This window comes from Agelaius phoeniceus, chromosome 36 (assembly GCF_051311805.1).
Source record: "Agelaius phoeniceus isolate bAgePho1 chromosome 36, bAgePho1.hap1, whole genome shotgun sequence".
NCBI classification, from domain to species: domain Eukaryota; kingdom Metazoa; phylum Chordata; class Aves; order Passeriformes; family Icteridae; genus Agelaius; species Agelaius phoeniceus.
In genome coordinates this window covers 2,319,027-2,443,825 of record NC_135300.1, presented here as the reverse complement: position 1 = coordinate 2,443,825, position 124,799 = coordinate 2,319,027, and the positions used below count along the sequence as shown (strand labels likewise).

The 124,799-nt window shown below is 48.4% G+C and overlaps 7 protein-coding genes and 2 long non-coding RNA genes across 13 annotated transcripts in view; 7 read left to right on the top strand and 2 right to left on the bottom strand.

Annotated features, from left to right (window-relative positions):
* Positions 1-138, bottom strand: part of LOC143696502 (ephrin type-B receptor 4-like) — an 11,110-nt gene extending 10,972 nt beyond the window's left edge. The window contains 1 exon segment of the mRNA XM_077192904.1: positions 126-138. Within this exon segment, the coding sequence (XP_077049019.1) occupies positions 126-138 (13 nt within the window).
* Positions 139-3,892: 3,754 nt separating this feature from the next.
* Positions 3,893-6,419, top strand: LOC143696546 (uncharacterized). The gene is made up of 2 exons (XR_013185963.1): positions 3,893-4,046; positions 4,921-6,419. It is a non-coding gene; the product is annotated as an uncharacterized LOC143696546 (long non-coding RNA).
* Positions 6,420-10,010: 3,591 nt separating this feature from the next.
* CHRNB1 (cholinergic receptor nicotinic beta 1 subunit) lies at positions 10,011-25,233 on the top strand. Its single transcript, XM_077192930.1, has 9 exons — positions 10,011-10,125; positions 11,415-11,459; positions 12,508-12,617; positions 14,141-14,249; positions 15,327-15,468; positions 17,951-18,136; positions 19,732-19,955; positions 21,828-22,121; positions 23,894-25,233. Exons 2-9 carry the CDS (start codon positions 11,433-11,435, stop codon positions 24,032-24,034), a joined length of 1,233 nt encoding a protein of 410 aa, XP_077049045.1. The 5' UTR covers positions 10,011-10,125; positions 11,415-11,432; the 3' UTR covers positions 24,035-25,233.
* Positions 25,234-27,195: 1,962 nt separating this feature from the next.
* Positions 27,196-39,430, top strand: SENP3 (SUMO specific peptidase 3). 2 transcript variants are annotated; one of them, XM_077192928.1, is made up of 11 exons: positions 27,196-27,344; positions 28,377-28,866; positions 29,442-29,717; positions 30,581-30,692; positions 32,776-32,923; positions 34,029-34,076; positions 34,173-34,250; positions 35,804-35,941; positions 36,537-36,620; positions 37,682-37,732; positions 38,723-39,430. In XM_077192928.1, exons 1-11 carry the CDS (start codon positions 27,300-27,302, stop codon positions 38,831-38,833), a joined length of 1,581 nt encoding a protein of 526 aa, XP_077049043.1. In that variant the 5' UTR covers positions 27,196-27,299; the 3' UTR covers positions 38,834-39,430. The 2 variants fall into 2 exon arrangements, with proteins under 2 accessions (XP_077049043.1, XP_077049044.1); XM_077192929.1 differs by lacking the exon at positions 36,537-36,620.
* An 848-nt stretch (positions 39,431-40,278) lies between these two features.
* EIF4A1 (eukaryotic translation initiation factor 4A1) lies at positions 40,279-61,787 on the top strand. Of its 2 annotated transcripts, XM_077192912.1 has the most exons (11): positions 40,279-40,347; positions 40,921-40,969; positions 41,917-42,049; positions 44,423-44,562; positions 47,666-47,834; positions 50,938-51,047; positions 52,637-52,780; positions 55,979-56,116; positions 57,720-57,809; positions 59,269-59,348; positions 61,275-61,783. In XM_077192912.1, exons 1-11 carry the CDS (start codon positions 40,325-40,327, stop codon positions 61,417-61,419), a joined length of 1,221 nt encoding a protein of 406 aa, XP_077049027.1. In that variant the 5' UTR covers positions 40,279-40,324; the 3' UTR covers positions 61,420-61,783. The 2 variants fall into 2 exon arrangements, with proteins under 2 accessions (XP_077049027.1, XP_077049028.1); XM_077192913.1 differs by lacking the exons at positions 40,279-40,347; positions 40,921-40,969; positions 41,917-42,049 and adding an exon at positions 42,130-42,217 and having other exon boundaries at positions 61,275-61,787.
* A 10,671-nt stretch (positions 61,788-72,458) lies between these two features.
* GAL3ST4 (galactose-3-O-sulfotransferase 4) lies at positions 72,459-79,310 on the bottom strand. Of its 3 annotated transcripts, none has more exons than XM_077193053.1 (4): positions 79,190-79,310; positions 77,910-78,199; positions 75,033-75,282; positions 72,459-73,343 (listed from the first exon to the last, which is right to left on the bottom strand). In XM_077193053.1, the coding sequence occupies exons 2-4, from the start codon at positions 78,017-78,019 to the stop codon at positions 72,555-72,557; spliced, it is 1,149 nt and encodes a 382-aa protein (XP_077049168.1). In that variant the 5' UTR covers positions 78,020-78,199; positions 79,190-79,310; the 3' UTR covers positions 72,459-72,554. The 3 variants fall into 3 exon arrangements, with proteins under 3 accessions (XP_077049168.1, XP_077049167.1, XP_077049169.1); XM_077193052.1 differs by having other exon boundaries at positions 77,910-78,082; positions 79,190-79,291; XM_077193054.1 differs by lacking the exons at positions 75,033-75,282; positions 77,910-78,199; positions 79,190-79,310 and adding an exon at positions 74,218-74,741.
* LOC143696530 (cohesin subunit SA-3-like) lies at positions 72,882-113,582 on the top strand. Its single transcript, XM_077193051.1, has 20 exons — positions 72,882-73,361; positions 81,906-82,019; positions 82,819-82,915; positions 83,051-83,147; positions 84,022-84,118; positions 85,707-85,783; positions 87,903-88,107; positions 89,697-89,848; positions 92,047-92,120; positions 93,816-93,939; positions 98,646-98,744; positions 100,757-100,836; positions 102,066-102,173; positions 104,869-104,944; positions 106,757-106,856; positions 108,857-108,879; positions 109,245-109,325; positions 111,372-111,461; positions 112,663-112,753; positions 113,347-113,582. Exons 6-20 carry the CDS (start codon positions 85,724-85,726, stop codon positions 113,532-113,534), a joined length of 1,551 nt encoding a protein of 516 aa, XP_077049166.1. The 5' UTR covers positions 72,882-73,361; positions 81,906-82,019; positions 82,819-82,915; positions 83,051-83,147; positions 84,022-84,118; positions 85,707-85,723; the 3' UTR covers positions 113,535-113,582.
* A 5,140-nt stretch (positions 113,583-118,722) lies between these two features.
* On the top strand, positions 118,723-120,954 carry LOC143696561 (uncharacterized). The gene is made up of 3 exons (XR_013185971.1): positions 118,723-118,805; positions 119,918-119,998; positions 120,922-120,954. It is a non-coding gene; the product is annotated as an uncharacterized LOC143696561 (long non-coding RNA).
* A 655-nt stretch (positions 120,955-121,609) lies between these two features.
* LOC143696501 (cohesin subunit SA-3-like) overlaps positions 121,610-124,799 on the top strand; it is a 6,060-nt gene continuing 2,870 nt past the window's right edge. The window contains exons 1-3 of the mRNA XM_077192903.1: positions 121,610-121,614; positions 123,256-123,419; positions 124,685-124,799. The exon at positions 124,685-124,799 is cut by the window's right edge and continues 13 nt beyond it. Coding sequence (XP_077049018.1) covers positions 121,610-121,614; positions 123,256-123,419; positions 124,685-124,799 — 284 coding nt within the window. The remainder of the gene's footprint in view (positions 121,615-123,255; positions 123,420-124,684) is intronic.

Below are 124,799 nucleotides of genomic sequence, written 5' to 3'. Positions count from 1 at the left end.
AACCCAAAAAGTTGGATATTTTAAGCCAAAAAATCGGGGTTTGGAGCTGAAAAAATTGAATATTTTAACCCAAAAATTGGGGTTTGGAGCCCATAAATCCCCCTGGTACCTGGGGCTGGACCGGCACGGGCGGCCCATGGCCGGACCCAGGGTCAGGAAGGACAAAGCGGTCCGCGCATTTCCTGCCACAGCTGCTCGAGGGTGAGTGAAAATATCCAAAATTTGGGGTTTATAACCCCAAAATTGGGGTTTCTGACCCAAAAATTGGGATTTGAAATGAAAAAATTGGGTATTTTCACCCAAAAATGCACCTGGGTTGGGCTGGGAGGGACCCCATGGGAAGGACAAAGCTGCTCCTCATTTCCTGCCACAGCTGCTCAAAGGTGAGTGAAAATAGCCAAATTTGGGGGTTTGGAACTGAAAAAATTGGATATTTTAACCTAAAAAAAATTGGATATTTTAACCCAAAAAATTGGGGTTTGGAATTGGAAAAATTGGATATTTTAACCCAAAAAAATTGGATAGTTTAACCCAAAAAATTGGGTATTTTAACCAAAAAATTGGGGTTTGGAGCTGAAAAAATTGGATATTTTAACCCCAAAATTTGGGGTTTGGAACTGGAAAAATTGAGGTTTATAACCGAAAAAACTAGGGTTTGGAACTGAAAAAAATTGGATATTTTAACCCCAAAAAAATTGGATATTTTAACCCAAAAAAATTGGGGTTTGGAACTGAAAAAATTGGGGTTAAGAACTGAAAAAAATTGGATATTTTAACCCAAAAAATTGGATATTTTAACCCAAAAAATTGGATATTTTAACCCAAAAAAATTGGGGTTTGAAACTGAAAAAATTGGATATTTTAACCCAAAAAAATTGGATATTTTAACCCAAAAAATTGGATATTTTAACCCAAAAAAATTGGGGTTGGAACTGAAAAAAATTGGATATTTTAACCCAAAAAAATTGGATATTTTAACCCAAAAAATCAGGGTTTGAATCTGAAAAAAATTGGATATTTTAACCCAAAAAAATTGGATATTTTAACCCAAAAAATTGGGGTTTGGAGCTGAAAAAAAATTGGATATTTTAACCAAAAAAACTGGGGGTTTGGAAGTGAAAAAAATTGGATATTTTAACCCCAAAAAACTGGGGTTTGGAAGTGAAAAAAATTGGATATTTTAACCCAAAAACATTGGATATTTTGACCCAAAAATTGGGGTTTGGAGCCCATAAATCCCCCCTGGTACCTGGGGCTGGACCGGCACGGGCGGCCCATGGCCGGACCCAGGGTCAGGAAGGACAAAGCGGGCCGCGCATTTCCTGCCACAGCTGCTCGAGGGTGAGTGAAATATCCAAATTTGGGGTTTATAACCCCAAAATTGGGGTTTTTGACCCAAAAATTGGGGTTTGAAATGAAAAAATTGGGTATTTTCACCCAAAATGCACCTGGGTTGGGCTGGGAGTGACCCCATGGGAAGGACAAAGCTGCTCCTCATTTCCTGCCACAGCTGCTCAAAGGTGAGTGAAAATAGCCAAATTTGGGGTTTGGAACTGAAAAAATTGGATATTTTAACCTAAAAAAAATTGGATATTTTAACCCAAAAAATTGGGGTTTGGAATTGGAAAAATTGGATATTTTAACCCAAAAAAATTGGGGTTTGGAGCTGAAAAAATTGGGTATTTTAACCCAAAAAATCGGGGTTATGTTAACCCCAAAAAATTGGATATTTTAACCCCAAAAAATTGGATATTTTAACCCAAAAAAATTGGAGTTTGGAACTGAAAAAATTGGATATTTTAACCCCAAAAAAATGGATATTTTAACCCAAAAAATTGGGGTTTGGAACTAAAAAAAATTGGATATTTTAACCCAAAGAATCGGGGTTTGGAGCTGAAAAAAATTGGATATTTTAACCCAAAAAATTGGATATTTTAACCCAAAAAATCGGGGTTTGGAACTGAAAAAAATTGGATATTTTAACCCAAAAAATTGGATATTTTAACCCAAAAAAATCGGGGTTTGAAACTGAAAAATTGGATATATTAACCCCAAAAAATTGGATATTTTAACCCAAAAAAATTGGGGTTTGGAACTGAAAAAAATTGGATATTTTAACCCCAAAAAATTGGATATTTTAACCCAAAAAAATTGGATATTTTAACCCAAAAAAATCGGGGTTATTTTAACCCAAAAAAATTGGATATTTTAACCCAAAAAATCGGGGTTTGGAGCTGAAAAAAATTGGATATTTTAACCCAAAAAAATTGGGGTTTGAACTGAAAAAATTGGATATTTTAACCCCAAAAATTGGGGTTTGGAGCCCATAAATCCCCCCTGGTACCTGGGGCTGGACCGGCACGGGCGGCCCATGGCCGGACCCAGGGTCAGGAAGGACAAAGCGGCCGCGCATTTCCTGCCACAGCTGCTCGAGGGTGAGTGAAAACACCCAAAATTGGGGTTTCTGACCCAAAAAATTTGGATATTTTAACCCAAAAAATTGGGGTTTGGAGCTGAAAAAATTGGATATTTTAACCCCAAAATTTGGGGTTTGGAGCTGAAAAAATGAGGTTTATAACCCCAAAAAATTGGGGTTTGAATTGAAAAAATTGGGTATTTTAACCCCAAAAAATTGGGGTTTGGAGCTGGAAAAAATTGGGGTTTGGAACTGAAAAATTGGATATTTAAGCCAAAAAATTGGGGTTTGGAGCTGAAAAAAGTTGGATATTTTAACCCCAAAAAAATTGGATATTTTAACCCAAAAAAATTGGGGTTTGGAACTGGAAAAAATTGGATATTTTAACCCCAAAAAATTGGGGTTTGGAACTGAAAAAATTGGATATTTTAACCCCAAAAAAATTGGATATTTTAACCCAAAAAAATTGGATATTTTAACCCAAAAAAATTGGGGTTTGGAACTGAAAAAATTGGATATTTTAACCCAAAAAATGGGGTTTGGAACTGAAAAAAATTGGATATTTTAACCCAAAAAATTGGATATTTTAACCCCAAAAAATTGGGGTTTGAAATTGAAAAACTTGGATATTTTAACCCAAAAATCTCCCTGGGTTGGGCTGGGAGTGACCCATGGGAAGGACAAAGCTGCTCCTCATTTCCTGCCACAGCTGCTCAAAGGTGAGTGAAAATAGTCAAATTTGGGGTTTTAGACCCAAAAAATAGGGGTTTGGAACTGAAAAAATTGGATATTTTAACCTAAAAAAAATTGGATATTTTAACCCAAAAAATTGGGTTGGAATTGGAAAAATTGGATATTTTAACCAAAAAAATTGGGGTTTGGAACTGAAAACAATTGGATATTTTAAACCCAAAAAATTGGATATTTTAACCAAAAAAATTGGGGTTTGGAACTGAAAAAATTGGATATTTTAACCCAAAAAATTGGGCTTTGGAGCTGAAAAAAATTGGATATTTTAACCCAAAAAATTGGATATTTTAACCCAAAAAATTGGGGTTTGGAACTGAAAAAAATTGGATATTTTAACCCAAAAAATTGGAAATTTTAACCCAAAAAATTGGGGTTTGGAACTGAAAAAACTGGGATTTGAAATTGAAAAAATTGGATATTTTAACCCAAAAAATTGGGGTTTGGAACTGAAAAAAATTGGATATTTTAACCAAAAAATTGGATATTTTAACCCAAAAAAATTGGATATTTTAACCCAAAAAAATTGGGGTTTGGAACTGAAAAAATTTGGATATTTTAACCCAAAAAAATTGGATATTTTAACCCAAAAATTGGGGTTTGGAGCCCATAAATCCTCCCTGGTACCTGGGGCTGGACCGGCACGGGCGGCCCATGGCCGGACCCCGCGTCAGGAAGGACAAAGCGGCCGCGCATTTCCTGCCACAGCTGCTCGAGGGTGAGTGAAAACAGCCAAATTTGGGGTTTATAACCCAAAAATTGGGGTTTGGAGCCCATAAATCCCCCTGGTACCTGGGGCTGGACCGGCACGGGCGGCCCATGGCCGGGCCAAGGGTCAGGAAGGACAAAGCGGCCGCGCATTTCCTGCCACAGCTGCTCGAGGGTGAGTGAAAAATGCAAAAATCACGGATTTTAACCCAAAAAATTGGGCTTGGAACTGAAAAAATTGGATATTTTAAGCCCAAAAATTTGGGGTTTGGAACTGAAAAAATTGGATATTTTAACCCAAAAAATTGGATATTTTAACCTAAAAAATTGGGGTTTGGAACTGAAAAATTGGATATTTTAACCCAAAAAATTGGGCTTTGGAACTGGAAAAAAATGGATATTTTAACCCAAAAATTGGATATTTTAACCCAAAAAAATTGGGGCTTGGAACTGAAAAAAATTGGATATTTTAACCCCAAAACATTGGATATTTTAACCCAAAAAAATTGGGGTTTGGAACTGAAAAAAAGTGGATATTTTAACCCAAAAAATTGGATATTTTAACCCCAAAAAATCAGGGTTTGAATCTGGAAAAAATTGGATATTTTAACCCCAAAAATTGGATATTTTAACCCCAAAAAACTGGGGTTTGGAACTGAAAAAAAATTGGTGAAATTTGAAGAATTTGTGGGAATTTTGGTGAAATTTGTGGGAATTTTGGTGACATTTGTGTGAATTTTGTGTGAATTTGTGTGAATTTTGGTGAAATTTGTGCGAATTTTGATGAAATTTGTAGTGAATTTTGGTGAAATTTGTGCAGAATTTGTGCAGAATTTTGGTGGAATTTGTGCGAATTTTAGTGGAATTTGTGTGAATTTGTGTGAATTTTGGTGAAATTTGTGCGAATTTTGTGTGAATTTGTGTGAATTTTGGTGAAATTCGTGCAGAATTTCTGGGCCCTGGGGTCCCCCCCCCCGGCTGTGGGAGGGGCCAGGGTGACCCCGCGGTGACCCCGCGGTGACCCCGCGGTGACCCCGCCCCTCCCCCAGTGGCGCTGTACCGGGAGCCGTCGCTGCACGAGGTCGAGGAGCCCCCGGGGACCCCGCCCCCCCCGGAGACCCCGCCCCCTCCGGAGACCCCGCCCCCGCCGCCCGGTGACCTCTGACCTCTGGGAGCCGCCGCCTCTGTGACCTCTGTGACCTCTGTGACCTCTGACCTCGGAGCCTGCACTGAGACCCCCGGGGGACCAAAAACGGCAAAAAAAAAACAACAAAAAAAAATTGGAAAAGACCCAAAAACTTCTCCGGGAAAATTAAAAAAAAATCAGGAAGAAAATCCCAAAAATTCCACGGAAAAGAATGAAAAAATTCATCGGGAAAAAATCCCAAAATCCATGGAAAAGAATTAAAAAATTCCTCTGGAAAAAAACCCCAAAATCCATGGAAAAGAATGAAAAAATTCCTCGGGAAAAAGACCCCAAAAATCTACAGAAAAAAAACCCGGAAAATAACGAAAAAATTCCTCTGGAAAAAACCCCAAAATCCATGGAAAATAATGAAAAAATTCCTCTGGAAAAAACCCCAAAATCCACGGAAAAGAATGAAAAAATTCCTCAGGAAAAAAAACCCAAAATCCATGGAAAAGAATGAAAAAATTCCTTGGGAAAAAAACCCCAAAAATCCACGGAAAAGAACGAAAAAATTCCTCGGGAAAAAAAACCCCAAAATCCATGGAAAAGAATGAAAAAATTCCTCGGGAAAAAAAACCCCAAAATCCATGGAAAAGAACGAAAAAATCCTCGGGAAAAAAACCCCAAAATCCACGGAAAAGAAGAAAAAAATTCCTCGGGAAAAATCACAAAAATTCATTAAGAATACCCAAAAATCTCTGGGAAAAAAAAAGCCAAAAAAATCCCTCCTGAAAAGTCTCAAAAATCGCTGAAGAAAATCCCAAAAATCCACGGAAAAAAAGCCAAAAATCCACGACAAAAATCCGTAAAATCCACGGAAAAAACACAACAAAAATGCACGGAGAAAACCCCAAAAATCCACGAAGAAAACCCAAAAAAATACCCGAAAAAAACCCCAAAAATTCTTCCTGAAAAATCCCAAAAATTCTTCCCCAAAACCCCCAAAAATCCCCCCCAAAAAAACCCCAAAAAATCCCCAAAAATCCCAAAAAATCCCCAAAAATCCCCCCCGAACCCCTGCACTGAGACCCCCCCGGGGGACCCCAAAATCCCCGAAATTTCCCCAAAATCCCCAAAATTTTCCCCAAAATTCCCCCCCCAAACCCCCCCCGGCCACGTGGGGACCCGAGCCCCCCACAAACCACGCCCCCTTTCACTGACCACGCCCCCAAAGCCGCCCCTCAAAGCCACGCCCCTTTTCTACGACCCCACACTGTGCAAGCCCCGCCCCCTCAGAGCAATAAAGCCCCGCCCCCGTCCTCGGCGAGGCCACGCCCCCTTCCTGTGCATGATTGACACCTCCGCGCGCGGCCTGGCCCCGCCCCCTCAATAAAAACCAGTTTGTACCAGTTCGGACCAGTTTGGGGCTGGGGGGGCAAAATTTGGGGAAAATTTGGGGAATTTTGGGGGAAAATTTGGGGATTTTTGGGGGGAAAATTTGGGGATTGTGGGGGGCAAATTTGGGGATTTTTGGGGGGAAAATTTGGAGAAAATTTGGGGATTTTTGGGGGGAAAATTTGGGGAATTTTGGGGGAAAATTTGGGGAAAATTTGGGGATTTTTTGGGGGGAAAATTTGGGGAAAATTTGGGGAATTTTGGGGGAAAATTTGGGGATTTTTGGGGGGAAAATTTGGGAATTTTTGGGGGGGTTTTTTTGAGTTTTTTTCCTGGTTAAATTTTGGGTCAATTTGGGCCAATTTTGGGTCTGTTTGTGTCAATTTTGGGGTGTTTGGGTCAAATTTGGGGGGTCCTGGGTTCAATTTCCAGGCAATTTTGGGCCGATTTGGGTCAAATTTGGGGGTTTTGAGTCAATTCGGGTCAGTTTTGGTCAATTTTGGGTCAGTTTTGGGTCAATTTTGGGCCAGTTTTGGGTCAATTTTGAGTCAATTCGGGTCAGTTTTGGGCCAGTTTTGGGTCAGTTTTGGGCCAGTTTTGGGTCAGTTTTGGGTGAGTTTTGGGTCAGTTTTGGGTCAGTTTTGGGGGTCAATTTTGGGTCAGTTTTGGGTCAATTTCGGGTCAGTTTTGGGTCAATTTTGGGTCAGTTTTGGGTCAATTTTGGGTCACTTTTGGGTCAATTTTGGGTCAGTTTTGGGGTCAATTTTGGGTCAATTTTGGGTCAGTTTTGGGCCAGTTTTGGGTCAGTTTTGGGTCAGTTTTGGGTCAGTTTTGGGTCAGTTTTGGGTCAGTTTTGGGTCAGTTTTGGGCCAGTTTTGGGTCAGTTTTGGGCCAGTTTTGGGTCAGTTTTGGGTCGGTTTTGGGTCAATTTTGGGTCAGTTTTGGGTCAGTTTTGGCTCAGTTTTGGGTCAATTTTGGGTCAGTTTTGGGTCAATTTTGGGTCAGTTTTGGGTAAATTTTGGGGGTTTTGTGTCCATTCGGGGCCGGGGTCGTTCCCGGGTCAGTTCCGGGCTGGGGGAGGGGCAGCTCGGGGGGGGGAGGGGAAATTCCGCCCCTCCCCCACATCCGGAGCAGGTGCGGCCGCCCCTCCCCCCCCCCATCCCCCCCCCCCCCCATCCCGCCCCTCCCCCATCCCGGCCATGGCCGCGCCGCCGCTCGGAGCCTTCAGCGCCCTCAGCGCCCTCCTCATCCTCCTCATCGTCAGCGTCCTGCCGGAGCCCGGTACCCCCGGACTGAGCCCGAAACCCCCGGAACTCACCCCAAAAACCCCGCCCGAAATCCCCCCCAAAAAACCCCAAAATCCCTCCCGAAAAACCCCAAAAATCCCCCAAAAAACCCCAAAATCCCCCCCAAAAAACCCCAAAATCCCCCCCCAAAAAACCCCAAAATCCACCCCCGGACTGAGCCGAAACCCCCGGAACTCACCCCAAAAATCCCGCCCGAAATCCCCCCCAAAAAACCCCAAAAATCCCCCCCAAAAAACCCCCAAAACCCCTCCCGAAATCCCTCCCAAAAAACCCCAAAAATCCCCCCAAAAAACCCCCAAACCCCCCCCCCAATTCACCCCAAAAACCCCAAAATCCCCCCCCCCCAAAAACCCCAAAATCCCCCCCAAAAAACCCCAAAATCCACCCCCGGACTGAGCCCGAAACCCCCCGGAACTCACCCCAAAAACCCCTCCCGAAATCCCCCCCAAAAAACCCCAAAATCCGCCCCAAAAAACCCCAAAAATCCCCCCCAAAAACCCCAAAATCCCCCCCCAAAAACCCCAAAATCCCTCCCGAAATCCCCCCCAAAAAACCCCAAAAATCCCCCCCAAAAAACCCAAAAATCCCTCCAAAATCCCCCCCAAAAACCCCCAAAAACCCCAAAATCCCCCCCAAAAACCCCCAAAAACCCCAAAATCCCCCCCCAAAAGAACCCAAAATCCCCCCCGGACTGAGCCCGAAACCCCCCGAATTCACCCCAAAAACCCCTCCCAAAATCCCCCCCAAAAACCCCAAAATCCCTCCAAAATCCCCCCAAAAAACCCCGGAATTCACCCCAAAAACCCCTCCCAAAATCCCCCCAAAAAAACCCCCCAAAAAAACCCCGAAATCCCCCCCAAAAAACCCCAAATCCTCCCCAAAAAACCCCAAAAATCTCCCCCAAAATCCTCCCAATTCACCCCAAAACTTCCTGTGTATTCATTAATTATTCATTAATGATTAATTAACGATTAATTAATGATTAATTAACGATTTCCAGGCCATGGTTCGCTGTCCCAGACCCTCCTGGGCCGGTACCCGGGCCGGGGTTCGGCCGGGGTGGGGAGGAATTTTCATTTAAATTATTCAATTTATTGTATTTTATTTGATTTTATGGATTCATTAATGATTAATTAATGATTAATAATTAATTTCCAGGCCACGCCTCCCTCTCCCAGACCCTCCTGGGCCGGTACCGGGCCGGGGTTCGGCCGGGGATGGGAGGAATTTTCATTTAAATTGAATGTATTGTATATAATTATTGTTATTAATCATATTTATTGATTCATTAATGATTAATTAATGATTAATAATTAATTTCCAGGCCATGGTTCGCTCTCCCGGACCCTCCTGGGCCGGTACCGGGCCGGGGTTCGGCCGGGGATGGGGAGGAATTTTCATTTAAATTGAATTTATTGTATTTTATCAATGTCATTAATTAATGTTATATATTAATTAATGATTAATTATTAATTAATAATTAATTTCCAGGCCACGCCTCCCTCTCCCGGACCCTCCTGGGCCGGTACCGGGCCGGGGTTCGGCCGGGATGGGGAGGAATTTTCATTTAAATTGAATGTATTGTATTTGATCAATGTTATTAATCATATTTATTGATTCATTAATGATTAATTAATGATTAATAATTAATTTCCAGGCCACGCCTCCCTGTCCCAGACCCTCCTGGGCCGGTACCGGGCCGGGGATGGGGAGGAATTTTCATTTAAATTGAATGTATTGTATATAATTATTGTTATTAATCATATTTATTGATTAATCAATGATTAATTATTAATTAATAATTAATTTCCAGGCCACGCCTCCCTCTCCCAGACCCTCCTGGCCGGTACCGGGCCGGGGTTCGGCCGGGATGGGGAGGAATTTTCATTTAAATTGAATTTATTGTATTTTATCAATGTCATTAATTAATTGTATATATTAATTAACGATTAATTAATGATTAATTAACATTTTCCAGGCCACGCCTCCCTCTCCCGGACCCTCCTGGGCCGGTACCGGGCCGGGGTTCGGCCATGGGGGGGAGGAATTTTCATTTAAATTGAATGTATTGTGTTTTATCAATGTCATTAATTAATGTTATATATTAATTAATGATTAATTAATGATTAATAATTAATTTCCAGGCCATGGTTCGCTCTCCCAGACCCTCCTGGGCCGGTACCGGGCCGGGGTTCGGCCGGGGGTGGGAAGGAATTTTCATTTAAATTATTCAATTTATTGTATTTTATTTGATTTTATGGATTCATTAATGATTAATTAATGATTAATAATTAATTTCCAGGCCACGCCTCCCTGTCCCAGTCCCTCCTGGGCCGGTACCGGGCCGGGGTTCGGCCGGGGGGTCCCGGGGGGGCCCCGTGTTGGTCACGGTGGGGCTGGAGCTGGCCCAGCTCGTGGGGCTGGTACGGGGAAATTGGGGCAAATTCCGGCAATTTCGGGAAATTCGGGATTTTTGGGGATTTTGGGGATTTTGGGGATTTTTGGGGATTTTTTGGGGCATTTTCGGGCCATTTTGGGGGATTTTGGGAGGGTTTTGGGGAGATATAAAGGGATTTTTGGGGGGATTTTGGGGCATTTTAAAGGGGATTTTGGGGGGAGATTTGGGGCATTTTATGGGGATTTTGGGGCATTTTGGGGATTTTGGGGGGAATTTTGGAGATTTAGGGGAGTTTTGGTGATTTTAGGGGAAATTTGGGGGGATTTTGGGGCATTTTAGGGGCGTTTTGGGGAATTTTAGGGGAATTTAAAGGGATTTTAAAGGGATTTTTGGAGGGATTTTGGGAAGTTTTAAAGGGGATTTTGGGGGGCATTTGGGGATTTTGGGGCATTTTGGGGATTTTATGGGGATTTTGGGAGGAATTTGGGGCATTTTGGGAGGGTTTTTGGGGGATTTAAAGGGATTTTAAAGGGATTTTTGGGGGGATTTTTGGGGGGATTTTGGGACGTTTTAAAGGGGATTTGGGGCAATTTTGGGGCGTTTTTGGGGCATTTTAAAGGGATTTTGGGGCATTTTGGGTATTTTATGGGGATTTTGGGGGGATTTGGGGCATTTATGGGGATTTTACGGGGATTTTGGGGGGAATTTTGGAGATTTAGGGGAAATTTGGGAGGATTTTGGGGAGATTTTGGGGCATTTTATGGGGATTTTGGGAGGGATTTTGGGACATTTTAAAGGGGATTTTGGGGGAGATTGGCGGCGATTTTGGGGAGATTTGGGGCATTTTGGGGACTTTTGGGGAAATTGGGGCCATTTTGGGGGGATTTAAAGGGATTTTAAAGGGGATTTGGGGCAATTTTGGGGCGATTTTGGGGGAAATTTTGGTGATTTTAGGGGAAATTTGGGAGGATTTTGGGGAGATTTGGGGCGATTTTGGGGATTTTTGGGAAAATTTGGGCCATTTTGGGGCATTTTTGGGGGCGTTTTGGGAGGGTTTGGGGGGATTTAAAGGGATTTTAAAGGGATTTTCGGGGGGATTTTGGGGGAAATTTCGGGGGTTTGGGGCATTTTTGGGGAAATTGGGAGAAATTTGGGGCTTTAGGGGCAAATTTTGGGGGGTTTTTTGGGGTTTTTTTGGTTTTTTTTGGGGGGGTTCCAGGTGGGGAAGGGTCAGGGGGGCTCCCAAAAACCCCAAAAACCCCAAAAAACCCAAAAAACCCCAAAAAACCCCAAAATTCCCAATTTTTTTCCCAGGATGAGAAGAACGAGGAGATGACGACGAAAGTTTACCTGAACCTGGTGGGAATTGGGGCAAATCCGGGGGAATTTGGGAAAATCGGGGAAATTGGGGGAATTTGGGGGAAATTGGGGGGAAATTGGGGGAATTTGGGGGAAATTGGGGGAAATTGGGGGGAAATTGGGGGAATTTGGGGGAAATTGGGGAAAATTGGGGGAAATTGGGGGAATTTGGGGGAAATTGGGGGAATTTGGGTTTTCTTGGGGTGAATTTCCAGGAATTTGTGAATTTTTTTTGCTATGAATTTTGGGGTTTTTGGCTGTGAATTTCCAAGAATTTGTGAATTTTTTTGCTGTGAATTTTCAGGAATTTGTGAATTTTTATTTTTCTGTGAATTTCCAGGAATTTGTGTAATTTTTTCCTCTGAATTTTCAGGAATTTGTGGATTTTTTGCTGTGAATTTTGGGTTTTTTTGCTGTGAATTTCCAGGAATTTGCGGATTTATTTTTCCTGTGAATTTTGGGGATTTTTGCTTTGAATTTCCATTAATTTTATTTTATATTTTTTCACCATTCCATCATTTTAATGGAATTTTATTCTATATTTTTTCACCATTCCATCATTTTAATTTCATTTATTTTGTGTCATTCAATAACTTTAATGGAATTTTATTCTATATTATTTTCCCCATTCAATAACTTCAATAGAATTTTATTTTACATTATTTTCCTCATTCCATCATTTCAATGGAATTTTATTTTATATTCAATAATTTTAATGGAATTTTATTCTATATTATTTTCCCCATTCAATAACTTCAATAGAATTTTATTTTATATTATTTTCCCCATTCAGTAACTTCAATGGAATTTTATTTTACATTATTTTCCTCATTCGATAACTTTAATAGAATTTTATTTTATATTATTTTCCTCATTCAATAATTTTAATTTCATTTATTTTATATTATTTTCCCCATTCAATAACTTCAATAGAATTTTATTTTATATTATTTTCCTCATTCAATAATTTCAATGGAATTTTATTTTATTATTTTTTTCCTCATTCAATCATTTTAATTTTGGTTTTTTCTGTGTTTTTTCCCCCCAGAGCTGGCGCGACCCCCGGCTCTGCTGGGAGCCCCTGGAGCACGGGGGGGCGGCGGCGCTGAGGCTGCGGGCAGAGCACATCTGGCTGCCAGATGTGGGGCTGGACAATAAGTCAGGGCATTTCCAGGAATTTCGGGGAATTTGGGGATTTTTGGGATTTTTTGGGGATTTTTTGGGGATTTTTTTGGGATTTTTCTGGGATTTTTTTGATTTTTTGGGGATTTTTTGTGATTTTTTTGTGATTTTTTAGTGATTTTTTAGTGATTTTTTGGTGATTTTTGGGTACATCTGGCTGCCAGATGTGGGGCTGGACAACGAGTGAGGGCACTTCGGGGATTTTGGGAATTTTTGGGATTTTTTGGGGAATTTTTGGGGAATTTTTGGGGATTTTTTGGGATTTTTTGGGGATTTTTTGTGATTTTTTTTTTATTTTTTGGGGATTTTTTTGTGATTTTTGGGTACATCTGGCTGCCAGATGTGGGGCTGGACAACAAGTGAGGGCAATTCGGGGATTTTGGGCATTTTCGGGATTTTTTTGGGATTTTTTTGGATTTTTTTGGGGATTTTTTGTGATTTTGGGGGATTTTGGGGCACATCTGGCTGCCAGATGTGGGGCTGGACAACAAGTCAGGGCAATTTGGGGGTTTTGGGAATTTTGGGGATTTTTTGGGATTTTTTGGGGATTTTTGGGGAATTTTTGGGATTTTTTTGGGATTTTTTTGGGATTTTTTAGTGATTTTTTGTGATTTTTTTTGTGATTTTTTTGTGATTTTTGGGGACATCTGGCTGCCAGATGTGGGGCTGGACAACAAGTCAGGGCACTTCGGGGATTTTGGGAATTTTTGGGATTTTTTGGGGATTTTTTGGGGATTTTTCTGGGATTTTTTTCTATTTTTTTGGGGATTTTTTAGTGATTTTTTTGTGATTTTTGGTGATTTTTTTTTGTGATTTTGGGGGATTTAGGGGCACATCTGGCTGCCAGATGTGGGGCTGGACAACAAGTGAGGGCACTTTGGGGATTTGGGGAATTTTTGGGATTTTCAGGGATTTTTTGGGATTTTTTGGGGTTTTTTTTGGGTTATTTTTGGGGTGTTAATTCCGTTTTTCCCCCCCAGCAACGACGGCGAGTTCGGGGTGGGGATTTTTGGTATTTTGGGGTTTTTTGGGTGTTTTTTTGTGTTTTTCTGGGGTGTTTTTTTGGGGATTTTTTGGGGTGATTTTTTGGGGGTTTTTTGGGCTGGTTTTTTTTGGGGATTTTGGGTTTTTTGGGTTATTTCTGGGGTGTTAATTCCGTTTTTTCCCCCCAGCAACGACGGCGAGTTCGGGCTGGGGATTTTTGGTATTTTGGGGTTTTTGGGGTGGTTTTTTTGGGGATTTTTTGGGGGTTTTTTGGGCTGTTTTTTTGGGGTTTTTTTTTGTTTTTTTGGGTTATTTTTGGGGTGTTAATTCCGTTTTTCCCCCCCAGCAACGACAGCGAGTTTGGGGTATTTTGGCTTTTCTGGGGTGTTTTTTTGGGGATTTTTTTGGGGATTTTTTGGGTGTTTTTTTGCGGTTTTTTGGGCTGGTTTTTTTTGGGGATTTTGGGTTATTTTTGGGTTATTTTTGTGGTGTTAATTTTGATATTTTCCCCCCAGCAACGACGGCGAGTTCGGGGTGTCCCTGGGGGTCCCGGCCATTGTCAGCCCCGACGGCGCCGTCACCTGGAGGCCCCCGGCCCTGTTCCGCAGCCGCTGCCCCATCCGGGTCAGGCCCGCCCCGATTTGGGGCAAATTCCGCCACTTTTGGGAAATTTGGGCAATTTGGGGGAATTTCGGGGATTTTGGGGATTTTTGGGGGATTTTTGGGGGGATTTGGGAGGATTTTTGGGGGGATTTTGGGGATTTTTGGGATTTTTGGGGCTCTGTTTTGTGTTGAATTCCGGGGTTTCTGTGCCCGTTTTTGGGTTGAATTCTGGGGTTTTTTGTGGCTGGTTTTTGGTTGAATTCTGGGATTTTTTGGGCTCTGTTTTGTGTTGAATTCTGGGGTTTTCCGTGCCCGGTTTTGTGTTGAATTCTGGGGTTTTCCATGGTTGGTTTTGGGTTGAATTCCGGGGTTTTTTTGGGCTCTGTTTGTGTTGAATTCTGGGTTTTTTCATGGCTGGTTTTGGGCTGAATTCTGGGATTTTCCATGCCTGGTTTTGGGTTGATTTCTGGGATTTTCCGTGCCCGGTTTTGTGTTGAATTCTGGGATTTTCCGTGCCCGTTTTTGGGGTGAATTCCGGGGTTTTCTGTGCCCGTTTTTGGGTTGAATTCTGGATTTTTTTGGCTCAGTTTTGGGGTGAATTCTGGGTTTTTTTGGGGCTCTGTTTTGGGTTAAATTCCGGGGTTTTCCATACCCGGTTTTGGGTTGAATTCCGGGCTTTTCAGCGCCCGTTTTTGGGTTGAATTCCGGGGTTTTCCATGCCCGTTTTTGGGTTGAATTCCGGGGTTTTCTGTGCCCGGTTTTGGGGTGAATTCTGGGATTTTTTTGGGGCTCTGTTTTGTGTTGAATTCCGGGCTTTTCCGTGCCCGGTTTTGGGTGAATTCTGGTATTTTTTTGGGCTCTGTTTGTGTTGAATTCCGGGGTTTCTGTGCCCGGTTTTGGGGTGAATTCTGGGATTTTTCGTGCCTGTTTTTGTGTTGAATTCCGTGCTTTTCCCTGCCCGTTTTGGGCTGAATTCTGGTATATTTTGGGCTCTGTTTTGTGTTGAATTCCAGGGTTTTCCATGGTTGGTTTTGGGGTGAATTCCATGCTTTTCCGTGCCCGTTTTTGGGCTGAATCCCATCGATTTTGGCCCCGCAGGTTTCCCATTTCCCCTTCGATTGGCAGAACTGCTCCCTCAATTTCCGCTCGGGCTCCTACGGCCCCGCGGAGCTGAGGCTGCGGCCGGGGGGCCCGGGGGGGCCCTGGGGGGCGCAGGTGGCGCTGCCCCCCGACTTCCAGGGTGAGCGCTGGGGACAAAGGAGGCGAATTCGGGGCACTTCGGGGATTGGGGGATTTTATTGGGATTTTTTGGGATTTTTTTGGGATTTTTTGGGATTTTTTTGGGGATTTTTTGGGATTTTTTTGGGGATTTTTTGGGGATTTTTTGGGAATTTTTTTGGATTTTTTAAAGGTTTTTTTTTTAGATTTTTTGGGGATTTTTTTGGAGGGGGGTTGAGGATTTTTTAATTATTTTTTGGGATTTTTTGGGATTTTTTTTGGGATTTTTTTGGGATTTTTTGGGAATTTTTTTGGATTTTTTAAAGTTTTTTTTTAGATTTTTTGGGGATTTTTTTGGGGGGGGGGTTGAGGATTTTTTTATTATTTTTTGGGATTTTTCGGGATTTTTTGGGATTTTTTTTGGATTTTTTAAAGTTTTTTTTTAGATTTTTTGGGGATTTTTTTGGGGGGGGGGTTGAGGATTTTTTTATTATTTTTTGGGATTTTTTTTGGGATTTTCTGGGGATTTTTTGGGATTTTTTTTGATTTTTAAAAGTTTTTTTTTAGATTTTTTTTGGGTTTTTTGGGGGGGGGTTTGAGGATTTTTTTTATTATTTTTTGGGATTTTTTGGGATTTTTTTGGGATTTTTTGGGGATTTTTTGGGGATTTTTTTGGATTTTTTAAAGGTTTTTTTTTAGATTTTTTGGGGATTTTTTTTGGGGGGGTTGAGGATTTTTTTATTAATTTTTGGGATTTTTTGGGATTTTTGGGGATTTTTTGGGGATTTTTTGGGAATTTTTTTGGATTTTTTTAAGTTTTTTTTTAGATTTTTTGGGGATTTTTGGGGGGGTTTGGGGATTTTTTTATTTATTATTTTAGGGGATTTTTGGAGGATTTTCTGGGATTTTTTAAATTTTTTGGGGATTTTTTGGGAATTTTTTTGGATTTTTTTAAGATTTTTTTTAGATTTTTTGGGGGTTTTTTTTTGGAGGGGGGTTGGGGATTTTTTTTATTATTTTTAGGGGGTTTTTTGGAGGATTTTCTGGGATTTTTTAAATTTTTTAGGGGTTTTTTTGGGGAATTTTTTGATTGTTAAAGGTTTTTTGGGGGGATTTTTGTGGGTTTTTTTTTGGGGAGGGGTTGGGGATTTTTATTATTATTTTTAGGGGATTTTTGGAGGATTTTCTGGGGTTTTTTAATTTTTTAGGGATTTTTTAGGGATTTTTTTTATTTTTAAAGGGGTTTTTTTATTTTTCTTTTAGATTTTTGTGGTATTTTTTTCGGGATTTTTTTCGGGATTTTTCGGGATTTTTAAAGGATTTTGGGGGAATTTTTTCGGGATTTTTGGGTGGGATTTTTTGGGGATTTTTAGGGGATTTTTTAAAGGGATTTTGGGGGGATTTTTAGGGGATTTTTGGGTGGGATTTTTGGGTGGGATTTTTGGGTGGGATTTTTAGGGGTTTTTTGGGGATTTTTAAAGGATTTTTTTGGGATTTATTTATATTTTTTATATCTTTTTTGTGGGATTTTTTGGGGGGATTTTTTGAGGACATTTTTTTTTATTTTTGGGTGGGATTTTTAAAGTGATTTTTTAGGAATATTTTGGTGGGATATTTTAGAAATTTTTTAGGGATTTTTAAAATTTTTTTTGGTGAGATTTATGCGATTTTCTTTTTATTATTTTTGGGGGATTTTTGGTTTTTTTTTTAGGGATTTTTTGCGGGGTTCTTTTGTTATTTTTGGCATTTCCAGGTGAATTTTTTGGGGTGTCTCACCTGTCCCCCCCCAGAGAACGCCAATGGACCCTGGTTCACACCTGGGGCTCACCTGGGCCTCACCTGGGCCTCACCTGGGCCTCACCTGGTCTATTTTTAGCCGGATTTTTTTGGGTTTTTTTTCATCTTTTTGGGGATTTTTGGGGTTCCCAGGTGTGTCTGGGGTGGATTTTTGGGGTAACTCACCTGTCCCCCCCCCCAGAGAACGGCCAATGGACCCTGGTTCACCTGGGCCTCACCTGGGCCTCACCTGGGCCTCACCTGGTCTATTTTGAGCCGGATTTTTTGGGTTTGTTTTCATCTTTTTGGGGATTTTGGGGTTCCCAGGTGTGTCTGGGATGGATTTTGGGGGTTCCCAGGTAACTCACCTGTGTCCCCCCCCCCCAGAGAACGGCCAATGGACCCTGGTTCACACCTTGGGCCTCACCTGGGGCTCACCTGGTCTATTTTGAGACGGATTTTTTGGGTTTGTTTTCATCTTTTTGGGGATTTTTGGGTTCCCAGGTGAGTCTGGGGTGGATTTTTGGGGTAACTCACCTGTCCCCCCCCCCCAGAGAACGGCCAATGGACCCTGGGGCTCACCTGGGCCTCACCTGGGGCTCACCTGGGCCTCACCTGGTCTATTTTGAGCCGGATTTTTTGGTGTTTTTTTCATCTTTTTGGGGATTTTGGGGGTTCCCAGGTGAGTCTGGGGTGGATTTTTGGGGTAACTCACCTGTCCCCCCCAGAGAACGGCCAATGGACCCTGGTTCACCGCTCGGGGGGCACCTGGGGCCCTCCGGGCTCACCTGTGGGCGTCTCCTTCCACCTGGTGCTGCAGCGGAAGCCGCTCTTCTACCTGGCCACGGTGCTGGTGCCGTGCGTGCTGATCACGCTGCTGGCCGTGGGCGTCTTCCACCTGCCCCCCGACGCAGGTGAGCGCACCTGGCACAGCTGGGATACACCTGGGTATGGCTGGGAAACACCTGGGTACAGCTGGGATACACCTGGGTACGGTTAGATACACCTGGGCACAGCTGGATACACCTGGGCACAGCTGGGACACACCTGGGTACAGCTGGAGAAACCTGGGTACAGCTGGATACACCTGGGTACACCTGGAGTTACCTGGGATACACCTGGGCACAGCTGGGACACACCTGTGCACAGCTGGGACACACCTGGGCACAGCTGGGATACATCTGGGTACGGTTAGATATACCTGGGTATGGTTAGATACACCTGGGACACAGCTGGGCACAGCTGGAGAAACCTGGGTACACCTCGGCACAGCTGGAGAAACCTGGGACACACCTGGAGAAACCTGGGACACACCTGGGTACAGTCAGACATACCTGGAGTTACCTGAGACACACCTGGGCACAGCTGGAGTTACCTGGGTATACCTGGGGAAACCTGAGACACACCTGGGCACAGCTGGAGAAACCTGGGACACACCTGGGCACACCTGTCCCTGTCTCACCTGTGCTGTTACCTGTCCCTTACCTGTCCCTCACCTGTCCAGGTGAGAAGATGTCGCTGTCGCTGTCCCTTACCTGTGCCATTACCTGTCCCTTACCTGTCCCTGTCTCACCTGTCCCTCACCTGTCCCTCACCTGTCCCTTACCTGTCCCTTACCTGCCCAGGTGAGAAGATGTCTCTGTCCCTGTCTCACCTGTGTCATTACCTGTCTGTTACCTGTCCCTGTCCCTGTCTCACCTGTTGCTCACCTGTCCCTTACCTGCCCAGGTGAGAAGATGTCGCTGTCCCTGTGCCTCACCTGTGCCATTACCTGTCTGTTACCTGTCCATTACCTGCCCAGGTGTTCTCACCTGTCCCTCACCTGTCCCTCACCTGCCCAGGTGAGAAGATGTCCCTGTCGCTGTCTCACCTGTGCCATTACCTGTCTGTTACCTGCCCAGGTGAGAAGATGTCGCTGTCCCTGTCCCTTACCTGTCCCTGTCTCACCTGTCCCTCACCTGTCGCTCACCTGCCCAGGTGAGAAGATGTCCCTGTCCCTGTCTCACCTGTGCCATTACCTGTCCCTCACCTGTCCAGGTGTTCTCACCTGTCCCTCACCTGTCCCTGTCCAGGTGTTCTCACCTGTCCCTGTCCCTCACCTGTCCCTTACCTGCCCAGGTGAGAAGATGTCACTGTCGCTGTCTCACCTGTGTCATTACCTGTCCCTTACCTGTCCCTGTCTCACCTGTCCCTCACCTGTCCCTCACCTGCCCAGGTGAGAAGATGTCGCTGTCGCTGTCCCTCACCTGTCCCTTACCTGTCCCTGTCTCACCTGTCCCTCACCTGCCCAGGTGTTCTCACCTGTCCGTTACCTGTCCAGGTGAGAAGATGTCCCTCTCCCTGTCTCACCTGTCCCTCACCTGTCCAGGTGAGAAGATGTCCCTGTCGCTGTTCGCGCTGCTGACGCTCACCTGTGCCATTACCTGTCCCTCACCTGTGCCATTACCTGTCTGTTACCTGTCCCTGTCCCTGTCTCACCTGTGCCGTTACCTGTCCCTCACCTGCCCAGGTGAGAAGATGTCGCTGTCGCTGTTCGCGCTGCTGACGCTCACCGTGTTCCTGCTCCTATTGGCTGACAAGGTCCCGGCCACGTCGCTCCAGGTGCCCCTGATTGGCCGATACCTGACGGGGACCCTGGTGCTGCTCACCTTGGTGGTGGCGCTGAGCGTGGGCGTGCTCAACCTGCACCACCGCTCACCTGGCACGCACGGGATGCCCACCTGGGCACGGCAGGTGAGGGCACACCTGGGACAGGTGAAAATGCAAAAATTCTGGGGGAAAAACTCCAAAAATGGGCAAAAATCCAGCCCAAAATTCACCTGGGCACAGATCAACCTGCACCACCGCTCACCTGGCACGCACAGGATGCCCACCTGGGCTCGGCAGGTGAGGGCACACCTGGGGGAACCCAAAAATGCAAAAATCCGGGAAAAAACTCCAAAAATGGGAAAAATCCAGCCCAAAATTCACCTGGGCCACACCTGGGCAAAGATCAACCTGCACAACCTGGCACGCACGGGATGCCCACCTGGGCTCGGCAGGTGAGGCCACACCTGGGGGAACCCGAAAATGCAAAAATTCTGGGGAAAAAACTCCAAAAAATGGGAAAAATCCAGCCCAAAATTCACCTGGGCACACCTGGGCAAAGATGAACCTGGAACCCATGGGATGCCACCTGGGCTCAGCAGGTGAGGCACACCTGGGGGAACCCAAAAATGCAAAAATTCTGGGGAAAAAACTCCAAAAAATGGGAAAAAATGGGCAAAAATAGCAAAAAAATCCCCAAAAACAGGGGGAAAATCCAGCCCAAAACTGATTTGGCACCCATGGCGTGCCCACCTGGGCACAGCAGGTGAGGGCACACCTGGGGGAACCCGAAAAATGCAAAAATTCTGGGGAAAAACTCAAAAAAATGGGCAAAAATGGCAAAAAAATCCCAAAAAAGGGGGAAATTCAGCCCAAAACTCATTTGGCACCCACGGTGTGGCCAGGTGTGCACGGCAGGTGAGGGCGCACCTGGGACAGGTGAAAATGCAAAAATCCCGGGGGAAAAACTCCAAAAAATGGACAAAAATGGGCAAAAAAATCCCAAAAAAAGAGGGAAAATCCAGCCCAAAATTCACCTGGGCACACCTGGGCACAGATCAACCTGGCACCCATGGGATGCCCACCTGGGCTCGGCAGGTGAGGCACACCTGGACAGGTGAAAATGCAAAAATCCCGGGGGAAAAACTCCAAAAAATGGACAAAAATGGGCAAAAATGGGCAAAAAAATTCCAAAAAAAATGGAAAAATCCAGCCAAAATTCACCTGGGCACACCTGGCACAGATCAACCTGCACACACAACATGCCCACCTGGTGAGGGTGCACCTGGGACAGGTGAAAATGCAAAAATCCCGGGGAAAAAACTCCAAAAAATGGGACAAAATCCAGCCCAAAAGGCACGGCAGGTGAGGGCGCATCTGGGACAGGTGAAAATGCAAAAATTCCGGGAAAAACTCCAAAAAATGGGCAAAAATGGCCAAAAATAGCAAAAAATGAGCCCAAAACTCACCTGGGCGCACCTGGCCCGCCCCCCGATGGGTCCCAGGTGAATTTTGGGGTTTTCAGGTGAATTTTTGGGATTTTCCGATAAATTTTGGGGTTTTTCAGGTGATTTTTGGGGTTTTTCCAGTGAATTTTGGGGTTTTCCGGTGAATTTTGGGTTTTTCAGGTGGATTTTGGGGTTTTCCAGGTGATTTTTGGTTTTCAGGTGAATTTTGGGTTTTTCCGGTGAATTTTGGGGTTTTTCAGGTGAATTTTGGGGTTTTCCGGTGAATTTTGGGTTTTTCAGGTGAATTTTGGGGTTTTCCAGGTGAATTTTGGGGTTTTCCGATGAATTTTGGGGTTTTTCGGGTGGATTTCGGGGTTTTTCGGGTGAATTTCGGGGTTTTCCAGGTGAATTTTGGGGTTTTTCGGGTGAATTTTGGGGTTTTCAGGTGAATTTCGGGGTTTTTCAGGTGAATTTTGGGGTTTTTCAGGTGGATTTTGGGGTTTTCCGATGAATTTTGGGGTTTTTCGGTTGAATTTCGGGGTTTTCTCACCTGTCCCCTCCCCCCCCCCAGGTGTTCCTCCAGCGCCTCCCCCCCCTCCTCGGCCTCCGCCCCTCCCCCCTCCCGTGTCCCGCCCCTTTTAGCCCCGCCCCCGTTTTAGCCCCGCCCCCTCGCGCCTCTGACGCGTATTTCCTGCGCCGCCCCTCCCCCCCCGGCCCCGCCCTCCTCGGGGCGGCCCCAAAAGCGGCGGAATTGGCCCCAAAATCGGCGGAATTGGCCCCGAAATTGGCGCCGGAGCTGCGCGAGGCCGCGGCCGCCGCTGCCGCCATCGCGAGGAGCCTCCGGGAGAGGGAGAGGAGGAGACAGGTGAGGGCACCTGAGTACAGGTGAGGGCACCTGGGGGCAAATGGGGACAGGTGAGGGCACCTGGGGGCAAATGGGGGCACCTGGGCGCACCTGGGGACACCTGGGGACACCTGAGGGCACCTGGGGGCACCCAAAACACACCTGAGGGAGAGGAGGAGACAGGTGAGGGCACCTGGGGACACACCTGGGGACATCTGGGACATCTGGGGCACCCAAAACACACCTGGGCACACCTGGGACACACCTGGGGACACCTGGGCACAGGTGAGGGCACCTGGGGCACACCTGGGGGCACCCAAACCACACCTGGACACATCTGGGTACAGGTGAGGGCACCTGGGGACATCTGGGGGCACCTGGGGGCACCTGAAACACACCTGGGCACACCTGGGCACAGGTGAGGGCACCTGGGATACACCTGGAGTTACCTGGGACACACCTGGGGCACCCAAAACACACCTGGGCACACCTGGGCACACCTGGGGCACACCTGGGCACAGGTGAGGGCACCTGGGGGCACCTGGAGGGGTGGGGATACACCTGGGCACACCTGGATACATTTCCCCCCCCCCCCCATTTTTCGCCTGATTTTCTCCCTTTTTTTGTGTTTTCCCCCATTTTTTCCCACATTTTCCCCCTTTTTCCTGATTTCCCATTTTTCCCCATTATTTCCCCATTTTTCCCAATATTCCCCTTTTTAGTTTGGGGTTTATTTTCCCATTTTCCCCATTCTTTTCCCATTTTGTCCCATTTTTCCCCATTTCCGCCCTATTTTTTGACCAATTTTCCCCTCTTTTTGTTTTTTCCCCTTTCCCCCAATTTTTCCCCATTTTTTCCCCAATTTTTCCCCATTTTTCACACGATTTTCTCCTTTTTTTTTTTTTTTGTTTTTTTTCCCCTTTCCCCCATTTTTTCCCCATTTTTCGCCCGATTTTCTCCTTTTTTTTTTTGTTTTTTCCCGTTTTTTCCCAATTTCTCGTTTTTTCTCCCCATTTCAGGCTCAGGACGAGTGGCGGGCGCTGGCCATGGCCGTGGACAGGCTCTGCCCATTTTCCCCATTTTTCCCCATTTTTTCCCCATTTTTCGCCCGATTTTCTCCGGGTTTTTTTGTTTTTTCCCGTTTTTTCCCAATTTCTGGGTTTTTCTCCCCGTTTCAGGCTCAGGACGAGTGGCGGGCGCTGGCCATGGCTGTGGACAGGCTCTGCCCATTTTTCCCCATTTTTCCCCATTTTTTCCCCATTTTTCGCCCGATTTTCTCCATTTTTTTTTTGTTTTTTCCCGTTTTTTCCCAATTTCTCATTTTTTCTCCCCGTTTCAGGCTCAGGACGAGTGGCGGGCGCTGGCCATGGCCGTGGACAGGCTCTGCCCATTTTTCCCCATTTTTTCCCCATTTTTCGCCCGATTTTCTCCGGGTTTTTTTTGGTTTTTTCCCGTTTTTTCCCAAATTCTCGTTTTTTCTCCCCATTTCAGGCTCAGGACGAGTGGCGGGCGCTGGCCATGGCCGTGGACAGGCTCTGCCCATTTTTCCCCATTTTTTCCCCATTTTTCGCCCGATTTTCTCCGGGTTTTTTTTGGTTTTTTCCCGTTTTTTCCCAAATTCTCGTTTTTTCTCCCCATTTCAGGCTCAGGACGAGTGGCAGGCGCTGGCCATGGCTTTGGACAGGCTCTGCCCATTTTTCCCCATTTTTCCCCATTTTTTGCCCGATTTTCTCCATTTTTTTTTTGTTTTTTCCCGTTTTTTCCCAATTTCTGGGTTTTTCTCCCCATTTCAGGCTCAGGATGAGTGGCGGGCGCTGGCCATGGCCGTGGACAGGCTCTGCCTCTGGGCGCTGCTGGTGCTCACCGGGGGCTGCGCGCTGGGCACCGGCTTGGACGCGGCGCTGCACCGGCCCCCAGACACCCCCTTCCCGTGACCCAAAATCCCCCAAATTCACCCCAAAAATATCCCCAAAATGTCCTGGAAATAGCCACAAAATATCCGGAAAACAGCCCAGAAATAGCCCCCAAAAAACCCCCCAAAAATATCCTGAAAATATCCCCCAAAATATCCCAAAAATGTCCTGGAAATAATCCAGTAATATCCCAAAAATATCCCTAAAATAACCCCCCCAAAAATCCCAAAATTATCCCTAAAAATATCCTGAAAATTATCCCTAAAAATATCCTGAAAATAACCCAGAAATATCCCCAAAAATATCCCTAAAATAACCCCCCCAAAAATCCCAAAATTATCCCCCAAAATATCCTGAAAATAACCCAGAAATATCCCAAAAATATCCTAAAAATAACCCTGAAAATATCCCAGAAATATATCCAAAATTATCCCTAAAATAACCCCCCCAAAAATCCCAAAATTGTCCCCAAAAATATCCTGGAAATAATCCAGTAATATCCCAAAAATATCCCTAAAATAACCCCCCCAAAATCCCAAAATTATCCCTAAAAATATCCTGAAAATAACCCAAAAAGTATCCTGAAAATAACCCAGAAATATCCCCAAAAATATCCCTAAAATAACCCCCAAAAATCCCAAAGTTGTCCCCAAAAATATCCTGAAAATAACTCAGAAATATCCCCCCAAAATATCCCAAAATTAACCCAAATTAATGGCAAAATTAACCCAAAATATCCTAAAAATATTACGAAAACAATTCCAAAAATATCCCCAAAATAGCCCCTAAAAATCCCCCAAAAAATTTAAAAATTACCCCCAAAATTTCCCCAAAATAACCCCAAAAATACCCCCAAAATATCCTAAAAATATCCCAAAAACCACCCCGAATTTGGTGGGTCCTGATCCCCTTTTTACAGAAAATCCCCAAATTTGGGGATCCAGATCCAAATCGCCCCAAATTTCCCCCAAATTCCCACACCAGGACCCCCAAAACCCTCCCAGGACCCCCCCCCCCCAGTTCCTCCCGGGATCCCCCAAAATTCCCCAAAATCTTTGTGGGATCCCCCCAAAAAAATCCCAAATAAATCCTGAACCCCAAAAGAGTCACGTGGTTTATTGGGGGATAAATCCCAGAATCCTTCGCGCGTTTGGGGGGGATAAATCCCAGAATCCTTCGCGAATTTCGGGGGAATAAATCCCAGAATCCTCGGCGTGTTTGGGGGGCATAAATCCCAGAATCCTTCGCGAATTTCGGGGGGATAAATCCCAGAAACCTTCGCGTGTTTTGGGGGGATAAATCCCAGAATCCTCCGCGTTTTTTGGGGGTACAAATCCCAGAATCCTCCGCGTGTTTGGGGGGCATAAATCCCAGAATCCTTCGCGAATTTCGGGGGGATAAATCCCAGAAACCTCCGCGAATTTCGGGGGAATAAATCCCAGAAACCTTCGTGCGTTTGGGGGGGATAAATCCAATGATCCTCCGCGAATTTCGGGGGGATAAATCCCAATAACCTCCGCACGTTTGGGGGGAAGAAATCCCGAGGTCCTTCGCGAATTTCGGGGGGAGAAATCCCAGAAACCTTCGCGCGTTTGGGGGGGGTATAAATCCCATGATCCTCCGCGAATTTTGGGGGGCATAAATCCCAGAATCCTCCGCGTGTTTTGGGGGCGAAAAATCCCAGAATCCTTCGCGCGTTTGGGGGGATAAATCCCGAGGTCCTTCGCGAATTTCGGGGGGATAAATCCCAGAAACCTTCGCGAATTTCGGGGGGATAAATCCCAGAATCCTAAGCGTTTTTAAGGGGGATAAATCCCAGAAACCTTCGCGAATTTTGGGGGGATAAATTCCAGACTCCTTCGCGTGTTTAAGGGCGATAAATCCCAGAAACCTTCGCGAATTTCGGGGGAATAAATCCCAGAATCCTCCGCGTGTATGGGGGGGATAAATCCCAGAATCCTCCGCGTGTTTGGGGGGATAAATCCCAGAATCCTTCGCGAATTTCGGGGGGATAAATCCCAGAATCTTCTGCGCGTTTGGGGGGGATAAATCCCAGAATCCTCCGCGTGTTTGGGGGGGATAAATCCCAGAATCCTTCGCGATTTTCGGGGGGATAAATCCCAGAAACCTTCGCGAATTTCGGGGGGATAAATCCCAGAATCCTCCGCGTGTTTGGGGGGGATAAATCCCAGAATCCTTCGCGATTTTCGGGGGGATAAATCCCAGAAACCTCCGCGCGTTTGGGGGTATAAATCCCATGGTCCTTCGCGAATTTCGGGGGTATAAATCCCATGGTCCTTCGCGAATTTCGGGGGCATAAATCCCAGAATCCTCCGCGTTTTTTGGGGGGGATAAATCCCAGAACCCTTCGCGTGTTTTGGGGGCATAAATCCCAGAATCCTTCGCGAATTTCGGGGGGATAAATCCCAGAATCCTCCGCGTGTTTTGGGGGGCATAAATCCCAGAATCCTTCGCGAATTTCGGGGGGATAAATCCCAGAAACCTTCGCGAATTTCGGGGGAATAAATCCCAGAATCCTCCGCGTGTTTGGGGGGGATAAATCCCAGAATCCTTCGCGAATTTGGGGGCGATAAATCCCAGAATCCTTCGCGAATTTGGGGGCGATAAATCCCAGAATCCTCCGCGTGTTTCGGGGGGATAAATCCCAGAATCCGTCGCGAATTTCGGGGGGATAAATCCCAGAATCCTCCGCGTGTTTCGGGGGGATAAATCCCAGAAACCTCCGCGCGTTTGGGGGGGATAAATCCCATGGTTTTTCGCGAATTTCGGGGGGATAAATCCCAGAATCCTCCGCGTGTTTGGGGGGATAAATCCCAGAAACCTTCGCGAATTTCTGGGGGATATCCCAGAATCCTCCGCGTGTTTTGGGGGGATAAATCCCATCATGCTTTGTGTAAAAAAAAAAAAAAAAGGGGGCTAAATCCCAAAATTTCCCGCGCAATAAAAAGGATTTATTCCTGGATTTCCGGCGCAAATAATTGCGAAAAAGCGAGGGGGAATCGCGGTCAAACCCCAGAGTCTAGGGCGCTTTAATTTGCGATAATTTCAGGCGTTTTCGGGTCTAAATTCGGTAAAAATCCGAAGAGTATCGGCACCAAAATGGCGGCGTTTTCCCATGATGCCCCGCGGCTCCCCCTCTCCATGGCGACGGCGCAGGCGCAAAGCGCAAAACCCAAAAAAGGCGTGGGCGTGGCCTAGGGAGGGGTGTGTCCAAATTGGATGAGGGCGATTGGTCGCAGGAGGCCCCGCCTGTCGGCGCTGCCCGATGACGTCATCGCCCAGCGCCGGCGGGGAGCGAGGCCGGCCCGGGGTGAGCGCGGAGCCCAAAAATCCCAAAAAATCCCCAAAAATCCCCAAATTGACCCAAAATGACCCAAAAATGCCCCAAAGGGGGAGGGGCCTGGGGTGGGCGAGGGGCGTAGGGGAGTGAGGCGGGGAGGGGGGGTGGGGAGAAAGGGGGGGAGGGGGGAAATTGGGGATTTGGGGGAGAATTTGGGGGAAAAATTTGGAAAATTTTAAATTTCAATGGAAATTTGAGGGGATTTTTGGGGATTTGGGGGAGAATTATTGGATTTGTGGGGAGAATTTTGGAAGGTTTTGGGGAATCGTGCGGATATTTTTGGGTTTTATTGGGATTTTGGAGGGGAATTTTGGCAATTGGGGAAATTAGGAGGGATTTTTGGGTTTTATTGAAAAATATTTGGGAATTTGGGGGATATTGGGAATTTTAGTGGATTTTCGAGTTTTATTGAGAATTTTGGGGGAATTTTGGGGAAAATTTGGGGGATTTTTGCTTCCTATTGCAAAATTGATGGTGTTTTTTTTTTGTTTTTGGGGTTTTTTGGGAGTATTGGCGTATTTTTAGACAATTTTTTGTTTTATTCGGAATTTTTGGGGGAATTTCCGGGAATTTGTCATTTATTGAGACTTTTTGGGGGGATGCGGGGGCAATATTGGGGGAATTTTGGGGGATTGTTGAGTTTCCTTGAGAATTTTGGGGGAGTTTTGGGGAAAATTTGGGGGATTTTGGCTTCTTATTGCAAATTTTGGGGGAAGTTTCTGGGATTTGGCCAAATTTGGGGCTTTTTATGGGAAGTTTGGGTGGGGGGTTATTGAGAACATTTTGGAAATTTGGGGGAATTTTGGGGAGAATTTTGGGGAGAATTTTGGATGCACTTTGGGGCAATTTTGGGGGAATTTTCGCCGAATTTTGGGCCCGTTCCGGGTGAATTTCGTGCGTATTTTACTGAACCAATTCCGAATATTTTTTTTTAATTAATTCCATTTTCTCCCTCCCCTCCCCCTCCCTTTGCCCCTCCCCCTGTCTTTGCCCCGCCCCCAGCCCATGAAAGAAGCCCCGCCCCGCCCTCACTCCGCGGGGGGAGGGGCCGCCCCCATTCCCTCCCCTCCCCCTCCTCTGGGCCATTCGCGCTGGGAGGGGGCGGGGCCAGCCCTGGGGGCGGGGCCTCCCGCGGCCCGGCCCCTCCCTCAGGGGCGGTTCTGGCGGCGCAGGGGCGCCCCCCGGCGGCGGCTGCGGGCGCTGCGGCTGCTGCGGCTGCTCCTGGCGCGGGGCGGCCTCTGGGCGGGGCCTAAGCGGGGTGGGCGGGGCGCCAGGAAAGCCCCGCCCCCGCCGCGCGGGAACCGGCCCAGCCCCCACCCCGCCCCTCCCCCGCACGCCGCCCCTCCCCCCATCCCCGATGGGTTCCAGCCCCTCCCCCCACAGCAGGAAATGGGGGAGGGGGCGCTGCCCCTCCCCCCCCCCGCCCAGGCGGTGCTGGCGGTGCCGCCCCTCCCCCACCCCGAGAGCGCGGGGGGAGGGGCCGGGGGTGAAGGTGAGAGGGGGGGAGGGGCGGGAATGGGGAGGGGCTTAAAAGGGGGAGGGGCTTAAAAGGGGGAGGGATTGAGTGAAGGAGGAGCCAAAAAATCTGCCTGGGGGAGGGGCTAAAACTGGGAGGAGCTTAGGGTGGGAGGGGCTTAAGGGGAGGAGCTTAGAGTGGGAGGGGCTTAAAAGGGGGAGTGGCTTGGACAGGGGAGGGGTTTGGAATGGGGGAGGGGTAAAACCTTGGAGGTGGGAGGGGCCTTAAGTGGGGGAGGGGCCTAAGTTGGGGAGGGGCCAAGAGCGAGGGAGGGGAATTTGGGGAGGGGCTTAAAATGGAGGAGGGGCCTAAATTGGGGAAGGGCCTTCAAGTAGGGGAGGGGCTTGAGATCCTTGAGAGTTTCCAAATTTGAATAGAGGAGGGGCCAAGCATTTCTTGGGGGAGGAGCCTAAAGTAGAGGGTGGGGTTTAAAATTGGGGGAGGAGCTCAATTAAAGGGGGGCGTGGCTGCTGTTGGGAGGGGATTTTGGGGTTAAAAATTCCAAATTCGGGTCGGTGACGCCCCTCCCCCACCCCCCCCTTTTGTTCCAGGTCCCCTCCTGAACGGGCTGGGGGGGGGTGGGGGAGGGGCGGGGCCTCTCCCGGGCTGCCCCTCCCCCCCCCGCGCCCCTCCCCCCTCCCAGGGCCCGATCCTGATCAGCAACGTCACCGGAGGGGGCGGGGTCGAGACGGGGCCACGCCCCCTCCTGGCCGGGCAGGGCCACGCCCCTTCTGCCTCTTCCTCGGCCACGCCCCCTCCGGCCCGGGCTCCGCCCCCTTCGCAGCCCAGCCCCCCCCTGCGGGAGGAGCACGTGACCTGCGTGCAGAGTGAGTGACGTCAGCGGTGACGTCATCGTGGGCGGGGCTTGGGGCTGCGGGCGGTGACATCATCGGGGAGACGAAACTGGGGTGATGACGTCATCGGGAATGGGGGTCGTGGTGATGACGTCATCGGGAATGGGGGTCGCAGTGATGACGTCATCGGAAATGGGGGTCGTGGTAATGACGTCATTGGGAATCGGGGTCGCGGTGATGACGTCATCGGGAATGGAGATCATTGTGATGACGTCATCGGGAATGGGGTCGCGGGGATGACGTCATCGGGAATGGGGGTCACGGTGATGACGTCATCGGGAGCTGAAATTTGGGGGAGTTTGGGGGAAATTTTGGGATTTTTTGGGTCAAACTCCTCCGATTTTGGGTAAAATTTGGGGTCAAATTAATCCAAATTTTGGTGGAATATTTGGACTTTGGGTGGAATTTTTCGCTTTTGCCATAAATTTGGTATTTTTGGGTCCAATTCTTCCGATTTTGGGCTGAATTTTGGGATTCGGGGTGGAATTTTGGCTGGAAATTTGCAGATTTCGGGCCAAATTTTCAAGTTTTGGGTAAAAATTAATGGATCTTGGGTCAAATTTTGCAGATTTTGGGTAGAATTTCAAGATGTTTGTGTGAAATTTGTGATTTTTGGGGTAAATTAATGAACCTTGGTTCAAATTAATCCAATTTTGATCAGAATCTTTTTCACTTTCCCCAGTTTTGGGTGGAATTTCGCTGATTTTGGGGCGGAATTTCCCGGGAATTTCGCTGCTTTTATTCAGGATTTTTCTGGTTTTGGTTGAAATTTGTGGATTTGGGGTGGATTTGGGGTGGATTTGGGGTGAATTTGGGGTTTTTTGGCTCCTTCCCAGGCATCCTGGACGAGTTCCTGCAGGCCTACGGGAGCCTCATCCCCGTCAGCGCCGACGAGGTCGTGGAGAAGCTCGAGGACATTTTCCAGCAGGAGTTCAGCACCCCCCAGAGGTCCCGGGAGCCTTTTTGGGGCAATTTTAGGGGTTTTGGGGATTTCGGAATTTTTGGGGATTTTTGGGAATTTTTTGGGATTTTTTTGGGGATTTTTTTAAGGTTTTTTGGGGATTTTTTGGGGATTTTTTTGAAATTTTTATGGATTTTTTTTCTGTTTTTTAAGGGTTTTTGAGGGGACTTTGGGAGATTTTTTGGGGACTTTTAGGGATTTGGGGATTTCTTAAAATTTTTTGGGATTTTTTAAGGTTTTTTTTGGGATTTATTGGGGATTTTTAAAAATTTTTTCGGGATTTTTTTTGGTTTTTTTTGGGATTTTTTGGGGATTTTTTTGAATTTTTTATGGATTTTTTTCTGATTTTTTGGGGTTTTTTGAGGGACTTTGGGAGATTTTTTGGGGCTTTTAGGGATTTGGGGATTTTTTAGAATTTTTGGGGATTTTTTGGAGATTTTTAAAAATTTTTCGGGGATTTTTAAAGTTTTTTTGGGGATTTTTTGGGGATTTTTTTGAATTTTTTATGGATTTTTTTTTCTGATTTTTTGGGGTTTTTGAGGGACTTTGGGAGATTTTTTGGGGCTTTTAGGGATTTGGGGATTTTTAAAAATTTTTTGGGGATTTTTTTTTTGGTTTTTTTGGGGGATTTTTTGGGGATTTTTTTGAATTTTTCATGGATTTTTTTCTGATTTTTAGGCGTTTTTGGGGTGGACTTGGGAAATTATTTGGGATTTTTGGGCAGTTTTAGGCATTTGGGGTTTTTTTTGAATTTTTTACGGATTTTTTTTCTGATTTTTTGGGGTTTTTGAGGGACTTTGGGAGATTTTTTGGGACTTCTGGGGAATTTTAGGGATTTGGGGATTTTTTTGAATTTTTAGGGTATTTTTGCTGGGGTTTTTTGGGCATTTTTGGTGGGGTTTTTTGTGGATTTTTGGGGGATTTTTGAGGGTATTTTTGGTGGGTTTTTTGTGGATTTTTGGCGAATTTTGACGGTATTTTTGTTGGGTTTTTTGTGGATTTTTGGTGGGGTTTTTTGGGAATTTTTGGGGCATTTTTGGTGGCTTTTTTGTGGATTTTTGGGGTATTTTTGAGGGTATTTTTGGGGTGTTTTTGAGGGTATTCTTGGTGAATTTTGAGGGTATTTTCACTGGGTTTTTTGTGGATCTTTGGGCTCTTTTCGCTGGGTTTTTTGTGGTTTTTTGGTGAATTTTGAGGCTATTTTCGCTAGGTTTTTTTGTGGATTATTGGGGTATTTTTGAGGGTATTTTCGCTGGGTTTTTTGGTGGAATTTTGAGGCTATTTTCACTGGGTATTTTTGGTGAATTTTTGGGCTATTTTCACTGGGTTTTTTTGTGGATTTTTGGGCTATTTTTGAGGGGATTCTTGGTGAATTTTGATGGTATTTTCACTGGGTTTTTTGTGGATTTTGGGGCTATTTTCACTGGGTTTTTTGGTGAATTTTTGATGAATTTTGATGGTATTTTCACTGGGTGTTTTTGATGAATTTTGAGGCTATTTTCACTGGGTGTTTTTGATGAATTTTGAGGCTATTTTCACTGGGTGTTTTTGATGAATTTTGAGGCTATTTTCGCTGGGTTTTTTGTGGTTTCTTGGTGAATTTTGAGGCTATTTTCACTTGGTTTTTAGTGGAATTTTGGGCTATTTTCACTGGGTGTTTTGTGGATTTTTGGGCTATTTTTGAGGAGATTCTTGGTGAATTTTGATGGTATTTTCGCTGGGTTTTTTCTGGATTTTTGGGCTATTTTTGAGGGGATTCTTGGTGAATTTTGATGGTATTTTCACTGGGTTTTTTGATGAATTTTGTGGCTATTTTCACTGGGGTTTTTTTGGTGAATTTTGGGGGTATTTTTAGGGTATTTTTGTGGATTTTTGGCTACTTTTGAGGGTATTTTTGTTGAATTTTTGGGCTATTTTCACTGGGTTTTTTGTGGATTTTTGGTCTCTTTTCGCTGGGTTTTTTGTGGTTTTTTGGTGAATTTTGAGCTCTTTTCACTGTTTTTTTTTCTGAATTTTCATCCCATCCTTCCAGCCCCACCTGATGATCCCTCTCTCTGTTTTTCCCCGCAGGAGGGGCTCGGTGCAGCAGCTGCTGCAGTCCTACCAGCGGCTGCCCGGGAACGCGCTGCTCCGCGGCTTCCGCGTCAGCTACAAACGCCACGTGCTCACCATGGACGATCTGCAGACCCTGTACGGCCCCAACTGGCTCAACGACCAGGTCTGGCCACGGCACGGGGGAGCAGGGAATTGGGGATTTTTGGGGATTTTTTGGGGATTTTTGGGGATTTTTTTGAGGATTTTTTTGGGGATTTTTTGGGGATTTTTGGGGTTTTTTGGGGATTTTTTGGGGATTTTTTTTGAGATTTTTTGGAGATTTTTTTTGAGATTTTTTTGGGGATTTTTTGGCAATTTTTCGGCAATTTTTCGGCAATTTTAAAAATTTTTTAAAAAATTTTTTGGGGAATTTTTTGAGAATTTAAAAAAAAAAAATTGGGATTTTTTTGGGAGCTTTAAGTAAATTTTGGGGAAAATTTCTGGGGAGTTTTTGGGGGGTATTTTTGGAATTTTTGGGAATTTTTTAGGACTTTTTAAGAATTTGTTTTCAATTTTTTGGAGGATTTTTGGGGGAATTGTTTGGGTTGTTAAAAAATATTTTTGGGGAATTTTTGGGATGTTTTGGGATTTTTTTGTGATTTTTTCTGTCTTTTTTGGTGATTTTTTGGCAATTTTTGGCAATTTTTTTTTTCATTTTTTGGGAATTTTTAAAAAAATATTTGGGTTTTTTTTAGGATCTTTAAAAAATTTTTGAGGTGTTTTTTTTGGGAGTTTTTGTGGGGGTTTTTTTGGAATTTTTGGGGAATTTTTTAGGACTTTTTAAGAATTTGTTTTCAATTTTTTGGAAGATTTTTGGGGGAATTGTTTGGGTTTTTAACAAATATTTTTGGGGAATTTTTTGGCATTTTCTGGGGAATTTTGGGGGAATTTTTTGAGTATTTTTGGGGGATTTTTAAAATTTTTTTGGGGATTCTGTGGGAAGACTTTGCGGATTTGTTGGGATTTTTTCAGAATTTTTTGGGAGCCTTGGAAATTTATTTTTAATTTTTAAATTTTTTTTTTAATTTTGGGGGGATTTTTTTTTTAATTTTTTTGAGATTTTAGAAGAATTTCTTAGGCATTTTTTGGAATTTTTGAGGGAAACTTTTTTGGCGATTCTTAGGGAAATTTCGGGGAACTTTTGCAGACTTTTTGGGGAAATTTTTGGGGAATTTTTTGGGTGGAATTGTGGCTGTTTTGGAGCCTCCCAATCCCGATTTCCCCCCCAGGTCATGAACATGTACGGGGACCTCGTCATGGACGCCGTGCCCGACAAGGTGAGAGGAGGGCGTGGCCTTGGGTGGGCGTGGCCTCGGCTGGGCGTGTCCCACCGGCAATGGGCGTGTCCCAGCTAAGCCCCGCCCCCTCGCCAGGTGCATTTCTTCAACTCCTTCTTCTACGACAAACTGCGCACGCGCGGCTACGAGGGCGTGCAGCGCTGGACCAAGAACGTGAGGGCGGGGCCTAACCGGGGGGCGTGGCCTGCTATGGGCGGGGCCTAATGGGGTGGGTGTAGCTAGGAAAGGGTGTGGTCTGGTATGGTAATGAATATCTGTGGGTGTGGTTTTAGAGGCAGCGCTGGACCAAGAACGTGAGGGCGGGGCCTAACCGGGGGGGCGTGGTCTGATATGGGCGGGGCCTAACGGGGTGGGTGAGGCTGGGAAAGGGTGTGGTCAGTTATGGTAATGAATATCTGTGGGTGTGGTTTTAGAGGCAGCGCTGGACCAAGAACGTGAGGGCGGGGCCTAACCGGGGGGCGTGGTCTGCTATGGGCAGGGCCTAATGGGGTGGGTGTGGCTGGGAAAGGGTGTGGTCAGGTATGGTAATGAATATCTGTGGGTGTGGTCAGTTGTGGGTGTGGTTTTAGAGGCAGCGCTGGACCAAGAACGTTAGGGCGGGGCCTAACAAGGGGGCGTGGTCTGGCATGGGCGGGGCCTAATGGGGTGGGTGTGGCTGGGAAAGGGTGTGGTCACATATGGGTGTGGTTTTGGAGGCAACACTGGACCAAGAATGTGAAGGGCGGGGCTAAATGGGGTGGGCGGAGCTTGGAGATGTGGGCGTGTCCCGTGTGTGGCCACACCCTCTGGGAAGGTTTAACCACACCCCCATCCCCTCAAACCCCTCCCATTTCCCCCATTTACCCCCTCCCACCACTCAAACCCCACCCATTTTCAATATGATTTTTAGCGAGTGGGCGTGGCTCTGTGTGGGCGTGTCCCAGCTGTATCCCCACCCCCCAACAGCTACAACCACACCCCCATCCCATCCACCCTTTCCCATTTCCCCCATTTAACCCCTCCCACCGCTCAAACCCCACCCATTTCCTTAGAGATTTTTCAGTGAGTGGGCGTGGCTCTGTGTGGGCGTGCCCTATCTGTGACCCCACCCCTAGGCCACTACAACCACACCCATATCCCATAAACCCCTCCCATTTCCCCCATTTCCCCCCTCCCACCGCCCAAACCCCACCCATTTACACCAGGATTTCCCTATGAGTGGGCGTGGCTCTTTGTGGGCGTGTCCCAGGCGTAGCCCCGCCCCCCAACAGCTACAACCACTCCCTCATCCCATCAAACCCCCTCCCATTTCCCCCATTCAACCCCTCCCACCGCTCAAACCCCACCCATTTTCAATATGATTTTTAGCGAGTGGGCGTGGCTCCGCATGGGCGTGTCCCAGCTGTGACCCCACCCCTAGGCCAGTACAACCACACCCATATCCCATAACCCCTCCCATATCCCCCATTTACCCCCTCCCACCGCCCAAACCCCGCCCATTCCCCCTTCCCATTCCCCCTGGGGTGGGCGTGTCGGTGCGTGGGCGTGTCCCAGGCCTGGCCCCGCCCCCCAACAGCTACAACCACACCCATATCCCATAACCCCTCCCATTTCCCCCATTTCCCCCCTCCCACCGCCCAAACCCCGCCCATTCCCCATTCCCATTCCCCCCGGGGTGGGCGTGTCGGTGCGTGGGCGTGTCCCAGCGCGGCCCCGCCCCCCGGCAGGTGGACATTTTCGGCAAGGAGCTGCTGCTGATCCCCATCCACCTGGAGGTGCACTGGTCGCTGGTGGCCGTGGACGTGGCCCGCAGGACCATCACCTACTTCGACTCCCAGCGCACGCTCAACCGGCGCTGCCCCAAGGTGGGCGGGGCGAGAAAAGGGGGCGGGGCTTGCCCCGAGAGAGGGGGGTGTGGTTTGGGATTGGAATTAGGGTGGGCGGGGTTTCGTTTGATCCGTGCCCGTTAGATGGTTTTGGGTAGAATTTGATTATTTTTGGAACTGAAAGGGTTAAATGGGAGGGGTTATGTCACAAAATGTGGGCGTGGTCATCCAAAAAGGGGGCGTGACCTGTGGGTTATCAGTAGAGTGGGAGGGGCTCAATTTTAGCTACGCCCCTTGGATTTTTTGGTAAAAATTTTTTTTTTTTAATTGAAAGGGTTAAATGGGACGGATCGGGTCACGAAATGGGGGCGTGGTCATCAAAAAAGGGGGTGTGACCAGTGAATTATTATAAGTATAGCGGGGGGGTTAATTTTAGCCACGCCCCTTGGATTTTTCACCCATTTTAGTGGGCGTGGCTTCCCATTTTGAGGCCATTTCTTCCCGTTTGGAGGGCGTGGTTTGCGTTTTGTGGGCGGGGCTTGCAGGCAGGTGAGTGGTGGGTGTGGCCAATGTGACCGCGCCCTGTTTGGCCCCTCCCCTCGCTGACCACGCCCCCTTTTGGCCCCGCCCCCAGCACATCTGCCGCTACCTGCAGGCCGAGGCCGACAAGAAGGAGCGGCCGGACTTCAGAGAGGGCTGGAGGGGAGCCTTCAAAATGGTGAGGGGGGAGCCCCAAAATCCCCCAAATTCACCCCAAAAATCTGCCTCAAACTGGCCCAAAATCCCCTCCTGATGTGCCCAAAAATCCCCCCCAAAAAATCCCAAAATTTCCTAAAATTATCCCAAAAATTCACAGAAATATCCCCCAAAATCTGCTCGGAGATTGACCAAAATTTCGTTTTGTGATGCCTAAAAATTTTTTTTAAAAATGCCCAAAATATTCTCAAAAAGCCCTAAAAAAATCCTCCATACCCCCTCAAAAAATGTCCAGAAAAATCCTAAAAATCCCCCGAAAAAATAAAAACAACCCCACCCTAAAAACCCCAAAACAATGCCAAAAATAGCCCCAAAAAACCATTAAAAAAACGTTAAAAAATTGCCCGAAAATCCCAAAAAAACTCTTTAAAAACCTGTAAAAATTCCCCAAAAGAAATTCACTAAAAAGCTCCAAAAAAACTCCAAAAATTCTGAAAAGAAACCTCAAAATCCCAAAAAACACCCCTAAAAAAGCCTTAAAGAAAACTTAAAAAATTATCAAAAAACCCCAAAAAGTCCCCGAAAAATCCCCCCAAAATCCCCCAAGAAATTCCTTAAAAAAATCCCTTTAAAATGAAAAAATCCCCCAAAACATCCCCAAAAAACCCCAAAAATCCCCCCAAAAAACCACTTTAAAACCCCTAAAAACCCCAATTAAAAAAAAAAAAAAAACCTCCTAAAAATCCCCCCAAAAATTCACTAAAAAAAATTAAAAAAAACCCATAAAAATCCCAAAAAATCTTTAAAATCCATTCCAAAAAACTCTAAGAAAACCCTTAAAATCCATTCCAAAAAACTCTAAAAAAAGCCCCAAAAAATCCCCCAAACATTTCCAAAAAACCCAAAAATATCCCCCCAAAAAAACCCTAAAAATCCCCAAAAATGAAATAAAAAATCCTAAAAAATCTCCCCTAAAAATCCCCAAAAATCCCCCTAAAAAATCCCAAAAAAATCCCCAAAAAATCAAAATAAAAACCCTAAAAAAAATCAAAATAATGCCCAAATTTGGGTTTTTTTCCCCAGAACGTCGCCCGGCAGAACAACGACAGCGACTGCGGCGCCTTCGTGCTGCAGGTGGGAAATTGGGGAAATTTGGGATTTTTGCGGATTTTGGGGATTTTTTTGGGGATTTTTTGGTGAATTTTGGGGTTTTTGGGGGATTTCAGGGGGCGATTTTAGGGCAGTTTGGGAATTTGAGGGATTTTGGGGTTTTTTTGGAGTGAATTTTTTGGATTTTGTGGGGAATTCTTGGGAGGATTTGGGGGGAATTTGGGGATTTTTGAGTTGGGGGATTTGGGGAATATTGGAAAGATTTTTGGGGATAATTCTGGGATTTTTGGGGGATTTTTAGTGGCTTTTTTGGGGAAATTCTGGGATTTTTGGGGGGATTTTTGGGTGGATTTTTGGGGGGATTTTTGAGGGAATTCAGGGATTTTTGGGTGGAATTTTGAGGGGATTTTTGGGGGAATTCAGGGATTTTTGGGGGGATTTTTGGGTGCAATTTTGAGGGGATTTTTGAGGGAATTCTGGGATTTTTGGGGGATTTTTAGTGGCTTTTTTGGGGAAATTCTGGGATTTTTGGGTGGGGGTTTTTAGAGGGAATTCTGAGACTTTGAACAGGATTTTGGGGGGGATTCTGGAATTTTTTGGGAGGAATTTTTGGGTGGAATTTTGAGGGGATTTTTGAGGGAATTCTGGAATTTTTTGGGGAATTTTTGGGGGGAATTTTGAGGGAATTCGGGAATTTTTGGGGGGAATTTTTGGGTGGAATTTTGAGGGGATTTTTCAGGGAATTCAGGGATTTTTGGGGGGAATTTTTGGGTGCAATTTTGAGTGGATTTCTGGGACAATTCTGGGATTTTTGGGGGGATTTTTGAGTGGATTTCTGGGACAATTCTGGGATTTTTTTTGTGGAATTTTTGGGTGGATTTGGGGTGGATTTTTGGCTCAATTTTGATCTTTTCCCCCCCCAAACCCCCTCCTTTTCTCCAATTTTTTTCCTTTACCCCTCCCCATTGTATTTTTACCCAAAATCTGATTTTTTTTCCCCATTTTCCCCCCCAGTACTGCAAGTTCCTGGCGCTGGGGCGCCCGTTCAGCTTCACGCAGCAGGACATGCCCCAGCTGCGCCGCCTGATGTACAAGGAGCTCTGCCACTGCCAGCTCGCCCTCTGAACCCCCAAAAAATCAAATTTCGGGACGCCCTGGATGCTAAAAAATATAAAAAATTCAAAAAAACCCCAAGAAAATCCGAAGTTCCTGCGAAAAACGGCGTCAAAATGGAAAAAAATGGGATTTTTTTAGAGCCAAAATGGACGTGGACGAGGTTTGGGGGGCCCCGAAATTTGGGAATTTTCCCAGGTCCTAGAAATCCAAAAATCCCAAATAAAACCCAATAAAAAACCCCTCGAAAAACCTTGAAAAAAAACCCCAAAAATCCTGCAGAAAACAGCGTCGGAATGGAGGAGAAAATGAAATTTTTCAGGGGGGATGGGAGGGATTTGGGTGGGCCCAAAATTTTGGGAATGGTCCTGGATCCCAAAAAATCCAAAAATCCAAAAAAAAAACTCCCCAAAAATTTTGAAAAATCCAGAAAACAAATCTCAAAAACCAAACAAAAAAAATTCCCAAATCCTCCCCCCCAAAAAAGCCCAAAAATCCCAAAAAATCCCCAAAAATAAAATTGAAAAATCCCCGAAAAAGCCCCAAAAATTCCATGAAAATCTCCCAAAATTTACCTCAAAAAATAAAAATTTTTTGGTGGCAAAAAAAGGAATTTGGAGTCGGTTTTTTGGGGGGGGTTCAGGACAATTTGGGCATTTTTGGGCAATTTTTGGGTCATTTTGGGGGGATTTGGGGGATTTTGGGCCGTTTGAGGTCATTTTTGGATCATTTTTAGGGAATTGTTTCTTTTTTGGGACATTTTTGAGGAATTTTGGGTCATTTTTGGGCCACATTTGGAGATTTTAGGCCCATTTAGAGGCCATTTTTGGGACACTTTTGGGGGAATTTGGGGCATTTGAGGCCATTTTTTGGGTCATTTTAAGGGAATTTTTGCTTTTTTGGGGCCAATTTTGGGCCATTTTTGGGAAATTTGGAGGATTTTGGGGTCATTTGAGGCAATTTTGAAGTTTTTGGAGCAATTTTTGTGCCCTTTTTGGGTCATTTTGTGCCATTTTTAGGGGATTTTGCTCCAACCGCGCTCGTCCCGGGGGGGTCGCGTCCACTCCGCGCGGGGGGGGGGGGTCGCCCTCCCCCTCCCCTCCCCTCTCCCTTCCCCTCCGTCACTTCCGGTTCGCGGCCCCTTTAAGAGCCCCTCCCCCCCTTTTTTAGGGTTCCCCCTCCCCCCCGTCCGGGAAATTTTGGGGTCTCCCATGAGGGAAGGGCCGAACCCCCCCCTCCCTTCCCCCCACATGGTTCAGTCCAGCCACGCCCCCTCCTCCCTTTAGCCGCGCCTCCTCCGCCATTAAATGAATCAAACCCTCAGAGGGGGCGCGGCTTGAACCCTCCCAACCAATCCCCGCCCGGCTTTGAGCTCTCACCCAATCACCGCGGGGCGCGGGTGGGGCTTAGAGCGGATCAAACCAATGGCAGCGCCGGGGGGAGGCGCGGCCTGGGCCCTTTTAAAGCGGTGCCGGGCGGGGGAGGCCTGAGCGGAGCGCAAAGATGTCGGCGAGTCACGACAGTCGGTGCGATAGCGGGGGGGGGGGGGGGGGGGGGAGGGGTGCCGGGACCGCGGGGGGGGGTGGGGGGAGGGGAGGAAATCGCGACCCTTTGGCGGTGGGGGAAGCGGCGATTCCGGGCTCCCGCCGCGATTTTCTGAGGGGAACTTTGGCGTTTTTTCTCTTTTTTGCCTCAGTTTTGGCCTTCCCGCCCTTCTCCGCGTGGGTTGTTGGGGGAATTTCCGGGCTTTTCCTTTTTCCCTCGGTTTTTTTCGCTTTTCTTACCTTACCCCCCCCTCCCCCGCCCACGTGGTCGCCGCCGCGCGCGCCTCCATTGTCCTGGCGGGCGTGGTGACGTCACATGCGGCGCGCCCGCTGATTGGTCGGTTACTAAGGCTTTTAAAGCGGAAAGGGGCGGGGCTTTCGCCCTGTGGCGACTTCCGGTGGCGCCGCGTGGTCGGAGAGGGACGGGGGGGGGGGGGCTGAATCGACTTCCGGTCACGTGGTACGGGGAGCGCGGGAAATTCGCGATTTGGCGTCAGTAACGTCACGGTCCCGGCGTGCTGACGTCATAGGTGATTGGTTTTTCCCCCCCGGCAGATCTCGCGAGAGCGGCCCTGAGGGGATGGAGCCGGACGGGGTCATCGAGGTCAGAAACTGGGAGCGACTGGGAGGGGTTAAAGTTAAACTGGGAGGGACTGGGAGGGACTGGGAGGGTTAAAATCAAACTGGGAGGGGTTAAAGTTAAACTGGGAGGGAACTGGGATGGACTGGGAGGGACTGGGCCTAACTGGGATGGACTGGGAGGGGTTAGAGTTAAACCGGGATGGACTGGGAGGGACTGGGCCTAACTGGGATAGACTGGGAGGGTTTAAAGTTAAACTGGGATGGACTGGGAGGAGGCGCAGCCCTACTGGGATGAACTGGGAGCAACCAGGAGGCTTAAAATCAAACTGGGAGGGAACTGGGATGGACTGGAAGGACTTAAAGTCGAACTGGGATGGGTTAAAATAAACTGGGAGGGAACTGGGCCAGACTGGGATGGGTTAAAATCAAACTGGGTTGGACTGGGATGGACTGGGAGGGGTTAGAGTTGAACTGGGATGGGTTAAAGCCATACTGGGATGAACTGGGAGGGGTTAAAGTTAAACTGGGATGGAACTGGGATGGACTGGGAGGGGTTAGAGTTGAACTGGGAGGGGTTAAAGACATACTGGGATGAACTGGGAGGGTTTAAAGTTAAACTGGGATGAACTGGGAGGGGTTAAAGTTAAACTGGGAGGGGACTGGGCCTTACTGGGAAGGCTCCAAACCAAACTGGGTCTGACTGGGCTGCACCAGTACCAGTTTATACTGGTTTGTACTGGTTTGTGGGGGTCTCCAGACCTTTATACCAGTCCTAACTGGGTTTTACTGGTATGTGAGGGGATCTTTACTGATTTCTATGGGTTTTTGGGGGGTCTGTACTGGTTTTTGGTGGGTCTGTACTGGTCTGTGGGGGTCCTTACTGGTTTGTACTGGTGCCCGTGGGTTTGTGGGGGTCAGTGCTGCCGCGGGCCGGCCCTCACTGGTCTGTACTGGTCTGTACTGGTGCAGAGCAACTGGCACGAGGTGGTGGACAGCTTCGACGAGATGAACCTGTCGGAGGCGCTGCTGCGCGGGATCTACGCCTACGGCTTCGAGAAACCCTCGGCCATCCAGCAGAGGGCAATCCTGCCCTGCATCAAAGGTAACACCAGTATGGACCAGTATAGACCAGTATAGACCAGTATAGACCAGTATGGGCTGGTATGGATGGGTATGGATGGGTATGGACAGGTCAGCATGGCCTGGGACAGGCACGGCTTCGAGAAACCCTCGGCCATCCAGCAGAGGGCGATCCTGCCCTGCATCAAAGGTAACACCAGTATAGACCAGTATGGACCAGTATAGACCAGTATAGACCAGTATAAACCAGTATGGGCCGGTATGGATGGGTATGGATGGGTATGGATGGGTATGGACAGGTCAGTGTGGCCTGGGACAGGCACGGCTTTGAGAAACCCTCGGCCATGCAGCAGAGAGCAATCCTGCCCTGCATCAAAGGTAACACCAGTATGGACCAGTATGGACCAGTATGGACCAGTATAGACCAGTATAAACCAGTATGGACTGGTATTGGGGGGTATGGATGGGTATGGATGGGTCAGTGTGGCCTGGGACAGGCACGGCTTCGAGAAACCCTCGGCCATCCAGCAGAGAGCAATCCTGCCCTGCATCAAAGGTAACACCAGTATGGACCAGTATGGACCAGTATGGATGGGTATGGATGGGTATGGATGGGTATAGAGAGCTCAGCATGGCCTGGGACAGGCACGGCTTCGAGAAACCCTCGGCCATCCAGCAGAGGGCAATCCTGCCCTGCATCAAAGGTAACACCAGTATGGACCAGTATAGACCAGTATAAACCGGTATGGACCAGTATAGACCAGTATGGACCAGTATGGACCAGTATGGGCCAGTGCAGGGCTCAGCTGTGCATGGCTGTGCTCACCTGTGTGTGCAGTCACACACCTGCGCTCACCTGTACACATGTGCCACACCTGTACACACATGTCACACCTGTACACACCTGTACACATCTGCCACACCTGTACATATGTACCACACTTGTACACATGTACCACACCTGTACTCACCTGTACTGACACACCAGTACTGGCACACCTGTGACACACACACCTGTAGGGACACTGACACACCTGTACTGACACACCTGTAGGGACACTGACACACCTGTGACACACACACCTGTACTGACACACCTGTGACACACACAGCTGTACTGGCATACCTGTGACACACACACCTGTAGGGACACTGACACACCTGTACTGACACACCTGTACTGACACATCTGTAGGGACACTGACACACCTGTGACACACACACCTGTAGGGACACTGACACACCTGTACTGGCACACCTGTGACACACACACCTGTAGGGACACACCTGTGACACACACACCTGTAGGGACACTGACACACCTGTGACACACACACCTGTGACACACACACCTGTAGGGACACTGACACACCTGTACTGACACACCAGTACTGGCACACCTGTGACACACACACCTGTACTGACACACCTGTGACACACACACCTGTAGGGACACTGACACACCTGTGACACACACACCTGTGACACACACACCTGTAGGGACACTGACACACCTGTACTGACACACCTGTACTGACGCACCTGTAGGGACACTGACACACCTGTACTGACATACCTGTGACACACACACCTGTACTGACACACCTGTACTGACACACCTGTAGGGACACTGACACACGAGTATTAACTCACCTGTTCACACCTGTCTCCCTCAGGCTATGACGTGATCGCGCAGGCGCAGTCAGGCACAGGTAAAACCTGTGACACACACACACCTGTACACACACACACACACACACCTGTGACACACGTGTGTTTACCTGTGTATTCCAGGTTACGATGTAATTGCGCAGGCGCAGTCGGGCACAGGTAAAACCTGTGACACACACACACACACACATATTAACACACGTGTTCACATGTGTATTCCAGGTTACGATGTGATTGCACAGGCGCAGTCGGGCACAGGTAAAACCTGACAAACACACACACACACATTAACACACCTGTTCACACGTGTTCTCACCTGTCTATTCCAGGTTATGACGTGATCGCACAGGCGCAGTCGGGCACAGGTAAAACCTGTGACACACACACCTGTTACACACATGTTCACACGTGTTCTCACCTGTTTTCCTCAGGCTATGACGTCATTGCGCAGGCGCAGTCGGGCACAGGTAAAACCTGTGACACACACACACACACACACACATGTATTAACACACGTGTATTTACCTGTTTATTCCAGGCTATGACGTCATCGCGAAGGCGCAGTCGGGCACAGGTAAAACCTGTGACACACACACACACACATGTATTAACACACATGTTCACCTGTCTCCCTCAGGCTATGACGTGATCGCGCAGGCGCAGTCGGGCACAGGTAAAACCTGTGACACATGTATTAACACACATGTTCACACCTGTATTTCAGGTTATGACGTCATCGCGCAGGCGCAGTCGGGCACAGGTAAAACCGCCACCTTCGCCATCTCCATCCTGCAGCAGGTGGAGCTGGAGCTCAAGGCCACGCAGGCGCTGGTGCTGGCGCCCACCCGCGAGCTGGCGCAGCAGGTACGGACCAGTACAAACCAGTATAAACCAGTATAAACCAGTACGGACCAGTCTGGGGGGGTTTGGAGGGGTTTACACCAGTACAGACCAGTACAGACCAGTACAAACCAGTATGGGCGGGTGTGGGGGTGTGCACACAGCGCCCCCTGGTGGCTGCGGGAGGGGGTGGCGCCTGTGCAGGGACCAGTTTGGACCAGTGTAAAACCAGTTTGGACCAATATAAAACCAGTTTGGACCAGTTTGAACCACTATAAAACCAGATTGGACCAATATAAAACCAGTTTGGACCGGTGTAAAACCAGTTTGGACCAGTTTGGACCAGTTTGAACTGGTTTGGAGGTGTTCAGACCAGTACAGAGCCGTCCCATTAAGTCCAAACCAGTATAAACCAGTATAACCCGGTCTAAACCCATCTAACCCAGTATAACCAGTCTAACCCAGTCCGAACCAGTCCAACCCAGTCCGAACCAGTATAACCCAGTGTCAGTGGCCCCAAACCAGTATAAACCAGTAAAATTCAGTTTTAATGGCTTCAGGCCAGTATAAACCAGTATAGGCCAACTTCAATGGGTCCAAACCAGCATAAACCAGTATAACCCAGTATACCCCAGTCTAACCCAGTCCAAACCAGTATAAATCAGTCCAAACCAGTATAGATCAGTATAACCCAGTCTAACCCAGCCCAAACCAGCATAAACCAGTATAACCCAGTATAACCCACTCTAACCCAGTCCAAACCAGTCTAACCCAGTCCAACCCAGTCTAACCCAGTCTGAACCAGTATAAACCAGTCTAACCCAGTACAAACCAGTCTAACCCAATCCAAACCAGTATAACCCAGTCCAAACTGATCCAAACCAGTCCAAACCAGTATAACCCAGTATATCCAGTCTAACCCAGTCCAACCCAGCCCAAACAGATCCAAACCGGTCCCAACTGATCCAAACCAGTATAAACCAGTCCAAACCAGTATACCCCAGTCCAAACTGATCCAAACCAGTCCAAACCAGTATAGACCAGTATATCCCAGTCCAAACCAGTATAAACCAGTATAAACCAGTCCAAACCAGTGCCCCCCCCCCTGCCGCCTGGGCAGGGCGTGGCCCCGTGGCCCCGTCCCGAATCCGGCGGGGGCAGAGCCAGAGCCCCCCAGTTCATCCCAGTCCGGCCCCAGTGCCCAAACTGGTTCATGCCTGGGGCACACGTTGTGACGTCATCACCGGGGGCAGGAAGTGACGTCATCGCAGGGGAAGAAAGCGGAAGTGACATCATCATAGTGGGGGGAGAAAGTGGCCCCATCATCGTGAGGGGGAAGTGACGTCATCACAAAGGGGGAGGAAGTGATGTCATCACCCTGAGGAGGAAGTGACGTCATTGGGGGTGACGTCATCACCGGCCCAGATTGGGAAAGGGGAGGAAAAATAAAAAAGGGAATTGAATTTTTGGGGGGTTTTTGAAGGGATTTTGTTTAAAGGATTTGGGGGAATTTTGGGGGTTTTGGGGTTTTTATTTTCGGACGGGGGGGGTTTTGAACATTTGGGATTTTTTGGGGATTTTTTGGGGTTTTTTAAAGGGAGTTTTGGGGGTTTTTGTTTTGGGTGTCTTTAATGTAATTTCCCCATTTTTGGTGATATCTGAGTGGGGTTTTTTTTTTGCTCCCGTGACGTCACTGATGATGTCATCAATGATGTCATTGATGATGTCACAATCCAGGAAGCGGCGCTGGCTTTCAGGACCTTGATTTATGTCCTAAAATTCTCGTTTTTAATGGGATTTTAATGAAATTTTGGGTCTTTTGGATGCAATTTCTCCATTTTTAAAGATATTTAAGTGGGGTTTTTTGCTCCCATGGCGTCACCGATGACGTCACTGATTACATCACTGATGGCGTCACAATCCAGGATCTGACAATGGCTGTCAGGACCTTCAATTATGTCCTAAAATTCCCATCTTTAATGGGATTTTAATGAAATTTTGGGTCTCTTTACCGCAATTTCCCCATTTTTAACGATATTTAAACGGGGTTTTTTTTCCCTCCCATGACATCACCGCTGACATCACTGATCCAGGAACTGACGCTGGCTTCCAGGCCCTTGATTTAGGTGCTAAAATTCCCATCTTTAATGGGATCTTAATGAAATTTTGGGTCTCTTTACCGCAATTTCCCCATTTTTAACGATATTTACGCGGGGTTTTTTTCCCCCTCCCATGACGTCACCGATGACATCACTGATGACGTCACAATCCAGGACCTGACAATGGCTGTCAGGACCTTGATTTAGGTCCTAAAATTCCCATTTTTAATGGGATTTTAATGAAATTTTGGGTCTCTTTAACGTAATTTCCCCGTTTTTAATGATATTTAAGTGTGGGATTTTTTTTTTTTTTTTATTGATGACATCACTGATGATGTCACAATCCAGGAACTGACGCTGGCTTCCAGGCCCTTGATTTAGGTGCTAAAATTCCCATTTTTAACGGGATTTTGGGTCTCTTTAATGTAATTTCCCCATTTCTGATGATATTTAAATGGGCGTTTTTCCTCCCATGATGTCACTGATGACATCATTGATGACGTCACAATCCAGGAACTGACAATGGCTGTCAGGACCTCTGACATTTGCATTTTTAATGGGATTTTAACGGGAATTTAACAGTATTTTGGGTCTTTTTAATGTAATTTCCCCAATTTTAACGATATTTAAGTGGGTTTTTTTTTGCTCCCATGACATCACCGATGACATCATTGATGACGTCACAATCCAGGAACTGACAATGGCTGTCAGGACCTTTAATTATGTCCTAAAATTCCCATCTTTAATGGGATTTTAATGAAATTTTGGGTCTCTTTAATGTAATTTCCCCGTTTTTAATGATATTTAAGTGTGGGATTTTTTTTTTTTTTTGCATTGATGACATCACTGATGATGTCACAATCCAGGAAGTAATGCTGGCTTCCAGGACCTTGATTTAGATGCTAAAATTCCCATTTTTAATGCGATTTTACCGGGATTTTGGCTCTCTTTACCGCAATTTCCCCATTTTTGGTGATATTTAAACGGGGTTTTTTTTCCCTCCCATGACGTCACCGCTGACGTCACAGATCCAGAAGGTGGTGATGGCGCTCGGGGACTACATGGGGGCCTCGTGCCACGCCTGCATCGGCGGCACCAACGTCCGGGCCGAGGTGCAGAAGCTGCAGCTGGAGGCGCCGCACGTGGTGGTGGGGACGCCGGGGCGCGTCTTCGACATGCTCAACCGCAGATACCTCTGTGAGTGACCCCGAAACGGGGAAATTCACCCCAAAAATGGGGAAATTCACCCCAAAAACGGGGAAATTCACCCCAGAAATGGAATCGGCGGCATCGGAAACCCCAAAAACGGCACCTGGGGGGGTGAAAACGGGGGAGAAATGGGCGAGAAATGGGGAAAAACAGATGAGAAATGGGCAAAAAATGGGCAAAGCTTCAATTGGAAATGGGGTTTGAGTGATGGTTTTTGTGTGAGTGACCCCGAAATTGGGGAAATTCACCCCAAAAATGGAATCCTCGGCCTTGGAAACCCCAAAAACGGCACCTGGGGGGCTGAAAATGGGTGAAAAATGAGCGAGAAATGGGGGAAAATGGGCAAAATATGGGCAAAAAATGGGCAAAAAAATCGGAATTTAAGGTGGGGTTTGGGGGGGTTTGTGTGATGGGTTTTGGTGTGAGTGGGCCCAAAATTGGGAAAATTCACCCCAAAAATGGATCTGGCGGCATCGGAAACCCCAAAAACGACACCTGAGGGGCTGAAAATGGGCAAAAAATGGGCGAGAAATGGGGGAAAAACGAGCAAGAAATGGGCAAAAAATCAGAATTTAATGTGGGGGTTGGGAGGGTTTAATTGATGGGTTTTGGTGTGAGTGGGCCCGAAAATGGGGAAATTCACCCCAAAAATGGAATCAGCGGCCTTGAAAACCCCAAAAATGACACCTGGGGGGGCAAAAATGGGCAAAAAATGAGGAAAAAAAAGCCAAAAATGGGCAAAGCTTCAATTGGAAATGGGGTTTGGGGAGGGGGTTTGAGTGATGGGTTTTGGTGTGAGTGGGCCTGAAAATGGGGAAATTCACCCCAAAAATGGAATCGGCGGCATTGGAAACCCCAAAAACGGCACCTGGGGGGGTGGAAACGGGGGAGAAATGGGCGAGAAATGGGGGAAAATGGGCAAAATATGGGTAAAATATGGGCAAAAAATCGGAATTTAAGGTGGGGTTTGGGAGGGTTTGAGTGATGGGTTTTGGTGTGAGTGACCCGAAATCCGGGAAATTCACCCCAAAAATGGAATCAGCAGACTTGAAAACCCCAAAAATGACACCTGGGGGGGGTAAAACGGGTGAAAAACGGGTGAAAAACGAGCGAGAAATGGGCAAAAATGGCAAGAAATCACAATTTAGCATAGGGTTTGGGAGGGTTTAATTGATGGGTTTTGGTGTGAGTGGGCCTGAAAATGGGGAAATTCACCCCAAAAATGGAATCCTCAACCTTGGAAACCCCAAAAACGACACCTGGGGGGGCAAAAATGGGCGAGAAATGGGGAAAAAATTGGAATTTAATGTGGGGTTTGGGAGGGTTTAATTGATGGGTTTTGGTGTGAGTGGGCCCGAAAATGGGGAAATTCACCCCAAAAATGGGGAAAATTGGGGAAATTCTTTTGCCATTTTTTCACCAATTTTTGCCCAGTTTTTTTTTTTTTGTTTTCCCCATTTTTAGGGAATCTGGGATTTTTGGGGTTTCTGGTTGAAAAAAATCTCAATTTTTGCCCATTTTTTGCCCTTTTTTCACCGATTTTCCCCGGGTTTTTTGGGCTGGGGAATTTTGAGCATTTAGGGATTCTTGGGAATTTTGGAATTTTGTGATTTTTGGGATTCTTGTGTCCCAAATTTGGGGTTTCTGGTTAAAAAAAATCTCAATTTTCGCTCTTTTTTCGCCCATTTTTCGCTGTTTTTTCACCAATTTTCGCCGGGTTTTTTGTGAATTTCTGAATTTCGTGGATTTTGGTGATTTTTGGTGAATTCTGGGTCCCCCCCAGTGATGATCTGCCCCTTGTTCGTGGGGTTTCTGGTTAAAAAAAATCTCAATTTTTGCCCATTTTTTGCCCTTTTTTCACCGTTTTTTCACCGAATTTCCCCTTTTTTTTTTGTGAATTTCTGAATTTCGTGGACTTTGGTGAATTTTGGTGAATTCTGGGTCCCCCCCAGTGATGATCTGCCCCTTGTTCATGGGGTTTCTGGTTAAAAAAAATCTCAATTTTTGCCCATTTTTCGCCCATTTTTCACCGTTTTTTCGCCGATTTTCCCCGTTTTTTTTTGTGAATTTCTGAATTTCGTGGATTTTGGTGATTTTTGGTGAATTTTGGGTCCCCCCCAGTGATGATCTGCCCCTTGTTCGTGGGGTTTCTGGTTGAAAAAATCTCAATTTTTGCCCATTTTTCACCCATTTTTCGCCCTTTTTTCGCCGTTTTTTCCCCGATTTTCGCGGGGTTTTTTGTGAATTTGTGAATTTTGTGAATTTTGTGGATTTTGGTGAATTTTGGGTCCCCCCCAGTGATGATCTGCGTGTCACCTGACCCCGGGCTGGCTCCTGGCCCCGCGTCCTGCGCGGCCCCGGCCCCGGCCCCGGGGGCTGATCTGAGCCACCAGGGCTGAGGGGGGGACCCAAAACCGCCCAAATTCACCCCAAAAATCCCAACTTTAGCCCAAAATCCACCCCGAAAAAATCCGGGTTGAAACCCCCCAAAAAACCCCACCAAATTCGCCCCAAAAAGCTCTAAAATAACCCAGAATTTGCCCCAAAATTCACCCCAAAAATCCGGGTTAAAACCCCCCAAAAATCCCCAAAAAACCCCACAAAATTCGCCCCAAAAAGCTCTAAAATAACCCAGAATTTGCCCCAAAATTCACCCCAAAACTCCGGGTTAAAACCCCCAAAAAATCCCCAAAAAACTCCACAAAATTCGCCCCAAAAAGCCTCAAAATAACCCAGAGTTCGCCCCAAAATTCACCCCAAAAATCGGGGTTGAAACCCCAAAAAAACCCCCATAAAATTCGCCCCAAAAAGCTCTAAAATAACCCAGAATTTGCCCCAAAATTCACCCCTAAAAAATCTGGGTTGAAACCCCAAAAAACCCCACAAAATTTGTACCCAAATAAACTCAAAATAACCCAAAATTTGCCCCAAAATTCACCCCAAAAACACCAAACCTGCCAAAAATCCCAACTTTTTCCCAAAATTCACCCCGAAAATCTGGGTTGAAAACCCCCAAAAAAACCCCAAAAAAACCCCAAAAGACCCCGAACCTCCTGAAAACCCCCGATTTTCCCAAAATCTGCGTTTTTAGCCCCAAAATTCATCAAGATGTTCGTGCTGGACGAGGCTGACGAGATGCTGAGCCGCGGCTTCAAGGACCAGATCTACGACATCTTCCAGAAGCTGAGCGGGAACACGCAGGTGGGGGGACCCCAAATCGCCCCAAAACCGCCCCAAAACCGCCCCAAAACCGAACCCCGACCTTTTTGAACGGTTTGGGGCAAAAAACCCCAAAAGAAACGGCCCAAAAAAAGCCCCAAAATTCGAAGATTTCGCCCCAAAAATTCCGAGCGGTGCCGGCGCAGCGACCCCTGGTGGCCGCCGTGGGTAAGGGCGCAGCGACCCCTGGTGGCCGCCGTGGGTAAGGGCGGATTTGGGGTTTTAGTTTCAATTTTTGGGGGGAAATTTTGGGGTTTTGGGGGGAAATTTTGGGGTTTTGGGGGTTTTAAAAGGGGTGGGGAAATCCTAAAACGTTTTGGGGGAAATCTGCAGGATTTTTGGGGGAATTTTATGGGGATTTTTGGGAAAATCCGGGATTTTTGGGAGGGGTTTGGGGAGGGTTTGGGGTCCCTCAGATTCTCCAGGAGAATTTTGGGGGAAATTTTGGGAACATTTTGGGGGTTTTGGGAGGATTTGGGGTCCCTCAAATTTTCCAGGGGAATTTTGGGAATTTTTGGGGAAATTTTGGGGGAATTTTGGGAATTTTTGGGGGAATTTTGGGGGATTTTTGGGAGGATTTGGGGTCCCTCCAATTCTCCAGGGGAATTTTGGGAATTTTTGGGGGAAATTTTGGGGGTTTTGGGAGGATTTTTTGGGGCGACTTTTGGGGATCTCTCTGGGATTTTCGGAATTGGCTGAGGAATTTTGGGGGAAATTTGGGATTTTGGGTGAAAATCTGAGGGGTTTTTTTGTGATTTTTGGGGGAGGATTTTGGGATCCGGTTTTGATTTTTTTAAAGACTTTTGGGGGGAATTTTGGGATTTTCAGGGGGGGTTTGGGAGGAATTTTGGGGTCCCTTTCCTATTTTTAGGGTCCCTTTTCCTTTTTTGGGGTTTCTGTCCCAGTTCTGGGAACCTTGACCCCATTTTTTGGGTTCCTTTCCTATTTTTTGGGTTCCCACACCCATTTCTTGAGGTTCTGAGCCCATTTTTGGGGCATTTTCCCATTTTCTGGGATCCAGCCCCGGTGCCCTGGAGGTTACCAAGAACTTCAGGAAATTTTGGGGTCCTGACCCCATTTTTTTGGGGTCCTTTTCCCGTTTTTTGGGGTCCTTTTTCCGTTTTGTTTTTTTTTATTTTTTTCCCCATTTTTTGTGGTTCTGACCCCCAATTTTTTTGTATTTTCCCCGGGTTTTTTTTTGTATTTTCCCCGGGTTTTTTTTTTGTATTTTCCCCCTTTTTTGTGTGTGTTTTCCCCTTTTTTTTTTTTGTATTTTCCCCATTTTTTTTTGTATTTTCCCAATTTTTTTGCATGTTTCCCATTTTTGCCGCTTCTTACCCCATTTCCGTGCCCCCCAGGTGCTTCTGCTGTCACCCACGATGCCCTTGGAGGTCACCAAGAACTCCCTGAAATTTGGGGCTCCTGACCCCATTTTTTTTGTATTTTCCCCATTTTTTGTGCTATTTTCCCCATTTTTTTTTGTATTTTCCCCATTTTTTGTGCGTTTTTCTCGGGGTTTTTTTTATTTTTCCCATTTCTGCCGTTTCTGACCCCATTTCTGTGCCCCCCAGGTGGTTCTGCTGTCGGCCACGATGCCCCTGGACGTCCTGGAGGTCACCAAGAAATTCATGCGGGACCCGATCCGGATCCTGGTCAAGAAGGAGGAGCTGACGCTGGAGGGGATTCGCCAGTTCTACATCAACGTCGAGAGGGAGGTGGGAACTGGGGCTAATTCCCCCCTTTTTGGGCAATTTGGGGGTTTTTGGGATTTTTGGGGGTTTTTGGGATTTTTTGGCATTTTTGGGGATTTTTTTGGGAATTTTTTGGGATTTTTTTTTGATTTTTTGGGATTTTTTGGGATTTTTTTTTGATTTTTTGGGATTTTTTTGGGGATTTTTTGGGATTTTTTTGGGATTTTTTTTGATTTTTTGGGGATTTTTTGGGGTTTTTTTGGGGATTTTTGGGGGGATTTGGGGGTTAAAAGTGGAATTGAATTGGGTTTTTTGGGGGTTTTTTTAGATCCGTTTTGGGGCATTTTAGCTGAATTTTAGGTCAATTTTAGCTCCATTTTGGGTCAATTTTAGCTCCATTTTGGGTCATCTTGAGTCATTTTTGAGTCATTTTAGCTTCATTTTGGGTCATTTTTGGGAGTTCTGGTTCCATTTTAGGTCAATTTTAGCTCCATTTTGGGTCATTTTTGGGAGGTCTGGGTCCATTTTAGCTCCATTTTGGGTCATTTTGAGTCATTTTTGGGTCATTTTAGGGAGTTCTGGGTCCATTCTTAGGGAGTTCTGGGTCTGTTTTAGCTCCATTTTGGGTCATTTTAGGTCATTTTTGGGTCATTTAGCTCCATATTAGGTCCATTTTGGGTCGTTTTAGGGAGTTTTGGGTCATTTTAGGGAGTTCTGGGTCCATTCTTAGGGAGTTCTGGGTCCATTTTGGGTCCATTTTAGGGAGTTTTGGGTCATTTTAGCTCCATTTTGAGTCATTTTTGGGTCATTTTAAGGAGTTCTGGGTCCATTTTGGGTCATTTTAGGGAGTCCTGGGTCCATTTTAGCTCCATTTTGGGTCATTTTTGGGTCATTTTAGCTCCATTTTGGGTCTTTTGGGGTCAAATTAGGGAGTTTTGGGTCATTTAGCTCCATTTTGGGTTCATTTAGAGTCATTTTGGGTCATTTTTGGGTCATTTTAGCTCCATTTTGGGTCATTTTAAGGAGTTCTGGGTCCATTTTGGGTCCATTTTAGCCCCATTTAGCCCCATTTTAGCTCCATTTTAGCCCCATTTTTGGCCCATTTTGGGTCAATCTTAGCCCCATTTTGGGTCATTTTTGGCCCATTTTGGGTCATTTTAGGCCCATTTTGGGTCCATTTTGGCCCCTTTGACCCTCCCCCGCCCCTCCCCCGCACGGTCCCAGGATTTGTGGGCGGGGCCTCCCCGTGCCCCCCCCGCAGTGACCCCGTGCCAGAGCGACCCCGGTGACCCCGGTGACCCCGGGTGACCCCGGTGACCCCGGTGACCCCGGGACCCCCCCGGACCATGGGCGGCCCCTCCCCCACCGTGGGGCCGGCCCCTGAGCGGGGGGGACAGAATTGGAGATTTTGGGGCATTTTGGGGTGGTTTGGGCAATTTTAGGGGAGTTTTGGGTCATTTTAGGGGAGTTCTGGGTAAGTTTAGGGAGTTTTGGGTAATTTTAGGGGAGTTTTGGGCATTTTTAGGGAGTTTTGGGTCATTTTTGGGGGAGTTTTGGGTCACTAGGTCCATTTTGTGTCATTTTGGCAGTGCTGGGGGAATTTTGAGTCACTTTAGGTGCATTTTGGGCAGTTTTGGGTTATTTGAGGCCCATTTCGGGGAGTTTTGGGTAGTTGTGGTCACTCAGGGTCATTTGGGGCATTTCGGGTCAGTTTGGGTCATTTTGGGTCCATTTTGGGGAGTTTTAGGGGAGTTTTGGGTCATTTTAGGGGAGTTTTGGGTCATTTTGGGGAGTTTTGGGCAATTTCAGGGAGCTCTGGGTAATTTTAGGGGAGTTTTGGGTCATTTTTGGGTCATTTTTGGTCGATTTTGGGCCAATTTTGGATCAGTTTGGTCAATAACTGCCCAGTGGTCACTCAGTGGTCACTCAGGGTCACTCAGTGGTCACTCAGTGGTCACTCAGTGGTCACTCAGTGGTCACTCAATGGTCACTCAATGGTCACTCAGGGTCATTCCCCACCCAGGAGTGGAAGCTGGACACGCTGTGTGACCTGAGGGTCAATTTTGGGTCAGTTTGGGTCATTATTGACCATTGGTCACTCAGTGGTCACCCAGTGGTCATTTGTCCACCCAGGAGTGGAAGCTGGACACGCTGTGTGACCTGAGGGTCAATTTTGGGTCATTTTTGGTCGATTTTGGGTCAGATCTGATCCGTTATTGACCAATGGTCACTCAGGGTCACTCAGTGGTCACTCAGTGGTCACTCAGTGGTCACTCAGTGGTCACTCAGGGTCACTCAGTGGTCACTCAGTGGTCACTCAGTGGTCACTCAGTGGTCACTCAGTGGTCATTCCCCACCCAGGAGTGGAAGCTGGACACGCTGTGTGACCTGAGGGTCATTTTTGGGCCAATTTTGGGTCAGTTTGGGTCATTATTGAGCAGTGGTCACTCAGTGGTCACTCAGTGGTCACTCAGGGTCATTCCCCACCCAGGAGTGGAAGCTGGACACGCTGTGTGACCTGGGGGTCAGTTTGGGGTCAATAACTGCCCAATGGTCACTCAGTGGTCACTCAGTGGTCACTCAGGGTCATTCCCATGCCCAGGAGTGGAAGCTGGACACGCTGTGTGACCCAAGGGTCACTCAGTGGTCACTCAATGGTCACTCAGGGTCACTCAGTGGTCACTCAGTGGTCACCCAGTGGTCATTGTCCACCCAGGAGTGGAAGCTGGACACTCTGAGTGACCTGAGGGTCAATTTTGGGTCAGTTTTGGGTCAATTTTGGGCCAATTTTGGGTCAGTTTGGTCAGTAACTGCCCAGTGGTCACTCAATGGTCACTCAGTGGTCACTCAGTGGTCACTCAGTGGTCACTCAATGGTCACTCAGTGGTCACTCAATGGTCATTTCCCCATGCCCAGGAATGGAAGCTGGACACGCTGTGTGACCTGGGGGTCACTTTGGGGTCAATAACTGCCCAGTGGTCACCCATTGGTCACTCAATGGTCATTCCCATGCCCAGGAGTGGAAGCTGGACACTCTGTGTGACCTGGGGGTCATTTTTGGGTCAGTTTTGGGTCAATAACTGCCCAGTGGTCACTCAGTGGTCACCCAGTGGTCATTCCCCACCCAGGAGTGGAAGCTGGACACGCTGTGTGACCTGGGGGTCACTCAGTGGTCACTCAATGGTCACTCAGTGGTCACCCAGTGGTCATTCCCATGCCCAGGAATGGAAGCTGGACACGCTGTGTGACCTGTACGAGACGCTGACCATCACCCAGGCCGTGATCTTCATCAACACCCGGCGCAAGGTGGACTGGCTGACCGAGAAAATGCACGCCAGGGACTTCACCGTGTCTGCCATGGTCAGTAATGGTCAGCAGTGGTCACTCTGGGGTCAGCTGGGGTCAGGGATGGTCACTCATGGTCACTCATGGTCAGTAATGGTCACTGGCTGACGGAGAAAATGCACGCCAGGGACTTCACTGTGTCTGCCATGGTCAGTGAGGGTCAGCAATGGTCAGTAATGGTCAGTAATGGTCAGTAATGGTCACTCATGGTCAGTAATGGTCAGTAATGGTCACTCTGGGGTCAGGGATGGTCACTCAGGGTCACTCATGGTCAGTAATGGTCAGTAATGGTCACTCATGGTCACTGGCTGACCGAGAAAATGCACGCCAGGGACTTCACTGTGTCTGCAATGGTCAGTGATGGTCAGCAATGGTCACTCTGGGGTCACTCATGGTCAGTGAGGGTCACTCATGGTCAGTAATGGTCAGTAATGGTCAGTAATGGTCACTCATGGTCAGTAATGGTCACTGGCTGACCGAGAAAATGCACGCCAGGGACTTCACCGTGTCTGCAATGGTCAGTAATGGTCAGCAATGGTCACTCATGGTCAGTAATGGTCACTCATGGTCAGTGAGGGTCACTCATGGTCAGCAATGGTCACTCATGGTCAGTAATGGTCACTCATGGTCACTGGCTGACCGAGAAAATGCACGCCAGGGACTTCACTGTGTCTGCAATGGTCAGTGAGGGTCACTCAGGGTCACTCTGGGGTCACTCATGGTCACTCATGGTCAGTAATGGTCAGTAATGGTCACTCTGGGGTCAGGGATGGTCACTCAGGGTCACTCATGGTCAGTAATGGTCAGTAATGGTCACTGGCTGACCAAGAAAATGCACGCCAGGGATTTTACTGTGTCTGCAATGGTCAGTGATGGTCACTCATGGTCAGTAATGGTCACTCTGGGGTCAGCTGGGGTCAGTGAGGGTCACTCATGGTCACTCATGGTCACTCATGGTCAGTGAGGGTCACTCAGGGTCAGTAATGGTCAGTAATGGTCACTCAGGGTCACTCATGGTCACTCTGGGGTCACTCGGGGTCACTCTGGGGTCACTCATGGTCACTCAGGGTCACTCTGGGGTCACTCACGGGCTCCAATTTTAGAAAATTTTTAAGGGAAAAAAATCGTAATTTTAAGGGGTGGGGGAGGGGCAAAAACCCCGCCCCCAAATTTTGGGAGGTTCCGGGTGCTCGAAACGAGGAAATTTTGGGTGAAAATCGGGGGAATTTTGGGTGAAAATCAGGAAAATTTTGGGTTAAAATTGAGGAAAAATCGGGGAAAAATCGGGGAAATTTGGGTGGAAATCGAGGAAGTTTTGGGTGAAAATCGGAGAAATTTTAAATGAAAATTGGGGAAATTTGGGTGAAAATCGAGGAAATTTTGGGGGAAAATCGGGGAAATTTGGGTGGAAATCGGGAAAATTTTGGGTTAAAATCGAGGAAAATTTTACGTGAAAATCGGGGAAATTTTGGGTGAAAATTTTGGGTGAAAATCGGGGAAATTTCGGGTAAAGATTGAGAAAATTTTGGGTGAAAATCGGGATTTTAACGGGGGGGGGAGGGGTTGGGGAGGCGGTGGGCGTGGCTTGGTCTGACCCCGCCCCTTTCCCCGCCCCCAGCACGGGGACATGGACCAGAAGGAGCGTGACGTCATCATGAGGGAGTTCCGGTCGGGATCCAGCCGGGTGCTGATCACAACGGACCTGCTGGTAAGCCCCGCCCACTGCCCCGCCCACTGCCACGCCCCCTGCCGGGATGGCCACGCCCCCGCGCCCAGAAAATCCCCCAAAAAATCCCTGCAAAAATTCAAAATTTTGGGGTTTTTTAACATCGAAATTTTGGGGGTTTTGCCCCTCCCCCCGTCCCGTGCTGGCCCCGCCCCCGCGCCCGGAAAATTCCCAAAAATCCCAAAAAAAATCCTAAAAAAAAAAATCTCCAAATTTTGTTGGCTTTTTGAGGTTTTTTTTAATTTAAATTTGAGGTTCGGCCACACCCCCGGAAAATTCCAGACCCCAAAATCCCAAAAAAGTCCCCCCCAAAAAATTAAAAATTTTGGGGTTTTTTAAACATTGAAATTTTTTGGGTCTTGCCCCTCCCCCCGCACTGGCCCCGCCCCCACCCCTGGAAAATCCCTGACCCCAAAATCCCCAAAAAAAAATCCTTAAAAAAATCCCCAAATTTTGTTGGTGTTTTGGTTTTTTTTTTTTAAATTTAAATTTGAGGTTCGTCCTCACCCTCAAAAAATTCCAGCCCCAAAATCCCCAAAAAAAGAATCCCCCACAAAAATTCAAAAATTTTGGGTTTTTTTACCATCGAAATTTTTGGGTTCTTGCCCCTCCCCCACCCCTTTACACCCCATTTTTCTCTCCCAAAACCCCCAAAATTTTGGGAATTTTTTTTTTTATTTACCCCCTCCCTCGCCCCTCCCCCACCCCTTCAAATTTCAATTTTTTCTCCCCAAAAAAACCCCAAAATTTTGGGGATTTTTTTGTTTTCACTCCTCCCTCTCCCCTCCCCCACCCTCTCAAACCCCTCCCCCACCCTCTTAAGCCCCTCCCCCACCCCTTCAAACCCCATTTTTCTCCCCCAAAAAACCCCAAAATTTTGGGAAATTTTTTTTTTCCTCCGTCTCCCCTCCCCCACCCTCTCAAACCCCCTTCTTTCTCCCATTTTTTCTCCCCAAAAACCCCCAAAATTTTGGGAATTTTTTTTTTTATTTACCCCTCTCAAACTCCTCCCCCACCCTCCTAAACCCCTCCCCCACCCATTCAAACCCCATTTTTCTCCCCAAAAAACCCCAAAATTTTGGGAATTTTTTTTTATTTACCCCTCCTAAGCCCCTCCCCCACCCTCCTAAACCCCTCCCCCACCCCTTCAAACCCCATTTTTCTCCCCAAAAAACTCCAAAATTTGGGGATTTCTTTATTTACCCTCTCCCCTCCCCCACCCTCTTAAACCCCTCCCCCCCCAATCTTTGAGCCCCTCCCCCACCCTTCCCACCCCAATTTTCCTCCCATTTTTTCTCCCCCAAAAAACCCCAAAATTTCGGGATTTTTTGTCAATTTTTTTTTCCCGCCCCTCCCCCATTATTTCCCCGTGCCCCTCCCCCCCCTGACGTTGTCCCCGTGCCCCTCCCCCCCCTGACGTTGTCCCGTGCCCCTCCCCCAGGCGCGGGGCATCGATGTCCAGCAGGTGTCGCTGGTGATCAACTACGACCTCCCCACCAACCGCGAGAACTACATCCACAGGTGGGGGAGGGGCCAGGGGGAGGGGCCACGGGTGGGGGCGGGGCTTGGGGAAAGGGGGCGGGGCCGGGGAGAGGGGGAGGGGCAAAAAAAACCCCGAAATTTTGGCGGTTTTGGGGGTGAAAATGGGAGAAAAATGGGGTTTAAAAAGGTGGGCGAGGGGCGGAAAAAAACCCAAATTTTGGGAGTTTTTTTGAGGGAAATTAAGGAAAATTGGGGTTGGAAAGGGGAGGGACCAAGGAGTTGAGGAGGGGCGAAAAAAACCCGAAATTTTGGGAGTTTTGGGGGAAATTGGGTGAAAAATGGGGTTGCGAAGAGTGGGGGAGGGGCTGAGAGCTGGGGGGGGAGGGGCAAAAAAAACCAAAAAAAACCCCGAAATTTTGTGTCGAAATTTTGGGAGTTTTGGGGGGAGAAAATGGGGTTTAAAGAGGTGGGGGAGGGGCGAAAAAAACCCCCGAAATTTTGGAGTTTTGGGGGTGAAAATGGGAGGAAAATGGGGTTTAAAGAGGTGGGGGAGGGGCAAAAAAAACCCTGAAATTTTGGGTTTTTTTTTTTTTTGAAGGGAAATGGGGGGGAAATGGGGTTTAAAAGGTGGGGGAGGGGCTCGTGGGGTGTGGGGGAGGGGCGAAAAAAACCCCGAAATTTTGTGGGTTTTTTTTGAGGAAAAATTTGGAGGAAAATGGGGTTGGAAAAGGGGAGGGGCTGAGGAGTGGGGGAGGGCGGAAAAAATCCCGAAGTTTTGGGGGTTTTGGGGGGGGAAAATGGGAGGAAAATGGGGCTTTTTAGGGGTGGGGGAGGGGCGAAAGAACCCCAAAATTTTGGGAGTTTTAGGGGAGAAAATGGGAGAAAAATGGGGTTTAAAAAGGTGGGGGAGGGGCGAAAAAAAACCCCTAAATTTTGGGAGTTTTGGGGGTGAAAATGGGAGGAAAATGGGGTTTAAAGAGGAGGGGGAGGGGCAAAAAAAGGTGGGGGAGGGGCAGCGCTTTTATCTCCAAAAAATCCCAATTTTTTTGCTAAAAATCGCAATTTTTCTCATAGAAGTCCCAAATCTTCTCCTAAAAATCCCGGGTTTTTTTACCAAATTTTCCCCTAAAAAATCGGATTTTTTGGGGGATTTTTTCGGGGATTTTTATGGGGATTTTTTAGGGATTTTATGGGATTTTTTGGGAAATTGTTTGGGGGATTTTTGGATGATTTTTTGGGGGGATTTTTAGATGATTTTTTGGGGTTTTTTTTGGAGTTTTTGGGGATTTTTTGAGGGAATTTTTTGGGGATTTTTTGTTTTTATTTTTGGACATTTTTTGAGGAATTTTTGGTGGATTTTTTTTGATTTTATGGGGATTTTTGGGGGATTTTTTTTGGATTTTTTTTGGATTTTTTTTATTTTTTAGGGGTTTTTTTTGGGGATTATTTTGGAGATTTTTTGGGGGATTTTTTAAAGATTTTTGGGGGGATTTTTTAGGGATTTTTTTATTTTTGGGGGGAATTTTTTTTTTTTTTTTTAATTTTTTCGGGATTTTTTGGCTTTTTTTCAAGGATTTTTTGGGGGATTTTTTGGGGGGTTTTTTAGGGATTTTTTGATTTTTGGGGGGAATTTTTTTTTTTTTTTTTAATTTTGTCGGGATTTTTTGGCTTTTTTTCAAGGATTTTTTGGGGGATTTTTGGGGGGATTTTTTAGGGATTTTTTTATTTTTGGGGGGAATTTTTTTTTTTTTTTAATTTTTTCGGGATTTTTTGGCTTTTTTTCAAGGATTTTTGGGGGATTTTTTGGGGATTTTTTTAGGGATTTTTTGGGGATTTTCTTGGAATTTTTTGGGAATTTTTTAGGGATTTTTTCGCTGATTTTTTCCGGAATTTTCCCAGCATTTCCCCCCCATTTTTATGCCATTTCTCTTTGGTTAATATTTTTATTTTCCCCCCCAATTCCAGGATCGGCCGCGGGGGCCGCTTTGGCCGCAAGGGCGTGGCCATCAACATGGTCACCGAGGAGGACAAACGGACCCTGAGGGACATCGAGACTTTCTACAACACGGCCATCGAGGAGATGCCGCTCAACGTGGCCGACCTCATCTGAGCCACGGGACACGCCCACGCCGCGGGGACACGCCCACTGCAGGGCCACGCCCACACGGGGACACGCCCACACACAGGGCCACGCCCACACGGAGCCCCGCCCATACGGAGCCCCGCCCCTGCACAGAGCCCCGCACCCTGCCCCCTTTCTTCCCTTTTCTCCCGATTTTTTCCCGATTTTTATTCAAGTTTTTCTTTTTTTTTTCCCGATTTTTTTCGGATTTTTTTCCCATTTTTTTTCTAAATTTTTATAACATTTTTTCTTCTTTTTTTCCTCTTTTTGCCCGATGTTTTTTCCTTTTATTTCCGATTTTTTCGGATTTTTTTCCCATTTCTTTCTAAATTTCTATTCCATTTTTTCTTCGTTTCTTCCTGATTTTTTTTCCTCTTTTTTTCCCGATTTCGTCCATTTTTGCCCAATTTTTTCCGATTTTTTACCTTTCTTTTTCTAATTTTTTTTTTTAATTTTTCTTCTTTTTTTGACAATTTTTCCCCATTTTTTTCTAAATTTTTATTCAATTTTTTCCTCTTTTTTCCCGAATTTTTTTTCCATTTTTTCCCGATTTTTTTCAGATTTTTCCCATTTCTTTCTAAATTTCTATTCCATTTTTTCTTCTTTTCTTTCTGATTTTTTTCCTCTTTTTTTCCCGATTTTTTTCAGATTTTTTCCGATTTTTTTCAGATTTTTCCCATTTTTTCCCGATTTTTTTCTTTTTTTTTCCAATTTTTTTTTCAATTTTTTCTCCTTTTTTTCCTAATTTTTCCCCATTTTTTTCTAAATTTTTATGCAATTTTTTCTTTTTTTTTTTCCGATTGTTTTCGGATTTTTTCCCATATTTTTTTCTAAATTTTTAATCCATTTTTCTTCTTTTTTTCCTCTTTTTTCCCGATTTTTTTTCTATTTTTTCCCGATTTTTTTCGATTTTTTTCTAAATTTTTATTTCATTTTTTCTTCTTTTTTCCCAGTTTTTTCCTCTTTATTCCCGATGTTTTTCTTCTTTTTTCCTCATTTTTTTCCATTTTTTCCTGTTTTTTTCTAAATTTTATTCAATTTTTTCCTCTTTTTTTCCTGATTGTTTCCTCTTTTCTTCCAATTTTTTTCTCATTTTTTTCCCCCATTTTTTCTATATTCTTTACCCTTTTAAAAAACTTTGTTTCCGTTATTTTCCATATTTTTTTCTGATTTATATTTAATTTTTTCTAGGATTTTTTCTGGATTTTTTTCCCCTTTTTTTTTCCTTTTTTCCTGATTGTTTTTAGAATTATTTCCGTTATTTTCCGGGATTTTATTTTCCATTTTTTGCTGATGTTTTTCCCCTCTTTTTTCCCCATTTTTTCTGCATTTTTTTCAGTATTTTTCTGAGGTTTTTTCCTGATATTTTTTCCCTTTTTTGCCGATTTTTTCCCTTTTTCCCCACTTTTTAAAGGTCATTTTGATGGATTTTTAAAAAATGGTGCTCTCACCTCTCCCCCTCCCCGCTCCCCTTCATTCCCTCATTTTTCTGGATTTTTCAAACAATTTTCCACTTTTTTAGGGTCATTTTTACCAATTTTAGGGCTGCTTTTTACCCCTCCCCTCCATTTTCCCAATTTTTCCCCAAAATTTCCCCTTTTCACCCCAATATTTTGGGAATTTTTTGAGCTGATTTTCCCATTCTCCCCCCTCCTTTTTTCCCCATTTTCCCAATTTTTTAAATCTCTCTTTTTTCCTAAAATTTCCCCAAATTTTGGGTTTTTTAATCCCCCTTTCCCCATTTATTTTTAGGTCAATTTTAGGGTTTTTTTCCCAAAATTCATCACTTTTTTAAGGGGTCCAAACCCACCCCTTTTTCCTTCATTTTTCCCCATTTATTTTAGGTCAAAAAGTCACTTTTTTGGGATTTGGGGGAAAATCCCCTCTCCCACCCTTTTTTTTCCTCCTTTTTTCCCTTTTTTTTTTTAATTTTTTGGGATTATTTTTTATTTTTTTTAGGATTTTTAATTTTTTTTTTAATTTTTTGGAAATATTTTGAATTTTTTGGGGTTTTTTTGGATAAACGTCGCTTTTTGGGGGTTCCCCACCCTGCCCCTTCCCCTCTCCCCACCCCCCTTTTGTAACGTTTATTTATTCAAATAAAAGCGATTTTGGGACAAAAGTTTCTTTATTTCAATTTTATTAAAATTTCAGGGGGGAGAGGGGAGGAGTAAAGGGGGGGGGGTGGCAAAATTTGGGGCTTTTGTAGCCCAAATTCGGGCCCAAAATTGGGTTAAAAAATCCCAAAATCCTCCCCAAAAATCAAAATGTTGGGGGTTTTGACCACAAAATTCACCCCAAATTCAGGGGTTGGACCTTCTGGGACCCCGAAATTAAAGAGAAATTCCCCAAAATTTGGTTAAAAATCCCAAGTTTTGGGTCTGAGCCCCTCAGTCCTCTGAGATCTCCAAAATTCCATCTGAGACCCCAAATTTTCCCCAAAATCCCCCAAAAATCTCCTTAAAATTCACCTAAAACTTCCAAAATTCACCTGAGACCCCCAAAATCCCCCAAAAATTCATCTGAGACCCCAAAAATCCCCATAAAAATTCATCTGAGACCCCAAAAATCCCCCCCAAAAATTCATCCAAAATCCCCAAACCCCCAAAATTGAGCCAAGACCCCAAAAATCCCCCTCGAATCTTCCTGAGACCCCCAAAATTCCCTCTGAGACCCCCAAAAATCCACTCCAGGCACGGGAGAGTCTCGGATTTATTGAGTGCATCATTTGGGACCCCCAAAATCCACCTGGGACCCCCAAAATCCACCTGGGACCCCCCAAAATCCACCTGGGACCCCCAAATTCCATCTGCGACCCCCCAAATTCCACCTGAATTCCCCAAAATTCCCTCTGAGACCCCCAAAAATCCACTCCAGACACGGGAGAGTCTCGGATTTATTGAGTGCATCATTTGGGACCCCCAAATTCCATCTGGGACCCCCCAAAATCCACTTGGGACCCCCCAAAATCCATCTGGGACCCCCCCAAAATCCACCTGGGACCCCCAAAATCCATCTGGGACCCCCCAAATTCCACCTGGGATCCCCAAATTCCACCTGGGACCCCCCAAAATCCATCTGGGACCCCCCAAAATCCATCTGGGACCCCCAAAATCCACCTGGGACCCCCCAAAATCCATCTGGGACCCCCCCAAAATCCACCTGAAAGCCCCAAATCCCCCGAATTCGCGTCCTTGAGCCCCTGAGACCCCCAAAATCCACATCGGGACCCCCAAATCCACATCGGGGTCCTCCAAAATCCACCTGGGACCCCCAAATTCCACCTGGGACCCCCCAAAATCCACATCGGGACCCCCAAAATCCATCGGGGACACCCGAACGCCCCCAGATCCCCCCAAATTCGGGTCCTGGACCATCCGAGCCCCCCCAGTTTGGGTCTAAACCCCCCAAATTCGGGTCCTGGTTTATCTGGGCCCCCCCAGTTTGGGTCTAAACCCCCAAATTCGGGTCCTGGTTTATCTGGGCCCCCCCAGTTTGGGTCTAAACCCCCCAAATTCGAGTCCTGGTTTATCCGAGCCCCCCCAGTTTGGGTCTAAACCCCCCAATTTCGGGTCCTCAGCCCTCGAGCGCCGCCGCCACGGCCGCGCGGAGCCTCCGGCCCTGCTCGGTGTCCTCGGAGGGGCTCGGGGGGCCGGGATTGGAGCGGAAATCGAAATAATCGGGGCAGGAATCGGGGGAATCGGGGCAAAACTCGGGGAAATCGGGGCAGAACTGGGTGGAATTGGGGCAGGGCTGGGTGGAACTGGGGCCGAACTCGGGGAAATTGGGGCAAAACTCGGGGAAATCGGGGCCGGGCTCAGCGGAACCGGGGCCGATCTGGGCGGAACCGAGCCCGATCCCGGCGGAATTTGGGCCGAACTCGGCGGAACCGGGCCCGATCTCGGTGTAACCCGGGCCGGTCTCAGCGGAACCGGGACCGATCTCGGCGGAATTTGGGCCGATCTGGGCGGAACCGGGGCCGCTCCCGGTGTAACCCAGGCCGATCTCAGCGGAACCGGGGCCAAACTCGGCGGAACCGGGACCGAACTGGGCGGAACCGGGACCGGTCTGGGCGGAACCGGGGCCGATCTGGGCAGAACCGGGGCCGCTCCCGGTGTAACCCGGGCCGGTCTCAGCGGAACCGGGCCCGATCTGTGCGGAACCCGGGCCGCTCTCGGTGTAACCCGGGCCGATCTCAGCAGAACCGGGTCTGAACTGGGCAGAACCGGAGCCGCTCTGTGCGGAACCGGGCCCGATCCCGGCGGAATTTGGGCCGATCTGTGCGGAACCGGGCCCGATCTGGGCGGAACCGGGCCCGGTCTCGGTGTAACCCGGGCCGCTCCCGGTGTAACCCGGGCCGATCTCAGCAGAACCGGGCCCGATCTCGGCGGAACCGGGCCCGGTCTCAGCGGAACCGGTCCCGGTGCAGTCGGGGGGCAGGGGGTCGCCGCGCATCTGGCACAGGTTGTGCAGGAGGACGCAGCTGAGCAGCAGCGTGGGCAGGAAGCGCCGCTCGGTGTCGTTCCTGCGGCCCAGGCAGCGCCAGCGGCCCCGCAGCCGCCGCAGCGCCCCCCGCGCCCCGCGCGCCGCCAGCGCCGCCCCGCGGTTGAAGCGCCCCTCCCCCGGCGCCAGGCCACGCCCACGCCCCGCCCCTCGCCCCTCCCCCTCGGCGAAGGGGCGGAGCAGCCACGGCAGCAGCGGATCCCGGGCGGAGCCCAGGAAATAGGCGGGGAGGGGGCGGGGCGGGGCGGGGCCCGGGCAGGGTGGGGCGGGGACCATTCCCGCCTTTTTCGAGGAAATTCCCGCCTTTCCCGCCGAAATTCCCGCGTTTTCCGAGGAAATTCCCGCGTTTCCAGAGGTGTTTCCCGCGTTCCCAGCGAGTTCTCCCGGATTTCCGGTGGAATTTCCCGGGTTTTCATCAATATGTCCCGAATTTCCGTCAATATTTCCGGAATTTCCACCGATATTTCCCGAATTTCCACCGGTATTTCCCAAATTTCCAGCGGTATTTTGCGAATTTCCAGGATTTTCATCAATATGTCCCGAATTTCCACCAATGTTTCCCAAATTTCCGTCAATATTTCCCGAATTTCCAGCAATATTTCCCAAATTTCCACCGATATTTCCCAAATTTTCACCAATATTGCCCAATTTTCCGTCAATATTTCCTAAATTTCCAGCAATATTTCCCGAATTTCCAGCGATATTCCCTGAATTTTTAGCAGAATTTCTCAATTTTCTAACAGTATTTCCCGATTTTCCATCAATACTCCCAGAATTTCTATCAATATTCTCAGGATTTCCCAAATTCCCATCGATATTCCCCAAATTTCCCAATTTTCCATCAATATTCCCCAAATATTCGCTGCAATTTCCCGATTTTCCATCAAAATTTCCCAAATTTCCCTCAATATTCCCCGAATTTCCGGTGAGATCCCCACACTCCCTGCGCAAACTCCCGGATTTCCCCCCGAAATTCCCAATTTTCCACCTGGAATTTCTCCTTTTCCCCCTGAAACTCCCAATTTTCCCTCTCGGACCCCCAATTTCCCCTCTCAAATTCCGATTTTTCCCCTCAGAACCCCCAAAATTTTCATTTTCCCCCCCAAAATTCTCGTTCCCCCCAGAACCTCCGGGATCCTCTCCCAAATTCCCGTTTCCTCCCCCAAAGTTCTCCTTTTCTCCCCCGTTTTTCCCCCCAGATTTTTCCCCTAAATTCCCATTTTTCTCATCGAAATTCCCCCCTGAATTCCAATTTTCTGCCCCGTTTTTCCCATTTCCCCCCCCAAAATTCCTGGGTTTCCCCCCAGGACCCCCCAAATTCTCATTTCCCACCCCAAAATTCTCATTTTCTCCCCCATTTTTCCCATTTCCCCCCCAGTTTTCCCCTCCATTTCTCGCCCTGGGTTTTTGCCCATTTTCCTCATTTTTTCCCCTAGAATCCCCGGGTTTCTCCCCAGTTTCCCCCCCGTTTCTCTCCTCGTGTGGTTTTTGCCCATTTTCCCCATTTTTTCCCCCATTTTCCCCGGATTTTTCCCCATTTCCCCCCCAGTTTTCCCCTCCGTTTTTCTCCCGGTTTTTTTGCCCATTTTCCCCATTTTTTCCCCCAGAACCCCCGGCTTTCTCCCCATTTCCCCCCCTGTCTCTCTCCCCGGGTGGTTTTTCCCCGTTTTCCCCATTTTTTCCCCCATTTTCCCCGGATTTTTCCCCCCCGTTTTTCTCCCCATATTTTTTCCTGTTTTCCTCATTTTTTCCCCCAGAGTCCCGGGCTTTTTCCCCGGTGTTTTCCCCCCCGTTCGTTTTTTCCCCGTTTTCCCCGTTTTTGGCCCCATTTTCCCCGTTTTTTTCCCCGTTTTTTTCCCCGTTCCCCCCCCCGTTCCCTTCCCCGTTCTGTTTTTTCCCATTTTCCCCCGTTTTTCGCCCCATTTTCGCCCATTTTCTGCCACCGCCTCTGCATCCTCCTGTAGAGCGCCGAGTGCTGGATGCGCGTTCCCGGCCGCTGGAATTCCACGTTCCAGAGGCAGCCGCGCGCGTCCACCGTGGCCTGCAGGGTCAGCCCCGCCCCGCGCGCGCCGCTATCGCGACAGCAGCGGCCGCTATCGCGACAGGAGCCGGCGGGGGCGCGGATCGGGACCCGCAGCCGAGCCAGGACCCCGGCCAGGCGGGGCAGGGGGAAATGAGCGGAGTTTGGGGGAAAATCGCGGGAATTCGGGAAATTCGGGGGTTCGGGAACATCCGGGGGATTCGGGGGATTTGGGGGAAATTTGGGGGAATTGGGGAAATTCGGGGCTTCGGGAACATCCGGGGATTCGGGGGAAATTCGGGGGAATTCGGGAAATTTGGGGGTTTTGAGGGTTCGGGAAAATCGCGGGAATTCGGGAAATTCGGGGGTTCGGGGAAATTCAGGGGATTTGGGGGAAAATCGCGGGAATTCGGGAAATTTGGGGGTTCGGGGGAATTCGGGAAATTCGGGGGATTTGAGGGAAATTTGCGGGAATTTGGGAAATTCGGGGCTTCGGGAAAATTCGGGGGATTTGGGGGAAATTCGCGGGAATTTGGGAAATTCGGGGGATTTGGGGGTTCGGGAACATCCGGGGGATTTGGGGGAAAATCGGGGGAATTCGGGAAATTCGGGGGATTTGGGGAATTTGAGGGAAATTCGCAGGAATTCGGGAATTTCGGGGGTTCGGAAAAACCCGGGGGATTCAGGGGATTTGAGGGAAATTTGCGGGAATTCGGGGGTTCGGGGGAATCCGGGAAATTTTGGAAATCCGGGAAATTTTCCGAGAGTTTTTTTTGGAAATTCGGGAATTGGGAGAAATTTGGGAAATTTTGGGACTGGGGCATGGAGGGGACCTGGGAAGGACCCGAGGGGATTTGGGGATTTTGGGAATTTTGGGGATTTTCTGATGGAATTCGGGAGTTTCCTGAAGGAATTTGGGCTTTTCCGACAAAATTTGGGAGCTCCCAGATGAAATTTGGGAATTTCGGGAGCTTTGCCGAGGAATTTGGGGATTTTCCATCAAAATCCGGGAATTTTGCAAAGGGATTTGGGGATTTTGGGAATTTTCCGAATGAATGTCGGAATTTCCCAATAATATTTGGGGATTTTGGGAGTTTCCCAATAAAATTTGGGGATTTTGGGGGTTTTCCAGTAAAATTGGGAATTTCCTGAAGGAGTTTGGGATTTTCGGGAGTTTCCAGGTGAAATTTGGGAATTTCCCGAGTTTTCCCCCAAAATTTCTGCATTTCCTGACAAATTTTGGGATTCCCAGGGGCTCCTGCTGAAAGCTCGGAATTTTCCCACAAATTCTCCGAATTCCTGCGTTTTTTGGCCGGGACTCCCAAATTTTCCAGGGGGATTTGAGGAGTTCCTAAAGGATTTTGGGGATTTTCATCATTTTCGGGCTGAAATTTTCCCATTTTTTGGGATTTTCGGGCGTTTCCCGCCGGGAGTTCCTCCTGCTGCCCCTCCCGGGAATTCCTGAGGGGTTTTGGGATTTCCGGCCCAAATCTGGCCCAAAATCCGCCGGGATTTGGGATTTTGGGTCGGAATCCATCAGGTTTTGGGGTTTTGACCCCAAAAGTTCCAATTTTGGGTCGGAATCCATTGATATCTGGAATTTCGGGCTTGAATCCGCTGGATTTTGGAATTTCGGGCTGGAATCTTCCAGATTTTGAAGTTTTGACCTCAAAGGTTCCGATTTTGGGTCAGAATCCTTCAATATTTGGGATTTTGGGTCAGAATCCATCAAGATTCGGGATTTTGGGTCGGAATCCATCAAGATTCGGGATTTTGGGTCGGAATCCTTCAATATTTGGAATTCTGGGCTGGAATCCGCTGGGATTTGAAATTTCGGCCCCAAAAGCTTCGATTTTGGGTCAGAATCCGCTGAGATTTGGGATTTTGGGCCGGAATCCGCTGGGGTTTGGGATTTCGGGCTGGAATCTTCCAGATTTCGAAATTTTGACCCCAAAAGCTCCAATTTTGGGTCGGAATCCATCGAGAGCTGCGAGTTTGTCCCGGGATCCGCTGGGATTTGAAAATTTGGCCCCAAAAGTTCCGATTTTGGGCCGGAATCCATCGGGATTTGTGAATCTGTCCTGGAATCTGTCGAGATTCGGAAGTTCAGGCTGGAATCTTCCAGATTTTGAAATTTCGACCCCAAGAGCTTCGGTTTTGGGTCAGAATCCGTCGAGATTTGTGAATCTGTCCTGGAATCCGCTGGGATTTGAAATTTCGACCCCAAACCCTTTGATTTTGGGTCAGAATCCGTCGATATTTGTGAATCTGTCCTGGGATCCTTCAGGATTGGAAGTTTCGACCCTAAACTCTTCGATTTTGGGTCAGAATCCGTCGATATTTGTGAATCTGTCCTGGAATCCGCTCGGATTTGAAATTTTGACCCGAATCCGTTCGGTTTTGGGTCGGAATCCGTCGAGATTTGGGATTTTGTCGTGGAATCCGCTGGGATTTGGGATTTCGACCCCAGACCCCTCGGTTTTGGGTCGGAATCCTCCGAATTTCGGGATTTCCCCCCAAATCCTTCGCCCCTCGCCCACCTCCCCCAGGCCCCTCCCAGGCTCCTCTCGGGGTCCCTGGGCAGGTGCAGCTTCATCCCCAACCCCCCCCAGCCGCCCTCATCCTCCTCATCCTCATCCTCTTCATCTTCCTCCTCCTCCTCCTCCTCGGGCGCCCCCAGAATGGCGACCAGGGCCCCGCAGACGTCGCGCAGGATTTTGCAGACGGAGCTCCGGGACACCCCGAACGTGGCCTCCAGGGCCCGGTACTCGGTGACGGCCCCGAGGCGCCACAGGGTGAGCGCCAGGCGCACCTCGGCGGGCACCGCTCGCCTCATGGCGGTGTCGCGACGGCCGATGCTCGCCCTCAGTCGCGATATCAGGGCGTCGAAGGTGTCCGGGAGCAAACGGAAGCGCTCGCTCCACTCGCGGCCGCACAGGGATTTGTCGCGCACCGTGGACCAGAAGGCGGAGCTGCGGGCGCGGCTCCAGACGCGGCCGCGGCGCCGCCGCCATGGCGGGGCCTGAGGGGACGAGGAAGGGCGGGGAGGGAGGAGGGCGAGGCGGAGCGCGGCGAGGCGGCGGCGGCGGAGGAGGCGGAGCCGGTGCAAGAGCGCGAGGCGGCGGCGGCGGCGGCGGCGGCGGCGGCGGAGGAGGAGGAGGAGGAGGGAGAGGGAAGCGGCGGCGGCCGCCATGGGCGGCGCCATCTTGGGTGGTTGTGAGGGGGGGGGAAGGAGGGCGGAGTGCGCGTGCGCGGAGGTGCGGGCCCGCATTGCGCATGCGCAACAATGAAGCACACCCCGCCTCTCCTCCCCTCCGCCAATCCAATTCCATCGCCGCTTAAACCCGCCCTTGATTGACAGCAAAACGGACCAGTTGAATGCTTTAGTTGAATGACTGACAGCCTGCACAGCCAATCAGAGCGCGTTTATTATATTTTATATATATTTATATATACAAGGTTAAGTGAAGCGCGCAGCGATTCCACAGCGAGAATTCCCAAAATTGCCTAAAAAATTGGGAAATTCCCGCAGGAATTTAAGGAAAAAAAGGGGAGGAGGGGTCGTACCTGTCCCGGGGGAGGGGAAACTGAGGCACGGAGTGGTTCCAGAGGGAGAAAATTCCTCAAATTTCCCAAATTCCCGCCGGGGTTTTAGTACCTTTCCTGGGGAAACTGAGGCACGGAGCGGCTGCATTAAAAAATTCCCAAAATTTCCAAAATTCCTGGAATTCTGGGGCTTGTACCGTGATCTGGGCAGGAAACCGAGGCACGGGAGGATTCCTGATGAGGAAATTCCCAAATTCCTGGAATTTGGGGGAGGGTTTTGTACCTTTGAGAGGTAAACTGAGGCACGGAGCGGTTCCACAGGAAAATTCCCAAAATTCTTGGAATTTTGGGGGTTCTATCCCAATTTTTGGGAAGTTAATTGAGGCATGAAGTTATTCCTTGGGAAAAAATCCCAAAATTCCTGGAACTTTCGGGGCTCGTATCCCAAATTCTTTTGGGAAAAAAGGATCGAATCCACGGGAAAATTTCCAAAACTTCTAGAAATTTTGGGGGCTCCAATCCCAAATACTTTCATGAGGAAAATTCCCCAGATTCCTGGGTTTTGGGGGAAATTCCCAGGATTTTTGGGGGAACTTTCCGGATTTTTTTGGGGGAAATTGCTGGGATTTTTGGGGAGAAAATTCTGGGATTTTTAGGGGGGAAATTTCTGGGATTTTTAGGGAGAAATTTCTGTGATTTTTAGGGAGAAATTTTGGGATTTTTAGGGGAAAATTGCTGGGATTTTTGAGACTCATATCCCATATTTCGAGGGAAACTATTCCACAGGAACACCCCAAAAATTCCTGCAATCTTTGCGGCTCAAATCCCAAATTTTCCACCTCCTATCTCAAAATTTTTTTGGGGGTGAAAAACGTTTTGAATCCGTGGCAAAATTTGCTGAATTCCCAGAATTTTGGAGCTTTTCGCCAACGGTAAACTGAGGCGGGGGGGGGGGGGGGGGGGGGGGGCTTTCAGCCCTAAAATCGCCGATTTTTAAGGGAATTTCACCGGGGTTTTTGCACGGAAATTCCCGCAGGGATTTTTGTTTTGTTTTTCACCCATCGGTGGCGTTTTTACCCCCGAACTGGATCCTCTCCAGCAGGTCCTTGTAGGGCAGCTCGGGCAGCGCCAGCCGCCGGCACAGCTCCCGCTCGGGCCCCGGCAGCCCCGGGCGCAGCGCGAAGCCCAAGATGGCGCCGGCTCCGGGCGGCTGGAACGGCCTCAGCGCCCGCTCGGCGATGGCGCCCGCGGGCACGGGGCCCCCGCCCTGCAGGCAGCGCCCGGCCAGGGCCCCGCGCCGGCGCCGCAGCTCGGCCGCCTCCCGCCGCAGCCGCTCCAGCCCGAAGGCCCGCGCCTGCCGCCAGAAGCTGCGGTTGAAATGCGAGTAGAGCGCCCAGTCCAGAGAGTTCCAGGCGCGCAGGCGCCGCAGCTGCTCCGGCGTCACTTCCTGGGCGGAGCCGCGCGAGTTGTGAGGGAACAGATCCACCGAGTCCTGCGGCCAGCACAGGCGGTGCCGCAGCAGCACCAGGGACTCGTCGAAGCGCTCGGCCAGCAGCACCAGCGGGAAAACGCGCTCCAGGCCGCCCAAAAGCTCCGGGATCTGCCCCGGATCCACCGGCTCCGGGAGGCCGAAGTCGAACCACTGCAGGTTGCGGGCGTAGTGGTTCCCGCGCTGGCCCGCGCGGAAGAAGCGCTCGGGAGCGGCCAGGAAGGCGCCCAGGGACGGGGAGTTGCGGAAGGCCGGGGCGGCCGCGCGGAAATAGGAGAAGGCGGATTCGGCCACGGCGCCCGGGTCGCGCACGATGGAGAAGTAGAAGGAGTCGTTGGGCATCACCCGCTGCACCTGCGGCACCGCCCGCAGGTTGGGAGGGATGAGAAGTTGTGACGCCGTTTTTTTTCCCCCAATTTTTTTAGGATTTTTGGGGATTTTTTCCTGATTTTTTCATGGGTTTTTAAGGATTTTTTGAGCAGATTTAGGGAGAATTTGCTGGGATTTTTTCCTGATTTTTTTGGGATTTTTCCCTGATTTTTTGGGATTTTTTCCTGATTTTTTCCTGATTTTTTAAGGATTTTTGGAGGGATTTTTTTAGCAGATTTAGGGAGAATTTTCTGGGATTTTTTCCTGATTTTTTGAGCAGTTTTAGGGAGATTTTTTTGGGATTTTTTACCTGATTTTTTAAGAATTTTTTGAGGGATTTTTGGAGCAGATTTAGGGAGAATTTTCTGGGATTTTTTTTTGGGATTATTTTCTGATTTTTTTCTAGGATTTTTTTTTCTGATTTTTTTCCCGATTTTTTCATGGGTTTTTAAGGATTTTTTGAGGGATTTCTTGAGAAGATTTAGGCAGAATTTTCTGGGATTTTTTTCTGATTTTTAATGGGTTTTTAAGGATTTTTTTGAGGGATTTTTGAGCAGATTTAGGGAGAATTTTCTGGGATTTTTTCCCGACTTTTTAAGGATTTTTTGAGGGATTTTTGGAACAGAATTAGGGAGAATTTTCTGGGATTTTTTCTGATTTTTTGGGATTATTTTCTGATTTCTTTCTGGATTTTTTAGGGATTTTTAGTGGATTTTTAAGAGTCTTTTATCCCAATCCCGGTAGTTTTTTGCCCAAAATCCCCGTTTTTTCCCCCCAATCCCGGTTTGTGTGTTTCCCCCCAGTCCCCAGTTTGTGTTTTTTGCCCAAAATCCCGTTTTTTCCCCCATTTCCCCCTCACCTCGCTGAGTTTGAAGCGCATGTGGTGGCAGATGATGTCGAAGCAGGGCCTGCCGGGCCGGAAACCTCCCCGCAATCCCGGTGTAGTTTTTTCCCCTTTTTGCCCAAAATCCCCGTTTTTTCCCCCCAATCCCGGTTTGTGTTGTTGCCCCAAACCCCAGTTTGTGTTTTTTGCCCAAAATCCCGTTTTTTCCCCCCATTTCCCCCTCACCTCGCTCAGTTTGAAGCGCATGTGGTGGCAGATGATGTCGAAGCGGGGCCCGCCGGGCCGGAAGCCTCCCCACAATCCCGGTGTAGTTTTTTCCCCTTTTTGCCCAAAATCCCCGTTTTTTCCCCCCAATCCCGGTTTGTGTTTCCCCAAACCCCGTTATTTTGCCCAAAATCCCGTTTTTTTCCCCCATTTCCCCCTCACCTCGCTGAGTTTGAAGCGCATGTGGTGGCAGATGATGTCGAAGCGGGGCCCGCCGGGCCGGAAGCCTCCCCCCAATCCCGGCAGTATTTTTTTCCCATTTTTTTCCCATTTTTCCCCCAATCCCCGGTTTGTGTGTTTTCCCCCAAACCCCAGTTTGTGTTTTTTGCCCAAAATCCCGGTTTTTTGCCCCATTTCCCCCTCACCTCGCTGAGTTTGAAGCGCATGTGGTGGCAGATGATGTCGAAGCGGGGCCCGCTGGGCCGGAAGCCTTCCCCCAATCCCGGGTTGTATTTTTGCCCAAAATCCCCGTTTTTTCCCCCCAATCCCGGTTTGTGTTGTTGCCCCAAACCCCAGTTTGTGTTTTTTGCCCAAAATCCAGTTTTTTTCCCCCATTTCCCCCTCACCTCGCTGAGTTTGAAGCGCATGTGGTGGCAGATGATGTCGAAGCGGGGCCCGCCGGGCCGGAAGCCGCGCACGCGCTCGGCCCGGAAGGGGGCGGGGTAGCCGAACTGGTAGCGGTGGGGGAGGGCGAAGCGCAGCCCTCGCGATTCCCCGTATCGCGACAGGAGGTTCACCACGCTGCTGCCGCCCGTCTTGTGCGTCTTCAGGAACACCACGTGCGAGCGCGGCCGGCACCGCGGCGCGGCCGGGGCCCTGCGGGCAGCGCGACAGCGGCGATATCGCGAGAGCCGCGCACCGGAAGCGCCGCTGAAAAATCGCGAGATTTGGGGCCCCAAAAGGCCCCGGGTTTGCGCCCGAAATCTCGGGATTTCCCGTCTAAATTCAAGTTTTTCACACCCCAATCTCGATATTGCATCCAGATATCGCGATAGTTGTCCCTAAATCCCGGTATTTGTCCCCAGAATCTCAGGATTTCCCCGCTAAATTCAGGTGTTTCACATCCCAATCTTGATATCGCACACGGATATCACGATAGTTGTCCCAAAATCTTGGGATTTCCCCTCTAAATTCATCCGTGTCTCGATATCGCACATGGGTATCGTGATATGTGTCCCTAAATCCCGGTATTTGCCCCCAAAATCTCGGGATTTCCCCCTCTAAATTCAGGTGTTTCACATCCCAGTCTCGATATGGCACCCGGATATCGCGACATGCGTCCCTAAATTCCGGTATTTGCCCCAAAATCTCGGGATTTCCCCTCTAAATTCATCCGTGTCTCGATATCACACAGGGATATCGCGATATGCGTCCCTAAGTCCCGACATCTGCCCCAAAATCTCAGGATTTCCCCTATAAATTCATCCGTGTCTCAATATCGCACCCGGATATCGCGATATGTGTCCCTAAATCCCGACATTTGCCCCAAAATCTCGGGATTTCCCCTCTAAATTCAAGTTTTTCACACCCCAATCTCGATATCGCACCCGGATATCGCGATATGTCTCCCTAAATTCCGGTATTTGCCCAAAATCTCGGGATTTCCCCGCTAAATTCAAGTTTTTCACACCCCAATCTCGATATCGCACACGGATATCGCACTAGTTGTCCCTAAATCCCGGTATTTGCCCCAAAATCTTGGGATTTCCCCTCTAAATTCATCCGTGTCTCAATATCACACATGGATATCGCGATATGCGTCCCTAAATCCCGACATCTGCCCCAAAATCTCAGGATTTCCCCTATAAATTCATCCGTGTCTCGATATCGCACCCGGATATCGCGATATGTGTCCCTAAATCCCGGTATTTGCCCCAAAATCTCGGGATTTCCCCTCTAAATTCAGGTGTTTCACACCCCAATCTCGATATGGCACAGGGATATCGCGATATGTGTCCCTAAATCCCGGTATTTTCCCCCAAAATCTCGGGATTTCCCCGCTAAATTCAAGTTTTTCACACCCCAATCTCGATATCGCACACGGGTATCGCGATATGTGTCCCTAAATTTCGGTATTTGCCCCCAAAATCTCGGGATTTCCCCTCTAAATTCAGTTGTTTCACATCCCAATCTCGATATGGCACAGGGATATCGCGATATGTGTCCCTAAATCCCGGTATTTGCCCCCAAAATCTCGGGATTTCCCCTCTAAATTCATCCGTGTCTCGATATCACACAGGGATATCGCGATATGCGTCCCTAAATCCCGACATCTGCCCCAAAATCTCGGGATTTCCCCCTCTAAATTCAAGTTTTTCACACCCCAATCTTGATATCGCACACGGGTATTGCGATAGTTGTCCCTAAATCCCGACATCTGCCCCAAAATCTCGGGATTTCCCCCTCTAAATTCAAGTTTTTCACACCCCAATCTCGATATCGCACCCAGGTATCGCGATAGTTGTCCCTAAATCCCAACATTTGCCCCAAAATCACCCCTGGGATTTGGGATTTTCCCGGGGATTTGGGGTCTCCCCTTCAGGATTTGGTTTTTTCCCGGGAATTTTGGGGTTTCCCCCCTGGAATTGGGGTCTCCCATGGGGGATTTTGGGGTTTTTTGGGGTCTCTCTGTGGGATTTTGGGGTCCCTGTGGGGATTTTGGGGTCTCTCTGTGGGATTTTGTGGTTTTTGGGGTCCCTGTGGGATTTTTGGGGTCTCTCCTGTGGGATTTTGGGGTTTTTTGGGTCCCACCTGTGGGATTTTGGGGGATTTCAGGGTTTTTGGGGTCCCACCTGTGCCGGAAGGGGCCCCCCAGGGTTTCTATGGGATTTTGGGGTCTCTGTGGGGTTTTTGGGGTCCCACCTGTCCCGGAAGGGCCCCCCCAGCGTTTCTATGGGGTTTTTGGGGTCTCCCCTTTGGGATTTTGGGGTTTTTTGGGTCCCACCTGTGGGGTTTTGGGGGTTTTTGGTGTTTTTGGGGTCCCACCTGTGCCAGAAGGGCCCCCCCAAGGGTTTCTATGGGGTTTTTGGGGTCCCTGTGGGGATTTTGGGGTCTCTCTGTGAGATTTTGGGGTCTCTGTGGGGTTTTTGGGGTCTCACCTGTGCCGGAAGGGCCCCCCCAGGGATTCTATGGGGGTTTTTGGGGTCTCTCTGTGGGATTTTGGGGTCTCCCCTTTGGGATTTTGGGGTTTTTGGGGTCTCTGTGGTGTTTTTGGGGTCTCTCTGTGGGATTTTGGTGTTTTTGGGGTCCCACCTGTGCCGTAAGGGCCCCACAAGGGTTTCTATGGGGTTTTTGGGGTCCCTGTGGGGTTTTTGGGGTCCCTGTGGGGATTTTGGGGGTTTTTGGTGTTTTTGGGGTCCCACCTGTGCCGGAAGGGCCCCCCCAGGGTTTCTATGGGGTTTTTTGGGTGTTTTTGGGGGATTTTGGTGTTTTTGGGGTCCCACCTGTGCCGGAAGGGCCCCCCCAGCAGCCCCAGGGTGAAGCTGAGGGCGATGAAGGCGCCCAGGGCGGCCCCGAGGGCGGAGAGGCGGCGACAGCCGGGGGGGGGCTTCATCCTGGGGGCTGCGACCCACGGACGGACGGACGGACGGACGGACAGGGTCAGCCTAAAACCGGCCTGGGGATGGACAGACGGACAGACAGAGAGACACAGACAGACAGACGGACAGGGTCAGCCTAAAACCGGGCTGCGATGGACGGACGGACGGACGGACAGGGTCAGCCTAAAACCGGCCTGGGGACGGACAGACGGACAGACAGAGAGACACAGACAGACAGACGGACAGGGTCAGCCTAAAACCGGCCTGGGGACGGACAGACGGACAGACAGAGACACAGACAGACAGACAGGGTGAGCCCAAAACCGGGCTGGGACGGACGGATGGACACAGACAGACAGACAGAGAGACAGACAGACAGGGGTCAGCCCAAAACCGGGCTGGGACAGACAGACGGACACAGACAGACAGACAGAGACAGACAGACAGACAGGGTCAGCCTAAAACCGGGCTGGGACGGACAGACAGAGACAGGGTGAGCCCAAAAACAGCCAGGGGATGGACAGACAGACAGACAGAGAGGGTCACCCCAAAACCGGTGTCCCCAAATCCCTTTTCCCCCCCGATCCCAAATCCCTTTTCCCCATAATCCCAAATCCCTTTTCCCATTCCTGCTTTCCCCCCCGATCCCAAATCCCTTTTTTCCCGATCCCAATCCCAAATCCCTTTTCCCCCGATCCCAAATCTCTCTTTATTTCCCCGCGATCCCAAACCCCTTTCCCCCCCATCCCAAACCCCTTTTCCAGATCCCTTTTCCCCGATCCCAAATCCCTTTTCCCGATCCCGATCCAAAACCCCTTTTTTTCCCCCCGATCCCGAATCCCTTCCCGTCCATCCCAAATCCCTTTTCCCGATCCCGATCCCAAATCTCTTTCCCCCGATCCCAAATCCCTTTCCCCATCCCAAACCCCTTTTCCCGATCCCTTTTCCGCGATCCCAAATCCCTTTTTTTCCCCCCGATCCCAAATCCCTTTTCCCATTCCTGCTTTCCCTCCCGACCCCAAACCCCTTTTCCCGATCCCGATCCCAAATCCCTTTTCCCCCCATCCCAAATCCCTTTTCCCGATCCCGATCCCAAATCCCTTTTCCCCCCATCCCAAACCCCTTTTCCCGATCCCTTTTCCCGATCCCGATCCCAAATCCCTTTTCCCCTTTCTCCCTCTCACCGCGGCCTCGCTCAGCTCCGCCGCATCCCGGGATCGGCTCCGGGGGCTCCCGGCGCCCCCAGACCCGGGCGGGGCCCCCAAACCCGGGCGGGACCCCCAAACCCCCGGGCGGGGCTCCCAAACCCCCTGGGCGGCCCCGGAGTTCCCGAAATTCCCGCAGTTCCCGGAGAAGTTCCCGAAGAAGTTCCCGATCCTTCTCTCCCCGGCCCCGCAAAGTTTTCCCCTTTTGTGCCCGGCCCCGCCCCGGGACGGCCCCGGCGGGCGGAGCGGGCCCGGGATGGGGAAAGGGGATTTGGGAACGGGGCGGGGGCGGGAAAAGGGATCGGGAAAAGGGATTTGGGAACGGGGCGGGGGCGGGAAAAGGGATCGGGAAAAGGGAAAAAGGATTTGGGAACGGGAAAAGGGATTGGGAATGGGGGGAAAGGGATTTGGGAACGGGGCGGGGGCGGGATGGGGAAAGGGGTTTGGGAAAAGGGATTTGGAATCGGGAAAAGGGATTTGGGAACGGGATCGGGAAAAGGGATCGGGAAAAGGGGGGGAAAGGGATCGGGAAAAGGGATTTGGGATTCGGAAAAGGGATTTGGGAACGGGATCGGGACTGGGAAAAGGGATCGGGAAAAGGGATTTGGGAACGGGAAAAGGGATCGGGAAAAGGGGATTTGGGAACGGGGCGGGGGCAGGACTGGGAAAAGGGATCGGGAAAAGGGGATTTGGGAACGGGGCGGAGCGGGCTCGGGATGGGGAAGGGATCGGGAAAAGGGAAAAGGGATTTGGGAACGGGAAAAGGGATTGGGAAAGGGGTTTGGGAATGGGAAAAGGGATTTGGGATTGGGATCGGGACTGGGAAAAGGGATCAGGAAAAGGGGTTTGGGATCGGGATCGTTTGGAAAAGGGATTTGGGATCGGGGTGGGGTTTGGGATTTGGGATTTGGGGTCAGAGTCGGGAAAAGGGATTTGGGATCGGGGTTTGGGATTTGGGATCGGAGCGGGAAATGGGATCGGGAATAGGATCAGGAATGGGGTTCGGGGCCAGGAATGGGATCCAGACCTCCCAGATCCCCCCAAACCCCAAATTCCCGTCAGAATCCCCAAATTTTGGGGGTTTTAGGGACCCCCCAGTCCATAAAGAACCCGAATCTACAGAGAACCCCCGACCCCCTGCCGCCCTCCCAAACCCTTACAGCTCCCCCCCGCCCCCTACATCCCCCCCAAACGCCAAATTCCCGTCAGAATCCCCAAATTTTGGAGTTTTTTGGGTTTTTTGGGACCCCCCCCCCCCCCCAACGGAGCGGCCCCGCTGCGGTTTTGGCGCCACGCGTCACGTGACCGATGTGACCACGCCCACTTCGCCACAGCGCGGCGCGCCTTCAGGCCACGTGACCGCGCGTAGCCACGCCCACGTAGGCTGGGGCACGTGGCGGGCGCCATTTTGTTTTGGCGCGAAGCGAGGCAGGCGTGAGGTGGGGCAGTTTCGGCGGGGTTGTCCGGGGGGAGTTTTTCAGTTTTTTCCGGACTTTCAGCCCCGTAAAGGTGAGGGAGGGGCACGAGGGGTTCGCAGGTTCCTTGAGAGGGGTTTTGGGGAGCTGAGAGGCTCCGACCCCGCCCCTCTGTGGGAGCCGAGGGGTTTTTGTGAGGGGGGGGGTTCACTCCCTTCATTCCAGAGGAGTTTTGTGAGGGGGGGAGCTCATCCCTGCCCCTCAAATTGCGGTTTGGGGGAGTCTGAGAGACCAAAAAAGGTCCCGACTTTCTCTGTTTGAGAGATTTGTGAGGGGAGGCTTCACTCTCCTCATTCCAGGGGGGTTTTGTGAGGGGGGGACTTCACCCTCCTTAAATTGGGGTTTGGGGGGTCTGAGAGGCTCTAAAAGATCCTGATTTCCTCTCTTTGAGAGATTTGTGAGGGGCAGCTTTAGTCTCCGCACTCCAGAGGGGTTTTCTGAGGGAGAGCTTCACCCCCACTCCTTAAATTGGGGTCTGGGGGGGCTCTCAGAGGCCCCTTGGTGTGATCCAGGGGGGTTGGGGATTTTTTTGTTGGATTTTTCAGGGGTTTTGACTCCACAAATATGAGGGAAGGGCTTCATTCACATCCGGAATTGTGACCTGAGGGGATTTTGGGGTCCCACCCGTCACTTTTCCCTTTTGAGGGAATTTTGAGACTCTCACCCCTCACTTTTCCTTTCTGAGGGCATTTTGAGCTCCTTTTCTTTTCCCTGAGGAAATTTTGAGCTTTCTACCCCTCACTTTTCCCCTTTGAGGGAATTTTGGGCTCCCTGTCTTTTCCCGGAGGGAGTTTTGGGAATCCCACCCCTCATTTTTCCCTTTTGAGGGAATTTTGAGACTCTCACCCCTCACTTTTCCTTTCTGAGGGCATTTTGAGGTCCCTTTCTTTTCCCTGAGGGAATATTGAGCTTTCTACCCCTCACTTTTCCCCTTTGAGGGAATTTTGGGCTCCCTGTCTTTTCCCTGAGGGAATTTGGGAATCCCACCCCTCATTTTTCCCTTTTGAGGGAATTTTGACGCTTCCACCCCTCACCTTTCCCTTCTGAGGGAATTTTGGGCTCCTCTTCTCCTGAGGGAACTTCGGTGCTCCCACCCCCCATTCTCTCCTCTGGGTGGGTCCCAGCCTTAGAGACCCCCCCAGAATTCCCTTTTCTCCCCTTTTCTCCCCGTTTTCCCCCTGTTTTCCCCATTTTTTCCCTATTTTTCCCCCCTTTCCCAGCTCCCCCATGGCTCCCCGCCGCTCCCCCCGGCTCCGTCCCTCGGGCTCCTCCTCAGGATCCTCCTCCGGCCCCGCTCCGGGATCGGCCCCGCGGAGCGGCTCCCCCAGCTCCCCGTGAGTTCCTTGGAATTGTCCCAAAACCCCTCTCGTTCCCCTTTCCCCGATCACTTCCCCCAGTTTTCCCACAATTTCTTTATTTCTGACCCATTTTTCCCCCCGTCCTAGCTCCTTTTTAGCCCGCTTTTTCCTAGTTCCAGCCCCATTTTCCTCAGTTTTTTACAGTTTTTTTTTCAGTTTCTCCCCATTTTCCCCGTTTTTCCTCATTTTCCCCTCATCTTCCCCACCTTTCCTTCATTTTCCCCTTATTTTCCCCATTTTTTCTCTCATTTTCCCCCCGTTTTTCCCTCATTTCCCCCTCGTTTTTCCCCTCATTTTCCCCGTTTTTTTCCCTCATTTTCCCCATTTTTTCTCTCATTTCCCCCCCCTGATTTTCCTTTTTTTCCCCATTTCTCCCAATCCCATCCCTTTTTCCCCCTCATTTTCGCAATTTTTCTCCCATTTTCCCCCCGTTTTTTCCCTTATTTTTCCCCTCGTTTCCCCCTCATTTTCCGTATTTTTTCTCCCATTTTCCCCTTATTTTCCCCTCGTTTCCCCCTCGTTTTCCCCATTTTTTCTCTCATTTTCCCCCGTTTTTCCCTCATTTCCCTCCTGTTTTTCCCTTATTTTTCCCCTCATTTCCCCCTCATTTCCCCCTCATTTTCCGCATTTTTTCTCTCATTTTCCCCCCCTCACATCCCCCATTTTCCCTCATTTCCCTGTTTTTCCCCATTTCCCCTATCCCATCCCCTTTTTACCCCCCTCTTTTCCCACCTCACCCCCAAAATTCCCGGTTTTTCCCCCCAAATCCCCTCAGGGAATTCCCGGACGGTTCCGACTCCGGCAGCGACTTCGAGGCCTCCCTGCGGCCCCGGAGCAAGCGGGGCCCGCCCCGAGGAGCCCCCGGCAGCCTCGTAAGTCCCCAAATCCCCCATTTCTGAGGGAATTTCCACCCATTTCCCCTCATTTTTGTTCATTTCCCACCCATTTCCCCTCATATTTGTTCATTTTCCCCGATTTTCGCCGATTTTCCCGCCTTTTCCCCTCAGGCCCCGAAGCGCTCCCGCGTCTCCGGCGGGGACGGGCGGGACCCGGAGGAGAATTCCCTGTTCGAGGCCGTTTTTTTCGGGCAAAGTGGCCACGGAGGTACCGAAAAAGTGGAAAAAAAACCCTTGGGAGGTTCCCAGAATTCCCAGGATTTCCCCCAAATTCCCTTTTACCCCTCAAATCCCCGTTTTTCTCTCAAAATTCTCGCATTTTTCCTCTCAATTTCCCGGTTTTCTTTCACGGAAATTCAGGATTTTTTTCTTCCAGAATTTTGCTTTTTTTCCTCAAAATTCCTGGTTTTCCCCCCAAAACTCCTGATTTCCCCTCAATTTCCCATTTTCCCCATGAAATTCCTATTTTTTCCCCGAAATTCCCGATTTCCCCCCGAAATTCCTGTTTTTCCCTGAAATTCCCGTTTTTCCCCTTGAAATTCCCATTTTTTTCCCCTAGAATTCCTGTTTTTCCCTGAAATTCCCGTGTTTCCCCTTGAAATTCCCATTTTTTCCCCTTGAAATTCCTATTTTTTCCCCTTGAAATTGCCTTTTACCTCTGGAACTCTTTTTTTCCCTGAATTTTCTGCGTTTTACCCCCAAAAATCTCCAGATTTTTCTCCTTCCTTAAACCCCTGCGTGTTTTCCCTTAAAATTCCTTTTCCTTCCCTGCAAAATTCCAATTTTTCCCCCTACAAAATTTCAATTATTTTTCCCCAACCCATTTCCATCTTTTCCCCAAAATTCTCTTTCCCCTGAAATTCTCTTTTTTCCCCTTGAAATTTATAATTTCCCCCCCCTGAAATCTCAATTTTTCCCCTCATAAAAATTTGATTTTTCCCTCCCAAAATTCACATTTTTCCCTCCAAAACTCCCAATTTTTTCCCCAAAACTCCCGTTTTTTCCCCTAAAATTCATTTTTTTTCCTCCCAATTGCCCTTTTTTCCCTAAAATTCCCTTTTTTGCCCCAAACTCCTGCCCAGACCCTGGTGGATGAGTGGCTGGAGTGGTACCGGCGGGACCGGGAGCCGGCGTTCCTGGAGCTGCTCAACTTCACCGTGCGCTCCTGCGGCTGCAGGGGTGAGAAAAATGGGGTGAAAAACGGGGAAATTGGGAAAAATGGGGTAAAAATGGGGAAAATGAGGGGAAAAATGGGGAAAAATGGGGAAAAATGGGGAAAAACAAGGGAGAAATGAGGGAGTTGCTGGAGCTGCTCAACTTCACCGTGTGCTCCTGCGGCTGCAGGGGTGAGAAAAACGGGGTGAAAAACGGGGAAATTGGGAAAAATGGGGAAAAATGGGAAAAATGAGGGAAAAAATGGGGAAAATGAGGGGAAAAATGGAGAAAAATGAGTGAAAAAATGGGGAAAAAATGGGGAAAAACAAGGGAGAAATGAGGGAGTTGCTGGAGCTGCTCAACTTCACCGTGCGCTCCTGCGGCTGCAGGGGTGAGAAAAATGGGGTGAAAAACGGGGAAATTGGGAAAAATGGGGAAAAAGTGGGAAAAATGAGTGAAAAAATGGGGAAAAATGGGGAAAAAATGGGGAAAAATGGGGAAAAAATGGGGAAAAATGGGGAAAAAATGGGGAAAAACAAGGGAGAAATGAGGGAGTTGCTGGAGCTGCTCAACTTCACCGTGCGCTCCTGCGGCTGCAGGGGTGAGAAAAATGGGGTGAAAAATGGGGAAATTGGGAAAAATGGGGAAAAATGGGAAAAATGAGTGAAAAAATGGGGAAAAATGGGGAAATGAGGGGAAAATGGGGAAAATGAGGGAAAAAATGAGGGAAAAATGGGGAAAAAATGGGGAAAAACAAGGGAGAAATGAAGGAGTTGCTGGAGCTGCTCAACTTCACCGTGCGCTCCTGCGGCTGCAGGGGTGAGAAAAATGGGGTGAAAAACGGGGAAATTGGGAAAAATGGGGAAAAAATGGGGAAAATGAGTGAAAAAATGGGGAAAAAATGGGGAAAAACAAGGGAGAAATGAGGGAGTTGCTGGAGCTGCTCAACTTCACCGTGCGCTCCTGCGGCTGCAGGGGTGAGAAAAACGGGGAAAAAATGGGGAAATTGGGAAAAATGGGGAAATTGGGAAAATGAGGGGAAAAATGAGGGAAAAATGGGGAAAAATGAGGGGAAAATGGGGAAAAACAGGGGAAAAATGAGGGAAAAAATAGGGAAAAACGAGGGAAATGAGGGGAAAAATGAGGGAAAAAATGGGGAAAATGAGGGGAAAAATGGGGAAAATGAGGGGAAATGAGGGAAAATGGGGTTAATGAGGAAAATGAGGGGAAAATGAGGGGGAAAATGGGAAAAAAGAGGGAAAAAATGAGGAAAATGAGGGAAAAAATGAGGGGAAAATGGGGATAAATGAGGGAAAAAATGAGGAAAATGAGGGGGAAAATGAGGGAAAAATTGGAAAAAATGGGGAAAATGGGATTGGGATGAGGGCAAATGGGGAATCCTGGGCATTCTGGGGTTGGGAAATTGGGAATTGTGGGGCTGGAATTGGGAAAAATGGGGAATTTGGGCATTCTGGGCTTGGGGAATTGTGGAATTTGGGCATTCTGGGCATTCTGGGCTTGGGGAATTGTGGAATTTTGGGGTTTTGGGCTTGGGGAATTGTGGAATTTTGGGATTTTGGGCTGTCAGAAAAGGAATTTTTGGTGTTTCCAGGCGTGGTGACCCCGCAGATGTTCCGGGAGCTGCAGAACTCGGAGATCATCCGCAGGCTCACCGAGACCTTCCAGGAGGTACCGGGAAATTCTGGGAATTTGGGATTTTCTGGGAATTCTCTGCCAATTTTGGGCTTTCCAGGGAATTTTCCACCTTCCCCCTGCAATTTTTGGCGTTTTTCTGTGGAATTTTTGGCGTTTTTTCCTGGAATTTTTGGCGTTTTTTCCTGGAATTTTTGGCGGTTTTTCCCTGGAATTTTTGGTGCTTTTTCCTGGAATTTTGGGTGTTTCCCTGGATTTATTTGCAGGCCTCCCCGGAGTCCCCACTGTCCTTGGATTTTTGGTGTCTTTTCCCTGGATTCTTGGTGTCTTTTCCCTGGATTTTTGGTGTTTTTTCCTTGGATTTTTGGTGTATTTATTTATATTTAATTGTTTATTTGGATTTATTTCCAGGCCTCCCCAGAGCCCCCTCTGTCGCTGGATTTTTGGTGTCTTTTCCCTGGATTCTTGGTGTCTTTTCCCTGGATTTATTTCCATTTCTGTATTTCCAGCACTCCCCACAGTTCCCATTGTCCATGAGCTCCCATCCCTGGCCCTGCTTCCCTTCCAGTTTCTCAGAGCTCCTGGTTCTGGGTGGATTTTCAGTGGATTTTCACTGAATTTTCACTGAATTTTAGTGGATTTTCACTGAATTTTCACTGAATTTTAATGGATTTTCAGTGAATTTTTAATGGATTTTCAGTGAATTTTCGGTGGATTTTCAGTGAATGTTTACTGAATTTTCAGTGATTTTTTAGTGAATTTTCAGTGAATTTTTAGTGGATTTTTAGTGAATTTTAGTGGATTTTCAGTGGATTTTCAGTGATTTTTTTAGTGAATTTTCAGAGGATTTTCAGTGAATTTTCAGTGAATGTTTATTGAATTTTCAGTGGATTTTCAATGCATTTTTTGCTCTATAAATATTTATTTTATATTTATATTTCCAGCACTCCCCCCAGTTCCCATTGTCCCTGAGCCCCCATCCCTGGCCCTGGTTCTGCTCTGGTTTCTGTGCCCTCCTGGCAGGGCTGGTTCTGGGTTGATTTATGCACAAATTTCTATTTTTATTTTTTATTTTTATGTTTATTTTAATTTATATTTATATTTTAATGTTTATTTTTAGGATTCCCCAGAGTACCCCCTGTCCATGGACTCCCCTCCCTGGCTCTGGTTCTGCTCTGGTTTCTGTGCCCTCCTGGCAGGGCCGGTTCTGGGTTCATTCATGCGCAAATTTCTATTTTTATTTTATTTTATTTTTATTTATTTTTATTTTTATTTTTATTTATATTTATATTTTAATGTTTATTTTTAGGACTCCCCTCAGTACCCTCTCTCCATGGACTCCCCTCCATGGCCCCGGTTCCGCTCTGGTTTCTGTCAGCTCCTGGCAGGGCCGGTTCTGGGTTGATTTATGCACAAATTTATATTTATATTTATATTTATATTTATATTTATATTTATATTTCCATTTCCAGGACTCCCCAGAGTACCCCCTGTCCCTGAGCTCCCCTCCATGGCCCCGGTTCCGCTCTGGTTTCTGTGCCCTCCTGGTGTCCCTGGTGTCCCGTGGGCAGCAGCGGGAGCTGCAGGACGGGTTCCTCATGGATTCATGAATACATTCACATTTATATTTATATTTTTAGGATTCCCCAGAGTACCCCCTGTCCCTGAGCTCCCCTCCCTGGCCCCGGTTCCGCTCTGGTTTCTCTCAGCTCCTGGCAGTGCTGGTGCAGCGTGGGCAGCACCGGGAGCTGCAGGACGGGTTCCTCATGGATACATTCACATTTATATTTTTATTTATATTTTTAGGACTCTCCCCAGTACCCTCTCTCCATGGACTCCCCTCCATGGCCCCGGTTCCGCTCTGGTTTCTCTCAGCTCCTGGTGTCCCTGGTGTCCCGTGGGCAGCACCGGGAGCTGCAGGACGGGTTCCTCATGGATTCATGGATACATTCACATTTACATTTACATTTATATTTTATATTTTTAGGACTCCCCAGAGTACCCTCTCTCCATGGACTCCCCTCCCTGGCCCCGTTTCCGCTCTGGTTTCTCTCAGCTCCTGGCAGTGCTGGTGTCCCGTGGGCAGCAGCGGGAGCTGCAGGACGGGTTCCTCATGGATTCATGGATACATTCACATTTATATTTATATTTTCAGGATTCCCCAGAGTACCCTCTCTCCATGCACTCCCCTCCCTGGCCCCGGTTCCGCTCTGGTTTCTCCCAGCTCCTGGCAGTGCTGGTGCAGCGTGGGCAGCAGCGGGAGCTGCAGGACGGGTTCCTCATGGATTCCCTGCTCTCGTTCCTCACGGGCCTGGCCGACTCCCAGGTGCGCCCGTTCCGCCACACGGGCACCCTGGCAGGTGGGGCTGCCCCGCTCCTGCCCTGGCCCCTCTTTTTCTGCTTTTCCCACTTCTTTCCTGATTTTTCCTCTTTTTTCCTGCTTTTTCTCAGCTTTTTCCCCTTTTTTTTTCTTATTTTTTATTGGTTTTTTATGATTTTTTCTCTCTTTTGTTTTCTATTTTTTCTTGGTTTTTCTCACATTTTTCCCCTTTTTTTTCTTATTTTTTATTGGTTTTTCATGATTTTTTCTCTTTTCTATTTTTTCTTGATTTTTCTCACATTTTTCTCTTTTTTTCTTATTTTTTATTGTTTTTTTCACTATTTTTTCTCTTTTTTTTTCTATTTTTTCTTGTTTTTTCTCACTATTTTCCTGCTCTTTTCTCTCAATATTTTCCACTATTTTTTCCCTTCTTTTCTTGGTTTTTCTTGGTTTTTTCCTGTTCTTTTTCCTGATTTTTCTCTTTTCTGTTTTCCTCGTTTTTCTCTGCTTTTCCTCCTTTTTTTCCTGTTTTTTCGCACTTTTCTCCTCTTTTCTTTTTCTTGTTCTTTTACCCTGTATTTTCCCTTCTCCTTTCCTTGGTTTTCCTTGTTTTTTACTATTTTTCCTCTTTTTTTTTTCTTGTTTTTTTACCCTGTTTTTCCCCTCCTCCTTTCCTTGGTTTTTCTCATTTTTTCCCATCTTTTTCTTTTCTGTTTTCCCATTTTTTCCCCAATATTTTCCCCAATATTTTCCCCCAACATTTTCCCCCAATATTTCCCATTCCCCCCAATATTTTCCCATTTTCCCCCAATATTTTCCCCAATATTTTCCCCCAATATTTCCCATTTCTCCCCCATATTTCCCATTTCCCCCCCATATTTCCCATTTCCCTCCCATACCTCCCCATATTTACCATTTTTTCCCATTTTCCCCCGTTTCCCCCCCCATATCTCCCCATTTCCCCGTTTTTTCCCGTTTTCACCCCCCATATCTCCCTATATCTCCCCATTTCCCCCATTTCCCCCAATATTCCCATTTTTTCCCCCGTTTTTTCCCGTTTTCCCCTGTTTTCCCCCCATATCTCCCCATATTCCCCTATTTCCCCCCCAATATTCCCCATTTTTCCCCATTTTTTCCCGTTTTCCCCCGTTTTCACCCCATATCTCCCCATATTTCCCCCGTTTTTTCCCGTTTTCCCCTGTTTTCACCCCCCTATCTCCCCATATTTCCTATTTTTCCCCTTTTCCCCGTTTTTGCCCCAATATTTCCCATTTTCCCTGTTTTCCCCTGTTTTCACCCCCCATTTTTACCCCATCTCCCCCATTTTTCCTGTTTCCCCCCGTTTTCACCCCATATTTCCCCCCATTTTTCCCATTTTCCCCGTTTTTCCCCATATTCCCCATTTTTCCCCGTTTTCCCCATTCCCCCCCAATATTCCCATTTTTCCCATTTCCCCCCCATATTTCCCATTTTCTCCATTTTCCCCGTTTTTCCCCCATTTTCACCCCATTTTTTCCCGTTTTCCCCCCCAATATTCCCCATTTTTCCCCCCATTTTTCCCGTTTTTCCCCCATTTTTACCCCATAATTCCCATTTTTCCCATTTTTCCCCGTTTTTCCCCCATTCCAGCGCTGAAGGTTCTGAGCGCTCTGGTGGAGCTGGCGCTGGGGCTGGGCCGGCAGCAGCGGAGCTGCGAGCGCCTCCTGGCGGCCGAGCGGGGAAAGGAGCCCGGCCTGAGGGGCAGCGAGCGCCTGGAGACGCTGAGGGACAGGCACGGCCAGGTGGGCACGGAATGGGGAGAAAAACCGGGATTTTGGGCAAAAACGGGGAGAAAATGGGGAAAAACACAAAAAAATGGGGAAAAATGGGAAAAAATGGAGCAAAAATGGGGGAAAAACGGGACAAAAATGGGGCAGAAAGAGCCCGGGCTGAGGGGCAGGGAGAGCCTGGAGAGCCTCAAGGACAGGCACGGCCAGGTGGGCAGGAAATGGGGAGAAAAAACGGGATTTTGGGAAAAAACAGGGAGAAAATGGGACAAAAACACGGGAAAAAATGGGGGGAAAAACGGGGGGAAACTGAGCCAAAACGGGGCAGAAAGAGCCCGGGCTGAGGGGCAGCGAGCGCCTGGAGAGCCTCAGGGACAGGCACGGCCAGGTGGGGATGGGGAATGGGGCCAGAAACTGGGATTTTGGGAAAAAACGGGGAGAAAACACGAAAAAACCATGAAAAAATGGGGAAAAACGGAGCAAAAATGGGGTAAAAGCACAAAGAAATGGGGCAGAAAGAGCCCGGCCTGAGGGGCAGGGAGCGCCTCGAGAGCCTCAGGGACAGGCACGGCCAGGTGGGGATGAAATGGGGAGAAAAACTGGGATTTTGGGAAAAAACAGGGAAAAAACGGGAAAAAAATGGGGCAAAAATGGGTAAAAAAATGGGAAAAAATGGAGCAAAAATGGAGCAAAAATGGGGCAGAAAGAGCCCGGCCTGAGGGGCAGCGAGCGCCTGGAGACGCTGAGGGACAGGCACGGCCAGGTGGGGATGGGGAATGGGGAGAAAAACCGGGATTTTGGGAAAAATGGGGAGAAAAACCCGAAAAAATGGGGGGAAAACACTAAAAAATGGGGAAAAATGGGGCAAAAATGGGCAAAAAAATGGGAAAAAATAGAGCAAATATGGGGGAAAAATGGGGCAGAAAAAGCCCGGCCTGAGGGGCAGGGAGAGCCTGGAGAGCCTCAGGGACAGGCACGGCCAGGTGGGCACGGAAATGGGGCCAAAAACCGGGATTTTGGGAAAAAACGGGGAGAAAACACAAAAAACCACAAAAAAAAGGGGGAAAAATGGGGAAAAAAACATGAAAAAAAAGAGAAAAAATGGAGCAAAAATGGGGGAAAGGAGCCCGGGCTGAGGGGCAGCGAGCGCCTCGAGAGCCTCAGGGACAGGCACGGCCTGAGGTGGGCACGAAACGGGGAGAAAAAACGGGATTTTGGGAAAAAACGGGGAAAAAACACGAAAAAACCATGAAAAAATGGGGAAAAATGGAGCAAAAATGGGGTAAAAGCACAAAGAAATGGGGCAGAAAGAGCCCGGCCTGAGGGGCAGGGAGCGCCTCGAGAGCCTCAGGGACAGGCACGGCCAGGTGGGCACGGAATGGGGAGAAAAACCGGGATTTTGGGAAAAAACGGGGAGAAAACACGAAAAAATGGGGGAAAAATGGGAAAAAACGGAGCAAAATGGGGAAAAAATGGAGCAAAAATGGGGAAATGGGGAAATAAGGATAAAGAGGGGAAATTGGGGAAGAAAACCCGAGAAAAATGGGGAAAAATTGAGGGGAAAATGGGGGAAAATCAGGTGTTGGGGGTTTTGGGTAAATATTGAGGGAATTTGGGGGGATTTTAGGTGAAAATTTGGGAATTTTGGGAACTTGGGATTTGGGGGGATTTTAGGTGAAAATTTGGGTTGTTCAGGGGGACTTTGAGGAAGTTTTGGGTGGGACTTGGTGGATTTTGGGTGGAATTTTTGGGGATTTTGGTGGATTTTGGGTGAAATTTGGGTGGAATTTTGGTGGATTTGGGTGGAATTTTGGGTGGAATTTTGTGGGATTTTGGATGAATTTGGGTGGAATTTTGTGAATTTTGGGTGGGATGTGTGGAATTTTGTTGGATTTTGGTGAATTTGGGTAGAATTTTTGGGGATTTTTGTGGGATTTTGGGTGGAATTTTTGGGGATTTTTGTGGGATTTTGATGGATTTTGGTGAATTTGGGTGGGATTTTGTGGGATTTTGGGTGAATTTGGGTGGGATTTAGTGAATTTTGGGTGGAATTTTGTGGGATTTTTGTGGGATTTTGGTGGATTTTTTTGGGAATTTTGGGTGGATTTGGGTGGAATTTGGTGGATTTTGGGTGGATTTTGGTGGATTTTTTTGGGAATTTTGTGGTTTTTGGGTGAATTTGGGTGGAATTTTGGGAATTTTGGGAATCGCAGCTGAGGGAGCAGCAGGAGGAGCTGGAGCTGCTGATGAACGGAATCTTCAAAGGCGTCTTCGTGCATCGGTACCGGTGAGAAAACGGGGAAAAACGGGGGGAAAATGGGAAAAATGGGGAATAAATGGGAAAAATGGGGGGAAAACAGGAAAAATGGGGGAAAATGGGAAAAATGGGGGGAAATGGGGGGAAAATGGGGAATAAATGTGAGAAAACGGGGAAAAACGGGGGGAAAATGGGAAAAAACGGGGGGAAAATGGGGAAAAATGGGGAGGAAATGGGGAATAAATGGGGGGAAAATGGGAAAAATGGGGAGAGAAAATGGGGAAAAATGGGGGAAAATTGGGAAAAACGGGGGGAAATGGGGGGAAAATGGGGAATAAATGTGAGAAAACGGGGAAAAACGGGGGGAAAATGGGAAAAACGGGGGGAAAATGGGAAAAACGGGGGGAAAATGGGAGAAAAATGGGGGGAAATGGGGAAAAGGGGGAGGAAATGGGGAGGAAATGGGAGAAAATGGGGAAAAACGGGGGGAAAATGGGGAAAACGGGGGGAAAATGGGAGAAAAATGGGGAGGAAATGGGAGGAAATGGGGAAAATGGGGAAAAACGGGGGGAAATGGGGGGAAATGGGAAAAACGGGGGGAAACAGGGAGAAAATGGGGAATAAATGGGAGAAAATGGGGAAAAACGGGGGGAAATGGGAAAAATGGGGGGAAATATGGGGAAATGGGGGAAAATGTGGAATAAATGGGGGAAAATGGGGAAAAATGGGGAATAAATGGGGGAAAATGGAGGGAAATGGGGAAAACAGGGAGAAAATGGGGAAAATGGGGGAAAACGGGGAAAATGGGGGGAAATTGGGAAAAATGGGGAGAAACGGGGAGGAAAACAGGGAATAAATGGGGGGAAATTGGGAAAAATGGGAGAAAATGGGGAAAAATGTGGGGAAATGGGAGAAAATGGGGGAAACAGGGAGAAAATGGGGGAAATTGGAGAAAATTGGGAAAAACGAGGGGAAAATGGGGAAAATTGGGAAAAATGGGGTGAAAATGGGAGAAAGTGTGGGAAATGGGAGAAAAATGGGGAAAAATGGGGAAATCAGGGAGAAAATGGGGGAAAATGGGGAAAAATGGGGAAAAGAGAAAATGAAGTGAGAAAATGGGGGAAAAACAGGAGAAAGGGGCAAAGGGGAGGGTTTGGGTGGATTTTGGTTCATTTTGATTCATTTTGGGTGGATTTTGGGGCATTTTGGGTGGATTTTGGTTCATTTTGGGTGGATTTTGGTTCATTCTGGGTGGATTTTGGTTCATTCTGGGTGGATTTTGGTTCATTTTGGGTGGATTTTGGTTCATTTTGGGTGGATTTTGGTTCATTCTGGGTGGATTTTGGTTCATTTTGGGTGGATTTTGGTTCATTTTCAGTGGATTTTGGTGCATTCTGGGTGGATTCTGGGTGGATTTTGGGGCATTTTGTGTGGATTCTGGGTAGATTTTGGGGGATTCTGGGTGGATTTTGGCTCATTTTGGGTGGGTTTGGATGGATTTTGGCTGGATTTTAGTGCATTTTGGTGCATTTGGGTTCATTCTGGGTGGATTTGGATGCATTTTGGGTGGATTTTGGGGCATTTTGGGCCCTTTTGGGTACATTTTGGGTGGATTTTGGGGTATTTTGGTCCCTTTTGGATGCATTTTGGGTGGTTTTGGATGGATTTTGGTCCCTTTTGGGTACATTTTGGGTGGATTTTGGGGCATTTTGGGTCCTTTTTCAGGGACGTGGTGCCCGAGATCCGCGGGCTCTGCATGGAGGAGCTGGGGCTGTGGGTGAGGAGATTCCCCGAGTCCTTCCTGACTGACAGCCACCTCAAATACCTGGGCTGGACCCTGCACGACAAGGTGGGCAAGAAAATGGGGTGAAAAATGGGGAAAATGGGAAAAAATGGGAAAAAATCCGGAAAAAATCCGAAAAAATGGGAAAAAACGGGGGGAAAATGGGGAAAAAATGGGGAAAATGGGGAATTCCTGACTGACAGCCACCTCAAATACCTGGGCTGGACCCTGCACGACAAGGTGGGCACGGAAATGGGGTGAAAAACGGGGAAAATGGGAAAAAATGGGAAAAAACGGGGAAAAAATCCGAAAAAATGGGGAAAAACGGGGAAAAAATGGAGAAAATGGGGAATTCCTGAGTGACAGCCACCTCAAATACCTGGGCTGGACCCTGCACGACAAGGTGGGCACGGAAATGGGGTGAAAAACGGGGAAAATGGGAAAAAACCCGAAAAAACGGGGAAAAAATCCGAAAAAATGGGGAAAAAATGGAGAAAAATGGAGAAAATGGGAAATTCCTGAGTGAGGCCCCTCAGGTACCTGGGCTGGACCCTGCACGACAAGGTGGGTGCAAAAATGGGGTGAAAAATGGGGAAAATGGGAAAAAATAAAAAAAAATCCGAAAAAATGGGGAAAAAATCCGAAAAAATGGGAAAAAACGGGGAGAAAATGGAGAAGATGGGGAATTCCTGACCAACAGCCACCTCAAATACCTGGGCTGGACCCTGCACGACAAGGTGGGCACAGAAATGGGGTGAAAAACGGGGAAAATGGGAAAAAACCCGAAAAAATCTGGAAAAAATCCGAAAAAACGGGGAAAAAATCTGAAAAAATGGGAAAAAAACGGGGAAAAAATGGGGAAAAATGGGGAATTCCTGACCAACAGCCACCTCAAATACCTGGGCTGGACCCTGCACGACAAGGTGGGTGCAAAAATGGGGTGAAAAACGGGGAAAATGGGAAAAAACCCGAAAAAACGGGGAAAAAATCCGAAAAAATGGGAAAAAACGGGGAAAAAATGGAGAAAATGGGAAATTCCTGAGTGAGGCCCCTCAAGTACCTGGGCTGGACCCTGCACGACAAGGTGGGCACAGAAATGGGGTGAAAAACGGGGAAAATGGGAAAAAATAAAAAAAAATCAAAAAAAACGGGGAAAAAATCCGAAAAAATGGGAAAAAACGGGGAAAAAATGGGGAAAATGGGGAATTCCTGAGTGACAGCCACCTCAAATACCTGGGCTGGACCCTGCACGACAAGGGGGGCACGGAAATGGGGTGAAAAATGGGGAAAATGGGAAAAAACCCAAAAAAAGGGGGAAAAAATCCGAAAAAATGGGAGAAATCGGGGGAAAAATGGAGAAAATGGGAAAAAATGGGGAATTCCTGACCGACAGCCACCTCAAATACCTGGGCTGGACCCTGCACGACAAGGTGGGCACGGAAATGGGGTGAAAAACGGGGAAAATGGGAAAAAATAAAAAAAATAAAAAAAACGGGCAAAAAATCCAAAAAAATGGGAAAAATCAGGGAAAAAATGGGGAATTCCTGAGTGAGGCACCTCAAATACCTGGGCTGGACCCTGCACGACAAGGTGGGCACAGAAATGGGGTGAAAAACGGGGAAAATGTGAAAAAACCTGAAAAAACGGGGAAAAAATCCGAAAAAATGGGAAAAAACGGGGAAAAAATGGAGAAAAATGGGAAAAAATGGGAAATTCCTGACCAACAGCCACCTCAAATACCTGGGCTGGACCCTGCACGACAAGGTGGGCACGGAAATGGGGTGAAAAACGGGGAAAATGGGAAAAAACCCGAAAAAATCCGGAAAAAATCCGAAAAAATGGGGAAAAAACGGGAAAAAATGGGGGAAAAATGGGGAAAATGGGAAAAAATGGGAAATTCCTGAGTGAGGCCCCTCAGGTGCCTGGGCTGGACCCTGCACGACAAGGTGGGCACGGAAATGGGGTGAAAAACGGGGAAAATGGGAAAAAATAAAAAAAAACCCGAAAAAACGGGGAAAAAATCCGAAAAAATGGGGAAAAACGGGGAAAAAATGGAGAAAATGGGGAATTCCTGAGTGAGGCACCTCAAATACCTGGGCTGGACCCTGCACGACAAGGTGGGCGCGAAAATGGGGTGAAAAATGGGGAAAATGGGAAAAAACCCGAAAAAACGGGGAAAAAATCCGAAAAAATCCGGAAAAAATCCGAAAAAATGGGGAAAAAATCCGAAAAAATGGGGAAAAATGGGAAAAATGGGGAAAAAATGGAGAAAAATGGAGAAAAATGGGTAAAAATGGGGAATTCCTGAGTGAGGCCCCTCAGGTGCCTGGGGTGGAGCCTGCTCAGCAACGTGGGTGTGAAAATGGGGGAAAAAATGGGAAAAATCCCAAGAAAATGGGGAAAAATCCGAAAAAAATGGGACAAAATGGGGAAAAATGGAGAAAAAAAGGAGAAAAATGGGGAAAAATGGAGAAAAATGGGGAAAAATGGGAAGAAATGGGAAATTCCTGGGCCCTTCCTGAGTGAGGCCCCTCAGGTTTCTGGGGTGGACCCTGCTCTGCAATGTGGGTGTGAAAATGGGGGAAAAATGGGAAAAAATGGGAAAAAATGGGAAAAAAATGGGAAAAAAATGGGAAAAATGGGGAAAAAATGGGGAAAAAACGGGGAAAAATGGGGAAAAAATGGGAAAAAATGGGAAATTCCTGAGTGAGGCCCCTCAGGTGCCTGGGGTGGACCCTGCTCTGCAATGTGGGTGTGGAAATGGGGGGAAAATGGGAAAAAATCCGAAAAAATTGGGGAAAAATCCGAAGAAAATGGGAAAAAATGGAGAAAAATGGAGAAAAATGGGGAGAAAAATGGGGAAAAATGGGGAATTCCTGAGTGAGGCCCCTCAGGTGCCTGGGGTGGAGCCTGCTCAGCAACGTGGGTGTGAAAATGGGGGAAAATGGGAAAAATCCCGAGAAAATGGGGAAAAATGGGGAAAAATCTGAAAAAATGGGAGAAAAATGGGAGAAAATGGGAAAAAATGGGGAAAAATGGGAAAAATGGAGAAAAATGGGGAAAAATGGGAAATTCCTGGGCCCTTCCTGAGTGAGGCCCCTCAGGTACCTGGGGTGGAGCCTGCTCTGCAATGTGGGTGTGGAAATGGGGAAAATGGGAAAAAATGGGAAAAAATGGGGAAAAATCGGAAAAAATGGGGAAAAAATGGGAAAAATTGGAAAAAATTGGGAAAAAATGGGGAAAAATGGAGAAAAATGGGGAAAAATGGGAAATTCCTGAGTGAGGCCCCTCAGGTGCCTGGGGTGGAGCCTGCTCTGCAATGTGGGTGTGAAAATGGGGAAAAATGGGAAAAAATTGGGGAAAAATCCAAAAAAAATGGGAAAAAATGGGGAAAAATTGGAAAAAATGGGGAAAAATGGAGAGAAATGGAGAAAAAGTGGAAAAAATGGGGAAAATTGGAGAAAAATGGAGAAAAATGGGAAATTCCTGAGTGAGGCCCCTCAGGTGCCTGGGGTGGAGCCTGCTCTGCAATGTGGGTGTGAAAATGGGGGAAAATGGGAAAAAATTGGGGAAAAATCCAAAAAAAATGGGAAAAAATGGGGAAAAATTGGAAAAAAATGGGGAAAAATGGAGAGAAATGGAGAAAAAGTGGAAAAAATGGGGAAAATTGGAGAAAAATGGAGAAAAATGGGAAATTCCTGAGTGAGGCCCCTCAGGTTTCTGGGCTGGACCCTGCTCTGCAATATGGGTGTGAAAATGGGGGAAAATGGGAAAAATCCTGAGAAAATGGGGAAAAATGGGAAAAAACGGGGAAAAATCCAAAAAAATGGGGAAAAAATGGGCAAAAATGGAGAAAAATGGGAAGAAATGGGGAATTCCTGGGCCCTTCATGAGTGAGGCCCCTCAGGTACCTGGGGTGGAGCCTGCTCTGCAATGTGGGTGTGGAAATGGGGGAAAAATGGGAAAAAACGGGAAAAAAGTGGGGAAAAATCCGAAAAAATGGGGAAAAAATGGGAAAAATTGGAAAAAATTGGGAAAAAATGGGGAAAAATGGGGAGAAAATGGGAAAAAATGGGGAATTCCTGAGTGAGGCCCCTCAGGTTTCTGGGGTGGACCCTGCCCAGCAACGTGGGTGTGAAAATGGGGAAAAAATGGGAAAAATCTCGAGAAAATGGGGAAAAATGGGAAAAAAATGGGAAAAAATCCAAAAAAATGGGGAAAAATGGGAAAAAATGAGGAAAAATGGGGAAAAAATGGAGAAAAATGGGGAAAATGGGGAAAAATGGGAAATTCCTGAGTGAGGCCCCTCAGGTGCCTGGGGTGGAGCCTGCCCAGCAACGTGGGTGTGAAAATGGGGGAAAATGGGAAAAAATCCAGAAAAAATCCAAAAAAAATGGGAAAAAATGGGAAAAAATGGGGAAAAAATGGGAAAAATTGGAAAAAATTGGGAAAAAATGGAGAAAAATGGGGAAAAATGGGGAAAAATGGGGAATTCCTGAGTGAGGCCCCTCAGGTGCCTGGGCTGGACCCTGCTCTGCAATGTGGGTGTGAAAATGGGGGAAAATGGGAAAAATCCCAAGAAAAATGGGGAAAAAAATGGGAAAAGTCCTGTGGCAAGTGCTGGGAAATGGCAGAAATTCCATTTTTTTTCCCTTTTTTTCCCTTTTTTTTCCCTTTTTTTCCCATTTTTTCCCCATTTTCCCCCTTTTTTTTCCCCTTTTTTGCCCATTTTTCCCTTTTTTTCCCTTTTTTGCCCCATTTTGCCCCTGCAGCAGGGGGAGGTGAGGCTGAGCTGTGTCAGGGCCCTGCAGGGAATTTATGGAAATCCTGAAATGGCCCCAAACCTGGAGCTCTTCACTGCCAGGTTCAAGGTGAGGGGGGAAAATGGGGGAAAAATTGGGGGAAAATGGGAAAAATGGGAAATATTGGGGGAAAATGGGAGAAAATGGGGGAAAATGGGGGAAATATTGGGGAAAATGGGAAAAAATGGGGGAAATGGGGAAAAAAAGGGAAATATTGGGGGGAAAAGGGAAATATTGGGGGGAAATGGGAAATATTGGGGAAAATGGGAAAAAATGGGGGAAAATGGGGAAAAAAAGGGAAATATTGGGGGAAAATGGGAAATATTGGGGGAAAAAAAGGGAAATATTGGGGGGAAATGGGAAAAATGGGGGAAAATGGGGAAAAAAAGGGAAATATTGGGGAAAATGGGAAAAAATGGGAAATATTGGGGGAAAGAAATGGGAAGTATTGGGGAAAATGGGAAAAAATGGGAAATATTGGGGGAAAATGGGAAATATTGGGGAAAATGGGAAATATTGGGGAAAATGGGAAATATTAGGGGGAAATGGGGAAAAAAGGGAAATATTGGGGGAAAATGGGGAATATTGGGGGAAATGGGGAAAAATGGGAAATATTGGGGGAAAGAAATGGGGGAAAATGGGGAAAAATGGGGGAAAAACGGGGAAAAGGAAATGGGGAAAATAGATGGGGAAAAAAATGGAAAATATTGGGGGGAAATGGGGGGAATGGGGAAAAGAAATGGGGAAATATGGGAAATATTGGGGAAAAAGGGAAATATTGGGGGAAAAAATGGGGAAAATGGGAAATAATGGGGAAAATTGGGAAGAGAAATGGGGGAAAAATGGGGGAAAATGGGGAATATGGAAAATGTTGGGGAGGAAAATGGGGGAATGAAACGGGGGAAAATGGGGAAAAATGGGGAAAAATGGAAAATATTGGGGGGAAATTGGGTAAAATGGGGAAAAAATGGGGAATATTGGGGGGAAAATGGGGGAAAATGGGAAATATTGGGGGGAAAATGGGAAATATTGGAGGGAAAATGGGAAATACTGGGGGCAAAAAATGGGAAATATTGGGGAGGAAAATGGGGGAAAGGAATGGGGAAAATGGGGAATATTGGGGGAAAAATGGGGGAAAATGGGAAATATTGGGGGGGAAAAGTGGGAAAAAATTGTCTGGAATGAGGGAAATTGAAGGAAAAGTGGGATAAAAATGGGATAAAAATGGAATAAAAATGGGATAAAGATGGAATAAAAATGGAATAAAATTGAATTAAAATGGAATTAAAATGGAATAAAATGGGATAAAAATGGAATAAAAACGGCCTGGAAAGGGGAGCCATGGGCAGAGGGGCTGGGGGTGCCCCAATCCCCGCGGATTTTGGGATTTGGGAATTTGGGATTTGGGGATTTGGGAATTTGGGATTTGGGGAATTGGGGGATTTGGGGATTGGGAATTTTGGGATTTGGGGAATTTGGGAATTGAAGGAGTTTGGGATTTGGGAATTTTGGGGATTTGGGATTTGGGAATTTTGGGGATTTGGGAATTTTTGGGATTTGGAGATTTTGGGGAATTGGGGGATTTGGGGGATTGGGGGATTTTGGATTTGGGTGATTTGGGGAATTGGGGTTTTTGGGATTTGGGGATTTTTGGGGAATTTTGGGGAACTGGGGTTTTGGGGAATTTGGGATTTGGGGAATTGGGGATTTGGGAATTTTTGGGATTTGGGGATTTTGGGGATTTGGGGGATTTGGGGAATTTTGGGGATTAGGGAATTGGGGAAATTTGGGGGAGATTTGGGGATTTGGGGATTTGGGATTTGGGAATTTTGGGATTGGGGGATTGGGGTTTTTGGGATTTGGGAATTTGAGATTTGGGAAATTTGGGGATTTGGGGAAATTTGGGGATTCGGGGATTTGGGAATTTGGGGAATTTGGGGATTTGGGATTTTGGGGAATTTTGGGGTTTTGGGGAATTTGGGATTTGGGGATTTGGGATTTTGGGGATTTTTGGGGATTTTTGGGGATTTTTGGGGAATTTTGGGGAATTTTGGGGAATTTTGGGGATTTTGGCCCTGCAGCCCCGGTTGGTGGCCATGGCCCACGACAAAGAGCCCCAGGTGGCCCTGGAGGTGCTGAGGCTGCTCAGGGCCATGGACAGGTGAGGCTGGGAATGATGGGGGAATTCGGGAATTTTGGGGAAATTTGGGGAAGAATTTGGGGAAATTTGGGGATTTGCGGATTTGGAATTTGGGGGCAGCAATTTGGGAGTTTGGCGGGGGAAAATCTGGAATTTGGGATTAAATCCGGGATTTTTCTGGGGGGAATTCTGACCCAAAATCCTGGGAATTCCAGCCAAAAATCTGGGAATTCCACCCCAAAACCCCTGGGAATTCCAGCCCCCACAATCCGGGAATTCTGACCCCAAAATCTGGGAATTCTGACGCCAAAGTCTGGGAATTCCAGCCCCAAAACCCCTGGGAATTCCAGCCCCAAAATCTGGGAATTCTGGCCCCAAACCATGAAAATTCCAGCCCAAAATCCTGGGAATTCTGACCCCCAAAATCTGGGAATTCCAGCCCCAAAACCCCTGGGAATTCCAGCCCCACAATCCGGGAATTCTGACCCCAAAATCCTGGGAATTCCAGCCCCAAAATCTGGGAATTCTGGCCCCAAACCATGAAAATTCCAGCCCGAAATCCTGGGAATTCTGACCCCCAAAATCCTGGGAATTCTGACCCCAAAACCCCTGGGAATTCCAGCCCCACAATCCGGGAATTCTGACCCCAAAATCCTGGGAATTCCAGCCCCAAAATCTGAGAATTCTGACCCCAAATCCTGAAGATTCCAGCCCCAAAATCCTGGGAATTCTGACGTCAAAGTCCAGGAATTCTGACCCCAAAATCCAGGAATTCTGACCCCAAAACCCTGGGAATTCCACCCCAAAATCTGGGAATTCTGACACCAAAATCTGGGAATTCTGACCCCAAAATCCAGGAATTCTGACCCCAAAATCCTGGGAATTCTGACCCCAAAACTCTTTGGAAATCCAGCCCAAAATCCAGGAATTCTGACCCCAAAACCCTGGGAATTCCACCCCAAAATGTGGGAATTCTGACACCAAAATCTGGGAATTCTGACCCCAAAATCTGGGAATTCTGACCCCAAAACCCCTTTGGAATTCCAGTCCAAAATCCAGGAATTCTGACCCCAAAATCTGGGAATTCCAGCCCTAAAATCTGGGAATTGCAGCCCCAAAATCTGGGAATTCTGACCCCAAAATCTGGGAATTCCAACCCAGAAAATTTGGGGAGGAACTGGGGGAGGTGGAGTTGGGGATCCAGGATTCCCGGAATTCCCGGGATCCCCAAATTCCCGGGATCCCCCCAGGACCATGGAGGGGGCCCTGAGCCCCCAGGATCTGCGGAGCCTCCTCCCCGTGGTGTTCGTGAGCAGCCGCGCCCTGGCCTCGGCCGCAGGGGAGCTCCTGAGCCACAGGTGGGGGAAAATCCTGGGAATTCTGGGGCAAAAAAATGGGAATTGTGGGGCAAAAAAATGGGAATTGTGGGGCAAAATCATGGGAATTGTGGGGCAAAATCCTGGGAATTGTGGGGCAAAAAAATGGGAATTGTGGGGCAAAAAAATGGGAATTGTGGGGTAAAAAAATGGGAATTCTGGGGCCAAAATCCTGGGAATTGTGGGGCCAAAATCCTGGGAATTGTGGGGCAAAAATCCTGGGAATTGTGGGGGAAAAAAATGGGAATTGTGGGGCAAAAATCCTGGGAATTGTGGGGCAAAATCATGGGAATTGTGGGGCAAAATCATGGGAATTGTGGGGCAAAAATCCTGGGAATTGTGGGGCAAAAATCCTGGGAATTGTGAGCCCAAAATCCTGGGAATTGTGGGGCAAAAATCCTGGGAATTCTGGGCCCAAAATCCTGGGAATTGTGGGCCCAAAACCCCTGGGAATTCCAGCCCCAAAATCCTGGGAATTCCAACCCCAAATCCCAGAAATTCTGACCCCAAATCCTGAAGATTCCAGCCCAAAATCTGGGAATTGTGGCCCCAAAATCCCGGAATTCCAGCACCAAAATCCCTGGGAATTGCAGCCCCAAATCCCAGGAATTCTGACCCCAAAATCCTGGGAATTCTTACCCTAAACCATGAAAATTCCAGCCCCAGAATCCAGGAATTCCAGCCCAAAATTCAGGAAATCCAGCCCCAAAACCCCTGGGATTCCAGCCCCAAATCCCAGGAATTGCAGCCCCAAAACCCCTGGGAATTGCAGCCCCAAATCCCAGGAATTCTGACCCCAAACCATGAAAATTCCAGCCCCCAAATCCCAGGAATTCCAGCCCCAATCCCTGACCGTTCCCACCCCCATCCCAACCCCTCCCCAATCCCAGGGGAATTTTCTGGGAATCGGCTCCGGGCCCCTCCCGGCAGCTGCGATTCCACCTCAGCCCAAACTCCGGCATTTCCTCATCCCGGAATTTCCTCATCCCCAAATTTGGGATTTTCCAGCCCAGGATTTGGGATTTCCTCATCCCAGAATTTGGGATTTTCCAGCCCAGAATCCTCAATTTCCTCATCCTGGAATTTGGGATTTTCCATCCCAGGATTTCTGGAATTTCCAGCCCAGGATTTGGGATTTTTCCATCCCAGAATTTGGGATTTCCCAACCCAGGATTTCTGGAATTTCCCCATCCCAGAATTTGGGATTTCCCAGCCCAGGATTTGGGATTTTCCAGTCCCGAATTTGGGATTTCCCCATCCCAGAATTTGGGATTTCCCAGCCCAGGATTTCTGGAATTTCCAGCCCAGGATTTGGGATTTTCCATCCCAGGATTTGGGAATTTCCAGCCCAGGATTTGAGGAATTCCCGTCCCAAGATTTGGGATTTTCCATCCCAAGATTTGGGATTTTCCAGCCCAGGATTTGGGGATTTCCCAACCCAGAATTTGGGATTTTTCCATCCCAGAATTTGGGATTTTTCCAGCCCCGGATTTGCTCATCCCGGCCCTTCCCAATCCCTTGGGAAAGGGTGGAGGGGGGGCCCTTGTTTATCCCAAGTTTATCCCAAGTTTTTCCCCTCCCATCCCTGATTTTGGCCTTTTTTTTCTCCTTTTGATTCCCTTTTTTCTCCTTTTTCCCCATTTTTCTGTTTTCCCCCATTTTCCTGTGTTTTTCCCCATTTTTCTGTGGTTTTTCCCCCATTTCCCCCCAATTTTCTGTAGTTTTCCCCCAGTTTTCTGTGTTTTTTCCCATTTTCTGTGGTTTTCCCCATTTTCCTGCGTTTTTCCCCATTTTCCTGTGGTTTTCCCCCATTTTTCCCCATTTTTCTGTGATTTTTCCCCATTTTTCCCCGTTTTCCCCCATTTTTCTGTGTTTTCCCCCGTTTTCCTGTGGTTTTCCCCCATTTTTCCTCACTTTCAGTGCTTTTCTCCCCATTTTTCTGTGGTTTTTTCTCTGTTTTCCCCCATTTTCCTGTGGTTTCCCCCATTTTCCTGTGTTTTTCCCCATTTTTCCCCATTTTCCTGTGGTTTTCCCCCATTTTCCTGTTATTTCCCCATTTTTCTGTGTTTTCCCCCATTTTCCTGTGTTTTTTCCTGTGTTTTTTTCTGTGTTTTTTCCCCATTTTCCTTTGTATTTTTCCCATTTTTCTGTGTTTTTCCCCATTTTTCTCTCTGTTTTTCCCCCATTTTCCTGTGTTTTTTTCTGTGTTTTTTCCCCATTTTCCCCCATTTCCCCCATTTTTCTGTGTTTTTTTCCCCATTTTTCCCCATTTCCCCCATTTCCCTTTGTATTTTTCCCATTTTTTTGTGGTTTTCCCCCATTTTTCCCCATTTTTCCCCATTTTTCCCAATTTCCCGTTTTTTTCCCCCATTTTCCTGTGTTTTTTTCTGTGTTTTTTCCCCATTTTCCCCCATTTTCCCCATTTTTCCCCGTTTTTCCCCGTTTTTCCCAATTTCCCGGTTTTTTCCCCCATTTTCCTCTGTTTTTTTCTGTGATTTTCCCCCATTTTTCTGTGATTTTCCCCCATTTTTCTGTTTTTCCCATTTTTCCCAATTTCCCGTTTTTTTCCCCCATTTTCCTGTGGGTTTTTTCTTTGTTTTTTTCCCCTTTTTCCCCATTTTTCCCCATTTTTCCCCATTTTTCCCAATTTCCCGGTTTTTTCCCCCATTCCTTCCAGGCTGCAGGGCCCGGCCGGGGCCGGGGACTCTCGGGGTTTCCTGCTGGGCCTCGCGCGCTTCTTCCTGCAGGCCGAGGTCATTTTGGGGCGAAAACCGGGGATTTTGGGCAAAAACGGGGATTTGGGGCAAAACTGGGGGCATTTGGGGCAAAACTGGGGGATTTGGGGTGAAACCGGGGGGATTTGGGGCAAAACCCGGGGATTTGGGGGGATTTGGGGCAAAATGGGGGGATTTGGGGTGAAACCCGGGGATTTCGGGCAAAAACGGGGATTTGGGGCAAAACCCAGGGATTTGGAGCAAAACTGGGGGGATTTGGGGCAAAAACGGGGATTTGGGGGATTTGGGGCAAAACTGGGGGGATTTGGGGCAAAATGTGGGGATTTGGGGCAAAACGCGGGGATTTTGGGCAAAACCTGAGGGGATTTGGGGCAAAACTGGGGGGATTTGGGGCAAAAAACGGGGATTTTGGGCAAAAACCGGGGATTTTGGGCAAAAACGGGGATTTGGGGGGATTTGGGGCAAAATTGGGGGATTTCGGGCAAAACTGGGGGGATTTGGGGGATTTTGGGCAAAATTGGGGGATTTGGGGCAAAACCTGGGGGTTTGGGGGGATTTGGGGCAAAACTGGGGGGATTTTGGGCAAAATGTGGGGATTTGGGGCAAAATGTGGGGATTTGGGGCAAAACTGGGGGGATTTGGGGCAAAACCCGGGGATTTGGGGGGATTTGGGGAATTTGGGGGGATTTGGGGCAAAACCGGGGATTTGGGGCAAAACCTGGGGATTTGGGGCAAAACCCAGAGATTTGGGGGGATTTGGGGCAAAACCGGGGATTTGGGGGGATTTGGGGCAAAATGTGGGGATTTGGGGAATTTGGGGCAAAACTGGGGGGATTTGGGGCTAAATGCGGGGATTTGGGGGAATCTGGGGGGATTTGGGGCAAAACCGGGGGAGATTTGGGCAATCTGGGGGGATTTGGGGCAAAATCTGGGGATTTGGGGCAAAATGCAGGGATTTGGGGATTTTGGGGGGATTTGGGGTAAAACCTGGGGGATTTGGGGGGATTTGGGGGTTTTTGGGAATTTTGCGGGGGAAATCGGGGGATTTTTGGGAACTTTGGGGTGAAATTTGGGGATTTTGGGGAGGAAGTTGGGAGGAAAATCCGGGAATTCTGGGGGGATTTTAGGAAGGAATTTGGGGATTTTGAGGAGGAAATTTGGAGATTTTGGGGAGGAAATTTGGGGAAAATCCGGGAATTCCGGGGGGATTTTGGGGAGGAAATTTGGGGAGGAAATTTGGGGATTTTGAGGAGGAAATTTGGGGATTTTGGGGCTGAAATTTGGGGATTTTGGGGGGGAAATTTGGGGATTTTGGGGAGGAAATTTGGGGATTTTGGGGAGGAAATTTGGGATTTTTGGGGAGGAAATTTGGGGATTTTGGGGAGGAAATTTGGGGAAAATCCGGGAATTCTGGGGGGATTTTGAGGAGGAAATTTGGGGATTTTTGGGGGGGAAATTTGGGGATTTTGGGTGGAAATTTGGGGATTTTTGGGGCAGAAATTTGGGGATTTTGGGTGGAAATTTGGGGATTTTGAGGCAGAAATTTGGGGATTTTTGTGGGGATTCCATGAATTTCTCAGGAATTCCATTTTTTATTTTCATAATTCCCCGTTTTTGGTGATTTTGCCCCAAATTCTCCCCCCCAGCTCCACGAGCACGGCGCGTACCTGGTGGACGCCCAGAAATTTGGGAATCTTGGGTGGAAATTCGGGAATTTTGGGGCGGAAATTTGGGGATTTTTGAGGAGGATTTTATGAATTTCTCAAGAATCCCATTTTTTATTTTCATAATTCCCGATTTTTGGTGATTTTGCCCCAAATTCTCCCTCAGCTCCACGAGCACGGCGCGTACCTGGTGGACGCCCTGTGGGACTGCGCCGGGCAGCGCCTGCGGGACTGGGACACGGCAACGGCGATGTTACTGGGAAATGGTACGGGACTGGTTTGTACTGGTTTGTACTGGGATGTACTGGTTTGTACTGGTTTGTACTGGTTTGTACTGGGATGTACTGGTTTGTACTGGTTTGTACTGGTTATACTGGTTTGTACTGGTTTGTACTGGTTTGTACTGGGATGGACTGGGACACGGCAACGGGGATGCTGCTGGGAAATGGTATGGAACTGGTTATACTGGTTTGTACTGGTTTGTACTGGTTTGTACTGGGACATGGACTGGGACACGGCAACGGGGATGTTACTGGGAAATGGTATGGGTTATACTGGTTATACTGGTTTGTACTGGTTTGTACTGGGACATGGACTGGGACACGGCAACGGGGATGTTACTGGGAAATGGTTTGTACTGGGATATACTGGTTTGTACTGGTTTGTACTGGTTTGTACTGGGATAGACTGGGATAGACTGGGAATGGACTGGGAATGGACTGGGACACGGCAACGGGGATGCTGCTGGGAAATGGTTTGTACTGGGATATACTGGGATATACTGGTTTGTACTGGGATGGACTGGGATAGACTGGGACACGGCAACGGCGATGCTGCTGGGAAATGGTTTGTACTGGTTTGTACTGGTTTGTACTGGGATAGACTGGGACATGGACTGGGACACGGCAACCGGGATGCTGCTGGGAAATGGTACGGGACTGGTTTGTACTGGTTTGTACTGGTTTGTACTGGTTTGTACTGGGACATGGACTGGGAATGGACTGGGACACGGCAACGGGGATGTTACTGGGAAATGGTATGGGTTATACTGGTTATACTGGTTTGTACTGGTTTGTACTGGTTTATACTGGGATAGACTGGGAATGGACTGGGACACGGCCACGGGGATGCTGCTGGGAAATGGTTTGTACTGGTTTATACTGGGATATACTGGCTTGTACTGGGACATGGACTGGGACACGGCAACCGGGATGTTACTGGGAAATGGTACGGGACTGGTTTATACTGGTTTGTACTGGGATGGACTGGGACATGGACTGGGACACGGCAACGGGGATGCTACTGGGAAATGGTACGGGGTGTACTGGTTATACTGGTTTGTACTGGTTTGTACTGGGATGGACTGGGATATACTGGGTTATACTGGGATAGACTGGGACACGGCAATGGGGATGCTGCTGGGAAACGGTATGGGGTATACTGGTAATACTGGTTATACTGGTTTGTACTGGGATAGACTGGGAATGGACTGGTTTGTACTGGTTTGTACTGGGATAGACTGGGAATGGACTGGGAATGGACTGGTTTGTACTGGTTTGTACTGGGATAGACTGGGAATGGACTGGGAATGGACTGGTTTGTACTGGGACACGGCCACGGCGATGCTGCTGGGAAATGGTATGGGACTGGTTATAGTGGGTTCTATTGGTTTGTACTGGTTTATACTGGTCCACACTGGTTTTTACTGGTCCATACTGGTTTTTACTGGTTTTTACTGGTTTTTCCTGCTCCCCAGCCCTGCAGCTGCATGAGGAGAAGGCCCTGGTGCAGATCCTGAGCTCCCGTCCATACTGGGTTATACTGGGTTATACCAGTCTATAATGGTTTATAGCAGTCTATACTGGTCCATACTGGTTTATACTGGTTTTTTACTGGTTTTTCCTGGTTTTTCCTGCTCCCCAGCCCTGCAGCTGCATGAGGAGAAGGCTCTGGTGCAGATCCTGAGCTCCCGTCCATACTGGGTTATACTGGGTTATACTGGGCTATACTGGGCTATACCAGTCTATACTGGTTTATAGCAGTCTATACAGGTTTATACCGGTCTATACTGGTTTATACTGGTTTTTACTGGTTTTTCCTGCTCCCCAGCCCTGCAGCTGCACGAGGAGAAGGCTCTGGTGCAGATCCTGAGCTCCCGTCCATACTGGGCTATACTGGGCTATACTGGTCTATACTGGTCTATACCAGTCTATATTGGTCTATACTGGTTTATACTGGTTTATACTGGTCTGTTCTGGTTCCCCAGCCCTGCAGCTCCATGAGGAGAAGGCTCTGGTGCAGATCCTGAGCTCCCGTCCATACTGGGTTATACTGGGTTATACTGGGTTATACTGGGTTATACTGGGTTATACTGGTCCATACCAGTCTATACTGGTTTATACTGGTTTATACTGGTTTTTACTGGTTTTTTATTGGTTTTTTCCTGGTTTTTCCTGCTCCCCAGCCCTGCAGCTGCACGAGGAGAAGGCTCTGGTGCAGATCCTGAGCTCCCGTCCATACTGGGTTATACTGGGCTATACCAGTCTATAATGGTTTATAGCAGTCTATACTGGTCCATACTGGTTTATACTGGTTTTTACTGGTTTTTTCCTGGTTTTTCCTGCTCCCCAGCCCTGCAGCTGCACGAGGAGAAGGCTCTGGTGCAGATCCTGAGCTCCAGCGCCCTCCGGCTGTGCCAGGGACACCCCCCCGTGGGCCGGGGCCAGGCCCGGAAGGTTCCGGAAACTCCGAATTTGGGGCAATTCTGGGGGTTTGGGGAATTTTAGGAATTTTTGGGAGGGTTTGGGTGAGGGAATTCGGGAATTTGGGGGATTTTTGGGGGATTTTCGGGGATTTTGGGTCAGGAAATTTGGGGATTTTTTGGGGGGATTTTTGGGGATTTTCTGGAATTTTGGGTCAGGAAATCCAGGGAGTTTTGGGGATTTTTTTTGGGATTTTTCTGGAATTTTGGGTCAGGAAATCCAGGGGAGTTTTGGGGATTTTTTGGGGAATTTTCAGGGATTTTGGGTCAGGAAATCCAGGGAGTTTTTGGGGATTTTTTGGGGAATTTTCAGGGATTTTGGGTCAGGAAATCCAGGGAGTTTTGGGGATTTTTGGGAGAATTTTCAGGGATTTTCTGGGATTTTGGGGGAAATCTGGGAATTCAGGGATTTTTAGGGCTTTGGGCAGAGAAATTTGGGAATTTTGGAGATTTCTCAGGGATTTTTTGGAATTCTCAGGGATTTGGGGGTTGAAAATCTTGGAATTACTTTTGGGGGGTGGGTTTGGGAATTGTCAGGAATTTTTGGGAATTTTGAAGGATTTTTTGGGGTTTTGGGCCTGGGAATTTGGGGTTTGGGAGGATTTCTGTGATTTTTTGGGGGGTTTTCAGGGATTTTTGGGCATTTTCAGGGATTTGGGAGTCGGGAATTTTGGGGTTTTTGGGGTTTCAGGAACTCCTGGAATTTTGGAATTCCGGGGACTTTCGGATGTCAGGAGCTCCTGGAATGAGGGGAATTTTGAAATTTTGGGAATTTTGGGGTTTTTGGCATTCAAGATTCCCCAGAATTTAGGGGAATTCTGGGAATCCCAGGGGAATTTTGGAATTTTGCATTCAAGAACCCCCAGAATTTTGGGAATCCTGGGAATTCTGGGAACCCAGGGGAATTTTGGGTTTTTGGGTTTCAGGAGCTCTGGAACTTTGGGAATTCCGGGGATTTCTGGATGTCAGGAGCTCCTGGAATTTTGAGAAATTTGGGGTTTTTGGCATCCAAGATCCCCCAGAAATTTGGGAATCCTGGGAATCCCAGGGGAATTTTGGGAATTATGGAATTTTGGACATTCAAGATTCCCCAGAATTTTGGGAATTTGGGGAATTCTGGGAATCCAGGGGAATTTTTGGCTTTTTTGGGATCTCCTGGAACTTTGGGAATTCCGGGGACTTTTGGACCTCAGGAGCTCCTGGAATTTTGGGAATTTTGGGGCAATTCTGGGGGTTTCTGGCACCCGGCGGCCCCTGGATCGTTCGGAACGTTGGGAATTCCGGGAATTTTGGGAATTTTGGGAATTCCAGCCCCGTTTCCCCCAGGTGTCACCGCGGGAGCATCGGAACATTGGGAATTCTGGGAATTTTGGGAATTTTGGGGTTTTTGCATCCAAGATCCCCCAGAAATTTGGGAATTCTGGCAATCCCAGGGGAATTTTGGGCATTTGGGGTTTCTGGCATCCAAGATTCCCAGAAATTTGGAATTTGGGAATTTTGGGCTTTTTGGGGGTTCAGGATCTCCTGGAACTTTGGGAATTCCGGGCACTTTTGGAACTCAGGAGCTCCGGGATTTTGGGAATTTTGGGGCAATTCCTGGGGGTTTCTGGCACCCGGGAGCCCCTGGATCGTTCGGAACATTGGAATTCCGGGAATTTTGGGAATTTTGGGAATTCCAGCCCGTTTTCCCGCAGGTGTCGCCGCGGGAGCGCCGGGAGCGTTGGGAATTTGGGAATTTTGGGAATTCGGGAATTCCAGCCCCGTTTCCCGCAGGTGTCGCCGCGGGAGCGCCGGGAGCGTTGGGAATTTTGGGAATTTTGGGAATTCCGGGAATTCCAGCCCCGTTTTCCCGCAGGCGTCGCCGCGGGAGCCCCTGGAGCATTGGGAATTCTGGGAATTTTGGGAATTTTGGGAATTCCATCCCCGTTTTCCCCGCAGGTGTCGCCGCGGGAGCGCCGGGAGCGTTGGGAATTCCGGGAATTTTGGGAATTTCGGGAATTCCAGCCCCGTTTTCCCGCAGGTGTCGCCGCGGGAGCGCCGGGAGCAGCGCCAGGAGCGGGGGCGCCTCAGCCGCAGCCTCATCCCGGTGCTGCCCCAGCTCCTGCAAAAGGTGGGGAAAAAATCCCGGAATTCCGGGAAATTGGGAATTTTGGATATCGAGGATATTGGGGTGTTCGGGGATATTTGGGGTTTTTTGGGGAATTTGGGCTGATTTGAGCTGGGTTTCTGGTTTTTTTCCCTAAAATTCTCTTTTTTTCCCCTCAAAATTCTCCTTTTCTTCTCCAGACTTCCAATTTTCTGCCCAAAATTCCAAATTTCTGCCCCCAAAATTCCCGGGTTTTCCCCAAAAAAATACCCAATTTCTCCCTGAAGTTCCCATTTTGCCCCCAAAATTCCCCCAATTTTTCCCCAATTCCATTTTTCCCATTTTCCCACTTTTCCCCAAATTCCCATTTTTCCCATTTTTCCCATTTTCCCCCATTTCCCCCATTTTCCCATTTTCCCCAATATTCCCCATTTTCCCCCAATATTCCCCATTTTCCCCATTTTCCCCCAATTGTCCCCCATTTCCCCCCATTTTTCCCATTTCCCCATTTTTCCCAATATTTCCTATTTCCCCCATTTCCCCATTTTCCCGTTTTTCCCCATTTTCCCAAATTCCCATTTCCCCATTTCCCCCCCATTTCCCCCATTTCCCCAAATTCCCATTTTCCCCCATTTTTTCCCCATTTTTCCCCATTTTCCCCCCATTTACCCATTTTCCCATTTTTCCCCATTTTTCCCCATTTCCCCCCATTTTCCCCATTTTCCCCCATTTTCCCCATTTTTCCCGTTTTCCCCCCGTTTCTCCCCATTTCCCCCATTTCCCCCAATATTCCCCATTTTCCCAATATTCCCATTTTTTCCCATTTTTCCCATTTTTCCCGTTTTCCCCCGTTTCTCCCCATTTCCCCCATTTTTCCCCATTTTCCCCATTTCCCCCATTTTCCCAATATTCCCCATTTTCCCCTATTTTCCCCATTTTTCCCATTTTTCCCCATTTTTCCCGTTTTCCCCCCGTTTCTCCCATTTCCCCATTTTTCCCATTTTCCCCCCATTTCCCCCATTTTCCCAATATTCCCCATTTTCCCCTATTTTTCCCCATTTTTTCCCATTTTTCCCATTTTTCCGTTTTCCCCCCGTTTCTCCCCATTTCCCCCATTTTTCCCCATTTTCCCCCCATTTCCCCCATTTTTCCCCATTTTCCCCCCATTTTTCCCCATTTTTCCCGTTTTCCCCCATTTTTCCCGTTTTCCCCCCGTTTGTCCCAGTTCTCAGCCGAGCCCGAGGCCGTGGCCGCGCTCCTGGAGCCGCTGCCGCACCTGGAGCTGGGGGCTGCTCCGGACGGCGCGGATGGAGAGGGTGAGGACACCAGTACGGACCAGTATGGACAGTATGGACCAGTATAAACCAGTAGGGACCAGTATGGACCTGTAGGGACTGATATGGACCTGTAGGGAGCAGTAGGGACCAGTATGGACCAGTATAAAAACAGTATAAAACCAGTACGGACCTGTAGGGACCAGTATGGACCAGTACGGACCAGTATGGACCAGTAGGGACCAATATAAACCAGTACGGACCAGTATAAACCAGTATGGACCAGTATGGACCTGTAGGGACCAGTAGGGACCTGTATGGACCAGTATGGACCAGTAGGGACCAGTAGGGACCAGTACGGACCAGTAGGGACCAGTAGGGACCAGGACAGACCAGTGACCGCCCCCTCCCGTGCCCCTTAAATCCCCTCCCAGTCCCTCCCAGTTTATCCAGTCCATTCCAGTCCATTCCCAGTTTATCCCAGTCCATTCCCAGTCCCTCCAGTCCATTCCCAGTCCCTCCAGTCCCTCCCAGTCCCTCCCAGTCCATTCCCAGTCCCTCCCAGTCCCTCCAGTCCCTCCCAGTCCCTCCCAGTCCCTCCAGTCCCTCCCAGTTCATTCCCAGTCCATTCCCAGTACCTGGAGCAGGTTTTGGGGCAGATCCTGGAGGTTTTTGGGAAGCACTCCCAGCCCTTCCCAGTGCTCCCAGTGCCCCCAAATCCCCTCCCAGTCCCTCCCAGTCCCTCCCAGTCCATTCCCAGTCCCTCCCAGTCCCTCCCAGTCCCTCCCAGTCCCTCCCAGTCCATTCCCAGTCCCTCCAGTAACTCCCAGTCCATCCCCAGTACCTGGAGCAGGTTTTGGGGCAGATCCTGGAGGTTTTTGGGAAGCACTCCCAGCCCTTCCCGGCCCTTCCCAATGCTCCCAGTCCATCCCAGTCCCTCCCAGTCCATTCCCAGTCCCTCCCAGTTCATTCCAGTTCATTCCCAGTCTCTCCCAGTCCCTCCCAGTATCCCAAACCCCATTTTTCCCCCAAAACTGGGATTTTTCCCGTTTCTTTGGGCATTTCTCCTGTTTCTTTTGGGTATTTTCCCCGTTTTCTCACTCCCAGTCCCTCCCAGTCCCTCCCAGTTCATTCCCAGTCCATTCCCAGTCCCTCCAGTCCCTCCCAGTCCCTCCCAGTCCCTCCCAGTTCATTCCCAGTCCATTCCCAGTCCCTCCCAGTCCCTCCCAGTCCCTCCAGTCCCTCCCAGTTCATTCCCAGTCCATCCAGTCCCTCCCAGTCCCTCCCAGTCCCTCCCAGTCCCTCCCAGTTCATTCCCAATCCATTCCCAGTCCCTCCCAGTCCATTCCAGTCCCTCCCAGTCCCTCCCAGTCCCTCCAGTTCATTCCCAGTTCATTCCAATCCATTCCCAGTCCCTCCCAGTCCATTCCCAGTCCCTCCCAGTCCCTCCCAGTTCATTCCCAGTTCTCTCCCAGTACCTGGAGCAGGTTTTGGAGCAGATCCTGGAGGTTTTTGGGAAGCACTCCAGCCCTTCCCAGTGCTCCCAGTGCCCCTAAATCCCCTCCAGTCCCTCCCAGTCCATTCCCAGTCCATTCCAGTTCATTCCCAGTCCCTCCCAGTTTATCCCAGTTCAATCCCAGTCCCTCCCAGTCCCTCCCAGTCCCTCCAGTTCTCTCCCAGTATCCTCAAACCCCATTTTTCCCCCAAAACTGGGATTTTTCCCGTTTCTTTGGGCATTTCTCCCGTTTCTTTTGGGGTATTTTCCCCGTTTTCTCACTCCCAGTCCCTCCCAGTCCCTCCCAGTCCATTCCCAGTCCCTCCCAGTCCCTCCCAGTCCATTCCCAGTCCCTCCCAGTTCATTCCCAGTCCATTCCCAGTACCTGGAGCAGGTTTTGGGGCAGATCCTGGAGGTTTTTGGAAGCACTCCCAGCCTTCCAGTGCTCCCAGTCCCTCCCAGTCCCTCCCAGTCCCTCCCAGTCCATTCCCAGTCCCTCCCAGTCCCTCCCAGTCCCTCCAGTTCCCTCCCAGTCCCTCCCAGTTCATTCCAGTAACTCCCAGTCCATTCCCAGTACCTGGAGCAGGTTTTGGAGCAGATCCTGGAGGTTTTTGGGAAGCACTCCCAGCCCTTCCAGGCCCTTCCCAGTGCTCCCAGTGCCCCTAAATCCCCTCCCAGTCCCTCCCAGTCCCTCCCAGTCCATTCCCAGTCATTCCCAGTCCATCCCAGTTCATTCCCAGTTCATTCCCAGTTCTCTCCCAGTACCTGGAGCAGGTTTTGGGGCAGATCCTGGAGGTTTTGGAAGCACTCCCAGCCCTTCCCAGCCCTCTCGGCCGCCTCGCGGGCGCTGCGGGCGCTGAGCGACCCCGAGCTGTCCCTGCACGGCCTCGGGGACATCGCCCGGAGCCGCCTGGGGGACGGCCTGGGGGACAGGTGCCACCTGCAGGTGACTGAGATGCTCCAGGTGGGACATTGGGGACATTTGGGGACATTGAGAGGGGATTTGGGGACATTTGGGGACGGCTGGGGGACAGGTGCCACCTGCAGGTGACTGAGATGCTCCAGGTGCGACATTGGGAGGGGATTTGGGGACATTTGGGGACATTGGGAGGGGATTTGGGGACATTCTGGGGGACAGGTGCCACCTGCAGGTGACAGAGATGCTCCAGGTGGGACTTTGGGGACACTGAGGGGGAATTTGGGGACATCTGGGGATGGCCTGGGGACAGGTGCCACCTGCAGGTGACAGAGAATGCTCCAGGTGGGACTTTGGGGACATTGAGAGGGGATTTGGGAACATTTGGGGACATTGAGGGGGGATTTGGGGACATTGGGAGGCGATTTGGGGACATTGAGAGGGGATTTGGGGACATTTGGGGACATTGGGAGGGGATTTGGGGACATTTGGGGACGGCCTGGGGGACAGGTGCCACCTGCAGGTGACAGAGATGCTCCAGGTGCGACACTGGGACACTGGGAAGGGATTTGGGGACACTGAGAGGGGATTTGGGGACATTTGGGGACACTGAGGGGGGATTTGGGGGGGACAGGTGCCACCTGCAGGTGATGGAGATGCTCCAGGTGGGACACTGGGGACATTTGGGGACACTGAGAGGGGATTTGGGGACATTGGGGACATTGGAGGGATTTGGGGACATTCTGGGGGACAGGTGCCACCTGCAGGTGACAGAGATGCTCCAGGTGGGACATTGGGAGGGATTGGGGACATTGGGGGACATTTGGGGACATTGAGGGGGGATTTGGGGACATTTGGGGACACTGAGAAAGATTTGGGGACATTTGGGGACATTGGGAGGGGATTTGGGGACATTTGGGGGGGACCGGTGCCACCTGCAGGTGACAGAGATGCTCCAGGTGCGACATTGGGGACATTTGGGGACATTGGGGACATTGGGAGGGATTTGGGACAGCCTGGGGGACAGGTGCCACCTGCAGGTGACAGAGATGCTCCAGGTGCGACATTGGGGACATTGGGGACATTCTGGGGGGATTTGGGGACATTTGGGGACATTGAGAGGGGTTTGGGGACATCTGGGGACGGCCCTGGGGGACAGGTGCCACCTGCAGGTGATGGAAATGCTCCAGGTGCGACACTGAGGACACTGGGGACATTGGGGACATTGAGAGGGGATTTGGGGACATTTGGGACACTGAGAGGGGATTTGGGGACATTCTGGGTGAGTTTTGGGGACATTTAGGGAGGTTTTGGGGGGTTTGGGGACATTCTGGGACATTGAGAGGGGATTTGGGGACACCTGGAGGGGATTGGGGACACCTGGAGGGGATTTGGTGCCACTTTGGTCCCATTTTGGTGCCACTTTGGTGCCACTCTGGTGCCATTTGTCCCCAGGCCGTGTCCCCAGATGAGGAGGACGTTTATGCACTGCGGCCGGCGGCCACCCTGAGGAGACTCGCGACGCTCTTCAAGTGACACAGGGGACACTTGGGGACAATGGGGGGACATTGGGGACATTTGGGGACATTGGGGGGATTGGGAAAATTGGGGGGAAAATTGGGACGAAATGGGGAAAATTGGGAGAAATGAGATTTGGGGACATTGGGGGGGGGAATTTGGGGACATTTGGGACAAGGGTGGGGGTGGCCCCCAAATGTCCCCAGATTCCCCCCCAATGTCCCCATTGTCCCCAAATGTCCCCAATGTCCCCCCATTGTCCCCAATGTCCCCCCAATGTCCCCAATGTCCCCAAATGTCCCGCAATGTCCCCCCATTGTCCCCAATGTCCCCCAATGTCCCCCAATGTCCCCTCATTGTCCCCTCATTGTCCCCTCACTGTCCCCTCACTGTCCCCGTTGTCCCCAATGTCCCCTCACTGTCCCCAATGTCCCCAATGTCCCCACTGTCCCCTCAGTGTCCCCAATGTCCCCTCACTGTCCCCATTGTCCCCACTGTCCCCACTGTCCCCAATGTCCCCTCAGTGTCCCCAATGTCCCACTGTCCCCTCACTGTCCCAATGTCCCCTCACTGTCCCCAATGTCCCCATTGTCCCCATTATCCCCATTATCCCCAATGTCCCCTCACTGTCCCCATTGTCCCCAATGTCCCCTCACTGTCCCCTCACTGTCCCCACTGTCCCCAATGTCCCCTCACTGTCCCCAATGTCCCCAATGTCCCCTCACTGTCCCCTCACTGTCCCCCACTGTCCCCAATGTCCTCCATGTCCCCACTGTCCCCCATGTCTCCAATGTCCCAATCCCCCCCACTGTCCCCATTGTCCCTCACTGTCCCCAATGTCCCCATTGTCCCCTCACTGTCCCCTCACTGTCCCCTCACTGTCCCCTCACTGTCCCCTCACTGTCCCCAGTGTCCCAATGTCCCCTCACTGTCCTCACTGTCCCCTCACTGTCCCCAATGTCCCCTCACTGTCCCCTCACTGTCCCCATTGCCCCCCATTGTTCCCAATGTCCCCATTGTCCCCATTGTCCCCATTGTCCCCAATGTCCTCACTGTCCCCACTGTCCCCTCACTGTCCCCTCACTGTCCCCAATGTCCCCACTGTCCCCTCAGTGTCCCATTGCCCCTCACTGTCCCCACTGTCCCCACTGTCCCCTCACTGTCTCCACTGTCCCATTGTCCCCAATGTCCCCAATGTCCCCTCAGTGTCCCCAATGTCCCCTCACTGTCCCCATTGTCCCTCACTGTCCCCAATGTCCCATTATCCCCAATGTCCCCTCACTGTCCCAGTGTCCCCTCACTGTCCCCCATTGTCCCCAATGTCCCCATTGTCCCCTCACTGTCCCCTCACTGTCCCCATTGCCCCCCATTGTCCCCAGTGTCCCCATTGTCCCCATTGTCCCCTCACTGTCCCCATTCACCCCCAATGTCCCCTCACTGTCCCCATTGTCCCCATTGTCCCCTCATTGTCCCCTCACTGTCCTCACTGTCCCCACTGTCCCCTCACTGTCCCCATTGCCCCCCATTGTTCCCACTGTCCCCTCACTGTCCCCAATGTCCCCTCACTGTCCCCACTGTCCCCATTGCCCCTCACTGTCCCCAGTGTCCCCTCACTGTCCCCAGTGTCCCCCGCTGTCCTCACTGTCCCCATTGTCCCCCCACTGTCCCCAATGTCCCCACTGTCCCCACTGTCCCCTCACTGTCCCCAATGTCCCCTCATTGTCCCCACTGTCCCCATTGCCCCTCACTGTCCCCAATGTCCCCTCACTGTCCCCATTGTCCCAATGTCCCCAATGTCCCCTCAGTGTCCCCAATGTCCCCTCACTGTCCCCACTGTCCCCAATGTCCCCTCACTGTCCCCACTGTCCCCACTGTCCCCTCAGTGTCCCCTCACTGTCCCCAATGCCCCCACTGTCCCCGCTGTCCCCTCACTGTCCCCGCTGTCCCCTCACTGTCCCCGCTGTCCCCTCACTGTCCCCTCACTGTCCCCAATGTCCCCCCAGTGTCCCCAATGTCCCCACTGTCCCCATTGCCCCCTCAGTGTCCCAATGTCCCCTCAGTGTCCCCATGTCCCCACAGTGACATGACCTGACCCCCTGGGGTCTCTTCGGGCCCCTCTCGCAGCTCCTGCAGCGCGGCCTCGACACGGGGAGGTGCCAGAGCAGGTGGGGACACCTGGGGACACCTGGGGACATTGGGGACATTGGGGACACACCTGGGGACACCCTGGGGACATTGGGACATTGGGACACGTGGGACACAACTGGGGACATTGGGGACACCCTGGGGACACTGGGGACATTGGGGACATTGGGGACACAGCTGGGGACATTGGGGACACCCTGGGGACACCTGGGGACAGTGAGGGGACACGTGGGGACACTGGGGACACCTGGGGACATTGGGACATTGGGGACATTGGGGACACCTGGGGACATTGGGGACACCTGGGGACACCTGGGGACATTGGGCACACCCTGGGGACATTGGGCACACTGGGGACACACCTGGGGACACTTGGGACACACCTGGGGACACTGGGGACACTGGGGACATTGGGGACATCCTGGGGACATTGGGGACATTGGGGACATCCTGGGGACATTGGGGACATTGGGGACAATGGGGACACCCTGGGGACACTGGGGACATTGGGGACACCCTGGGGACATTGGGGACACCCTGGGGACACCCTGGGGGACACTGGGGACACCTGGGGACATTGGGGACACCCTGAGGACATTGGGGACATTGGGGACACCCTGGGGACACCCTGGGGACAATGGGGACACCCTGGGGACACACCTGGGGGACATTCAGGGACACCTGGGGACCCTTGGGGACATCTTGGGGTCATTTTGGGGACATTTCAGACCTTTTGGTCCCATTTTGGTCCCATTTGGGCCATTTTGGGCACATTTGGTGCCATTTTTGGACATTTTGGGTGACATTTTTGCCATTTCTGTCCATTTTGGGGCCATTTTTGGACATTTTGGTCCCATTTTTGTACATTTTGGTCCCATTTTTTGCCATTTTTTGTTGATTTTGGTCCCATTTTTGGCCATTTTTGTACATTTTGGTCCCATTTTTTGGCCATTTTTGTACATTTTGGTCCCATTTTTGTCCATTTTGGTGCTGTTTTTGTCCATTTTGGTGCCGTTTTTTGCCGTTTTTGTCCATTTTGGTGCCGTTTTTTTGCCGTTTTTGTGCTTTCTGGGGCCGTTTTTGCCCATTCTGGCCCCGTTGGTGACCCCTGGTGGCGCTGTCCCCTCCCCAGGTGACAATCCCAGCCCTGTCCTGCCTCTTCTTCCACCTCTTCTGGGAGCTCTCCCGAGTGCCCGACTCCGGAGCCTCCCCGGTGAGAGATCCCCAAAAAATCCTCCCAAAAATCCCACAAAATTCCCCCCAAAAATCCCACAAAATTCCCCCAAAAATCCCACAAAAAATCCCCCAGAATTCCGAAAAATTCCACAAAATTCCCCCAAAAATCCCCCAAAAATTCCCCCAAAAATCCCACAAAAATCCCCCCAAAAATCCCCCCCAAAAATCCCACAAAATTCCCCAAAAAATCCCCCAAAAATCCCACAAAATTCCCCAAAAAATCCCACAAAATTCCCCCAAAAATCCCCCCCATAATGCCCCAGGAATTCCCGAAAAATCCCCACAAAATTCCCCCAAAAATCCCCACAAAACCCCCACCAAATCCTCACCCAGATCCCCCCAAAAATCCACCCAAAAATCCCCACAAAATTCCCCCAAAATCCCCACAAAATTCCACAAAACCCACCTAAATCCCCAAAAAATCCCCCAAAAATCCCCACAAAACTACACCCAAACCCCCCCAAAAAATCCCCCAAAAATCCCACAAAACCCCACCCAGATAACCCCAAAATCCCCACAAAATTCCCCAAAAAATCCCCCCAAAAATTCCCACAGAATTCCCCCAAAATCCCCACAAAATTCCTCCAGAATTCCCTAAAAATTCCCACAAAATCCCCAAAAAATCCCAAAAAAATCCCAAAATTCCCAATTTTTTCCATAATTCCATTTTTTCATCCACAATTCCCAAATTCCCGTTTTTCCCCCGTTCCCAGGGCTCCCTGCGGGATCTGTGCTCCAGGGCCTCCAAACCCCTAAAAAACCCCCAAAAAATCCCCCAAAAAACCCCCAAAAAATCCCCAAAAAACCCCCAAAAAATTCCCAAAATTCCCAATTTTTCCTGTAATTCCAATTTTTTCATCCCACAATTCCCAAATTCCCGTTTTTTCCCCCCGTTTCCAGGGCTCCCTGCGGGATCTGCGCTCCAGGGCCTCCAAACCCCCAAAAAATCCCCAAAAATCCCAACCCCCCCCAAAAAAACCCAAAAAAAATCCCCAAAAACCCCAAAAAATCCCCAAAAAATCCCCATAATTCCCATTTTTCATCCCAAATTCCCTTTTTTCCCCAATTTCAGGGCTCCCTGCGGATCTGCGCTCCAGGGCCTCCCTGCTGCTGTCCCTGTGCCAGAGCTGCTCACGGAGCCCCAGCCCGGCCTCAGGGAGAAGGTCTGGAACCTTCTGGAACCTTCGGGGGAATTGGGGGTTCTGGATCCTTCCGGAACGTTCCGGGGGATTTTGGGGTTCATGGGGAAAGTTCTGGGGGGAATTCGGGTTCTGGAACATTCCGGGGGGGGGGTTGGGGATTCTGGAACCTTCCCGGGGGGGGGGGGGTTGGGGTTCATGGGGAACCTTCCGGAATGTTCCGGGGGGGTTTGGGGGTTCTGGAACCTTCCGTGAACGTTCTGGAGATTTTGGGGTTCATGGGGAAAGTTCCGGGGGAGAATTTGGGTTCATTGGGGAACGTTCTGGGGGGGGGGGGGTTTGGGGTTCATTGGGGACATTCCAGAACATTCCGTAACATTCGGGGGGGGGTTGGGGGTTCCGGAACGTTCCGGGGGGGCGGGGGGGGGGGGGGGGGGTTTGGAATGGGGATGGGGTCTGGAACCTTCCGGAACGTTCTGGGGGGCGGTTTGGGGTTCACTGGGGACATTTCAGAACATTCTGGGGGAGGAATTTGGGGTTCATGGAGGGGTTCTGGAACATTCCGGAACATTCCAGGGTGAATTGAGGTTCATTGGGGACATTCCAGAACATTCCGTAACATTCGGGGGGGGGGGGGGGGGGGGGGGGGGGGGGGGGGGTGTGGGGGGTTTGTCTGGAACCTTCCAGGGCATTTTGGGGTTCATGGGGAACATTCTGGAACATTCGGGGGGGGGTGTTTGGGGTTCATTGGGAACATTCCAGGGGGTTTGGGGTTCTGGGATGGGGAAAAAAGGCAAAAAAAATTTTAAAAAAACTCCCCAAAAATCTCAACAAAATCCCCCCCCAAAATCTCAACAAAATCCAAAAAAATAAAAAAAAAATCCCCAAAATTCCCCCAAAAAATCCCAATAAAAATCCCATAAAAATCTCCAATAAATCCTACAAAAATCTTATTAAAAAAAACCAAAGAAAAAATCGAATAAATCCCCCAAAAAATCTCAAAAAAATCCCAAAAAAATCCCTAAAAAAATCCCAAAAATTCCCCCTAAAAATCCCAATAAAAATCTCCAATAAATCCTTAAAAAAACCTCATTAAAAAACCAAGGAAAAATTGAAATAAATCCTAAAAAAAGGCAAAAAGATCCGCAAAAAAATCCCCAAAATTCCCCACAAAAAATCTCAGTAAAAATCCGCAATAAATCCTACCAAAAATCTCATTAAAAACCGAGGAAAAATCGAATAAATTCCAAAAAAAAGGCAAAAAAATCCCCAAAAAAATTCTCAAAAATTCCCCCAAAAATCTCAATAAAAATCCTCAAAATCTCCAATAAATCCTACAAAAATTCTCATTAAAAAACCAAAGAAAAATTGAAATAAATCCCGAAAAAATCCAAAAAAATCTCAAAAAAATCCCAAAAAATCCAAAAATTCCCCACAAAAAATCTCAGTAAAAATCCTCAATAAATCCTACCAAAAATCTCATTAAAAAACCAAGGAAAAATCGAAATAAATCCCAAAAAAAGGGGCAAAAAAAATCCCCAAAAAATCTCAAAAAAAATCTCAAAAATTCCCCCAAAAATCCCAATAAAAATCCCCAATAAATCCTACCAAAAATCTCATTAAAATACCAAAGAAAAATCGAAATAAATCCCGAAAAAATCCCAAAAAAAAATCCCCAAAAAATCTCAAAAAAATCCCAAAAAAACCCCCCCAAAATCCCCAAAAGAATCCTAAAAAATCCCAATAAAAATCCCAAAAATTCCTCTCAAAAAATCTCAATAAAAAATTCTCAATAAATCCTACAAAAAAATCTCATTATAAAAAACAGGAAAAAATCAAAATAAATTGAGAAAAAGGCAGAAAAATCCCCAAAAAAATCAAAACAAAACCCCCAAAATCCCCAAAAAAAATCCCAGTAAAAATTCCCAATAAACCCTACCAAAAATCTCATTAAAATACAAAGAAAAATCGAAATAAATCCCAAAAAAATCCCCTAAAAAAATCCCAAAAATTCCCTACCAAAAATCCCAATAAAAATCCCAATAAAAACCCCCAAAATTCCCAATATTTTCCCAATTTTTGCTTTGCCTCCCAGGCGTATCCTGGTGCTCTGTGACCTCCTGGTGCTGCTGGGCCCGGGGCTGCCGGAGCCGGGGCTGCGCCTGCGGCCGGAGCCGGCGCTGCCGGGGCTGCTGGGGATGGCCCTGCTGGACCTGGTGTTCCAGAATGATCCAGAGCAGGAGGAGCCTGAGAGCCAGGGTGAGTGTGGCGAAAAAAGGGGAAAAAAAATGGGAAAAAACGGTGAAAAAATGGGGAAAAACGGCCAAAAAATGGGGAAAAAATGGGGAAAATGGGGGAAACCTGGCCCTGCTGGACCTGGTGTTCCAGAATGATCCAGAGCAGGAGGAGCCTGAGAGCCAGGGTGAGTGTGGGGAAAAAAATGGGGAAAAAATGGGAAAAAACGGTGAAAAAATGGCAAAAAACAGCCAAAAAACGGCCAAAACGGGGGAAAAACGGGAGGGTTTGGGGCTGCTGGGGATGGCCCTGCTGGACCTGGTGTTCCAGAATGATCCAGAGCAGGAGGAGCCTGAGAGCCAGGGTGAGTGTGGGAAAAATGGGAATTCTTTGGGAATCCATTGGGAATTCTTTGGGAATTTATTCAGTGTTTCCCCTCCCAAAAATTCCCATTTTTCACCTCCCAGTGACCCCAAACCCCCCAATTTTCTCTTCTGAATTCCCCAAAATTCCGTTTTACAAATCCCAAAATGCCCAAAATTCCGTTTTACGAGATCCCAAATTCCAGAATTCCGCCACTTTCAGGTGCTGAACTCGGTGCTTTCAGAGCCGTTTTTAACCTTTTCCCCTCCAAAATTCCCCATTTTTTCACCTCCCAGTGACCCCAAAGTCCCCAATTTTCTGTCCCAAAATTCCCAAAATTCCGTTTTACAAGATCCCAAAATTCCCCAACTTTCCAGTGCTGAACTCGGTGCTTTCAGAGCCGTTTTTAACCTTTTCCCTCTCCCAAAATCCCCATTTTTTCACCTCCCAGTGACCCCCAGACCCCCAATTTTCTCTTCTAAAATCCCCAAATCCCCAAAACCCCAAATCCACAATCCCAAAATTCCGTTTTACAAGATCCCAAAATTCCCAAATTCTGTTTTACAAGATCCCGGAATTCCGCCACTTTCCAGTGTTGAGTTTGGTGATTTCGGTGCCGTTTTTAACCTTTCCCCCTCCCAAAATTCCCCATTTTTTCACCTCCCAGTGACCCCAGACCCCCCCAATTTTCTCTCCCAAAATTCCCTTTTAGAAATTCCCAAAATTCCCAAAATTCCATTTTACAAGATCCCAAAATTCCGCCACATTCCAGTGTTGAGTTTGGTGATTTCGGAGCCGTTTTCCAGCCTTTCCCCTCCCAAAATCCCCGTTTTTTCACCTCCCAGTGCCCCCAAACCCCCAATTTCCCTCCCGAATTCCCCAAAATTCCCAATTTTTCCCGATTTTCGGCTGTTTTCCCGTTGCAGAGGCGGCCGAGTCCCGCCTGAGGCGCTGCAGGGCCGGCGCTCGCCTCCTGGCCGGGTTCTGCCGCCTCCTGCTCCGGGGGGTGCTGGGGCTCAGCGCCGCCGCCGACGTCTTCAA

Bases quoted from the DNA above. Each gene is read 5' to 3' on its own strand.
- CHRNB1 (XM_077192930.1), top strand. From the start codon at position 11,433: ATGACGACGAAAGTTTACCTGAACCTG. The intron at 15,469-17,950 runs GTGAGCGCTGGG...TGTCCCCCCCAG, and splicing joins GCTGCCCCCCGACTTCCAGG to AGAACGGCCAATGGACCCTG. The intron at 18,137-19,731 runs GTGAGCGCACCT...TCACCTGCCCAG, and splicing joins CCACCTGCCCCCCGACGCAG to GTGAGAAGATGTCGCTGTCG.
- SENP3 (XM_077192928.1), top strand. From the start codon at position 27,300: ATGACGTCATCGCCCAGCGCCGGCGGGGAGCGAGGCCGGCCCGGG. The intron at 34,251-35,803 runs GTGAGGGCGGGG...GCCCCCCGGCAG, and splicing joins TGCAGCGCTGGACCAAGAAC to GTGGACATTTTCGGCAAGGA. The intron at 36,621-37,681 runs GTGAGGGGGGAG...TTTTTTCCCCAG, and splicing joins GGAGGGGAGCCTTCAAAATG to AACGTCGCCCGGCAGAACAA.
- EIF4A1 (XM_077192912.1), top strand. From the start codon at position 40,325: ATGTCGGCGAGTCACGACAGTCG. The intron at 40,970-41,916 runs GTCAGAAACTGG...GTACTGGTGCAG, and splicing joins AGCCGGACGGGGTCATCGAG to AGCAACTGGCACGAGGTGGT. The intron at 56,117-57,719 runs GTCAGTAATGGT...CCCCGCCCCCAG, and splicing joins ACTTCACCGTGTCTGCCATG to CACGGGGACATGGACCAGAA.
- GAL3ST4 (XM_077193053.1), bottom strand. From the start codon at position 78,019: ATGAAGCCCCCCCCCGGCTGTCGCCGCCTCTCCGCCCTCGGGGCCGCC. The intron at 75,283-77,909 runs GTGGGACCCCAA...CGCTGCCCGCAG, and splicing joins GGGGGGCCCTTCCGGCACAG to GGCCCCGGCCGCGCCGCGGT. The intron at 73,344-75,032 runs GTGAGGGGGAAA...GCGGTGCCGCAG, and splicing joins TGCGCTTCAAACTCAGCGAG to GTGCAGCGGGTGATGCCCAA.
- LOC143696530 (XM_077193051.1), top strand. From the start codon at position 85,724: ATGTTCCGGGAGCTGCAGAACTCGGAGATCATCCGCAGGCTCACCGAG. The intron at 88,108-89,696 runs GTGGGGCTGCCC...CCCCCATTCCAG, and splicing joins CCACACGGGCACCCTGGCAG to CGCTGAAGGTTCTGAGCGCT. The intron at 89,849-92,046 runs GTGGGCACGGAA...TGGGAATCGCAG, and splicing joins TGAGGGACAGGCACGGCCAG to CTGAGGGAGCAGCAGGAGGA.